This window comes from Triticum aestivum, chromosome 5A, assembly GCF_018294505.1.
Source record: "Triticum aestivum cultivar Chinese Spring chromosome 5A, IWGSC CS RefSeq v2.1, whole genome shotgun sequence".
Classification (NCBI taxonomy): Eukaryota; Viridiplantae; Streptophyta; class Magnoliopsida; order Poales; family Poaceae; genus Triticum; species Triticum aestivum.
In genome coordinates this window covers 464,243,068-464,387,246 of record NC_057806.1, presented here as the reverse complement: position 1 = coordinate 464,387,246, position 144,179 = coordinate 464,243,068, and the positions used below count along the sequence as shown (strand labels likewise).

Below are 144,179 nucleotides of genomic sequence, written 5' to 3'. Positions count from 1 at the left end.
TGATGGAGAAAGCCTCAACGGATTTTACTCCAATGCCTGTTATTCATGTGGAGAAGAAGGACATTTTTCACAGTATTGCACCAAGGAAAAAAAGAGTATCTGGGATACTTCCCAACAGAAGCAGTGGAGTTTGATCCACGGGGAATAGAACATTTGATCAGAACGAAGGAAACCAGGAAGAGAAAACAAAGGCACCCTCAGAACAACCCAATTTCTGCAAAGAGGGACAAGAGTCATATTACCTATTTTGAATGTAAGGACGTCGGGCATTATGCCAATGATTGTCTCGAAAGGAAGCAAGGAACTCAAGGAGCAGGCACCATCACCAAGAAGCCTCGAGACATGTCGGAAGTTATTTGTTTTCGTTGCAAGGAGGCAGGACATTTTGCTATGGATTGTTCAAATCATGAGAAAGCTGGAGCTGAGTAGTGGAGATGTTGATATCAGTAATAAGGGTAGTATGGAAAACACTTTTCATGAGAATGCGGGGTTGAGTTATGTAATAGATTACTCAGAGATTGTAATAATTCTTGACTCAATAAAGTTGATATGTCGTATGCTGAAAGGCTTTAAGGAGTTGTCATGTTTTATCTTGGAAATTAATATTCTGGGTGAACATGGAAGAAAATGAGTTGTGATGCATAAACTGGATATTGGAAATTGAGTTTGAAGTTTTGTTTGGATGATATGAATGTGTACCCGAGGAGATATGTACCTTATTCTGAGCACCATTTTTGTTTTACAACTGCAGATGACGACCCTTTATGAGTCTTTCCTTAAGGGCCCGGAAATGATCATGACCCTGACAAGTGATCATGATTACCCAAAGATCCTGAAGGACATGATGAAGCATATTCACCTTGAAGGAGATGCAGTCTACAAAGGCTACCCCTTCATGCAAAAGGGAGTGGAACTTTGGTATGTGGAGGTACACCTCCACCGTATGAAAGGAGTTTGCCCAAAGACGAAGGGGCAGTACATTTTCATCTCACGTGTACCACAAGCAACTTTCTTCGACGTTGTTCGTGAAGGAGCCATGGAAGCCATACACCAGATCGGAGATATACTTGAAGCAAGACTCCGTTATACTCAGGAATACCTAAGCGAAGTGCATGCAGAGATGATGGAGATGAAGCTCAAGGCCACCATGATGAAAAAGAAGATTGAAGATTTCAAGGAGCATGTCGCCCAATTTCAGTGGGATTGAAGGATCCTCGAGGAGGAAAGATGAATAAAGTGGGAAGTAATGCTTGACCATACCAAACCATGTGGATGGCGGCATTTGTAATAAAGTATTTCTTTGGAATTTGGATTTATGAAAAATGGTTAAGGAGGTAATAAAAGATTTGATATGAAAATAATATGATCTATTGATGAACTAGTGCATTTCATTTAAGTGTGGTAGTACTTCGTAAAGCCACAGAATCAATGAAAAAAAAGGCATTGTTCATGACGGTCCATAGAAAGGAGCCAGACGAAATAAGTTGGAGTTTGATTATGATGGTTACCCCAAGAGTATGACAAAATGAAGTACTATTGGATTTAAAGGAGGTTTAATGTTGGAATATGGAACAACGGTAACTCCACGGATGAGTTAACACTATACAAGCGCTGAAGTGGACCCATAACCCACAGGCCCAGGATTTGACAAAGGCACAAACACAATCTTGTTGAAGGAAGAATTCTGGAAGAAGCTGTGAATTGATCAGCAGACGTTACATAGGATGTTACATAAACCCTGAGATTTTGAAGAACGATAGATGTTTTGTTCAGCTTGCAGAATCAATGGATTTACCCGAGCCCAGTTCAAGGACAAGAGAAATTTCTGCAAAGCTTGTGAGGATGCCCGACTATTAGAAATAAGAGATTCGCTAAACCTTATATAGGGTAATGATCTGGGTGTGGAATGAATTTATCACCATACCGACTTACTCTTATCATTCACTCTTGATATTTGGAATGGTAAATCTGAGAGACTTACCCATAGTAAAGTGACGACGCTCGTTGAAGCCTTGCTTAAGCCTTAGAATGGTATGATGATAAACCCATGTATATGGCAGCTGTTGCCAATCGTAGGATATATGGTGAGATTCAACCAAACCCATTTTTCTGCAGGAGAAACCATACATGGTTGACCACCATGAGAATTTCGATAGTTTCTTAGTATTGATGACAGACCAGTCAGCTAAGAAGACCCAGTCTCGGAAGAACGTCACCAGGATGAAAGGACACGTGTTTGAGGACAAGGTTATGCCCCGACCGGAAGAGCACCCGTGAAAGAGCTATTCCGGAGTATATGAGAACACCGACATCAACAACACAAAAGGAAGGAATACATAAGTTTCTGTCACAATCATAACCCTGCTTTTAAGTGTGGTAGCACCATAGACCTCTCTGGACAATGGATTTATTGGAAGACCCCCAAACCCTAACCTTTTCTTGCTAGCCTCTTCGAATCTCGAGGATGAGATTCATTTTAAGTGTGGTATGTTTGTAACATCCCAAAATTCTAAATTTTGGAATGTTATATTAAATAAATAAATTTGATTATTTGTTTGATTGTGAGTGACTGATTGTGTGAAATTGGGTGGCATTTGGAAATTTCAGAGGCATTTGAATTTTATTTGAATTTGGATTCAACTTGGCATTCGAAATTTATTTCATATACCCATGACAAATACTTGTTTAAAAGTATGAGAGGAGCTAACATGACACTCCAAAAAGTCAGGAGAAATTAATGCCAAAGGTTTTTGAATTCAAATTGGAGTTTATTTGGAATTTAAAAAATGTTTTCTTCTAGTTTGGATTTTACCTCTGGAAAAATGTTCACGTTGTAGGGTTTATTTTTCTTATTTTTTTATATATATGTACTATATACAAATATTATAGGTTTATCTTACTTTAGTTTTTTTCCTCTGCCTTATTTCAAAAAAATCCGAACTAGCCAGGCCGACGGCCCAGCCAGCGAAGCCGCTAGCCCAGCGCAGCGCGCCGCATGCCCAAGCCGCCTTCTCCTCGGTCGCCCGCTCCCTCCTCGCTCGCCCTGTGCCGCTGACCGCTGGGTCCCACTGCCCGATCGCCCCGCCCGCGTCATCTTCTTCCTCCCCACGCCAAGTCGCGTCGCCGCCGGAATCCCGATCTTCTCGGGATCACGAATCCCCTCGCCCCCTTCTCCAAGCACCCTCCCCTATATATACCTCCTGCCCCTCCACTGATTCCGCCCCAAAGCCCCTTCCGAGAACCCCCGCCTCCTTCTCAATTGCTCGCCGGAGCCGAGTGCCCCCGCCGCGCCATTGCCGCCCCACCGAGCTACTCCGACCCCCTCGCCGCCTCCCGAGACCATCTTTGCACTCCCCTTGCTCGTCTGCATCTCCCCATGCCCTCACCCAAGCCCAAAACCCACCGGAGTGCCGCCACCGCCAACGCCCGAACGCCACCGCCGCCTCGACCTCGCCGCCGACCGTCTCCGACCACCTCCACCGGCGCCACGACCACCGTTGGACTCGTCGTCGTCTGCTTCATCTCCCTGGCCACTCCACTGACGTCGAAGATCACTGGAGCGCCGCCACCGTCGTCGCCCGACGCACTCGCCATCGACCACCACCGCGGTGAGCTCTCTCCCCCTCCTCGTCCGTCCGATCTAGATTATACGGTCGTGATTAGATTAGATCGAACAGTTAGGTTTTTTTACTAGATCGGTTTAGCTTCGGTTTATTTATGGTTTAGATCTAATCAGTTTAGCCGATCGGTCTTTCTCTTTTTGCCCGTACGCGTTTCGGTTATTTTCTGCCCGAGCGCTGTTTAGTTTCAGCTCGCACACCCCGTAGCGCCCGTTAGTTTTTTTTGTGATTTTCATTTCTGTTTTAAAATCTGAATAGTTTTAATTTTATATTGCTTATAACTTTTATGTTTTAGATCCAAATTGATTGATTCTTTTTGCATTAGATTCAAAATTTGTTGAAGCTTCTGTTTGTACCATTGGAGTTCAAATTGAGTAGTGTAAATTTGAGTTTGATGAAATTTGTTCAAATCACTATTTTGGCTGTATCTTGAGTTTTATTAAATATTTTTGATTGATTCTTTTTGCTACTATTTTGTTATTGTTTGGTTTATCTAGTAGAATTTAGTTATTTATTTTAATTTATTTTTTAAATTAGATTTTTAGGCAAAACAGTAATGTTTTAGTTCTACTTTTGTTTTATTGTCACTTTTGACAAATTTAGTTTTGTTTCTGTTATTTATCTGTTGACAATTTTATTCTTATTTTAAAAATTTATTTTGTTAGTTTTGTATGGAAACTTGCATAGGTCATAGTTAGAGTTTTATAAAAGCTTTTTATTTGTTTCTTTTTGCAATAAAGTTTTATGAAAAATACTTTCTGTTAACTTAGTTGTTTTACTTTTTATTTTCAGTTAATTTATTAGTTTAGTATTTTCTTTGTTAAGTTTTGCTTAGGACAAAACTATTTTTGTAGTTATGGCAAAAGGTTTTCCTAGTAGGTTCTTTATGGTTTTCCCCTATTAGTTCTTTCGATGTGCTATTTGTTTTGTGTTGGGTTTTCTTATTGGGTTTTCTTTTGATTGTTAGATTTGCTTGCTAGAATGCTTGCTTATGTGAATGTCATGTTTGTTATTATAGATTTCATCGAAGAGTTGCGAATAGTCCTATCAAGTTAGTTTCGAGAGCGTTGTTATCTTCATCAACCTACCAGGCAAGTTCACTTTGACCATGTTTTTCATACCTATATTTTTATTGCATTTAGTGTCATCCTTGCAACAACTTCTCCAGTAGTGATATTGATTCTTGTAGTTGAGTAGAATGCATGAGGTAGGAACCCACCTCCCTGCTACCAAGCCCGGGACGTATATAGCTTTAATGCTACGCTGTAGTAGACAGGGTTTGGTATGAGTGCTCGGGAGTGGTGTGAGAATGAAGGACTTCACGTCAAAGACGACAACTTCATGATGGCATCTGCAAGGACTGCATCTTCAAGACTCCTCAAGATTTCGAGACTCGAGACAAGAATTCAATACACACTACTGGGTGAAGGACGGTTGACGGGCACCCTCGAGAAACCAGTGGTTGGTCGGGATGCATGGAGAACACCATGAAATCTTGCGGAAAGCTTCACCCAGACTCAAAGAGACGGAAGAATACTTCATGCCCGGAAGCTTACCTGTGCAACCACAAGTCACTATGGGCTCTGGCTTGGTTGACCTTAGTTGTGACTCTGGCTGGGGCAGTGCTAGCAGATGTATAACTACGGTAGGATTGGATGAGCACCAGACAGTGGTTAGAGGAAGTCTTCAGAAGACCATGTTTCGGTCATCTTGTTCTCAAACACCCTGAAGTGCGAGAATGTAAAGAGAGGGATCGAATCTTGCGGGTAAAGTGTACAAACCTCTGCAGAGGGTTAAAACCTAATCGATTAGCCTTGTCCCCAGTTACGGACAATTTGAGCCTCTGGACTTGGATCTATCTCGGAACTCTCAACACTGGACTGATAATTTAATTGTGGGCAACTTATGATGATTTGGGCTATGAGACATCGGTTGGCGGAACCATGTCATGATAGAAAACTCCGTAGTACAGACTCCAGTTAATTCCTTTGATGTAGGGAAAATAAAACCAGCTTTTCTGCGAACAAAGCTCAGTTACAGAGCCACAAAGCCATATTGCATATAGTATAGTTTATCTTTTGTTTTTTCTTATTCTGATCTTGCCGGTACATTCAATGTACTGACCTAAACGGCTGCAACGTATCATGTTGCAGATATTTCTTCGACGAGTAAGAGTTACGATACAGGGTTATGGTCTACACTCAACCTGCCGATGGCGTTGATGAGACTCCACACCCGATTGTTTGTTTCTGCTGAGGCTTATGAGGTATATATCAGTTTTACGTTATTTATACATGTGATTGTACTTTGATATATACATTGATGTACTGTGTGTGCCAGCATACCGATCCAAGGATGGCACAAACACACAGAGGCTTGACCGTCTAAGGTCGGGTCGCTACAATTGATGTGGCGCGTGCGTCAAAAATCGTACACTAGCTCCCCACACAGAGCGAGATCGGTTCATGATGTGTCGTTGTACTAGCCACTTTGACTCGATGGGAGGGATTCATGCGTACACATGCATGTGTGTGTGCTCAAACTGTATCATGCATGTCATCCCAAAGCAAAAATAATAATCCCCTCCTAAGTCAAATTAACCTCTCTTGTTGTCAGGCAAAAAGTAGTGATGGACCAAGCGGTCCCATAGATGGAAAGCATCGACAACCACCACCACTTTGCGTGTGGCCCAAACATATATATGTTGAATACCCCAAAATGCACAACTTTGATGTGCCACATGCCTCAGAAACCATAAACCATGCACCCACACAGAGCGAAGTTCATGAAGCGTACTACATATGATGGTCCCCTTCCCCCCTCTTCACCGCATACTATATGCTCCTGTCGTAATATATATACAACCCAAAAGAATCCTCATCGATGGTGAAATTAATTAACCTCTCCCGATGTAGGCCAAAGTGATACATGCATGCATTGACGATGGCCTCGTGGGCCCATAGATGGAAGTGTCACACGTGAGTGTCCTAGCTAGCATACCACCGCATGCATATATATGGCCCAAAAAGGTGTTGTGTGATGTTTGAATAGCCAATTTCACATTTTTGATGTGGGACGTGCCTCGGAACCCAAAAAGTCCCAACACTGAGTGAGGTGTACTTGTTCACGGACGTGTACGTATAGTATATTATGCTAATCCCCTCCCACCTCTTCGACGTGTACTATATACCACCATAACACAAACAAAAAAGATTCTACCTTGCCGGTCAAATTAACCTCACTGCCGGCTGTTCGTCAAAGTGATGGACGACGACCTCGCAGGCCCACAGAAAGCGTCACACGCGAGTATCGAGTGTCGGGTAGGACAACCATCGACTGCATGTGGCCAAAACATGTATGTACGAAAGGGTTGTTTAATGTTTTAAATAACGATTTCACAAGTCTAATGTGGCACAGGGCTGCCTAACAAAACGGCCAACCCACACGGTGGCTCACAACTCGTAGTGTACTGCGAGCCACCCGCCACCCCCAGACGCACACACCAACACACACACCGCGAATCCACCACAACTAAGATGCATGTTAAATTAATTATCCTGCCGTGACCATATGTTACCAAAGGAGGGACATTTTAATTTCAGAAAAATCACATAGATCATTAAGACGTTTTAGTACATTAATTGATTGATTTTCTACGGGTATAATGTGCAAAAATCAAAGTTGAGCTACATGCACACGTGATAGTGCACCTAAATGGATTGCAAAAACACATGTGTCTCACTGGGTGCATATTTACTCCCCGTGCAACAAATTTCAAACATTGAGAATCTTGATTTTTAAATTCTAGTACATCCAAAACTTATTTGAAGTTCATGAAACTTATCATGTTGTCATATGGACACCAATACAAAGTGGCATTGTACTTTTTTGTCAAATTTGAGACCAGTTTTGATGTAATCTTTATCTAATTACAAACGGAAGATTATTAATAATTGGGAACCAATATCCCAAATGGATTATTTATTCGAACCATGAGTGTTATACCAACAATGGATACGTGCCATGCTTTGGTTAAGTAATAAAGCGGCAACATTAATCATCCAAATAGAAAAACAATATACGTGCCGCCGCGTGACCCGTGTGTCGTGCGAGCAGGCATGGGTTGACGGGACGCATGCGAGTAGTCCGTCATGCAGGTAGACGGGGAGGCGTGCGTGCATGTGTGTGAATTGACGGAGACGTGCTCGCTGCGCAGTGTCATCAGGAGGCATGTGAGTAGCCGTGTGAAACTTTGGTAGGCATGTCATCAGTCCGGTGCGCAGGCTCACCGGGAGACGAGCCATCGGATTGAACGCCGCCCGCCTCTCTCCCACAACTCCCACTACTCCATATTAATGGTGCACCCAAGCGGCCACACCCCCCATGCTCGCCACACACACAATACTCTCTCTCCGCTTGCATCCTCGACGCCGCTCTTAGTCCTCAAAGCCGTCAGTGTATGAGGATGCCGCCGAAGCGCCCCATCGGAGGGAGTGGCGACGCCGGGGCTGCTAAAGCACTAGAGCACGGCGTGGAGATGGAGACAGAGGTTGTCGTCACCGCCGGCGAGTTATCGCTGCACCCTGACGTCGTTGACGGCGTCGAGCTTCCACAGCCAGAGGCGGAGTTCCACACCGACTCTAGTGATGACCCCGGCGACGACTCCGACGACCACTCCGGCGACGACTCCGACAACCACTCCGGCGACAACTCCGACGACCACTCCGACGATGACTCTGACGACGACGGACAGCTGGTTAGTCATCTATACCCATTTATGTGTCAAATAGATCATAGGGTTTCTCTGGTTACTCATGCCTCCCCCTTTTTGGAATAGAAATCCTATGGTTATGTTCTCCCAATCCATGAAATTTGAGTAAGTTTTGTTAGATCCATGTAGTGTATTGATTGTTTGAATGGTACAAGTGATAAGTGATTAGTTGTTTCATCTGTGCAAATGATTTCTGCTAGTAATCCGACTAGGGTTAGTGTTCATGTTTATAATTTCTAGCCAGGACTTGACAATTGATTTTGAATGACCTGCATATGTGTGTGCCATTATTTTCTTCAAGATTGGTCTGTACATAGACGATTGTGCTTAAAAATCGAAACATAATCTCTGGATATGTATAAATAAATAGCCATAAATTCCTAATCCTACTCATGTAATCATTGATTTGATGCCAAATTTGTTTTACTATTTGTATAGGTGTTGTCTGACGATGTGGACAGCGAGGATGAAGATGTCCAGAGGAGGTACAAGAGGCAAATACTGAAGGAGCTTTATGCGGGAATGCATAACAGGCGTATTAGGACCTGGAACGGCGGCTTTTGATGCCCATTTTGCAACCAGAAGCTTCATGACGCATATCTAAGTGTTCTAGCGCATGCAAGAGGACGGGCCATTAGCTCCTTCAAGCAGAAGTATTCTCGCAGGGTGGCGCACGACGTGTACGCCGAGTACCTAGAGAAGCTTCAGGATCGTGCCGGCATGTGAGATGAGATGTGGGATGGATCGAACTATGTACGCTTGAGTATGCTTAATGACAGTTGAACTATGTACTTATGGTTGAAGTATGCTTATGTACATGTACGCTTATTATCTATGTCTGAGGATGTTAAATATTTGGTAAAAATTACAAAAGGGGACCAATAAACCAGGACAGAGGTAGTACATCAATCACACACAGTTCCCAAAATTGGAACCATGTGCAATGACTTTCATTTTGCCTGTTGCGTCAATCACACACGATTTACTCTAGCAAACCGTCGCCCCCAAAATTCTTTGTGGGACAGAAATCCCTCACTACCCAATTCAAAAAAGAAAAAAGAAAACTCTCACCATCCCCACGTCACAAAAATCCTCACCCCGCCCACCCCCCCCTTCGGTACGTTCCCCATTCACACTTGCACAAGCTCCTCCGCGTCTATGCCATGGCACCGCTGATCACGGCGGTAAACACTTAGCTCGACGTCTGCAGCCACCGCAAGGCTGTCGGCAAAGCCCACCGCATTTCACCACTTTCGCTTGACGCCGCCTATCGCCATTGACTTTCTCGACACTTCTCGCGGTCGACCCAGCTCCGCTCGGTTGGGGAATCTGCCTTACTGAGGGTTCTTTCTCATAGATGACAAGGTAACTAATTTAATGAGATATTATCTTATCTCTTATCCCAGTTCATCTGCCTCCTTTAATCACCCGGTGGAAATCACCGTGAATTCATTTTTATTCGAGCTGATTTTGAGGGTTTTCTTTCATTCATAGAATCTACTGTGCGCTGACACTTTAGGACTTTGCGACCTCCGCCAGAGATTCCATCTCACTATACCAGATAAATTGAGAACACGCGGTATGTTCAATCTCACCCTAAATCGGTTGGCATGGCCTGATGTCTACTACACAACCTTCTTCTTCTAGACGTTGTTGGACCTCCAAGTGCAGAGGTTTGTAGGACAGTAGCAATTTTCCCTCAAGTGGATGACCTAAGGTTTATCAATCCGTGGGAGGCGTAGGATGAAGATGGTCTCTCTCAAACAACCCTGCAACCAAATAACAAAGAGTCTCTTGTGTCCCCAACACACCCAATACAATGGTAAATTGTATAGGTGCACTAGTTCGGCGAAGAGATGGTGATACAAGTGCAATATGGATGGTAGATATAGGTTTTTGTAATCTGAAAATATAAAAACAACAAGGTAGCAAGTGGTAAAAGTGAGCGTAAACAGTATTGAAATGCTAGGAAACAAGGCCTAGGGTTCATACTTTCACTAGTGCAAGTTCTCTCAACAATACTAACATAATTGGATCATATAACTATCCCTCAACATGCAACAAAGAGTCACTCCAAAGTCACTAATAGCGGAGAACAAACAAAGAGATTATTGTAGGGTACGAAACTACCTCAAAGTTATTCGTTCTGATCGTTCTATTCAAGAGTCCGTAGTAAAATAACACGAAGGTATTCTTTCCATTTGATCTATCCTAGAGTTCGTACTAGAATAACACCTGAAGACACAAATCAACCAAAACCCTAATGACACCTAGATACTCCAATGTCACCTCAAGTATCTGTGGGTATGATTATATGATATGCATCACACAATATCAGATTCATCTATTCAACCAATACAAAGAACTTCAAAGAGTGCCCCAAAGTTTCTACCGGAGAGTCAAGACAAAAATGTGTGCCAACCCCTATGCATAAGTTCATGAGGTCACGGAACCCGAAAGTTGATCACCAAAACATACATCAAGTACATCACGTGAATATCCCATTGTCACCATAGATAAGCACATGCAAGACATACATCAAGTGTTCTCAAATCCTTAAAGACTCAATCTGATAAGATAACTTCAAAGGGAAAACTCAATCCATTACAAGAGAGGAGAGGGGGAGAAACATCATAAGATCCAACTATAATAGCAAAGCTCGTGATACATCAAGATCGTGCCGAATCAAGAACATGAGAGAGAGAGAGATCAAACACATAGGTACTGGTACATACTCCAAGCCTCGAGGGTGAACTACTCCTTCCTCATCATGGAGAGCGCGGGGATGATGAAGATGGCAACCGGAGAGGGATTCCGCCCCTCCGGCAGGGTGCCGAAACGGGTCTAGATTGGATTTCGGCGGCTATAGAGGCTTGCGTCGGCGAAACTCCCGATCTAGGTTATTTTCTAGAGGTTTCAGTATTTATAGGATTTTTTGGCGTCGGGGACAAGTCAGGGGGGGTCCCTGAGTCGTCCACGAGAAAGGGCGGCGCGCCCGGGGGGGTAGGGCACGCCCCCACCCTCGTGGACAGCCCGAGACTCTTTTGGCCCAACTCTTTTACTCTGAGGGCTTCTTTTGGTCCATAAAAAATCATCAAAAGTTGGCACGTCAATTGGACTCCGTTTGGTATTCCCTTTCTGTAAAACTCAAAACAAGAAAAAACAGAAACTGGCACTGGGCTCTAGGTTAATAGATTAGTCGCAAAAATCATATAGAGTACCGTATAAAAGTATATAAAACATCCAAGATTGTTATTATAATAGCATGGAACAATAAAAAATTATAGATACATTGGAGACGTATCAAGCATCCCAAAGCTTAACTCCTGCTCGTCCTCGAGTAGGTAAATGATAAAAACAGAATTTTTGATGCGGAATGCTACCTAACATAATTATCAATGTAATTTTCTTTATTGTGGCAGAATATTCAGATCCATAAGATTCAAGACAAAAGTTTAATATTGACATAAAAACAATAATACTTCAAGCATATTAACGAAGCAGTTATGTGATACGTCTCCGTCGTATCTACTTTTCCAAACACTTTTGCCCTTGTTTTGGACTCTAACTTGCATGATTTGAATGGAACTAATCCGGACTGACGTTGTTTTCAGCAGAATTGCTATGGTGTTATTTATGTGCAGAAACAAAAGTTCTCGGGATGACCTGAAACTTCACGGAGATTATTTTTGGAAATAATAAAAAATACTGGCAAAAGATCAAGACCAGGGGGCCCGCACCCTAGCCACGAGGGTGGGGGGAGCACCTGCTCCCCTAGGCGCGCCCCTACCTCGTGGCCCCCCTGGAGCTCCTCTGACCTCAACTCCAACTCTATATATTAGTGTTCGGAGAGAAAAAATCAGAGAGAAGGATTCATCGCGTTTTACGATACGGAGATGCCGCCAAGCCCTAAACTCTCTCGAGAGGGCTGATCTAGAGTCCGTTCGGGGCTCCGGAGAGGGGAATCCGTCGCCGTCGTCATCATCAACCATCCTCCATCACCAATTTCATGATGCTCACCACTGTGCATGAGTAATTCCATTGTAGGCTTGTTGGACGGTTATGGGTTGGATGATATTTATCATGTAATCGAGTTAGTTTTGTTAGGGTTTGATCCCTAGTATCCACTATGTTCTGAGATTGATGTTGCTATGACTTTGCTATGCTTAATGCTTGTCACTAGGGCCTGAGTGCCATGATTTCAGATCTGAACCTATTATGTTTTCATGAATATATGTGAGTTCTTGATCCTATCTTGCAAGTCTATAGTCACCTACTATGTGTTATGATCCGGCAACCCTGAAGTGACAATAATCGGGACCACTCCCGATGATGACCGTAGTTTGAGGAGTTCATGTATTCACTGTGTGTTAATGCTTTGGTCCGGTAATCTATTAAAAAGAGGCCTTAATATCCCTTAGTTTCCGCTAGGACTCCGCTGCCAAGGGAGGGTAGGACAAAAGATGTCATGCAAGTTCTTTTCCATAAGCACGTATGAATATATTCGGAATACATGCCTACATTACATTGATGAATTGGAGCTAGTTCTGTGTCACCCTAGGTTATGACCGTTACATGATGAACCACATCCGGCATAATTCTCTATCACCGATCCATTGCATATGATCTTTTCATATATTGTTCTTCGCTTATTTACTTTTCCGTTGCTATTGTTACAATCACTACAAAATACCAAAAACATTACTTTTGCTATCGTTACCTTTTGCTACCATCACCACTACTATCATATTACTTTGATACTAAATACCTTGCTACAGATATTAAGTTTCCAGGTGTGGTTGAATTGACAACTCAGCTGCTAATACTTGAGAATATTCTTTGGCTCCCCTTGTGTCGAATCAATAAATTTGGGTTGAATATTCTACCTTCGAAAACTGTTGCGATCCCCTATACTTATGGGTTATCAAGACTATTTTCTCGCGCCATTGCCGGGGAGCATAGCTCTATTCTTTGAGTCACTTGGGATTTATATCTGCTTATCATTATGAAGAAGTTGAGAGATCCAAAAACCAAGATTTATCCCTCAACTACGAGGGGAGGTAAGGAACTGGCATCTAGCTCTGCACTTGATTCACCTTCTGTTCTGAGTAAGCTTGCGACACCTAAACCTGCTTCTGCTATTGATTCTGATATGTTGCATATTATTAATGATGCCACTTCTGCTATGCATGATACTTATGATGAAACTACCTCTATGCTTGATACAACTATGCCACTTGGTGAATTTCTTGATGAACAACTTGCTAGGGCTAGAGAGAATGAAACTATTGAAACTAATAATACTGATGAAAGTGATTATGAAGGCTCTCCTAACAATATGAATTACCTGTTGTGCCTGAGGGCTATGTTATGGATGAAGAAACTAAAAGAGACTTTCTTTCTTGCAATGATAGAAGTGATCTTAAGAAATTATTAGCTAAGCTTAAACAAAAAACTCTGAATGCTAGAATGAAATATGATCATGCTTATGCTACTTCACCTATCTTTGTTACTAATAAGGATTATGAATTCTCTATTGATCCTGATATAATTACTTTGGTTGAATCTGATCCTTTTTATGGCTATGAATCTGAAACTGTTGTGGCACATCTTACTAAATTAAATGATATAGCTACCCTGTTCACTAATGATGAGAGAACTCGCTACTTTTATATCCTTAAAATATTTCCGTTCTCATTAAAGGGTGATTCTAAGATATGGTTTAATTCTCTTGATCCTGGTTGTGTGCATAGTCCCTAGGATATGATTTATTACTTCTCTAGTAAATATTTCCCTGCTCACAAGAAACAAGCTGCCTTAAGGGGTATATATAATTTTGTGCAAATTGAAGAAGAGAGTCTCCCACAAGCTTGGGGGAGGCTTCTCCAATTACTTAATGCTTTGCCTGATCATCCTCTTAAGAAAAATTAAATACTTGATATCTTTTATAATGGACTAACCGATGCTTCCAGAGATTACCTGGATAGTTGTGCTAGTTCTGTTTTCAGGGAAAGAATACCGGATGAAGCTGAAATTCTATTGAATAATATGTTGACAAATGAAAATAATTGGACACTTCCTGAGCCTATTCCTAAACCAACTCTGAAGAAAAGGGGTGTTCTATTTCTCAGTCCTGAAGATATGCAAGAGGCAAAGAAATCCATGAAAGAAAAAGGGTATTAAAGCTGAAGATGTTAAGAATTTACCTCCTATTGAAGAAATACATGGTCTTAATATACCGCATGTTGAAGAAATATATGGTTTTAATCCATCACCTATTGAAAAAACACATGGTCTTGATAACCCGACACAGGTAGTAAAGGTAAATTATCTCTATAGATATGATAAAGCTGAAATCCCATTCACCTAGTTTGCTAGCCCATGCTTAGATGAGTTTGATAGATTTATGGTTAAGCAAGAAGACTTCAATGCTTATTTTGGTAGGGAATTAAAACGCAATACTGATATGCTTGAACACTTGGGTGATTATATGGCTAGTGTCAAAGGTGAACTTAAACTTATTAGTAAACATGCTTCTATGGTTACCACTCAAGTAGAACAAGTACTTAAAGCTCAAAATGATTTGCTCAATGAATTAAATAGTAAGAATAAGGACTATGCTGTTAGAGTGGCTACTAGAACTGGTAAAATGACTCAGGAACCTTTGTATCCTGAAGGCCAACCTAAGAGAATTGAGCAAGATTCTCAGAGAAATAATATAGATGCACCTAGTCCTTCTAAAAGGAAGAAAAAGAAAAATGATAGAACTTTGCATGCTTCTAGTGAACCTATTGCTGAAACACCTGAGAATCCAAATGATATTTCTATTTATGATGCTAAAACACAATCTGGTAATGAACATGAAACTAGTGATAAGGTAAATGATAATGTTCATGTTGATGCTCAACCTAGTAATGATAATGATACAGAAATTGAACCTGTTGTTGATCTTGAAAACCCACAATCAAAGAATCAACGTTATGATAAGAGAGACTTTGTTGCTAGGAAACATGGTAAAGAAAGAGAACCATGGGTTCAAAAACCCATGCCTTTTCCTCCCAAACCATCCAAGAAAATGGATGATGAGGATTTTGAGCGCTTTGCTGAAATGATTAGACCTATCTTTTTGTGTATGCAATTAACTGATATGCTCAAAATGAATCCTTATGCTAAGTATATGAAAGAAATTGTTACTAATAAAAGAAAGATACCGGAAGCTGAAATTTCCACCATGCTTGCTAATTATACTTTTAAGGGTGGAATACCAAAGAAACTTGGAGATCCAAGAGTACCCACTATACCATGCTCCATTAAAAGAAACTATGTTAAAACTACTTTATGTGATCTTGGAGCCGGTGTTAGTGTTATGCCTCTCTCTTTATATCGTAGACTTTATTTGAATAAGTTGACACCTACTGAAATATTTTTGCAAATGGCTGATTAATCAACTGCTATACCTGTCGGTATTTGTGAGGATGTGCCTGTTGTGGTTGCAAACGTTACTATTTTAACAGACTTTGTTATTCTTGATATTCCCAAGGACGATAGTATGTCTATTATTCTTAGAAGACCCTTTTTGAATACTGTAGGGGCTGTTATAGATCGCACCAAAGGCAATGTCATTTTTCATGTTAATGGTAATGAGCATACGGTACACTTTCCAAGGAAACAACCTCAAATCCACAGTATCAATTCTATTGGAAAAATTCCATCGATTATTTTTGGAGGTTTTGAATTTCCTCTTCCTACTATCAAGAAGAAATATGATATTCTTATTGTTGGGGATGGGCATATCCCCGTTGAGGTAACCTAGTGTTATTCGAAAATTCTCCGATTCCATGTTATTCGGAATGAGTTTGTTAACAAGACTTGATAAACCTTGTTAATGGATTCCTTTTGATGATCATGAGATGGATGAATTTAGAAAACACAACTCTCTGTACCCTCTTTTTACTTTCTGTTATTTAGTTTAAATAAAGCAAAAATAGTAATTTCTGTCTGTTTTCTGATTATTCGTTCAATATAAAAATACCCCGAAAATAAAAGTTCTCCAAACGCCCTGAAATTTAAATATGATTTTTTCTGGAATATTTGAAAATATTTGGCACTGAGAACACAGCAGGGGGCATCCACCTGGCCACGAGGGTGGAGGGCGCGCCCCCTGCCTTGTGGGCCCACGGTGGCCCTCCTCCACTTATTCCTGCACCCACACACTCCTTCTTGCTCCCACAATCACCATTATCCAGCTCAAGCACGAGTTCTAGCTCATTTTGCTGCGATTTGCGATCTCCTTGCTCAAAGCACCTCTCACAAAACTGCTTTGGGGGATTGTTCCTTTGTATGTGACTCTTCCATTGGTCCAATTAGTTTTTGTTCTAGTGCTTTATTCATTGCAAATTTGTGGTGCCTAGGTGACCATGTTCTTGAGCTTGTATGTCAAATTTATATGGTTCCAATTAGTTCTAACGCATGATACATGCTCTAGGCACTTGTAAGAGTAGTTGCTATCAATTTTGTTGAGTTTGGTTTACTTCTATTTGAAGTTACTAAAAATTACAGAAATTTTTCAGAGGAAGAAATATGTTTAGGAAATTGTACCAAGGTGGTTCTTCAAGGAAACAAGGACCCAGGCTTGCAATGCGTGATGCTGATGATGAGCCACCAAGGGACGCTCCAGTGCGGCCTTACGAATGGCCATCAGAGGACTTCATGGACCGAGCAGGAATTAAGGAAGAATTTAACGCATATTTGCGTAATGCTGATCTTGTGAGCTTCGAGGCAGAAAAGTGACGTCAGTACCACTATCTCACTAGTTCCTTTGTGAGTAGGTTTGAATTTTCATCTTCACGCAATTCTCAAATTTTCTTGTTTGATCTTTATGAAAATTCGTATACTATGGACTTAGAGGATTTTACCACTGCTTGCAAACTTCCACAATGGGGTAGTACTACGGAACCTCGCAAATCTGATTTTAGAGATTTTCTTGCTACTATAACTGTGGGGGAATCTAGAGATATAACACAAGCTACCATAGGGAGCATTCATTTTCCTGCTATACATTATTTTGCTCTCTTTTGTAACATCCCAAATTTTCAATTTGGAATGTTATACATTAGCTCATCATTTCATATCATAATTTATTTGCTTTTGGTTTGATCCTAGAAATTTCTACGCAACTTAAGGACCCACAGAGAGAGTTGGGGGATTTCGTTATTTTCATATTTGAGTTTTCTCAAATTTTGAAGATAGGATCATTTGATTTTAATTATTTTATCATCAATTATTTCTATTACAAAAATATGAGAGAGGGAATAAAATGACTTTCCCAAAATAAAGTAATATCGAGGATTTAATAATAAAATCAAATAAGATTTTATTTTGGAGTTTTTCGGTATTTTATTTGAATTTAGGAAAAATGTGAGTTTTTCAAAATTGCATCTAGGCCCCAAATAAATGTTCACCTTGCGCGGCTTGATTTTAGAAGCCCGGGAAAATTTATTTCGGGATTTTTGGAGTCGTTTAGTATTTCTTTTTATTTTTCTTCTGCGCGTAATTATTTAAAAAAAATCGCACCGACCTACGGGCCATGTCCGACCGGGACTCCGGCCCGCGTAGGCTTTATAAGCCGGGGGGAGCCCAGCCGAAGCCAGCCCAGCCCCGCGCCCTCGAACCCTAGCACCGCCGCCCGCCCGCGCCCGACCCCGCCATCGCCGCCGCCAGCGCCGCACGCCGCCGCGTGCTGTCGCCGAAGCCGCCACGCCGCCGCCTCGCCGACCCGCGGCCCGAGGTCGCCTCGAAATTCGTGCCGCCGTTTTTTCGAAAAACATTCGGTTTTTTCGTCGGTTTTTAGTCGGTTTTTTTAGCTTCAGATTTTTTTAAATAGATCGGTTTTCCCGATTTAATTAAATAGCGAGCGTTCGTCCTTTCATTCGTTCTAGCGAATGTTCGTCGTTTTTCTTTTTCTCGGATTAAATCCGCGATTTTTCTGATCGCGATTTCTGATCCGATTTTCGTTTTAGTATAAATTTTCGCTCGTTTATCGGAATCAGGCGATTCAAGCGCCTGGAGTTTCGTCTCGAAACCCTCTATCCGTTTAACCAACTTAAACAAGTTTTTGCTACTGTAAAAAATTGCCTTAGATCCATATTAGTAGAACAAAGTTGTTTTCTTTCGCCGTTTGACTTTCGTTGCTTCGTTTGATTTGATTCTTTTTGCCAACCGGAGTTCTTAAGTTGAACCTTCTGGTTAGATCTCTTATTTGACTTTTACCTATGCATTAGATGATTGCTTATTGTATGCTTATTTGTTTGTCTGCTATAGAATCCCGGAGTGCGCCGCCTGTTACTTCGAATCTCTAGGTTTCGCGGATCACCAGCAAGGCAAGTAACACTTTGATCATACCTTTTCTACTACCCAGTTTATTGCATTAGATCAAATCCTCAAACATTGCATGATTAGGATCTAACTAAATTGTGGGATGGGAAGTAGTTGAGGTAGTACCTATTACCTGTTTTATTATCAAACCTTTGGGAGTTACTTCTATGTTTGCCATTATGCCATGCTATGCTAGTAGATGTGGATTGGGTGAGTGATATCCATAATAGATGTGAGTTTGTTAATTAATGGTTTATCTAAGGTGGCAACTTAAATACACATCTGGGTGGATTGAGGTACCTGGGTATTCCAGGATTGCCTGTTTTTTTTGGACCGCCACCCAGGCTCAAAGGGATCATGAGATTTTTCATACTAGAAACTTCCGTGTGCAGCCACAAGCCATTATGGGCTCTGGCATAGTTTATTAAGTCGTGCGAACTCTTACAGGGTAGACTAGCAGATGTAGGGGAAAGTAGGTGTAACGGTCTATTCATCGTAAGGTGCTAGCGCTTCTGAAAGACTATGTCTTGGTCATCCATCTTCTCAAACACCATGTAGTGCGAGAAACCAAACGGAGGCGATCGAGTCTTGTGGGGAAAAGTGCGCAAACCTCTGCAGAGTGTAATAAACTAATCATGATTAGCCGTGTCCCCGGTTATGGACGTTTTGAGTATCTAGTACTTGGATTATCATGTGAATCTCAACATGTTACTCTAAATTAATTTTGTTAGGTTTTGTTAATGATGATGCTTAATTGGGATTGAGAATGCTGTCAACCATTCTCAATGTTTAACAACTACCATGATAGTAAATAAAATTTATTCCTTTGTAGTAGGGCAAAATTGGCTTTACGCAAAATTGTAACCATAGAGCTTTCCACCAGCCAAATATGCATATAGTATAGCTATTTCATTCCATTATCCTCTATGTGTTACCTTGCCAGCATATTCCATGTGCTGACCCGTTTCGGGCTGCAACGTTAATGTTGCAGACTTTTCAGACGACGATTAAGGAGTTTTTAGGTCGTGGTTCTATACTCAGTGATGTCGTTGGAGTTGATGGACTCACTTATCTTCCAAGCCTTCCGATGTTATCGTTATTAGTTGGCCTTAAGCCATGTTTATTGTAATAAGTTCTCTATTGAGACACTCGATGTAATAAGTGTGTGATTGCTACTCTGTTATAAATCCTCCGAGTACTGTGTGGTGTCAGCATTACTGATCCAGGGATGACACTTGAGCACAGAGATCAGACCGTTTGAGGTCTGGTCGCTACAGAGATGGTATCAGAGCACACGCTGACTGTAGGACATGACCACTAAGCTAAAGACCTAGATCACTATTCACTCTTTTCTCTTCTGACCTCTCCTCTTTTCTATTCTTTAGGATGGAGGATGCAAGGAACAAGTTCATGCAACCGGATGACAATACACCCTTTGGACGCCACTTGAAGGAAGTCACTAGATACCTGAACATAGGAGTACCAAGCTTCACCGGAACCTACAACACCACTTTACCTGAAGAAGAGCGTTGGATGATTCAAGTTCAAGTTCCAGGAAGGACGTTCATGCCAGTCACTGAGCCCATAGAGTTTTCTTTTGATGCACCAACTTGGAGTCTAGGAAAGAGCATGGCAGCTCACATCGCCATGGGACGCATTGGAGAAGTCTACCGCAATGATCTCAAGGATACTATCTACCAGATTTGTGGGCGCCGAGATGAACACTAGGAGATGATCAACACCAGAAAGGATAGATCAATTGCAGCTTTTGGCCAGGAGTTAAACCAGCACATTCGACAACAGGAGAACCAGATGTGCACCGACATGATAGACCTGAAGAAGGCAAGGACAAGAATCAAGGAACTGGAGGAAGAACTCAAGGCTACACGTGAAGATTATGAAGAGGAAATTGAAGTACTAGTGGATAAGAATGCCGACCTAACAATGAAGCTAGCAATATTTATGGGAGGCCCTACACCAGTAGATGAAGACGAAGAACCCAAGGAGATTCGTCCGGAAGACTACGTCATCATCGATGACACCGACTCGGACCCAGATGATAGCGATGATGACTATGTTGATGAAGCCGGAGCAGATATCATGGAGTCTGCAACCGAAGAATATTTCTAGTAGACCACCTCATCAGTAGTAGTAGTCCACCATGTAAATATAGTAGTCCGAGCACTTTTGCGATAGTTAGATCGATTGTATGCCCTTGTTTGATTGAATGAAGTGAATTGTTTGCTTTTGCCTCATGTGCATATGGGTAGTGTTTTCTCTTTAGACCCCCTCTATTCTTACATCTCATCTTTTCTAAACCCTCAGATGCCTCCGAGACGTGACCCCAGATTTACCTTTCCACTGGAGCTCACCTAGTTGATCTAGCAGCAGAACACATTGATGCAGTTGCTAGTCCAGAATTAGAATCAGGGGAACAACAACAACAACCCACCACCACCACCACCTGTTGATCACTTAGCCCGTTTTCTTAGGCTGAATCCGCCGGTGTTTTCCAGTAGCACCGAGCCGATAGTAGCAGATGATTGGCTCCGCAAAACAGCTAGAGAGTTGACCACAGCAGGATGCACAGATGTGAAGAAGGTGAAGTTTGCCGCACATTAGCTTGAAGGACCCGCAGCATCATGGTGGGAGAATTTCACAACCACTTTCCCTGTCGACACTGTCACATGGGACCAGTTTTAGCAGGCCTTTCATACTGCCCATGTTTCAGCAGGAGCTATGGCCATGAAGAAGCGAGAGTTTCGCAACTTGCGCCAAGGAGGACGGATAGTTGGCCAGTATGTGGAGGACTTTAGTAAATTAGCACGTTATGCCCCAGATGACGTTGCTACGGATGCAGCTAAGCAGGAGAAGTTTCTGGAAGGACTGAATGATGAGTTGAGCATGCAGTTGATGGTAGCAACCTTCAACAACTACCAGGAGTTGGTAGACCGTGCTCTTATGATTGAAGGCAAGCAGCAGCAAATTGAGAACCGCAAGAGGAAGTATGGACAAGGAAAGTACAATTCAGGAGCTCAGCAGAAGCCACGCTTTACCCCTAGACCGGGAGGACATTTTTAGCATACCCATGGAGGAGGTAGCTCGCACAATCACAATGGCACCAAGAATGGTAATGGGAATGGAGGAAGCAATGGCCAGAATCGCACCAACACATCAACCCCAGCCAAGAAGGACCTGAGCCAAGTCACTTGCTTTAAGTGTCAAAAGACCGGACATTATGCCAATGAATGTCCTGAAGGCCAGAACGGCAATGGAAGTTCTGGGAATAAGCGAAACCCTTTCAACAGGGGACAGGTGAACCACATTAACGTGGAGGAGGTTGAAGAGCAGACGGATGCCGTAATCGGTAAGTTTTTGGTTAAGTCATTTACTGCACTCGTTCTTTTTGATACTGGTGCATCGCATTCATACATATCAAGGGGATTTGTGGATAAGTATAACCTGCCCACTAAGGTTCTTAGAACACCTATGCTAGTAAGCTCACCAGGAGCGGAGTATATGGCTAGTCAAGGATGTTTTCAAGTGCCATTGAGTATAGGTAGGCATGTGTTTCCCTCGGATTTAATCATTTTGGAATCACAAGGATTGGATGTAACTCTGGGTATGGATTGGCTGTCGATGTACGGAGGAAACATCGATTGCGCCAGTAAGACAATTTTGCTTACTATTCCAGAAGGGAGAAGGATCAAGTATGTATCCCGGCATGTGCCAAAAGGGACTCAAGTAAATTGTTTAACAGGAGTTGTGCAGGAGGAAGTACCGGTGGTAAGGGATTTCCCTGAAGTATTTCCAGAGGACTTACCGGGCATGCCTCCGGATAGAGATATTGAGTTTTTGATTGAGCTATTGCCAGGCACAGGGCCAATATCAAAGAGACCATACAGGATGCCTGCAAAGGATTTGGTGGAGATTAAGAAGCAGATTAAGGAGTTGCTGGATAAAGGTTACATTCGGCCAAGTTTGTCGCCTTGGGGATCACCCGTACTTCTAGTGGAAAAGAAGGATGGATCGTTAAGAATGGTTGTTGATTATCGAGGATTGAATGAAGTAACGATTAAGAACAAGTACCCACTACCAATGATCAATGATCTGTTTGATCGATTTCAAGGAGCTAAGTTATTTTCCAAGATCGATCTGCGATCAGGATACCACCAGTTGAAGATTCGAGAACAGGATACTCCTAAGACAGCTTTTACCACCAGGTATGGGCTGTACGAGTATACTGTTATGTCATTTGGTGTGACTAACACACCTGCCTATTTTATGAACATGATGAACAAAGTGTTTATGGAGTTCTTGGATAAGTTCGTCGTGGTGTTCATTCATGATATCCTGGTTTACTCGAAAAATGAAGAGGAGCATAAGGAGCATTTGCGTTTGGTACTTGGTAAGCTCAGAGAACATCAGTTTTATGCCAAGTTCAGCAAATGTGAGTTTTGGTTGAAGGAAGTAGGATTCCTCGGACACGTTATATCCGGAGAAGGAATAGCAGTAGATCCCACTAAAGTTGATACCATGACCAAGTGGGAAGCACCAACCACGGTTGGAGAGATAGGGAGTTTTCTCGGACTCGCAGGATACTAACGGAGATTCATTGAGAATTTCTCAAAGATTGCAAAGCCTATGACGGAGTTATTAAAGAAGGATACCAAGTTCAAATGGACTGAGGAATGTGGGGCTACTTTCCAGGACTTGAAGAAACGCTTGGTTATTTCACCAGTGTTGATTTTGCCAGATCAGACCAAGGATTATGAGGTGTATTGCGACGCTTCACGTCGAGGACTTGGAGCAGTGCTTATGCAGGAAGGGAGAGTTGTTTCATATGCCTCACGACAGCTTAAGCCTCATGAGTTGAATTATGCTACACATGATTTGGAGTTAGCAGCCGTAGTGCATGCATTGAAAACATGGAGACATTTCCTCATTGGAAACCATTGTGAGGTGTATACGGATCATAAGAGTTTGAAATACATTTTCACGCAGAAGGAGTTGAACCTTAGACAAAGGAGATGGTTGGAGCTCATCAAGGATTATGATATGAGATTGCATTACCATCCCGGAAAGGCTAACGTAATAGCTGACGCATTAAGCCGTAAGAGCCACGCCAACACCCTAATGACGGGAGAAATACCAAGGGAGTTAGCCGAAAATCTTCGTGAACTATGTTTGGAAATAGTTCCTAGAGGCTATGTAGCAGCATTGGAGATTCACTCAACTTTGATGGATAGAATCAGAGAAGCTCAGAAGACTGACAAGGAGATTGCCTCTATAAAGGAGAAACTGAGCAAAGGAAAAGCTAAAGGATTTCGTGAGGATGAGCACGACAGCCTATGGTTTGAAGACCGTGTTTATGTGCCCAATGACCCGGAGATGAGGAAGTTGATTCTGCAAGCGGCACACGATTCACCATATTCGATTCACCCAAGAAATACCAAGATGTATTTGGATTTGAAGGATATTTTCTGGTGGACCGGAATGAAGAAAGATATTGCGGAGTATGTAGCAGTTTGTGATGTATGTCAGAGAGTAAAGGCAGAGCATCAGAAGCCAGCAGGATTGCTATAGCCATTGCCGATACCCGAATGGAAGTGGGATAAGTTAGGCATGGATTTTATCACAGGATTACCCAGGACTCGTTCAGGCTATGACTCGATTTGGGTTGTAGTCGATCGGTTGACGAAGGTAGCTCATTTCATCCCGGTAAAGTCCACTTACACCAGTGCTAAGTTGGCAAAGATATACATGACCAGGATCATATGTCTGCATGGAGTTCCAAGGAGTATCGTATCAGATAGAGGAACCCAGTTTACCTCAAAGTTCTGGAAGCAGTTGCATGAAACCTTGGGTACCAGGCTAGAGTTCAGCACAGCTTTTCATCCACAGACAGATGGACAGACCGAGAGAGTCAATCAGATTTTGGAGGACATGCTGAGAGCTTGTGCGCTAGATTACGGATCTAGTTGGGATGAGAATTTGCCATATGCAGAGTTCTCTTACAACAACAGTTACCAAACCAGTTTGGAAATGGCCCCTTTCGAAGCCTTGTACGGAAGAAGGTGCAGGACACCGTTGTCGTGGGATGAAGTTGGAGACCGCCAGTTGTTTGGACCCGACTTGATTAAGGAGTCTGAACAGAAGGTGAAATTGATTCGTGATAGGATCAAGATAGCCCAGTCCAGACATAAGAGTTATGCAGATTCTAAATGCAAGGAGACAGTTTACGAAGTCGGAGACCGAGTTTGTCTTCGAGTATCTCCACTACGGGGAACAAAGCACTTTGGTGTTAAAGGAAAGTTAGCGCCACGATTTGTAGGACCATACCGAGTATTGGAACGTATGGGAGAAGTGGCCTACAAGTTGGAATTGCCTGAAGGATTGTCAGGAGTTCATGATGTGTTCCACGTTTCTCAGTTGAAGAAGTGCCACGCGGAGATGGCTGACATACCCTTGAGAGACACCGTGCCATTGGAAGCAATTCAGTTGGATAACGATTTGACCTATGAGGAGAAACCAGTTAAGATTCTAGAGTATGCCAGTCGAGTCACCCGCAGCAAGGTTATCAAGTTTTGCAAGGTTCAGTGGAGCCACCACACAGAGGATGAAGCCACCTGGGAGCGAGAGGAAGATTTGCTCAAGGACCACCCTCACCTATTTTCTAGCCAACCCGAATCTCGAGGGTGAGATTCCTCTTAAGGGGGGGGGGGTAGGTTTGTAACATCCCAAATTTTCAATTTGGAATGTTATACATTAGCTCATCATTTCATATCATAATTTATTTGCTTTTGGTTTGATCCTAGAAATTTCTACGCAACTCAAGGACCCACGGAGAGAGTTGGGGGATTTTGTTATTTTCATATTTGAGTTTTCTCAAATTTTGAAGATAGGATCATTTGATTTTAATTATTTTATCATCAATTATTTCTATTACAAAAATATGAGAGAGGGAATAAAATGACTTTCCCAAAATAAAGAAATATTGAGGATTTAATAATAAAATCAAATAAGATTTTATTTCGGAGTTTTTCGGTATTTTATTTGAATTTAGGGAAAATGTGCGTTTTTCAAAATTGCATCTAGGCCCAAATAAATGTTCACCTTGCGCGGCTTGATTTTAGAAGCCCGGGAAAATTTATTTCGGGATTTTTGGAGTCCATTTAGTATTTCTTTTTATTTTTCTTCTGTGGGTAATTATTTAAAAAAAATCGCACCGACCTACGGGCCGTGTCCGACCGGGACTCCGGCCCGCGTAGGCTTTATAAGCCGGGGGGAACCCAGCCGAAGCCAGCCCAGCCCCGCGCCCCCGAACCCTAGCGCCGCCGCCCGCCCGCGCCCGACCCTGCCGCCAGCGCCGCACGCCGCCGCCAGCGCTGCCGCCTGCCGTCGCCGGAGCCGCCGCGCCGCCCGAGGTCGCCTTGAAATCCGTGCTGCCGTTTTTTTCGAAAAACCGTTTGGTTTTTCCATCGGTTTTTCGTCGGTTTTTTTTAGTTTCGGTTTTTTAAATAGATCGGTTTTTCCGATTTAATGAAATAGCGAGCGTTCGTCCATTAGTTCGTTCTAGCGAACGTTCGTCGTTTTTCTTTTTCTCGAATAAAATCCGCGATTTTTCTGATCGCGATTTCTGATCTGATTTTCTTTTTAGTATAACTTTTCGCTCGTTTATCGGAATCAGGCAATTCAAGCGCCTGGAGTTTCGTCTCGAAACCCTCTATCCGTTTAACCAACTTAAACAAGTTTTTGCCACTGTAAAAAATTGCCTTAGATCCAGATCAGTAGAACGAAGTTGTTTTCTTTCGCCGTTTGACTTTTGTTGCTTCGTTTGATTTGATTCTTTTTGCCAACCGGAGTTCTTAAGTTGAACCTTCTGGTTAGATCTCTTATTTGGCTTTTACCTGTGCATTAGATGAGTGCTTATTGTATGCTTGTTTGTTTGTCTGCGATAGAATACCCGGAGTGCGCCGCCTGTTACTTCGAATCTCTAGGTTTCGCGGATCATCAGCAAGGCAAGTAACACTTTGATCATACCTTTTCTACTACCCAGTTTATTGCATTAGATCAAATCCTCAAACCTTGCATGATTAGGATCTAACTAAATTGTGGGATGGGAAGTAGTTGAGGTAGTACCTATTACCTGTTTTATTATCAAACCTTTGGGAGTTACTTCTACGTTTGCCATTATGCCATGCTATGCTAGTAGGCGTGGATTGGGTGAGTGATATCCATGACAGATGTGACTTTGTTAATTAATGGTTTATCTAAGGTGGAAACTTAAATACACATCTGGGTGGATTGAGGTACCTGGGTATTCCAGGATTGCCTGTTTTTTTGGACCGCCACCCAGGCTCAAAGGGATCATGAGATTTTTCATACTAGAAACTTCTGTGTGCAGCCACAAGCCATTATGGGCTCTGGCATAGTTGATTAAGTCGTGATAACTCTTATAGGGTAGACTAGCAGATGTAGGGGAAAGTAAGTGTAACGGTCTATTCATTGTAAGGTGCTAGCGCTTCTGAAAGACTATGTCTCGGTCATCCGTCTTCTCAAACACCATGTAGTGTGAGAAACCAAACGGAGGCGATCGAGTCTTGTGGGGGAAAGTGCGCAAACCTCTGTAGAGCGTAATAAACTAATCATGATTAGCCGTGTCCCCGGTTATGGACGTTTTGAGTATCTAGTACTTGGATTATCATGTGAATCTCAACATGTTACTCTAAATTAATTTTGCTGGGTTTTGTTAATGATGATGCTTAATTGGGATTGAGAATGCTGTCAACCATTCTCAATGTTTAACAACTACCATGATAGTAAATAAAATTTATTCCTTTGTAGTAGGGAAAAATTGGCTTTACGCAAAACTGTAACCATAGAGCTTTCCACCAGCCAAATATGCATATAGTATAGTTGTTTCATTCCATTATCCTCTATGTGTTACCTTGCCAGCATATTCCATGTGCTGACCCGTTTCGGGCTCCAACGTTAATGTTGCAGACTTTTCAGACGATGATTAAGGAGTTTTTAGGTCGTGGTTCTATACTCAGTGATGTCGTTGGATTTGATGGACTCACTTATCTTCCAAGCCTTCCGTTGTTATCGTTATTAGTTGGCCCTAAGCCATGTTTATTGTAATAAGTTCTCTATTGAGACACTCGATGTAATAAGTGTGTGATTGCTACTCTGTTATAAATCCTCCGAGTACTGTGTGGTGTCAGCATTACTGATCCAGGGATGACACCTGAGCACAGAGATCAGACCGTTTGAGGTCTGCTCGCTACACATAGGTAGATGCATTAATGGTAAAGATGAAGCATGTCACATGTGTGTCCCTAACCTCAGTATTCTTAGGAGTGTCGTGTTACGAGATAAATCTTATAATTTGGGAGCTATTGTTGCACGTAGGTTGCATCTTAATAGATTTAATGGAGATTTATTTGGTGGAATTTATGCAACCCGCATAGCTAATTTTCTTGGTATAACCATACGTGAGGATGATATTGAGTTGCCCCTGCTTATTTGGATTATGAGGCTATGGTTCGTCATTAGTTTGTTGAGAGGAACGATCAGTTCCTCCAGTACTGACTAATCTTTGACAGATGACGCACCTATCACGTCGCTCTCCCTGCTTGTACTTTCTTTGACTTTCAGGCAAAAGGGAGATATTTTGTAACCAGAGAGGAGGCGGAAGAGTATAAGAGGAGGGATAAGATAGCTCGCCTCCAAGCTGCATCCCATGATGCAATGACTGCTGCAACTCAGTACGACCCCAACTACAACTTTGGATATCTGCCAGGCCATCCGTGGCATTAGACCAACTTAGGCCAAAAGCCTAAGCTTGGGGGAGTACGTATTTCCCACCGACATTACATTCATGTTCACACACTCATTGCTAGTTGTCGGTGCTCATACTTTTTCATTGTGATATCCATGCTAGTTTATTTCCTTTTTATGTTTTCTTCTTGTGTGTTTAATAAACCTTAAGAAAAATCAAAAAAATAATTAGTTGTAGCTTTTAGCTAGCTTTAACTCCTATGCTTGTAGTAGTAATTAAAAACAAAACCCAAAAATATTTCTTGTTCTTCTTTTAATTGTTGGGAGCTTTCCCGTGCAAATAGTTTTATTTCTTTTCTTTGGGGGTCAATAGGAGAAGACCATAATTAAATTGTTGAAGTGACTCCTATATGCAATATTGTTGATCTGACAAAAGAGCCCATATTACCTTGTCTTCTCCTGTTTATTGAATGCTTGCATATTCCAGCTTAGTCCAATGCATGTGCACTGTTATTATTATTCACATCATTCGGTCGTGCAAGTGAAAGGCAATTATGGCGATATATGATGGACTGAATGAGATGGGAGAAACTGGTATGAACTCGACCTCACTTGTTTTTGTAAATATGATTAGTTCATCGTTCCTGATTCAGCCTATTATGAATAAAAATGTTTGCAATGACAATTAGAGATTATAGTTGCTTATGCCATGCTTAATTAACTAGGAGCTTATAATGGTTTACCTTGCATGCCAACATGCTATTAAAATTGTTGTGATGTGGTATGATAGGGTGGTATCCTCTTTTGAACGATTCGAGTGGCTTGACTTAGCACATGTTCACGCATGTAGTTGAAACAAAATCAACATAGCCTTCACGATATTCATGTTCATGGTGGATTATATCCTACTCATGCTTCCACTCAATGTTCATTAACCTTAATGCATGTTCATGGCTGTTGTCGCTCTCTAGTTGGTCGCTTCCCAGTCTTTTGCTAGCCTTCACTTGTACTAAGCGGGAATACTGCTTGTGCATCCAATTCCATAAACCCCAAAGTTATGCCATATGAGTCCACTATACCTTCCTATATGGTATCTACATGCCGTTCCAAGTAAATTTTTATGTGCCAAACTCTAAACCTTCAAATAAATATCCTATTTTGTATGCTCGAATAGCTCATCTATCAACTAGGGTTGTCCGTATCTTCCATGTTAGGCGGGTTATTCTCAAGAGGAGTGGACTCCGCTCCTCACTCATGAGAAAATGGTTGGACACCAGGATGCCAAGTCCCATGCTTTATGCAAATCAAAACAAAATAATTGCAAACAAAACTCCCCCTGGGACTCTTGTTAGTTGTAGGCACTCGTTGTTTCGAGCAAGCCATGGATTGAAACTTGTTGGTGAGGGGGGTATAAACTTTACCATTCTGTTTGGGAACCACCTATAATGTGTGTAGCATGGAAGATATCGCCATCTCTTGGTTGTTATGTTGACAATGAAAGTATACCGCTCAAAATATTATTCATCTCTACTTCAAAACCGAGCTCTGGCACCTCTACAAATCCCTGCTTCCCTCTGCGAAGGGCCTATCTATTTACTTTTATGTTGAGTCATCATCCTCTTATTAAAAAGCACCCGCTGGAGAGCACCTATGTCATTTGCATTCATTATTGTTAGTTTACATTGAGTATGACTTGACTGGATCTCTTTTACCATGAATTACAATGTCTAGTCAGTCCTTGATCTTCAAAGGTGCTCTGCATTTATGTTTTGCGGTTTTAGAAAGGGCTAGCGAGATACCATCTTGTTATATCATATTATGATTGTTTTGAGAAAGTGTTGTCATCCGAGATTTATTATTATTGCTCGCTAGTTAATTATGCCATTGATATGAGTGAACATGAGACCTAAGCATTATTGTGAATATGGTTAGTTTATAATCTTTGCTGAAAACTTGAATGTTGGCTTTACATATTTACAACAACAAAAGCAAATAGAGTTTGTAAAAGTTTTTCTTTATCACTTTCAGTTTGTCAACTGAATTGCTTAAGGACAAGCAAAGGTTTAAGCTTGGGGGAGTTGATACGTCTCCGTCGTATCTACTTTTCCAAACACTTTTGCCCTTGTTTTGGAATCTAACTTGCATGATTTGAATGGAACTAAACCGGACTGACGCTGTTTTCAGCAGAATTGCCATGGTGTTATTTATGTGCACAAACAAAAGTTCTCGGAATGACTTGAAACTTCATGGAGATTATTTTTGGAAATAATAAAAAATACTGGCAAAAGATCAAGACCAGGGGGCCCACACCCTAGCCACGAGGGTGGGGGTGCGCCTGCCCCCCTGGGCGCGCCCCCTACCTCGTGCCCCCCTGGAGCTCCTCCGACCTCAACTCCAACTCTATATATTCGTGTTTGGAGAGAGAAAAAACCAGAGAGAAGGATTCATCGCGTTTTATGATACGGAGCCGCCGCCAAGCCCTAAACTCTCATGGGAGGGCTGATCTGGAGTCCATTCGGGGCTCCGGAGAGGGGAATCCGTCGCCGTCGTCATCATCAAACATCCTCCATCATCAATTTCATGATGCTCACCGCCGTGTGTGAGTATTTCCATTGTAGGCTTGCTGGACGGTGATGGGTTGGATGAGATTTATCATGTAATCGAGTTAGTTTTGTTAGGTTTGATCCCTAGTATCCACTATGTTCTGAGATTGATGTTGATATGACTTTGCTATGCTTAATGCTTGTCACTAGGGCCCGAGTGCCATGATTTCAGATCTGAACCTATTATGTTTTCATGAATATATGTGAGTTCTTGATCCTATCTTGCAAGTCTATAGTCACCTACTATGTGTTATGATCCGGCAACCCCGAAGTGACAATAATCGCGACCACTCCTGGTGATGACCGTAGTTTGAGGAGTTCATGTATTCACTATGTGTTAATTCTTTGGTCTGGTACTCTATTGAAAGGAGGCCTTAATATCCCTTAGTTTCCGCTAGGACCCCGCTACCACGGGAGGGTAGGACAAAAGATGTCATGCAAGTTCTTTTCCATAAGCACGTATGACTATATTCGGAATACATGCCTACATTACATTGATGAATTGGAGCTAGTTCTGTGTCACCCTAGGTTATGACTGTTACATGATGAACCACATCCGGCATAATTCTCTATCACCGATCCATTGCCTATGAGCTTTTCATATATTGTTCTTCGCTTATTTACTTTTCCGTTGCTATTGTTACAATCACTACAAAATACCAAAAACATTACTTTTGCTATCGTTACCTTTTGCTACCATTACCACTATTATCATATTACTTTGCTACTAAATACCTTGCTGCAGATATTAAGTTTCCAGGTGTGGTTGAATTGACATCTTAGCTGCTAATACTTGAGAATATTCTTTGGCTCCCCTTGTGTCGAGTCAATAAATTTAGGTTGAATACTCTACCCTCGAAAACTGTTGCTATCCCCTATACTTGTGGGTTATCATTATGTCCTCTCAAAATAACATAGCCAAAGAAAGCTCATACCTACAAAACCATATAGTTTGGCCATGCTTCATTTTCGTCACACAAAATGATCCCATCATGCACAACCCCGATGACAAGCCAAGCAATTGTTTCATACTTTAGTATTCTCAAACTTTTTCAACTTTCACGCAATACATGAGCGCAAGCCATGGACATAGCACTATGGGTGGAATAGAATATGATGATGGAGGTTGTGTGGGGAAGACAAAAAAGGAGAAAGTCTCACATTGACGCGGCTAATCAACGGGCTATGGAGATGCCCATCAATTGATGTCAATGCAAGGAGTAGGGATTGCCATGCAATGGATGCCTTAGAGCTATAAATGTATGAAAGCTCAACAAAAGAAACTAAGTGGGTGTGCATCCAACTTGCGTGCTCATGAAGAGCTACGGCATTTTGAGGAAGCCCATTATTGGAATATACAAGCCAAGTTCTATAATGAAAATTCCCACTAGTATATGAAAGTGACAAAATAAGAGACTCTCTATCATGAAGACCATGGTGCTACTTTGAAGCACAAGTGCGGTAAAAGGATAGTAGCACTCTCGTTTTCTCTCATTTTTTATTTTTTTATTTCCTCACACGGGACAATGCTCTAATAATGATGATTATCACACTTCTATTTATTTACAACTCAAAAATTACAACTTGATACTAGAACAAAATATGACTCTATATGAATGCCTCCGGTGGAGTACCAGGATGTGCAATGATTCAAGAGTGACATGTATAAAAATTATGATTGGTGGCTTTGCCACAAATACGAAGTCAACTACATGATCATGCAAGGCAATATGACAATGATGGAGCGTCTCATAAAAAACGAAACGGTGGAAAGTTGCATGGCAATATATCTCGGAATGGCTATGGAAATGCTATAATAGGTAGGTATGGTGGCTATTTTGAGGAAGATATAAGGAGGCTTATGTGTGATAGAGCGTATCATATCACGGGGTTTGGATGCACCAGCGAAGTTTGCACTAACTCTCGAGGTGAGAAAGGGCAATGCACGGTACCGAAGAGGCTAGCAATGATGGAAGGGCGAGAGTGCGTATAATCCATGGACTCAACATTAGTCATAAGGAACTCACATACTTATTGCAAAAATCTACAAGTCATCAAAACCAAGCACTACACGCATGCTCCTAGGGGGATAGATTGGTAGGAAAAGACCATCGCTCGTCCCCGACCGCCACTCATAAGGAAAGCAATCAAAGAACACCTCATGATTCAAATTTGTCACACAATGTTTACCATACATGCATGCTACGGGACTTGCAAACTTCAACACAAGTATTTCTCAATTCCACAATTACTCAACTAGCACGAATCTAGTACTAACATCTTTATATCTCAAAACAACTGTCAAGTATCAAACTTCTCATAGTATTCAATGCACTCTATATGAAAGTTTTTATTATATCCCTCTTGGATGTCTATCATATTAGGACTAAATTCATAACCAAAGAAAATTACCATGTTGTTCTAAAGAGTCTCAAAATAATATAAGTGAAGCATGAGAGTTCATCTATTTCTTCAATATAAAACCACCGTCGTGCTCTAACAAGATATAAGTGAAGCACTAGAGCAAACGACAAACTACTCCAAAATATGTAAGCGAAGATCAATGAGTAGTCAAATAATTATGCAACTATGTGAAGAATCTCTAACATTTAATAATTTCAGATCTTGGTATTTTATTCAAACAGCAAGAAAAACAAAATAAAATAAAATGACGCTCCCAGCAAAACACATATCATGTGGTGAATAAAAATATAGCCTCAAGTAAAGTTACCGATGAACGAAGACGAAAGAGGGGATGCCTTCCGGGGCATCCCCAAGATTAGGTTCTTGGTTGTCCTTGAATATTACCTTGGGGTGCATCCCCAAGCTTAGGCTCTCGCCACTCCTTATTTCGTAGTCCATCGAATCTTCACCCAAAACTTGTAAACTTCACAACACATACCTTAACAGAAAACTTGTAAGCTCCGTTAGTATAAGAAAATAAATCACCACTTTTCGTACTGTTGTGAACTCATTCTAAATTCATATTGGTGTAATATCTATTGTATTCCAACTTATCTATGGTTCATACCCTCTGATACTACTCATAGATTCTTCAAAATAACCAAACAACACATAGAAGACAGAACCTGTCAAGAACAGAACAGTCTATAGTAATATGGAGGTTTCGAATACTTCTATAACTCCAGAAATTCTTACAAATTAGGAAGACCAGGAAGATTTTTATATTGATCTACTGCAGTTGGAATTGGTATTTTATCACTCTCTGGTAAAAAATGATAATTATTTTTGTGAGCGCATACTTTCTGTTTTTTGCAGCAAGATCAAGCAACAATCACACAAGAAGATCCTAATGGCTTTACTTGGCACAAACACTAAATAAAACATAAAACCACATCTAAAAAGAGCCTAGATGAATTATTTATTACTAAATGGGAGCAAAATGCAAAGAACAAAAATAAAATTGGGTTGCCTCCCAACAAGCGCTATAGTTTAACGCCCCTAGCTAGGCATCATGATTTCAATGATGCTCACATAAAAGATAAGAACTGAAACATAAAGAGAGCATCATGAAGAATATAACTAACACATTTAAGCCTATCCCACTTCCTATGCATAGGGATTTTGTGAGAAAACAACTTATGGGAACAATAATCAACTAGCATAGGAAGGCAAAACAAGCATAACTTTAAAACTTTAAGCACATAGAGAGGAAACTTGATATTATTTCAATTCCCACAAGCATATATTCCTCCCTAATAATAAATTTCAGTAGAATCATGAATGAATTAAACAATATAACCATCGCATAAAACATTATTTTCATGAGCTACAAGCATAGAAAATTTACTATTCTCCACATAAGCAAAATTCTTCTCATTTGGAATAGTGGGAGTATCATAAGAAACTTGAATACTATAAATTATTTCCACATTAAAAGAGTAATGTTAAGAAAAAGGGTAATCATGACAAGTTTTATAAATATAATCATCACTACTTTTTATAGCATAAGTGTCATCACAATAATCATCATAAGTAACAACTTTGTTCTCATCGTAATCAATTGAAACCACTTCCAAGATAGTGGAATCATTACTAAATAAAGTCATGACCTCTCCAAATCCACTTTCATAATTACACAATAAGATTCAACACCCTCCAAAATAGTGGGATCATTACTTCCTAAAGTTTACAATCTTCAAAACCCACTTTCATCAATACAACCATCATAAATAGGAGGCATGTTATCATCATAATAAATTAGCATATCAAAACTTGGGAGGTTAAATATATCATTTTCATGAAACATAGCATCCCCAAGCTTGGGACAAACATTAATTGCAGCAAATAAATTCTCAAACATGTCATTCTCATCATACATAGCATCCCCAAGCTTGGGCCTTTTCATATCATAAGCATAATCACTCTCATCATTAATAGTATGGATAGTACCAATAGTATAGCAATTATCATCATCACAATGAGTAATAGGACCAACATCATTTGGGAGGGATACCTTTTTACCTTTGCTTCTCCGCATTTTCTCTTTTTTCTTCACATTATGTGTGGGTTTAATCCTCTTTTTGGAGCTCCTTATTAATGAGATTGGTTGAATAGAAGGCTCCTCCTCGTTACCTGATTCATCATAAGAAATAATAGGAGGATATTGGGAAGTCTCTTCCCTTTCATTAGTATTCTCTTGATCTTCTATTTGTTTTCTTGTCTTTATGTTATTGGCAATATAAGGATTTTCAATGCAATTCACCGCACAATACATATAAATTTCCTCTAGATCAAAATCAAGAACTTTATCAAGGAAAAATTCTGGAAGATCCTTTGTTATACGTTTCATTTCTTCATAACCCAGAAGCAAACTAAATTCATTATGATGTGCAAGGGAAATCAAGCCATGACAATTTTTGGACACGATTCGATCATGAAACAATTTGCATTGGATATTTAAATGACCATGTTCATTGCAAAGTTCACAAGGATGGCTAAGAAAAATTAAATTTTCAGCACAAACATCTATCCTTTCTTGCAACCATTTAGTTTCTAAATACTTAAGCCTCGTGCAAAATCTATCTTTCCTATTTGGTGTGTACTTGCAAACTCTATGCACTCCACAAAAATTGACATGCTTATAAGAGAAATTTTCAGCATGACTAGTGCAACCATCATTAGTACTATGGATATTCAAAGAGTTCGTACTAACAACATTGCAATCATGCTCATCATTCAAAGATTTAGTGCCAAACATTTTAATGCATTCTTCTTCTAACACTTTGGCACAATTATTGGAATCCTTATTTTCACGAAAGACATTAATAAGATGAAGCATATGAGGCAACCTCAATTCCATTTTTTTAGTTTTCTTTTATAGACTAAACTAGTGATAAAACAAGAAACTAAAAGATTTGATTGCAAGATCTAAAGATATACCTTCAAGCACTCGCCTCCCCGGCGACGGCGCCAGAAAAGAGCTTGATGTCTACTACAAAACCTTCTTCTTATAGACATTGTTGGGCCTCCAAGTGCAAAGGTTTGTAGGACAGTAGCAAATTTCCCTCAAGTGGATGACCTAAGGTTTATCAATCCGTGGGAGCCGTAGGATGAAGATGGTCTCTCTCAAACAACCCTGCAACCAAATAACAAAGAGTCTCTTGTGTCCCCAACACACCCAATACAATGGTAAATTGTATAGGTGCACTAGTTCGGCGAAGAGATGGTGATACAAGTGCAATATGTATGGTAGATATATGTTTTAGTAATCTGAAAATATAAAAACAGCAAGGTAGCAAGTGGTAAAAGTGAGCGTAAACGGTATTGAAATGCTAGGAAACAAAGCCTAGAATTCATACTTTCACTAGTGCAAGTTCTCTCAACAATAATAACATAATTGGATCATATAACTATCCCTCAACATGCAACAAAGAGTCACTCCAAAGTCACGAATAGTGGAGAACAAATGAAGAGATTATTGTAGGGTACTGAACCACCTCAAAATTATTCTTTCTGATCAATCTATTCAAGAGTCCGTAGTAAAATAACACGAAGCTATTCTTTCCATTCGATATATCCTAGAGTTCGTACTAGAATAACACCTTAAGACACAAATCAACCAAAACCCTAATGTCACCTAGATACTCCAATGTCACCTCAAGTGTCCGTGGGTATGATTATATGATATGCATCACACAATCTCAGATTCATCTATTCAACCAACACAAAGAACTTCAAAGAGTGCCCCAAAGTTTCTACCGGAGAGTCAAGACAAAAACGTGTGCCAACCCCTATGCATAAGTTCTCGAGGTCACGGAACCTGCAAGTTGATCACCAAAACATACATCAAGTAGATCACGTGAATATCCCATTGTCACCGCACATAAGCACATGCAAGACATACATCAAGTGTTCTCAAATCCTTAAAGACTCAATTCGATAAGATAACTTCAAAGGGAAAACTCAATCCATTACAAGAGACAAGAGGGGGAGAAACATCATAAGATCCAACTATAATAGCAAAGCTCGCGATACATCAAGATCGTGTCGAATCAAGAACACGAGAGAGAGAGAGAGAGATCAAACACATAGCTACTGGTACATACCCTCGGCCCCGAGGGTGAACTACTCCCTCCTCGTCATGGAGAGCGCCAGGATGATGAAGATGGCCACCAGAGAGGGATTCCCCCCTCCGGCAGGGTGCCGGAACGGGTCTAGATTGGTTTTTGATGGCTACAGAGGCTTGCGGCGGCGGAACTCCCGATCTAGGATATTTTCTAGAGGTTTCAGTATTTATAGGAATTTTTGGCATCGGGAACAAGTCAGGGGGGTCCCCGAGTCGTCCACGAGATAGGGCGGTGCGCTCGGGGGGTAGGGTGCGCCCCCACCCTCGTGGACGGCCCGGGACTCTTCTGGCCCAACTCTTTTACTCCAGGGGCTTCTTTTGGTCCATAAAAAATCATCAAAAATTGGCACGTCAATTGAACTCTGTTTGGTATTCCTTTTCTGTAAAACTCAAAAAACAAGGAAAAACAGAAGTTGGCACTGGGCTCTAGGTTAATAGGTTAGTCCCAAAAATCATATAAAATACCATATAAATGCATATAAAATGTCCAAGATTGATAATATAATAGAATGGAACAATCAAAAATTATAGAAACCTTGGAGACGTATCATGGCCTACTTTCCTGAACATATTCTAAATATTGCTACATTTGGATAACAGGTGCCACATGCACCATATACGTCAAAGGGGATTTCCCCCTCTTCTTTCTATATTAGGCACATTAATGATGTATTGTTCTTTCGATTACTCTCATATTTCCATGACAACATGTTTACCCTATCTGTTTAATTATAGATTTTTGTCCTTCGATTTCAACTGTTGTACAGTTCTTTCAATTTGGGCCCATATTTGCATGTTACCATATTTTCTTTAACAATCCTACCATTTTTTACAGCACATCCCTTGCTATGCAACAGATTATGTAGTGCACAATTTTTCCCTTTACATAGATCAAGGCTCCACGGATGTCATACTGCACACAAACCATGGATTTACAATCGTTGCTACTGTAAGACTTGATAGACGTGGTGACTCCTATTTTGGCACTAGCTTTCGGAAAGAAATTTCTAAGTTTTATGTACTGGAAGCTAGCACTAAAATTGCACTACACATAAAAGGGCCTGGTCATGAGATAGATGCTAACTTCCCCGACACAATCATCCGTCTAGACTTTGTTTGAAGTAAGTTTTCTTTTCAACTATCTGCATGTTGACTTACCCAGCAATGTCAAATGAATTGTGTAGTGTTTAAGCAACCAATTGTTATTCCCTTTCCTTACTATATTCCTACCTAATAACTTCTAGTTACCAACACACTTTTCTATTGCCCTGTTTTAACTAAATATTCCCTGTACTCCCATTTCTATCAGAAAGCGCCGCTGACAAGGAGACTCTGGAGGTGGAGAACGGGGCTGCTAACAAGCGGAGGCGGGGCGAGCTAGAACCGCAAGCGACTCCAGCAGGCCTAGACTTCATCAGCAGCTTCCCCGGTGATATGTTGAGAGTCATCATCTCCCTCCTCCCAATCAAATATGGGGCGCGGACAACTGTCCTTTCCTGGCGGTGGCGCCCCTATGGAACTCCAGCCCTCTTGACCTCATCGACACCCATGAGCTCTTCCATGGCTATCGCAAAAGCTTGGATGCATTCTCCAAGATCCTTGATAGTCACCTTGTCCCAACCAAAGGCCTTAGAATGGGCAAGTTCCATTCCAACAGCAAGGACCGAGCCAAGCTTGACGACCGGTTCCGATCCCCCGCCATAGATCAGCTCGAGGAGCTCACTTTTGATGATGGGCATATGCAGTCGCTACCAACGTCTGCACTCTGCCTCGCGACCACGCTGCGCATCGCCAAGTTCAGGAAATGACATCCCCCCTTAATGGCGTGCCTGCTCTTATTCTACCACAACTGAAGCACCTCAAGCTCGTTGTCGTCTGCCTCTCAAATGGTGACTTGGAGCGCCTGCTCCGTGGTTGTACTGCACTCGAGTACCTTCATCTTCAGGCGATCAATGGGTTGAGTACCTTCCACATCACCTCCATGACTCTCCGGACTATTTATGTGTGTTGCTGGTGCGGCAGGAAGACATCACAAGATGTGTACCACCGTATGGTCATTGAGGACACACCTGCACTTGAGAGATTACTTGTAGTTGATCAAGAAGGTCCAACAAGAATCAATGTCATTTCTGCGCCAAAATTGACAGTGGTGGGCTACTCGTCTGACAAATACTCCGAACATGTTATTGGATCCACACCCGTTTAGGTACAACAGCCACCTTCTACCTCTCCTTCTACAAATTAAAATTATTTCTAATTTTGAAGATGTTTGTTCGTTTGTCATTCAGAAAATGATTCTGACAAGCTTGACCCCAAAACTATGCATAGTGAAGGTCTTGGCACTAGAATCTACCGGCCCCAACCTAGAGCAAGTTTTCAGTTTCCTGAGATGCTTTCCGTTCCTGGAGAAGCTATATATCGAGGTGATGTTCCTTTCCTATTAAATGTTAACCATAAGGGAGTTCAATTTGTGACACCTTTTTCCAAGTTTACAATGACAATATACTACAATTTCTGAAGGTTCTTTTGGAGGATTTCAGTACATACATGCCCCCCCCCCCATATTGGTAGCTTGATCCATATGGTTACAATCAATAAGCATTTCTCCTTTGGATTCATCTGTACTAGTTTTCTTAGGGAACTTTTGATCCACTCCATCCTCTTGTGAATAAGGCTACATTTTTCTAGAATGTAATCAAAAGCCCATGTTAATCATGTCAGATCGAAGATGGCATGTTAGTGCATTTTACAAATCCTGCAAACCAAATAGGCTTGTAGTAATGTTCAAAACTGCATGTAGGCACTAACACGTTTTCTTCTTCTGCAGATAAGATTAGGCCCAGTGGTGGATAATGTGATATAGTATAACAACCACGTCGAGTACCTAGATCTGCATCTCTCAGAAATTACTTTGAACTCCTACTGAGGGACCTTACCGAAGATTATATTCACCAGGTTCTTTGTTCTCAGAGCAAGGGTGCTGAAGGAAATGAGGTTTGCCCTACGTTTATTTCACAAAAATGAATGGTTTGTTGATCAGCGTCGGCGCCTGCGGCAGAATGGAGTAGGCTCCAAAAATGTTGAATTTCATTTTGGAACTTCGGCTGACAGAGTAATCGGAAGTCATCGTGTCAACCCCATACATGACTTCTTAGTGGCTGACCCCTTTGCAAAAATTGTGAGGTTTCGAAACCAGACTTAGAAGTGGTGATATTAGTTTGAACCTCTCTGATATCCATGTTCAGCGGATCGGCGCGAGCGTTTGCAGCTGATGAGCTGAATTTCATTTCTAATATCAGTTTGAACCTTGCAATCTTTGAATTTGAGCCATATAACTCTGGAATTTGAACCTTGTAATATTTTGAGCTTTTGTGGTACAATCGTTGAAATGGCATCGTATGAGACTCGTATATTGCTAGCACTATTTTGACCTTAATATGAAATGGTCTTAGATTTTATTAACCATTCTCGAATCTGTTTACCTTGTCAATCTCACAACACACGATCTATATAGCTAACTCGACTGCGATCTTCGACATTATTGCACACAGTTGGTTTCTTCCACCATGTGCATTGTCGAGCGCAGAATTAATTATCGCACTCGATTGTCCATCATCACCCTTCTGTGTAACTTTGACCTCATCACCCACGGGTAAACTTATGACCGAAATCATTCCACACACTTCGTTTTTACAAAGCTTTTTGCCAATAAATGACCATGATTTGTCCCTCTTCTAGCCGACACGTGGCCAAACTAGCCGGGCAGGAAGCTTGCACGGTAAACAACGTGGTAGCGCGGGAACAGGCTCACCGACGATACATTTGGCACCTCTTTGAGCCCACACATGCGGTGCGGTGTTGTCAAGCATGCACTAGAATCCTCCGCTATGAACGCCGTGACAAGACGTGATGGTTACAGGCCGACCAGCCCCCATTTATTACAGCAGCCAGTTAACCCTTGTGTCTCTTCAACCTTTCAATCGCGCCCCACCATTGCAAGAAGCACACGCACCATGAGAAATTCTTAGAGGGTATCCTGTGCGGCTCCAATGGCGCTCCGAGCTGCTGCCAACGACGAGCAGCAGTTCACTATGTGTGCCATGGTGGACACCCACAGAAGGTTCATGGACCTCTTGGTGGTGTACACCAACTACCCGGTCTGGGTGGAGCACTCCATCCACATCATGGAGTTGTTGCTTGCCGAGGAGAAGTACAAGGTGGTTGGGTTTGACCTCGAGTACACCCGCGCTCGTGCCCGGTCTCGTCCCAAGGCGTCGTCGCCCAGATGTGCGTGCGCCACCACATCCTTGTCTACCACTACTTCCTGGCCACAAGGCCTTGCGAGTGTTTCGCTAGGTTTGTCAACAACCCCAACTACATGTTCGCTACGGTGGACATCACCAACGATGTAAACGCACTCGAGAATTCGGGCATCGCCTGCCAGAATCTTGTCGACATCCAGGGCCAATACAAGATCTGGGGAAGCAAGGAGAATGAGAAGGACTCACTGGTTCACCTCGCCGAGGCCATCATCGACCCCTACTAAAGAGACATGAAGGATTCGTGCAACTAGGACAAGTGTGCCTGCCACTCAGCCTCGATAGAGAAACTCGACAAAGCTCATGTCGTGTACGCAGCCAAGGAGGCGTACATGAGCTATGACATGTACAGGCAGATTGTTGACATGAGGAAGTGCCTCCTTCCCCAAACCGGCCAGGGATCCAGCCAGAAGCAGAGCAATGGCAAGCGTCGTCGCAACAATAAGTAGATGGTTAGATCCTCGTTTCTCCTACTTTAGTATGCATGTAATTGCTTACTTTGGTGTGTGGAAATGTTATGTGTGTAGTCACTTGTGTAATTGTATGCTTAATTTGGTTATACAATGCTATCTTTTTAAGTATATATGTTGATGCTCTGTAGACAGAGTGTAGATGTTGTGTGGACAAAGAAAATCACATCGCACACAGTCTAAACAATGGAACCCGTCGGTGATGTTTACATCAATCACTCACAATTGTATACCAGCAATCGTTTGCTCACAACACACACAGCTTGTTAGCAGTAATCATCTGTGTTGTTATCGGTCTTCGCAACTGTCGGTGTCAAAACCGGCGGATCTCGGGTAGGGGGTCCCGAACTGTGCGTCTAAGGCGGATGGTAACAGGAGGCGGGGGACACGATGTTTACCCAGGTTCGGGCCCTCTTGATGGAGGTAATACCCTACGTCCTGCTTGACTGATCTTGATGATATGAGTATTACAAGAGTTGATCTACCACGAGATCGTAGAGGCTAAACCCTAGAAGCTAGCCTATGGTATGATTGTTGTTGTCCTACGGACTAAACCCTCCTGTTTATATAGACACCGGAGGGGGCTAGGGTTACCCAGAGTCGGTTACAAGGGAGGACATCTACATATCCGTATTGCCAAGCTTGCCTTCCACGCCAAGGAGAGTCCCATCCGGACACGGGACGAAGTCTTCAATCTTGTATCTTCATAGTCCAACAGTGTGGCCAAAGGATATAGTCCGGCTATTCGGAGACCTCCTAATCCAGGACTCCCTCAGTAGCCCCCGTACCAGGCTTCAATGACGATGAGTCCGGCGCGCAGATTGTCTTCGGCATTGCAAGGCGGGTTCCTCTCCAAATTCTAAATATCTGTTGAGTAGTGTCCGGCTCCCCATAAATGTTGCACTTCTTGGCTTCCGCGCCCAATAAGGGCTATCTTCCACGTGTCGAGCGAATGCGAGGAGCCAGGGCATTTTTACATTCGCCACCCTAGCCATGTAAGTAAGATGTCTATAAAGAGACGGGGATTCTTAGATCCAGACCACACCATCCTCCCACGGTGAGTATCCATTGGAGAGCACTCAGGAAAATCCATTCCAACATGGCCGGCCATCGCAGCTCCTCCTCCCGCTCCCATAGCCCTAAGCCCGGTGATTGGGAGGAGTGTTCCGTCCCGCACAACCAATTAGTAGAGTTACAGACCCAGGGATTTCTCCCTCCAGCGTGTATGGTCCCCGTTCAAGCCGGGCTCGCCACCTACAATGGCGGGGAGCAAGCGGAGAGCTTCCCCAATCCCTCCAAGGGGGAGCGCGTATGCCTTGTCCCTTATTTACTAAGGGGACTTGGATTTCCAATCCATCCGTTTCTCCGCGGGCTCCTGGAGTTTTATGGCCTCCAGTTGCATAATTTCACCCCCGCTTCCATACTACACATCGCTGGTTATGTTGCCCTTTGTGAGTTGTTTCTGGGCTGTGAAGCTCATTTCGAGCTGTGGAAGAGGCTATTCTGCCTTGTGCCCCGCACACAGGAGGGGTCAATATATCAAGTGGGCGGAGCCGAAATATGGCGCATCGCCGGGACCGAATACCTGTCCGGTACCCTGAAGAAGACGTCCGAAGACTAGCCTTTGGAGTGGTTTTACATGGAGGACGCCCCCCTTCCAGATCCTATTCAGATGGGTCTTCCCGAGTTTGACAATGTCCCTTTGAAGAAACGCCGAAGCTGGCGCCCACATAGCCCTCAGGAGGAAGATAACGGAGAAGTCCTTTACCTGATGGGCCGGATAAAAGTGCAGGCTCAATCAGGACTGACAATAATCGAAGTTATGTCCATATGTATAATGCGGGGGGTGCAGCCACTTCAATATCGAGGGCACCCCATGTGGCGTTTTAACGGGGAAGATGATGCCACCTGCTGCGGGCGTAAGGGACCGGACTCAGTTGCTGCTCTAGCAAAAATTATGTTCGATCTGTTCAAGGGAGAGGAAGAGGAGCTCATCTGTATTAAGGCACGGGATGGATTCTCCATGTACAACCCTCCAAGTTGGGTGAGCTGTCACTTTTTACTCCCAACCTTCCCGCATTCTTCGTCATAAATACCCACCTTGCCGTTTCATGGCAGGAACTGTGAAAGGCTGTAGGGGAGGTTAACAGCCCACCTCCACAACCGGAGGACCCTGACTGGGCCCTCGATCCCGGACTCGAAGAGGATCCGGACATATTTGTGGAGCTGATCGACATGACATTCTATCATTTGAGCTGCAATGATGCCATGGTGGCCATCATAGCCGACTATCCTGGGCTACTCCCTGCATCACATGTAAGAAAAACTGGAGCCCCAACTTCCTAGAAGGATCTCCTTTAATGCACTTCACCTACCGTACACATATGGTGTTTTACAGGGAAGGCCCTCGGGACGCCATGCCGAACCCGCAGTGACTCGCCAACAAGGGACACCGAAGCCAGGTAGGCCAAAAAGGAAGGCGGTCAGGACTGAGAAGCCGGCGCAGAGGTATGATACAGAACCTCGCTCCATGGTTGTCCTCTTTCTTAAAATATAATGACATCCATGTTTCCTAGTAGGAAAAACGCTCGCTGGACTATACCCGGAGAGGTTGCCGATCACGCCTCCACCAGTCGGGCTCCAGGGCTGGACATAGAGGCGAAAGCTAACACGGGGCGAACGACGGATGCTCCTCCTACAGAGGATGCGGATAGACTATCCGCTACAAATACCAAAGTGGAGAGCGCCATGAATCAGAGGCGTCGTCAGGCCATACTTCGTGACGCTTATTTCTCCCAAGAGGCGTTCGATGCCTTCAACTCAGGAGACGCGTACATCTGTGCTGCTCAAAACGGTCTTGCCAGAGCCACGGGCCAGTATGTAAAGGATATACGGGTAAGAAAATCTGACGATTATATATATCAGTAGCCCTTGAGACTTGAAACAGTTGACACAACTGATTTAAGGATCATTATTTGTGCAGGTTCTTACAGAGAAGAATACCCAATTGTATCAAGAGCTGGAAGAGTGCAAAGCTCAGCTACGGGCCGCGGTTGTCTTGTTGAAGGAGTCCGAGAAGGCCCCCTCTGGTAACACTTGTTTCCATTGCAAAGAATGACAGGTACCAGAAAGTATGCGACATGCATGCAAATCTAACAATAGATGTTGCAGATGACTCCATAGTGAATCCGGAGGCCGTGCCGGAGAATGCGCAATGTGCTAACCGACAGCCAAATGCTGGCGAGCGCGTGCTTACGCGGGTCAGGCAGGAGAAAAATAATCTCCAGGATGCCAATATCCGGCTGGGCGTGGAACTGAAAGATGTCCGAGCCCAACTTGCGGACTCCATGAAGGAGAATAAGCGGCTTCGACGCGGCATTTTCAATAAGTGCTTGAATGAACTTTTGAAAGAGTTCGGCGAAGAAGCCGGCTAACAGAGTTATGTCTGCAGGTATGCTGACGGGTCGTCCCGCGGAGGAGATGCCCGGGTCTGCGGGTGATCTTCTACCAGAGCTCTCACAACTGCACGAACAAGTTCGGCAGGTGATGCAGGGTATTGCCCAAGCCTTGTGGCCATCCGCCTCCCCGCCAGGAGGCATGTGGGAGCTTATAGAGAAGCTCAAGGGAGCGCGGCGGCGCTTCCGATTATGGAAGATATCAGCCTGCCGACAAGGTGCAAGGGAATCCTGGGCCATGGTGAAGACGTGATATACCAAAGCTGACCCAAACTACATGGCCGAGGTCAGACCTGTGGGGCCCGATGGGAAAGAGATCCCCGTCAGTTTGGTGTATAACCAAGTAGAATTAGCCGCAAAGTATTCCCAACAGGATTGTAGGCTAGACAGCCTGTTGGATGGTATAGAAGAAGAATTTAGTCAGTCTTAGTGACTGTGTACTTTAAGTGACATATATAATGTCCCTAGCCGGATTGTAAATCATTTGTCATGGCGGACCTTTTCGCTTCGACCTCTGGACCCGATAGTCCGGAGTGTATCCGAATACCCGCTCGGTTATGTAAAAACCGGGGTATGCGTGGAAACCAGGCATAGGGGTCATAAGTGCTTGAACAGACAAGTACCCAACTAGCTATGTTATATTACATGGATAGTAAGAAACATCTTCCAGGGAGAATAGTTCCGTTAAGGGTTCCTTTCCCTGGGTACGCATGCCCTAATGTGCATGTCCGAACTACAAAAAGAGACGCAGGCTATAGACATCTGGGGGCATGTATCAAAATAAATAAAAGTCATCTTTTGTTCACCGACCGAATATTCCCTTAAGAACGCTAGCTTTCTGCTTCACCCAGTCTGAGGTACACATCCGGCTGACCCGGCAGTAACAATCGCAGATGTGCTCCCCTTATGCCCTAGCCGAATTAACGGGAACGTAGGGTATTTATACAAGAGCCAGGCAACCCATCTTGGCCAAAACTTAAGTCATATTGATGCATATAATGGCGAAAAAGGTACATGTTGAAGAATGACACATGTGTGGGGCATAAGGCCCAGAAAAATAGTTATATTAAGCTTCTGTATAAGAAGCCCCCAGGTATAATGAGTGCGGTTAGCGCGTCAAGATTGTTTAGTCAAGACACAAGTTAGCCTTTTAAGGCCTTGAGGAGAAGAAAAAAGAAGAGAGAAAGAGAGAAAAGACAGATAACGGATATGCAAAAAATTGACAGGGGTAAGGAGACGAACATAGAGTCCAACACTAGGCGTAGAATCTTCGGAGTCTGGCTGCGTTCTATGGGTTTGGCTCGAGTCGATTGTCCGATGCATCCCGCAGATGGTATGCTCCACCAATCAGAACCTGGTTAATGATGAAGGGATCTTCCCATTTGGGCTTGAGCTTGTTCCTTTTCTTCTCCGACAGGTGTAGAACTAGTTCGCCAACATTATAGGTTTTGGCCCGTACTTCTCTGCTTTGATACTTTCGAGCCTGTTGCTGCTAGAATGTGGAACGGGCTTTTGCCATGTCGCGCTCCTCCTCCAGGGCGTCCAAACTTTCCTGCCGATCGAGCTCGGCCTCTCTTTCTTCGTACATGCGCACTCGAGGTGAGTCATGAATTATGTCGCAAGGCAGAACCGCCTCTGTGTCGTACACCATAAAGAATAGTGTGTATCCGGTAGTGCGATTCGGCGTGGTCTGCATCCCCCATAGTATGGAGTCGAGCTCCTCTACCCAGTGCGTATTTGGTTCCTTTAAGGACCGCACTAATCTGGGTTTGATGCCGCTCATGATAAGACCATTTGCTCGCTCGACTTGACCGTTAGTTTGCGGGTGATAGACAGAAGCATAATCGAGCCTGATGCCCATGTTGCTGCACCAAAGTTTTATCTCATCGGCTATAAAGTTCGTGCCATTGTCAGTGATGATGCTGTGGGGGATGCCATAATGGTGTACAACCCCAGATATGAAGTCTATCACCGGTCCGGATTCAGCCGTTTTAACGGGTTTGGCTTCTATCCATTTTGTGAATTTATCCACCATGACCAGTAAGTATTTTTTCTTATGGGTTCCCCCTTTAAGGGGTCCAACCATATCAATCCCCCAGACCGCAAAGGGCCAAGTAATGGGGATTCTTTGGAGAGCGGTAGGCGGCATATGGCTTTGGTTTGCAAAAAGCTGGCAACCGACGCAATGTTGGACCAGATACTGTGCATCTGCTCGGGCCGTCAGCCAATAGAAACCTATATGGAAGGCCTTGCTTACAAGGGCTCGGGCTGCGGCGTGGTCGCTGCCGAGTCCAGCATGGATTTCTGCCAAAGCTTCCGCCCTTCCTCTTCGGAGATGCACCTTTGAAGGACTCCGGTAGTGCTTTTCTTATAAAGCTCTCCCTCGTGGACCTTGTAGTCTTTAGATCGCCGCACTATGCAGCGTGCCTCATTTTGGTCCTCGGTTAGTTCCTTCCTGGTTAGGTAGGCCAGGAATGGTTCTGTCCACAGGGCGATGACGGCCATTATCACATGGGGTGAAGGTGTTATTTTGATGGCAGAGCCTCCGATGGTGTCAGAGTGTTCGGTACCTGGTCCGGAATATTGTTACCGGTGTCCCCTTCCCATACCATGGATGGCTTAAATAGCCTTTCCAAGAAGATGTTAGGTGGGACAGGATTGCGCTTAGCGCCGATACGGGCGAGGATATCCGCCGCCTGATTGTTTTCCCGATCCACATGGTGGAATTCAAGCCCCTCGAACCACGCTGACATTTTGAGGATGGCATTACGATATGCCGCCATTTTCGGATCCTTGGCATCGAAGTCTCCATTATTTGAGATATTGCGAGGTTCGAGTTCCCACGCACCTCCAGGCATTGAATGCCCATGGAAACTGCCATCTGGAGACCATGTAATAGGGCCTCATATTTGGCTGCATTGTTGGAGTCTGTGTATAGTATTTGGAGTACGTATTGGACTATATCTCCGGTGGGGGACGTCAGGATGAAGCCAGCCCCCAGACTAGCCAGCATTTTAGAGCCGTCAAAGTGCATGATCCAATTGGAGTACGCGTCGTACTCTTTAGGGAGTTCGGCTTCTGTCCACTCAGCGACGAAATCGGCCAGTACTTGCGACTTAATGGCTCGCCGTGGTCTATATGTTATGTCGAATGGGAGGAGCTCGATAGCCCATTTGGCCTTCTGGCCCGTGGCATCGCGGTTGTTTATTATGTTGTTCAGTGGTACTTCTGAGGCCACCGTAATTGAACACTCTTGAAAGTAGTGTCGTAATTTTCGGGATGCCATGAATACCGCGTATGCTATCTTTTGATAATGTGGGAACTATGATTTGCATGGAGTGAGGACAGTGGATACATAATATACCGGCTTTTGAAGTGTGAATTTATGTCCTTCCGTCTCTCGTTCGACAACGAGCTGCGCTTACAACTTGGTGAGTTGCCGCTATATATAACAGCATTAGTTCGCCGACATTTGGCATGGCCAAGATTGGGTTGGTGGCCAGGATGGCTTTTATTTCTTCCAATCTGGCCGTGGTTGCGTCCGTCCACTTGAAGTGTTTGGTGCACCGAAGAAGGTGATAAAGGGGGAGTGCCTTTCTCCTAATCAGGACATAAAGTGACTTAAGGTCGCCACACATCCAGTTAACTTCTGGATTTGCTTGAGGTCAGTTGGGATAGCCAACTGCGACAGAGCTCGAATTTTAGCCGGATTTGCTTCAATTCCTCTACTGGAGACGATGAAGCCTAGGAGCTTTCCGGCGGGTACGCCGAAAACGCATTTTTCCGGATTGAGCTTAATGTCGTATGTTTGAAGATTGTCGAACGTGAGCCTCAAGTCATCTATTAAGGAGTCGACGTGTCTGGTTTTAACGACCACATCGTCTACGTATGCCTCCACTGTTTTGTCGATCTGCTTTTCGAGACATGTCTGAATCATGCGCTGATACGTTGCGCCAGCGTTTTTGAGCCCGAAGGGCATTGTGTTAAAACAGAAGGGGCCGTATGGAGTGATAAATGCCGTTGTGGCTTTGTCGGACTCCGCCATCTTAATTTGGTGGTAACCAGAGTATGCATCACGGAAGCACAATGAGTCGCGTCATGTGGTGGCGTCGATAATTTGATCGATGTGAGGGCGGGGGAAGGGATCCTTTGGGCAAGCCTTATTAAGGTCCTTGAAGTCGATGCATAGGCGCCAGGATTTGTCCTTCTTTGGTACCATTACCAGGTTTTCTAGCCAGTCCAGATGTTTTACTTCTCTGATGAATCCGGCCTCCAGTAACTTGGCTAGCTCCTCTCCCATGGCTTGTCGCTTAGGTTCGGAGAAATGCCGAAGAGTTTGCTTGACCGGCTTGAATCCCTTTAGAATGTTAAGGCTATGCTCGACCAGTCTGCGCGGGATTCCTGGCATGTCTGAAGGATGCCAGGCAAATATGTCCCAATTCTCGCGCAGGAACTCCCGTAGTGCGGCGTCTATAGCGGGTTTTAACTGTGCCTCGATGGATGTTGTTTTTGTGGGGTCCGTTGGATGGACTTGGAATTTGACTATTTCATCCGCTGGTTTAAAAGAGGTGGACTTGGATCTTTTGTCGAGTATCACGTCGTCCCTGTCCACTGTGGAGCGCAGCGCAGTTAATTCCTCCGCTACAAGGGCTTCGGATAATGCCTCGAGGGCCAGTGCGGCTGTTTTGTTCTCGGCACGGAGTGCTATGTCCGGATCACTAGCTAGAGTGATGATTCCATTAGGCCCGAGCATTTTGAGCTTCATGTACCCGTAATGGGGTATGGCTTGGAAGATCGTGAATGCCTCCTGTCCTAGAAGGGCGTGGTATCCGCTACTGAACGGGGCCACTTGGAATGTAATTTCTTCGGACCTGTAATTCTCCGGAGTGCCGAATACCACATCTAGTGTGATTTTCTCAGTGCAACGTGCCTCCCGACTGGGGATGATTCCTCGGAAGGTCGTGCTGCTTTGCTCAATACGGTTTCTGTCTATTTCCATTTTTTGAAGAGTCTCTTCGTAAATGAGGTTTAATCCCCTGCCGCCGTCCATGAGCACTTTAGTAAGACGAAAGCCGTCCACAATTGGACTGAGGACCAAGGCGGCTAGTGCTCGGGCTGTTCGGAATTTAGGTTCGTCACAGGCATTGAAGGTGATAGCCATGTCGCTCCATGGATTTATTGCTGCCACGTGGCAGACTTCGGCAAGGCTGCGGAGTGCTCGCTTACGCCTATTATTTGAGGCGAAGGTCTCGAAGACTGTTAGTACTGTATTGTTATCCACGGGATGGTGCTCTGCGGTGTTTTGAATGAGGAGATCCTCACCGCTCTTGGCCACCTGCCGGAGTACCCAACATGCTCTAAGGCTGTGTATTGGTATGGTATCCGCTATACTATGAATTTTGCAGGGCCCGTTAAGCCATCCCTCCAATATGGTTCCACGCCCTATAGTGGGCTTTTGCTTCTTTGTAATTGAGTCGGGCGACTTATGAGAGTGCACCCTTTTAGTTCGGACTGGGGGTTTTGTCAGAGCCGGATTATCCCAAAATTTTGTTTGGGTTTTCCAGACGCTTTCCATCGCACAGGACTTCCGTACTATGGCCGCCAAGTCAGCGAAGTGTGCAATGTCACGGCGACTTATGGCGTTCAGGATTCCCTTGTTCGTGCAATTGTTGTAGAAAAATGAAATTGTGTATTCCTCGCGACAGTCCTTAACCTTGTTCATTACAAGGAGGAATATGGCCCAATAGTGATGTACTGTCTCTTGGGGCTCTTGCCTAATGTGGCAAAGATCGTTTATATCTGTGTGGGTGCATGGATTTAAGTCCAGACCTTAACCCAATCTGAGACCCAGGGGCGGAGGAGTTTCCGATCTTGGAAGTTCGGGCTCCGGGATGTTGCCCCACAGGTTCGGCATGCAGCCTAATTCTAGGTTCAGGTTTAGGGCGATGTCCTCCCGTGGACGGGTATCCGGCTCGGAGAGCTCGGGAATCCGGACATAGTTCGTCCTCAAGATAGAGGAAGAATCTCTGCATTGCTCCTCCACCACCGCTATCTGATGGGTGACTGGCGGAGAGTTAATCTCCCTTTGGTCGGGTTTAAGCCCAAACCGATCGTAGTCCGTAGCGACTCCGAGAGCGGTGATGCGATCCAAGAGCTCGTTCAAAGAGGAGAGCTCCATTGGATCCATCTGCTCGGTGAATTTTGAGCCGATGTGGAGGCTATTTTCGATGACCCGAGAAGTCATCATCGGCACAGCGGCCGAGCGGCGGTCTTTACGAAGCCGCCTAGTCGGAGAGTTTGGCCTACAGCCAGGGCTCCCCCAGAGGTGATGTTGTTCTTGACAACGAGACGAGCCATCCCTTCTTATGATGACGACACAGTGGAACTCTCAATGAAAGCACCAATGCCGGTGTCAAAACCGACGGATCTCGGGTAGGGGGTCCCGAACTGTGCGTCTAAGGTGGGTGGTAACAGGAGGCGGGGGACACGATGTTTACCCAGGTTCGGGCCCTCTTGATGGAGGTAATACCCTACGTCCTACTTGATTGATCTTGATGATATGAGTATTACAAGAGTTGATCTACCACGAGATCGTAGAGGCTAAACCCTAGAAGCTAGCCTATGGTATGATTGTTGTTGTCCTACGGACTAAACCCTCCAGTTTATATAGACACCGGAGGAGGCTAAGGTTACACAGAGTCGGTTACAAGGGAGGAGATCTACATATCCGTATTGCCAAGCTTGCCTTCCATGCTAAGGAGAGTCCCATCCGGACACGGGACGAAGTCTTCAATCTTGTACCTTCATAGTCCAACAGTCCGGCCAAAGGATATAGTCCGGCTGTCCGGAGACCCCCTAATCCAGGACTCCCTCAGCAACTGTTTTCGATTACAAACCCGTTTGCCGCGTATCACACACATCTTGTTAAGTTGAACCATTTCTGTTCTCATGTCTCAACGCAAACAGTTCATCTGAGTGACCCGCATGCCATATATTGCACACACCTTGATCTGGCTAACCATTTCTTTTGTGTTGCCTAATCACAAACAGTTCATCCAGTGAACCGTATGCTGTACATCGCACACACCTTCATTTGCCTAATCACAAATAGTTAATTGAGCTGAACTGTATGCCCTGCATCGCACACGCAACTAAAATCTGAATCGTGTTTGATGCAACCTCCATCGCAAACGATTTGCACCTTTTTTGACGGGTTTTTTACACCACCGTTTGCGATTATGGCATCGCACACAGTTTTGTCGAAGGGTCTCTGATCATAGTGTCGCGTCAGCAGCATCCTACAGTAGTGATCTCCTACATAGATCTTGCGTGATCGTAGAATTTTTTTTGAAATTGCATGCTATGTTCGCCAACACTTATGGCAGTCATTGGTGTTAAGGCTGTGCATGTTGTGGAAGACGCAGAACGGGCAGGTGCCCTTGGATGACTCCGGGTGGCCGCAGCCGCGCTTCATCTCTGGCTGGTCCCTTGCGCTTCACATCCTTGGCGTTCTTGTCTTCTGGGTCAGCCTCTGGGAGCTCCAGGAGAGAGAGGCGACCCTCCTCAGCTCTGGCACACTTGGTTGCCATGTTGAACATCTCCAGAGCCATGCACAAGTCCTCGTGTATGGCGAGCTCCTCCTTCATCTTGACATCACGGACGCCATCGGTGAACGCCGTGATGATGGCCTCATCTGACACCTTGGGAATCTTGAGGCGAACGTTGTTGAAGCACTGGATGTACTTTTGCAGGGTCTCTCCCGGCAGCTGCTTGATGCATCGTAGGTCGCCCGCAGCCGGTGGGCGGTTGCGAGTGCCCTGGAAGTTGGCGATGAAGCACTCTCACATATCATCCCAGGAGGAAATCGATCCCACCGGGAGGTTCAGGAGCCATGAGCACGCGCCATCCTTGAGTGCCATGGGAAACCAGTTTGCCATGACCTTCTCGTCACTGTTGGCCGCCTCGATGCTCAACTCATAGAGCTGCAGGAACTCGGCAGGGTCGGGGGTGTCGTCGTAGCATGGAGGCAGGTCTGGCTTGAACTTTCCTGGCCAAACAACGTTGCGAAGCTCCGGAGTGAACGCGCGTCATCCCGCCGTGGTCACGGGAGCCCGCCGTAGAGGTGGAGCCTGATCTTGGCGCTCGCGCACCATCACCGCAGGCGGCGCGCAGTCTTGACGTGGCGGTGCTGGGAGCACACGCGTATCTCTTTGTGGCCGTTGCACCACTTGGCAGCTTTGCTCGTCATGTGTTGGCACCCTGCGCGGCTGGTTGATACGTCCATTTTGCATCATGCTTCTATATCAATATTTATTGCATTATGGGCTGTTATTACACATTATGCCACAATACTTATGCCTTTTCTCTCCTATTTTACAAGGTTTACATGAAGAGGGGGAATGCCGGCAGCTGGAATTCTGGGCTGGAATATGAGCAAATATTAGAGACCTATTCTGCACATCTCCAAAAGTCCTGAAACTCCATGGAATTACTTTCAGAATATATAAAAAGTATTGGGCGAAAGAAGTACCAGAGGAGGGCCCTTGGTGGCCCTCCGATGCCCATCTTTGGCTATATGGAGTCTTTCATTGAGGAAAAAATCGTAAGCAAGCTCACGGGACGAAACTTGGCCGCCATGAGGCGGAACCTTGGCGGAACCAATCTAGGGCTTCGGCGGAGCTGTTCTACCGGGGAAACTTCCCTCCGGGAAGGGGAAATCATCACCATCTTCATCACCAACGATCCTCTCATCGGGAGGGGGTCAATTTCCATCAACATCTTCACCAGCACCATCTCATCTCAAACCCTAGTTCATCTCTTTTATCCAATCTTTGTATCCAAACCTCAGATTGGTACCTGTGGGTTGCTAGTAGTGTTGATTACTCCTTGTAGTTGATGCTAGTTGGTTTACTTGGTGGAAGATCATATGTTCAGATCCAATATGCACATTAATACCCCTCTGATTATGAACATGAATATGCTTTGTGAATAGTTACGTTTGTTCTTGAGGACATGGGAGAAGTCTTGCTATAAGTAGTCATGTGAATTTGGTATTGGTTCGATATTTTGATGAGATGCATGTTGTTATCCCTCTAGTGGTGTCATGTGAACGTCGACTACACGACACTTCACCATTGTTTGGGCCTAGAGGGAGGCATTGGGAAGTAATAATTAGATAATGGGTTGCTAGAGTGACAGAAGCTTAAACCCTAGTTTATGCATTGCTTTGTAAGGGGCTGATTTGGATCCATATGTTTCATGCTATGGTTAGGTTTACCTTAATACTTCTGTTGTAGTTGTGGATGCTTGCAATAGGGGTTAATCATAAGTGGGATGCTTGTCCAAGTAAGCACAGTACCCAAGCACTGGTACACCCACATATCAAATTATCAAAGTACCGAACGTGAATCATATGAACGTGATGAAAACTAGCTTGACGATAATTCTCATGTGTCCTCGGGAGCGCTTCCTTTATATAAGAGTTTGTCCAGTGCTACAAAAAGGATTGGGACATCTTGCTGCACCTTATTTACTTGCATTACATGTTACTCGTTACAAGTTACCTTATCACAAAACTATCTGTTACCGATTATTTCTGTGCTTGCAGAGAATACCTTGCTGAAAACCGCTTATCATTTCCTTCTACTCCTCGTTGGGTTCGACACTCTTACTAATCGAAAAGGCTACGATAGATCCCCTACACTTTTGGGTCATCAAGACTCTTTTCTGGCGCCATTGCCGGGGAGTGAAGCGCCTTTGGTAGGTGGAATTTGGTAAGGAAAAAATTATATAGTGTGCTGAAATTTACCGTCACTTGTTACTATGGAACATAATCCTTTGAGGGGCTTGTTCGGGGTATCTTCACCCTGACCAGTAGAGCAAAGAGTTGCTCCTCAACCTACTGAACCTACTGAAAATGTTTACTTTGAAATTCCTTCGGATATGATAGAGAAACTGCTAGCTAATCCTTTCACAGGTGATGGAACATTAGATCCCGATTTACACCTAATCTATGTGGATGAAGTTTGTGGATTATTTAAGCTTGCAGGTATGCCCGAGGATGTTATCAAGAAGAAGGTCTTCCCTTTATCTTTGAAGGGAGATGCATTGACATGGTTGAGGATATTTGATGATATTAGATCATGGAACTACCAACGATTGAAATTGGAATTTCATCAGAAGTTTTATCCTATGCATCTTGTTCATCGTGATCGTAATTATATATATAATTTTTGGCCTCGCAAAGGAGAAAGCATCGCTCAAGCTTGGGGAGGATTAAGTCAATGTTATATTCATGCCCCAATCATGATCTCTCAAAATAAATGATTATTCAAAAAAATTATGCTCGGCTTTCTCTCAGTAATCGCTCCATGTTCGATGCTTCTTGTACTGGATCTTTTATGATGAAGAATATTGAATTCAAATGGGATTTATTGGAAAGAATCAAATGCAAGTCTGAAGATTGGCACCTCGACAAAGGTAAGGAGTCAGGTATAACACCTAAGTTTGATTTTGTTAAATCTTTTATGGATACCGATGCTTTCCGTGAATTTAGCACTAAATATGGACTTGACTTTGAGATAGTAGCTTCTTTCTCTGAATCCTTTGCTACTCATGTTGATCTTCCTAAGGAGAAGTGGTTTAAATATAATCCTCCCGTTGAAGTAAAAGTACTTGCACCTATTAAAGTTGAAGAAAATACTATCACTTATAATGATCATGTTGTTCCTACTGCTTATATTGAGAAAGCACCTTTCCCTGTTAGAATAAAGGATCATGCTAAAGCTTCAACTGTGGTCAACAAAAGTAATATTAAGACACCTAAACCCCCTGAGAAAATTAAAGTTGAACCTAGTGTTGCTATGGTTAAAGATCTCTTGGCTGATAATATTGATGGGCATGTTATTTATTTCTGCAATGAATCTGCTAGAATTGCTAGACCTGATACTAAAAATAAACATAGACTTGTTGTAGGCATGCATGTTATTTCTGTTAAAATAGGAGATCATTGCTATCATGGCTTATGTGATATGGGTGCTAGTTCAAGTGCAATACCTCATTCCTTATACAAAGAAATTATGCATGATATTGCACTTGCTGAGATAGAAGAGATTGATGTTACAATTAAGCTTGCCAATAGAGATACTATTTCACCAGTGGGGATTGTTAGAGATGTTGAAGTCTTGTGTGGGAAAGTTAAATATCCTGCTAATTTTCTTGTTCTTGGTTCCCCACAAGATGACTTTTGTCCCATTATATTTGGTAGACCCTTCTTAAATACTGTTACTACTAAGATAGACTGCAATAAGGATATTGTTTCTGTTGGTTTAGGGGATATGTCTCATGAGTTTAATTTTGCTAAATTTCATAGACATCCCCGTGATAAAGAATTGTCTAGTAAAGATGAAATTATTGGTCTTGCTTCTATTGCCGTGCCTCCTACTAATACTTTAGAACAATATTTGCTAGACCATGAAAATGATATGTTTATGAATGAAAGAAGGGAAATAGATGAAGTATTCTTTAAACAGGGACCTATTTTGAAACACAACTTGCATGTTGAAATCCTAGGGGATCCTCCTCCACCTAAGGGTGATCCTGTGTTTGAGCTTAAACCTTTACCTGATACTCTTAAATATGCTTACCTTGATGAGAAAGAGATATATCATGTTATTATTAGTGCTAACCTTTCAGAGCATGAAGAAAAGAAATTATTGAAAACTCTGAAGAAGCACCGCGCTGCTATCGGACATACTCTGGATGATCTTAAGGGCATTGATACGTCTCCAACGTATCTATAATTTTTGATTGCTCCATGCTATGTTATCTACTGTTTTGGGCAACATTGGGCTTTATTATCCACTTTTATATTATTTTTGGGACTAACCTATTAACCGGATGCCCAGCCCAGATTTGCTGTTTTTTTGCCTATTTCAGTGTTTCGAAGAAAAGGAATATCAAACGGAGTCGAAACGGAACGAAATCATCTGGAGAAGTTATTTTTGGAAGGAAAGCTACCGGAAAAGCTTGGAGTGCACGTCAGGAAAGAAGGGAGGTGCCCACGAGGGTGGGGGCGCGCCCCCTGCCTCGTGGCCCCCCCCCCTTCGGTCCATCGACGTACTTATTTCACCCATATATACCTATGTATCCTGAAACTTCCAGAACACACAATAGATCGGGAGTTCCGCCGCCAGAAGCCTTCGTAGCCACCGAAAGCCAATCTAGACCCGTTCTGGCACCCTGCCGCAAGGGGAAATCCCTCTCCGGTGGCCATCTTCATCATCCCGGTGCTCTCCATGACGAGGAGGGAGTAGTTCTCCCTCGGGGCTGAGGGTATGTACCAGTAGCTATGTGTTTGATCTCTCTCTCTCTCTCTCGTGTTCTTGAGGTGGTACAATCTTGATGTATCACGAGCCTTGCTATTATAGTTGGATCTTATGTTTCTCCTCCCCCTCTACTCTCTTGTAATGAATTGAGTTTCCCCTTTGAAGTTATCTTATCGGAATGAGTCTTTAAAGATTTGAGAACACTTGATGTATGTCTTGCTGTGGATATCTATGGTGACAATGGGATATCACGTGATTCACTTGATGTATGTTTTGGTGATCAACTTGCGGGTTCCGCCCTTGAACCTATGCATAGGGGTTGGCACACGTTTTCGTCGTGATTCTCCGGTAGAAACTTTGGGGCACTCTTTGAGGTCCTTTGTGTTGGTTGAATAGATGAATCTGAGATTGTGTGATGCATATCATATAATCATACCCACAGATACTTGAGGTGACATTGGAGTATCTAGGTGACATTAGGGTTTTGGTTGATTTGTGTCTTAAGGTGTTATTCTAGGATGAACTCTAGGGTTGTTTGTGACACTTATAGGAATAGCCCAACGGATTGATTGGAAAGAATAACTTTGAGGTGGTTTCGTACCCTACCATAATCTCTTCGTTTGTTCTCCGCTATTAGTGACTTTGGAGTGACTCTCTGTTGCATGTTGAGGGATAGTTATGTGATCCAATTATGTTATTATTGTTGAGGGAACTTGCACTAGCGAAAGTATGAACCCTAGGCCTTATTTCCTATCATTGCAATACCGTTTACGCTCATTTTTATCATTAGTTACCTTGCTGTTTTTATAATTTCAGATTACAAATTCACATATCTATCATCCATATACCACTTGTATCACCATCTCTTCGCCGAACTAGTGCACCTATACAATTCACCATTGTATTGGGTGTGTTGGGGACACAAGAGACTCTTTGTTATTTGGTTGCAGGGTTGCTTGAGAGAGACCATCTTCATCCTACGCCCCCTACGGATTAATAAACCTTAGGTCATCCACTTGAGGGAAATTTGCTACTGTCGTACAAACCTCTGCACTTGGAGGCCCAACAACGTCTACAAGAAGAAGGTTGTGTAGTAGACATCAAGCTCTTTTCTGGCGCCGTTGCTGGGGAGGTGAGTGCTTGAAGGTATATCTTTAGATCTTGCAATCGAGTCTTTTAGTTTCTTGTTTTATCACTAGTTTAGTTTATAAAAGAAAACTATAAAAAATGGAATTGAGTTTGTCTCATACGCTTCACCTTTTTAATATCTTTCGTAAGTATGATGGAAAGGAAAATTGTGCTCAAATGCTAGAAGAAGAATTACATAGAATTCTTGGTATAAAATATGTGAATGATGAGCATGATTTCAATGTTGTTAGTATGAATTCTTTGAATATCCATGATACTAATGATGATTGCACTAGTTATGATGAAAATGTCTCCTATAAACATGTCAATTTTTGTGGAGTGCATTGGGTTTGTAAGTACACACCAAATATGGGAAGATAAATATTGCATGAGGCATAAGTACTTAGAAACAAAATTGTTGCAAGAAAGGCTAGATGATTGTGCTGAAAATTTAAATTTTCTTGGCCGTACTTGTGGACTTTGCAATGAAAGTGGTCATTTAGCTATCTGATGCAATTTTTTCATGATCTAATCGTGTCCAAAAATTGTGACGACTTGATTTCCCTTGCACACTATAATGAACTTAGTTTGCTTATGGGCTATGAAGAAATGAAATGTATAACTAACTATCTTCTAAAATTTGCCCATTATAAACTTCTTGGTTTTGATCTAGAGGAAATTTATATGTATTGTGCAGTGAATTATATTGAAAATCCTTATATTGCCAATTACATAAAGAAAAGAAAACAAATAGAACATGAAGAGAATACTAATGAAAGGGAAGAGACTTCACAATATCCTCCTATTATTTCTTATGATGAATCAGGTAACGAGGAGGAGCCTCCTATTCAACCAATATCATTAATAAGGAGCTCCAAAAAGAAGATTGAACCCACACATGATGTGGTGAAGAAAAAGAAAAGAAAAAGGAAGAGAGGTAAAAAGATATCTCTCTCAAATAATGCTGCTCCTATTACTTTTGTGCCTTATGAAAATATAATTGTGGAAGATAATGATACTTCTTATGATCTTGAAAATCTTTTTGGCACTTGCTTGGTAGAATATGATAATTGCTATACTATTGGTGCTATCCATACTATTAATGATGAGAGTGATTATGCTTATAATATGAAAAGGCCCAAGCTTGGGGATGCTATGTTTGATGAAGATGATGTTTTTGAGAATATATTTGCTGCAATTAATGTTTGTACTAAGCTTGGGGATGCTACACTTAATGAAGATGATATTTTTAGTATCCCAAGTTTTGATATGCAAATTTATAATGATAATAACATGCCTCCTACTTATGATAATTATTGTGATGATACATATGCTATAAAAAGTAGTGAGGATTATATTTATAAAACTTGTCATGATTATGGTTACCCCTTTTCTAAACATTACTCTTTTAATGTGGAAACAATTTATAGTATCGAAGTCTCTTATGATACTCCCACTATCCCGAATGACAAGAATTTTGCTTATATGGAGAGTAATAAAATTTCTATGCTTGTAGATCATGAAAAAAATGCTTTAGGTGCTGGTTATATTGTTGAATTCATTCATGATGCTACTGAAAATTATTATGAGGGAGGAACATATACTTGTAGAAATTCCAATAATATCAAGTTTCCTCTCTATGTGCTTAAAGTTTTGAAGTTATGCTTGTTTTACCTTCCTATGCAAGTTGATTATTTCTCCCATAAATTGTTTGCTCACAAAATCCCTATGCATAGGAAGTGGTTTAGACTTAAATATTCTAGTCATATTCTTCATGATGTTCCCTTTATGTTACAATTCTTAATCTTTTATGTGAGCATCATTCAAACCATCATGCCTAGCTAGGGGCGTTAAACGATAGCGCTTGTTGGGAGGCAACCCAATCCTATTTTAGTTCCTTGATTTTTGTTCCTGTTTAATAATAAATAATTCATCTAGCATCTTTTTAGATGTGGTTTTATTCTTTTAATTAGTGTTTGTGCCAAGTAGAACCTTTGGGAAGACTTGGGGAAAGTCTTGTTGATCATGCTGTAAAAAACAGAAACTTCAGCGCTCACGAGAATTGCTGCCATTTTTATTTTGATAGTGATATTTAGTTAATTCTTTTTTCAGATGATTAATAGATAAATTACTCAGGTCCAGAAATTTATTTGAGAATTTTATGAGTTCCATAAGTATACGTTTGATTCATATTACTACAGACTGTTCTGTTTTTGACAGATTCTGTTTTTCATGTGTTGTTTACTTATTTTGATGAATCTATGGCTAGTAAAATAGTTTATAAACCATAGAGAAGTTGGAATACAGTAGGTTTAACACCAATATAAATAAATAATGAGTTCATTACAATACCTTGAAGTAGTGTTTTGTTTTCTTTCGCTAACGGAGCTTACGAGTTTTCTGTTAAGTTTTGTGTTGTGAAGTTTTCAAGTTTTGGGTAAGGATTCAATGGACTATGGAATAAGGGGTGGTAAGAGCCTAAGCTTGGGGATGCCCAAGGCACCCCAAGGTAATATTCAAGGATAGCCAAGAGCCTAAGCTTGGGGATGCCCCGGAAGGCATCCCCTCTTTCGTCTTCATTCATCGGTAACTTTACTTGGAGCTATATTTTTATTCGCCACATGATATGTGTTTTGCTTGGAGCGTCAATTTATTTTGTTAGGATTTGCTTTCTTTTAATTATAAAATTGTTTTGCATCTTTTATTTCAATAAAAGTGGCATTGATAGTCTTTACTATGCCTCTGTTACAAGTACACATGTTGCTGTTTGAAAACAGAAAGTTCATTGTTGCAATAATTCCCTAGAAAAGTCAGAATGTGATAAAATGTTGAAACCTTTTGCATATTAATCTCTGATAAATTACTACAGTGGAAATTTGCTTTCATAATTTTTTGAGCTAGGGAAGTACGGATGTTGCAGCATTCTTTACAGACTGTCCTGTTTAGGCAGATTGCTGTTATGTTTGCATTGTTTGCATCTAGTTGCTTCTTTAATGATTCTATTTGAGGATAGGACTATTAAATATGCAGAGGCATTTAGTATGCAATGTTGAATAATAATTTTAGTGATTTTCTACAGTAGATTATGATAAGGGTTTTGCAATGGTTTATACTAACTTATCTCACGAGTCCTTGTTGAGTTTTGTGTGGATGAAGCTTTTGAGATTTAGGGAGACCGTGATATGAGAGGAATTAAGGAGACACAAAAGCTAAAGATTGGGTATGCCCAAGGCACCCCAAGATAATATTTCAAGAAGTCTCAAGCGTCTAAGCTTGGGGATGCCCCGGTTGGCATCCCACCTTTCTTCTTCAACAACTATCGGTTAGTATCGGTTGATCCTAAGTTTTTGCTTCTTCACATGATGTTTGCTATTCTTGGATGTCATTTTATTTTGTTTTGCTTGCTGTTTGAATAAAGTATCAAGATCTGAAATTCTTAAATATTAGAGAGTCTTCACATAGTTGCATAATTATTCGACTACTCATTGATCTTCACTTATATCTTTCGGAGTAGGTTGTCATTTGCTCTAGTGCTTCACTTATACCTTTTAGAGGATGGTGGTAGTTTTATTTTGAAGAAATATATGAACTCTCATGCTTCACTTATATTATTTTGAGAGTATTAAATAGCATGGTAATTTTCTTAAAATCCTAATATGCTAGGTATATAAGATTCATAATAAAATTCTCTTATGAGTGTGTTGAATACTAAGAAAAGTTTGATGCTTGATGATTGTTTTTAGATATGGAGGTAATAATATCAAAGTCGTGCTAGTTGAGTAGTTGTGAAATTGAGAAATGCTTGTGTTGAAGTTTAAAAGTCCCGTAGCATGCACGTATGGTAATTGTTGTGTAACAAATTTGAAACATGAGGTGTTATTTGATTGTCCTCCTTATGAGTGGCGGTCGGGACGAGCGATGGTCTTTTCCTACCAATCTATCCCCCTAGGAGCATGCGCGTAGTGCCGAGGTTTTTGATGACTTGTAGATTTTTGCAATAAGTATGTGAGTTCTTTATGACTAATGTTGAGTCCATGGATTATACGCACTCTCACCCTTCCATCCTTGCTAGCCTCTTCGGTACCGTGCATTGCCCTTTCTCACATTGAGAGTTGGCTCAAACTTCGCCCGTGCATCCAAACCCCGTGATATGATACGCTCTGTCACACATAAACCTCCTTATATATTCCTCAAAACAGACACCATACCTACCTATTATGGCATTTCCATTGCCATTTCGAGATATATTGCCATGCAACTTTCCACCATTTCATTTATTATGACACGCATCATCATTGTCATATTGCTGTGCATGATCATGTAGTTGACATCGTATTTGTGGCAAAGCCACCGTTCATAATTTTTCATACATGTCGCTCTTGATTCATCGCAATCCCCGTACACCGCCGGAGGCATTCATATAGAGTCATACTTTGTTCTAGTATCGAGTTGTAATCATTGAGTTGTAAATAAATAGAAGTGTGATGATCATAATTATTAGAGCATTGTCCCAAGTGAGGAATAAAAAAAGGAGAGAAAAGCCATAAAAAAGAGAAGGCCCCCCAAAAAAGAAGAAAGGCCATAAAAAAGAAAAGGCCCAAAAAAATGAGAGAAAAAGAGAGAAGGGACAATGTTACTATCCTTTTACCACACTTGTGCTTCAAAGTAGCACCATGATCTTTATAGTAGAGAGTCTCTCATGTTATCACTTTCATATACTAGTGGGAATTTTTCATTATAGAACTTGGCTTGTATATTCCAACAATGGGCCTCCTCAAGTGCCCTAGGTCTTCGTGAGCAAGCAAGTTGGATGCACACCCACTTAGTTTCTTTTGTTGAGCTTTCATACATTTATAGCTCTAGTGCATATGTTGCATGGCAATCCCTACTCCTTGCATTAACGTCAATCGGTGGGCATCTCCATAGTCCATTGATTAGCCTCGTTGATGTGAGACTTTCTCCTTTTTTGTCTTCTCCACATAACCCCCTCATTATTCTATTCATCGCGCTCATGTATTGCGTGAAAAGTTTATATGTTTGACATTACTAAAGTATGAAACAATTGCTTGGCTTGTCATCGGGGTTGTGCATGATGAGAGCATTCTTGTGTGACGAAAATGGAGCATGACTAAACTATATGATTTTGTAGGGATGAACTTTCTTTGGCCATGTTATTTTGAGAAGACATAATTGCTTAGTTAGTATGCTTGAAGTATTATTATTTTTATGTCAATATGAACTTCTGTCTTGAATCTTTCGGATCTGAACATTCATACCACAATTGAGAAGAATTACATTGAAATTATGCCAAGTAGCACTCTGCATCAAAAATTCTATTTTTATCATTTACCTACTCGAGGGCGAGCAGGAATTAAGCTTGGGGATGCTTGATACGTCTCCAACCTATCTATAATTTTTGATTGCTCCATGCTATGTTATCTACTGTTCTGGGAAATATTGGGCTTTATTATCCACTTTTATATTATTTTTGGGACTAACCTATTAACCGGAGGCCCAACCCAGATTTGCTGTTTTTTTGCCTATTTTAGTGTTTCGAAGAAAAGGAATATCAAACGGAGTCAAAATGGAACGAAATCAACTGGAGAAGTTATTTTTGGAAGGAAAGCTACCGGAAAAGCTTGGAGTGCACGTCAGGAAAGAAGGGAGGTGCCCACGAGGGTGGGGGCGCGCCCCCTGCCTCGTGGCCCCCCTTCGGTCCACTGACGTACTTCTTTCACCCATATATACCTATGTATCCTGAAACTTCCAGAACACACAATAGATCGGGAGTTCCGCCGCCAGAAGCCTCCGTAGCCACCGAAAGCCAATCTAGACCCGTTCTGGCACCCTACCGGAGGGGGCAATCCCTCTCCGGTGGCCATCTACATCATCCCGGTGCTCTCCATGACGAGGAGGGAGTAGTTCTCCCTCGGGGCTGAGGGTATGTACCAGTAGCTATGTGTTTGATCTCTCTCTCTCTCTCGTGTTCTTGAGGTGGTACGATCTTGATGTATCGCGAGCCTTGCTATTATAGTTGGATCTTATGTTTCTCCTCCCCCTCTACTCTCTTGTAATGAATTGAGTTTCCCCTTTGAAGTTATCTTATCGGATTGAGTCTTTAAATATTTGAGAACACTTGATGTATGTCTTGCCGTGGATATCTGTGGTGACAATGGGATATCACGTGATTCACATGATGTATGTTTTGGAGATCAACTTGCGGGTTCTGCCCATGAACCTATGCATAGGGGTTGGCACACGTTTTCGTCGTGATTCTCTGGTAGAAACTTTGGGGCACTCTTTGAGGTCCTTTGTGTTGGTTGAATAGATGAATCTGAGATTGTGTGATGCATATCGTATAATCATACCCACGAATACTTGAGGTGACATTGGGGTATCTAGGTGACATTAGGGTTTTGGTTGATTTGTGTCTTAAGGTGTTATTCTAGTACGAACTCTAGGGCTGTTTGTGACACTTATAGGAATAGCCCAATGGATTGGTTGGAAAGAATAACTTTGAGGTGGTTTCGTACCCTACCATAATCTCTTCGTTTGTTCTCCGCTATTAGTGACTTTGGAGTGACTCTTTGTTGCATGTTGAGGGATAGTTATGTGATCCAATTATGTTATTATTGTTGAGGGAACTTGCACTAGCGAAAGTATGAAACCTAGGCCTTATTTCCTATCATTGCAATATTGTTTACGCTCACTTTCATCATTTGTTACCTTGTTGTTTTTATAATTTCAGATTACAAATTCTCATATCTATCATCCATATACCACTTGTATCACCATCTCTTCGCCGAACTAGTGCACCTATACAATTTACCATTGTATTGTGTGTGTTGGGGACACAAGAGACTCTTTGTTATTTGGTTGCGGGGTTGCTTGAGAGAGACCATCTTCATCCTACGCCTCCTACGGATTGATAAACCTTAGGTCATCCACTTGAGGGAAATTTGCTACTGTCCTACAAACCTCTGCACTTGGAGGCCCAACAACGTCTACAAGAAGAAGGTTGTGTAGTAGACATCAGACATTAGTCCCACTCTATGCCAGCACAAAATAAAATTGGAGAAAGACGCTAAACCGGTTGTTGACCACCAACGACGGTTAAATCCTAAGATGAAAGAAGTGCTAAGAAAAGAAATACTAAAGCTTCTGGAGGCAGGTATAATTTATCCCATTGCTGATAGTCAGTGGGTAAGTCATGTTCATTGTGTCCCTAAGAAGTGAGGTATTACTGTTGTTCCTAATGATAAAGATGAATTGATCCCACAAAGAATTGTTACAGGTTATAGAATGGTAATTGATTTCTACAAATTAAATAAAGCTACTAAAAAGGATCATTACCCTTTACCTTTTATTGATCAAATGCTAGAAATATTATCCAAACATACACATTTTTGCTTTCTAGATGGTTATTATGGTTTCTCTCAAATACCTGTGTCAAAAGAGGATCAAGAAAAGACAATTTTTACTTGCCCTTTCGGTACCTTTGCTTATAGACATATGCCTTTTGGTTTATGTAATGCACCTGCTACCTTTCAAACATGTATGACTGCTATATTCTCTGACTTTTGTGAAAAGATTGTTGAGGTTTTCATGGATGATTTCTCCATTTATGGGACTTCTTTTGATGATTTCCTAAGCAACCTCGATCGAGTTTTGCAGAGATGTGAAGAAACTAATCTTGTCTTGAATTGGGAGAAGTGCCACTTTATGGTTAATGAAGGTATTGTCTTGGGGCATAAAATTTCTGAAAGAGGTATTGAAGTTGATAAAGCTAAAGTTGATGCTATTGAAAAGATGTTGTGCCCCAAGGACATTAAAGGTATAAGAAGTTTCCTTGGTCATGACGGTTTTTATAGGAGGTTCATTAAGGACTTTTCTAAAATTTCTCGGCCTCTAACTAATCTCTTACAAAAAGATGTTCCTTTTGTCTTTGATGATGATTGTGAAGAAGCATCTGAAATACTTAAGAAAGCTTTGATTTCTGCACCTATTGTTCAGCCTCCTGATTGGAATTTACCATTTGAAATTATGTGTGATGCTAGTGATTATGCTGTAGGGGCTGTTCTAGGACAAATAATTGATAAGAAATTAAATGTTATCCAATATGCTAGTAAAACTCTATACAGTGCTCAAAGAAATTATGCTACTACAGAAAAAGAATTTTTAGCAGTTGTATTTGCTTGTGATAAGTTCAGACCTTATATTGTTGATTCTAAAGTAACTGTTCACAATGATCATGCTGCTATTAAATATCTTATGGAAAAGAAAGATGCTAAACCTAGACTTATTAGATGGGTTCTCCTGTTACAAGAATTTGATTTGCATATTATTGATAGAAAGGGAGCTGAGAAACCCGTTGTAGACAACTTGTATAGGTTAGAAAATGTTCTTGATGACCCACTGCCTATTGATGATAGCTTTCCTGATGAACAATTAGCTGTCATAAATGATTCTCGTACTGCTCCATGGTATGTTGATTATGCTAATTACATTGTTGCTAAATTTATACCACCTAGTTTCACATATCAGCAAAAGAAAAAGTTCTTCTATGATTTAAAACATTACTTCTAGGATGACCCACATCCTTATAAAGACGGAGTAGATGTTCTTATTAGACGTTGTGTACCTGAGCATGAACAGGAACAAATCCTACGCAAGTGCCACTCTGAGGGTTATGGAGGACACCATGCTAGAGACAGAACTGCACAAAAGGTACTGCAATCCGGTTTTTATTGGCCTACTCTCTTCAAGGATGCCCGTAAGTTTGTCTTGTCTTGTGATGAATGTCAAAGAATTGGTAATATTAGTAGACGTCAAGAAATGCCTATGAGCTATTCACTTGTTATTGAACCATTTTATGTTTGGGGCTTTGATTATATGGGACCTTTTCCTTCCTCTAATGGGTATACTCATATTTTAGTTGTTGTTGATTACGTTACTAAGTGGGTAGAAGCTATTCCAACTAGTAGTGCTGATCATAACACCTCTATTAAGATGCTTAAAGAAGTTATTTTTCCGAGGTTTGGAATCCCTAGATATCTAATGACTGATGGCGGTTCACATTTTATTCATGGTGCTTTCCGTAAAATGCTTGCTAAGTATGATGTTAATCATAGAATTGCATCCCCATATCATCCACAGTCTAGTGGTCAAGTAGAACTTAGCAATAGAGAGCTTAAATTAATTTTGTAAAAGACTGTTAATAGATCTAGAAAGAATTGGTCCAAGAAACTTGATGATGCATTATGGGCCTATAGAACTGCATACAAAAATCCTATGGGTATGTCTCCATATAAAATGGTTTATGGTAAAGCATGTCACTTACCTCTTGAACTACAACATAAGGCATATTGGGCTATTAAAGAGCTCAACTATGACTTCAAACTTGCCGGTGAGAAGAGGCTTTTTGACATTACCTCACTTGATGAATGGAGAACCTAGGCCTATGAGAATGCCAAACTGTTTAAAGAAAAAGTTAAAAGATGACATGATAAAATGATACAAAAACGTGAGTTTAATGTAGGTGATTATGTATTGCTATACAACTCTCGTTTAAGATTTTTTGCAGGCAAACTCCTCTCTAAATGGGAAGGTCCTTACATCATCGAGGAGGTCTATCGATACGGTGCCATAAAAATCAACAACTTTGAAGGCACAAATCCGAGGGTGGTGAACGGTCAAAGAATCAAACATTATATCTCAGGTAATCCCATAAATGTTGAAACTAATGTTATTGAAACCGTAACCCCAGAGGAATACATAAAGGACACTTTCCAGAATGTTCCAGACTCCAAAAAGGAATAGGTACGTGGTACGATAAGTAAACCGACTCCAAAACAATTCTAAAGGCAATTTTTCTCCGTTTTGGAATATTTAAGAAAATAGGAAAATAAGAAGCAGACCGGAAAGGACACGAGGCTTCAACGAGGGTGGAGGGCGCACCCTACCCCCCTGGGCGCGCCCCCTACCTCGTGGATACCCTGTGTGCTCCCCGGACTCCGTTTTCTTGCACGATACTTCTTTTGGTCGGTAAAAAATCACTATATAATCTCCCGAAGGTTTTGACCAACGTATCACACCAAAATCTCCTGTTCTTGTTTCGAGCTGTTTTCTGCCAGGGTTGTCAAGGCCAAGCATCATGTCATCTCGCTCCTCCTCCAACAAGGAGGGCAACGATGCTAGGCTAATGAAGATAGAGCTGAAGAGAGAAGAGCCCAGAGAGATCAACAAGGATGATGGGACCAAGAAGGCCATGTGGGACCAAGTTCCGGTAGTAGCAGAAGAAGACATCCTTCAACCTCACCACAATCTATTTACCCCAATGGAGATTGAGGCTTTCAAGATGATTGAGTTGGCTCGTATTCAAAACAAGTATCTCACAAGTGAAAATATTTTGTTGAAGGAGCATATCATCGCACTCAAGGGCATTATCCGCAAATTGGAGGATCTCCTACGCTCGATGTGCGACTATCCATCATCACCAACAAAGAAGAACTGAGTATCGCGTATGGGCACTCCCCTTGGCAACTGCCAAGCTTGGGGGACTGCCTCGGTATTGTATCACCATCACTATTATCTTTACCGTTTTTCTTAGTTCGATCATATTGATAATATCTTGATCTAGTAGAATAAAGTTTTAGTATGATCTAGTTGTGAGTTTAGCTTTATGATCCTTCTATGTAATCGAGTCCGTGAGCTATATATAATAAAGATTAGTGTTGAGTCAAGGGCTTGATTATCTTGCTGTGATCTTGTGGTAATAAAATAAAAGAGAAGAAATAAAGAGATCATATGGATCTTATGGAGAGTAGTGACTTCACATATAAAAAGTATGATGAATAAAAGTTGTTGAGAGTTGACAAACATAGTTTTGGTCATCATTGCAATTAATAGGAAGTAATAAAGAAAGAGAGTTTTCACATATAAATATACTATCTTGGATATCTTTTATAATTGTGAGCACTCATTAAAGTATGATATGCTAAAGAGTTGACGTTGGACAAGGAAGACAACATAATGGGTTATGTTTTCTTACATCTGAGATAAATTATATTGTCATGGGTCATCCAACATGTCGAGCCTACCTTTCCCTCTCTTGCTAGCCAATTTCTTTGCACCAAGTAGATATACTACTTGTTCTTCCAAATATCCCTAAACACAGTTTTGCCATGAGAGTCCACCATATCTACCTATGGATTGAGTAAGATCCCTCAAGTAAGTTGTCATTGTTGCAAGCAATAAGAATTGCTCTCTAAAAATGTATGACTTATTAGTGTGGAGAAATAATCTTTATACGATCTTGTGATGTGGAAGAAATAAAAGCGACGACTGCATAATAAAGGTCCATATCACAAGTGGCAATATAAAGTGACGTTCTTTTGCATTAAGATTTCGTGCATCCAACCATAAAAGCATATGACAACCTCTGCTTCCCTCTGCGAGGGGCCTATCTTTTATTCTTGTCTTATACTTCATGCAAAGAGTCATGGTGATCCTCACCTTTCCTTTTTACATTTTATCCTTTGGCAAGCACAATGTGTTGGAAAGATCCTGATATATATGGCTAATTGGATGTTGGTTTTCATGAAATACTATTGTTGACATTACCTTTGAGGTAAAAGGTTGGGAGGCAAAACTATAAGCCCCTATCTTTCTCTGTGTCCGATTAAAACTTCATAACCATAAATATTGCGTGAGTGTTAGCAATTGTGAAAGACTAAATGATGGTTGAGTATGTGGACTTGCTGAGAAGCTCTTATATTGACTCTTTCCTATGTTATGATAAATTGCAATTGCTTCAATGACTGAGATTACAGTTTGTTAGTTTTCAATGAAGTTTCTGATTCGTACTTGAGTATGTGAATGAATTGTTACTTTAGCATAAGAGATCATATGACAATATATATATGTTGCTCTTCTAAGAATGATCATGATGCCCTCATGTCTGTATTTTATTTTATCGACACCTCTATCTCTAAACATGTGGACATATTTTTCAATATCGGCTTTCGCTTGAGGACAAGCGAGGTCTAAGCTTGGGGGAGTTGATACGTCCATTTTGCATCATGCTTCTATATCGATATTTATTGCATTATGGGCTGTTATTACACATTATGCCACAATACTTATGCCTTTTCTCTCCTATTTTACAAGGTTTACATGAAGAGGGGGAATGCCAGCAGCTGGAATTCTAGGTTGGAAAAGGAGCAAATATTAGAGACCTATTTTGCACATCTCCAAAAGTCCTGAAAATCCACAGGAATTATTTTCATAATATATAAAAAATATTGGGTGAAAGAAGTACGAGAGGGGGGCACCCACCGTCCACGAGGGTGGGGGCGCGCCCTACCCCCCTGGGCGCGCCCCGTGCCTCATGGGCCCCCTGGTGGCCCTCCGATACCCATCTTTGGCTATATGGAGTCTTTCGTCAAGGAAAAATCATAATCAAGCTCCCGGGACGAAACTCCGCCGCCACGAGGCGGAACCTTGGCGAAACCAATCTAGGGCTCCGGGGGAGCTGTTCTGCCGGGGAAACTTCCCTTCCGGAGGGGGGAAATCATCACCATCGTCATCACCAACGATCCTCTCATCGGGAGGGGGTCAATCTCCATCAACATCTTCACCTGCACCATCTCATCTCAAACCCTGGTCCATCTCTTGTATCCAATCTTTGTATCCAAACCTCATATTGGTACCTGTGGGCACTACAAAAAAAAGACACATCCGTGACATTTTGGGCCGAACGAAATTTTTTTCTGTCATACATATGACACTTCTATGACGATAATTGTGACAAAACCCAGTATCATCATAGATGTGGTGGGCTCCTACTTCTATGAAAAAAAATCATGACAGAAAATGGGATTTTCGCCCTGGGCGGGCCGGAGATGCAGCTGCATGACATTCTTTGGGTCGTCCATGACGGAAAAAACCGTGGTAGAAGCGAGGGGGGATTTCGGGGAGTTCCCGGTTACGGTGGGAGGTCGGGGGCCGAGTGATGCGCGTTTCTCTCGTACACGTATGCGCGTGTGTGCGAGGCGTTGGCTCTAACTGAATCCGAGCGATTGCACTGCAGGCTACGCGTTACTGAACCCAAGCGATTGATCGATGGCTGTTAACTGAACCCGATCGAGCGATTCCTTCACTACTGCTGCTAACTGAAGCCGATCGATGGTATGAATAATGAGCGTTGCAGGGGGGTTTGGATGAACAATGAGCGGTGGCGTTGCCTCTGGATGAACAGGACCCCGTGGTGTGGTGGAGGGCTGGATGAACAGTAGATGGTGGAGGGGTGCCCGTGGAGGGGTGGATGAACAGGATCCCGTGGTGTGGAGGGCTGGATGAACAGTAGACGGTGGAGGGGTGGTTGAACAGGACCCCGTGGTGTGCAGGGCTGGATGAAGAGTAGACGGTGGAGGGGTGCCCGTGGAGGGGTGGTTGAACAGGACCGCGTGGTGTGGAGGGCTGGATGAACAGTAGACGGTGGAGGGGTGGTTGAACAGTAGCCGGTGGAGTAGCGCGCGGTGGAGGCTGGATGAACAGGAGCCCGTGGAGGCTGGATGAACAGGAGCCCGTGGAGGCTGGAGGAGGTCGACGGTGGAGATGAACAGTATCCCGTGGAGTCCCGTTTCACGGTATGCCACACCCCTCCCCATGAACAGGACCCCTGTTTCGACCGTAGCGCTCCAACACAAGTCTGTTTCTTCCGTTTTGCGGTACGCCACACCCCTCCCGATCAAGAGGACCCCCGTTTCAACCGTAGGAGGTCCGTTTCCTCCATTTTGCGGTATGCCAGACCCCTCCCGATGAACAGGATCCCGTTTCGAACATGGCCGGTCGAACACAAGGCCGTTTCCTCCTTTCTGCGGTACATCAGGCCTCATTTCCATCGCCTGTTCCGTCCAAGACCTCCTGATGAACACGACGCATTCCGTTGCCTCCCCATGAACACGACGCATTCTGTTGCCTCCCCATGAACACGACGACGACGTTGTTTCTCCGTTCCGACCCGGCCATGTACACGAGCCTGTCAGGACTCCGATTCCAAGCCACATCGATCTAGCCGGTAACACCTCATATCACTTTGCAGCCTCACGCACGGTATCCCAAGGGTGTCGCCTTACCATGGCCCGGGACCGTTTGCGCCTTTTGGCTCACGTATATGATAGTGTCGCTAGCATCCATATGACAGAGAACCCAGGCCGACATGGCTAGTCGTGAACCCAAAGTGACTCAGACCTATGGAGACAGGCATACATGAATCACATCGAGCATGTCGGTCATCAGCGAGTGATTCCGGGCTGTAGCACTGGGCTAACAGGACTCCGGGGAACCCGGGCTATAGCAGGCTAGGAAGGACTCCGGAAGTCACTGCGTGACATTTCCCTGAAGGGACAGACATAGGAACGAAGTGAAACACATGCCGGCCAGTCAAGTGTCCTGAACAGTAGTGATGGGCTAACAGGACTCCGGTGTATCGGGCTGTAGCGGACTACTATGGCTCGAGGAACACTAGACTACATTTCCCCATAAGAAAGGCTGCCAAGGATAAAACCCTAGATTGTTGGATCCCACTCATACCAAGCATTTCAATCATACACACAATATGTCCGATATGAGTACATACAACATGGCATCACAACAAAACTCTACAACTCAAGTACTTTATTTAAAGGCTCCAGGGAGCCATACATAACATGTTCATACAGATAGGGGTCACATGACCCGACACTCAAGTCATACAAACATACAAGCACATGCGGAAGCAACTAGTCTAAGTACAGACTCTAGAAGAAAGAAGGCTTCTCGAAGCCTGTCTATCTACATAGGGCCCTCCATGGCCAGGATCACCACCTGGGTGGCTAGTCACTCGTCGACGTCAAGGTCTACGTAGAACCCATCGGAGGGGGTGGTGTTGTCGTCTGAAAACAGTAATTAAGCAAACATGAGTACAAAGGTACTCAGCAAGTCTTACATCAGAACCTACCATACATGCTTATTCTCAAGAAGGTGGTGGGGTTAATGTAGCAAGCCAGCTTTGACTCTTGGCTAAGCTATCCTATGGAACTTCACCAGTAAAATAGTTTTTGCACACGAGTCCACTACTCACCAACACAATACTCCACCGGGGATCCTCCCTCGTCATCCTACGAGAGGGCCATCCTCAGTACTCACACTTACCTTGAGTCTTTTAGTAGTATCCATTAACTTGTCTATGAACTATATAGGCAACCAAGTAGTCCTTTACCGCGGACGCGGCTATTCGAATAGTTTTATACCCTGCAGGGGTGTACTTCTTCATACACGCTTTCACCACTTACCGCCGTTTACACGACATGTACTCGGCATCCTTCAAGCGGAAGCCCAGTGAGGGTGTCGGCCACGGCCTACCTAAACACTTAAGTCTCTAGTCCAGGTTTATCGCCTATCCAGGTTCCATCCGTAGGGAGTCCGGCCGAGGTTTCCACATACGGCCCCGAACAATGTGTACAGGGTTCCCGAGACACCAAACGGGTGACTCAGTACACCGTGCCACGGTGTATCTACCGCAACATAGCCCACCCCTAGGGTCAGCGCTACGCACGGCTGCCACCACATAACCTACAAACACCAGAAACTATTTGCAACTCCTGGACAGAGTACTAGGGTGATTAAGAAGCCGAGAGGGTCCACTGGTTTCGGGCCCAATGTACGGTAGTAACTGCATCTTAAATCACACATATAGATCTCAGTTCTTATGGACGGCCTCAATGAAACAACCCACCATGTACTCCTACATGGCCTCTCATCGATACCTTTACCAAAACATGTTCAACACATCCCTCATATTACCGACACAAGCATTTCACTCTAGCCCATCACCCAGATGAACCAGACCTGACACAACTCTAAGCATAGCAGGCATAGCAAGGTAGGAATCACATACATGGCTCAATCAACTCCTACACATGCTAGTGGGTTTCATCTAGTTACTGTGGCAATGACAGGTCATGCAGAGGATAAGGGTTCAACTACCGTAACACACAGCAGTTTGAATCGCGTTGTCTTAATGCAGTAAACCAGAGCAGAAGCGAGAACATGGGTTTGTATCGAAATGATCAATGGGTTGCTTGCCTGATGGAGTGGTAGTGGGATACTGCCCTTCAGTTGGATACTCGTGAATATCCTCGGAGGCAGAACCTACCACGAAGAACACATCGGAAGACAATCAACACAAGACGATATGCAACAATATGATGCATGCTATGACATGGCAATATGAATGTGTCTTGGCCTAATGCAAGTTATAACAGAAAGGAATGAACTCATTTGAATCAAAGCTTCAAATATTAGCTCATTAAACATGGCCTTAATAGTGCATTTCCTTATTCTGCTTAAACAGCAAGATAAACTTGTTTTGTCATGCATGAAACCATTACAGATGGATAGATTGAATTTTTCTGATCATTTTTCATATATAAATCTTTGCATTTGGAGCTATGGTTGATTTTCTATGATTTTTAGAAGTTTTGACTATTTTCTGGAATTTCCTATTAAAGAATAAATCTAGTAATTTAATTACTGCGTCAGCATTACGTCAGGGTGACGTCAGTGGTCAACGGGGACGTCCAGGTCAAACCTGACTGGTGGGTCCCGCATGTCAGTAGTTAATTAAGCTAAATATTTTTAATTAAAACTAATCTGATTTAGTTAACACAGGGAGCCCACTTGTCATTGACTCAGGGGAGTCAAACTGTGGTCAAACCCCTGGTCAGCGGGGCTAATCCCACCGGCGACTCGACGCCGGCGCGGCTCGGAAAACGCCCACAGGGCACGGGCGAGGCCGTTCTTGGGCTCGTTCGAGAGCTCTTGCAGGCGCGCATCTGGTGGTGGTGGAGGCCAGGCCTATGGTGGCCGGAGACAACGACGGCGAGCTCCAAGGCGGCGGCCGGAGTTCGGCCATCTGCGGGGTTTGGGCTGCGGCGTGCAAACACGGAAACTGAGGCGCTAGCGAGGCACTACGCGATGCGGCAAGCACGTTGCATAGCACGGGATGACCAAATGGTCGCCGGAGCAACGCCGACGACAAGCTCGAGCGGAGACGAGCTTCGTCCATGGTGGAACTATGGCCTAGAGGGTGCAAACGCGTGGGAAAGAAGAGGGGAAAACGGCGGAGCTCACAGGGAGGTCGATGAGCAGATCAGTGGGCTCGGGGGCGACCGGAGCGAGGCGAATCGATGAACGGCGTCCGGCGGGTACCGAGGTTGAAGACGGCGCGATAGCAGCGATGCAGGGTCTCCGGTGAAGCGTGGCTCGGTGGGGAGGGCGAGGGCGTCGTGGCGGAGCGATTTGGCTTGTCGGAGGGGCGAGGGGGTGGCTCTGGCGTCGTCTACGGCGAACGGCGGCGAGGAACGCGCTCGGGCATCGCGGGAGAGAGTGAGGGAGACGAGGGGGAGAGTGAGCGAGGATGAGAGGGGGACATGGGGGTCGCGTGGCATCCCTGGACGTCTCCAGGACGTCGGCAGAAGCAGGAGGTGGCCGGCGTGTGGCCGCGGGCGCCGGCCACGTGCTCCGCGTCCTTCTGGTGGGAGGAGGACGACGACTGGCAGCCACTCGGCTGGGCCGAGCACAGGTAAGGCCCAAGTAGCTTCCCTCTTTCTCTTTTATTTTTATTTGTTTCTGTTTTTCTATTTAACTGTAAATGTTGGGCTTTAATTAAAATACTAAAACGTTTCCAAAAATCCTGAAAATAATTTTGGGCTCTGTTTAGAATATTTCCAACAGCAAACATTTATTTCCAGAATTATTTGAGCATTTAAATTATTTTATAGCATTTAAATGCCAAAATTCAAATACTTATGATTTAATTCAATGACCTTCTGTTGACCTAGAAAATTGTGCACCAATTTTGCCAGAGGTTTTAACCCAAGACAAAGAGGATGAACTTTTTAGAAGGGCATTTCAGGTTCATTGAAAATAATTTTAGTAAACCCTAGTTGTTTCCATGGGGGTGTTGGGGGTTTCTGCTTTCCCCATTTCAAATTTAAGAGAAATTTAAACATGATGCACACTCTAATGCTTGAACTAGCTAGGGTGTGACAGAGCCGTCGCCGTACGTGCGCACGAGTAGGCGTTCGAGACCCCGCCCGTATGTACACATACGTGGCCGTATTTTCTTTCTTGCACCCTAGCCGTTGTACATACATGTAAATGCTACGTGCACGCCTCTACTACGACACGTGCGCGCCTCTACATCGACCAGTATGTACATACACATTCGCGACCAGAATGACAACGCTATGTACGCTTCGACCAGGTGGGTCCCGACTGTCAGGCACTTCCTTGCCTGCGAAGATGTAGCTGGTCGGTCCCAGCAGTCAGGGGGCAAATCGTTTTGTTTTTTTTTGCCCGGACGCACTTCCTTGCGTGCGAAGATGTAGCTAGTGGGTCCCAGCAGTCAGGGGGAATCGTTTTTTTCGCGAAATACGGTGGCCCGTCCGGTGGGTCCCGCTGTCAGGTGGAGGAATAATTATTTTGCACGTAATAAGAAGGCACTTCCTTGCTGCGGCCGTGGACCCAGCTGTCAGCCTCTCCACGTACAGTCCATGTCCGGTGGAAGCCTTTCCTTGACCACGTTGACCACGCCGCGCCGAGAGCACCAGGGCGGTGGACGGCGGCGAGACCTAGGAAGGGGACGACGCGGAGCCGGGGAAGACATGGTAGTGGGTGCGCACGCGTAGAGGAGTACGAGGGTTCACTGGTTCGCTGCGGTGTGAGACTGTCGTCGCCGCAGAATAACAGGGGGTGTGGGTGAGTAGAGGGATGGCCTGGCCAGCGGTGGGAGTAGTAGGGGGCAGTGAGGCCTCCGCCGCATCGCAGCCATCCACGGAAGGCAGGAGCACGAGGCACGACCGACGCTGGATTGGGCGGCTGGAGCAAGAAGACCAGAGGTTGAATAAGCACTACGGCCTTTGGATGGACATCGTACGGTCACTGGAGCTAGAATCGTGCATATTGACTAAGTTGACAAAGCCCTTCATCCTAGTCAACTTAGTAGGCCCACAAGTCAGCCTGCCACTATACTGGGTCCCAGATAACAGGGGGAGTATTCATTTTTTTTGTGCGTAATAAGGAGGCACTTCCTTGCGTGCGAAGATATAGCTGATGGGTCTGAGCTGTCAGCGGCGGTAACGTTTTTTCGCAAAATACAGAGGCCCTTTCGGTGGGTCCCTGATGTCAGGTGGAGGAATCATGATTTTGCGCATAATAAGGAGGCATTTCCTTGCGTGCGGCCATGGACCCAGCTGTCGGCCTCTCCATGTAAAGTCCACTTCAGATGCATGTTGGTCATTAACCACGTTGACCAGGCTGTGCCGAGAGCACCAGGGCGGTGGACGACGGCGAGGCCTAGGAAGGGAACGACACAGAGGCAGGGAAGACTCGGCAGGTGTTTCCCACGCGGAGGGGAGTACGACTGTACGAGGGTTTACTGGTTCGTCTGCCGTCGCCGGAGAATAACAACAGGTGTGGGTGAGTAGAGGGATGGCTAGGCCAGCGATGGGAGTACTGTGGGGCGGTGAGGCCTGCGTGGCAGCAGAGCCGGCCGTGGGGAGGAGGGAGCAGGCAGTCCCGCCGGCGCCTGTTTGAGCGGCTGGAGCAGGAAGAGCAAAGATTGAAGAAGCACGACGGCCCTTGGATGGCCATCCAACAGTCACTGCTTGTGCGTCAACCTTTTTTTAGGAAAGCCTCAAATCTGTGGAAAACAGTATACAACCTATTTGCTAATTCTTAAGATTTTTTTGGAGCCCATATTCTTTTTGTTAGCATTACAGCCCATATTGTGGCCACGGTTAAAAAATTATATGAAATTTTGCACATTTCGGTGCGGTCCGAACTGTTTTTAATCCCGAAATTTTGACTCACATTCAAACTGATTTTAAAAATAAATGTATATCAATATAAAATCCAACAAATTCTCCATGCATAAAAATTAATGTAATTTAAAATCTCGAAATGAAAAAAGAAGATATTTGAAACTAATTGCCGGTTTGATGTGTTTAAAAAATGTACAGCCCATTTCTCCTTACTGATGGGCCATTTTCTCGGCCAGTCGAATGAAAGCTCTCCTCGTCTTGAAAGATTTGCAGCCCAACAGGCCTGACAAAGCGACTTACTTGGCAAATCACAAAAAAACTGGGTTGTGGTCGTGGACCCAGTTGTCAGTCCATTTGTTTTTTTAGTCCATTTGGTGGGCTGGGTGAAACAATGATGTAGCATCTATGTAGCCCATTTAAATCCCATTTGCATTTTTCTCGAAATCCGCGGACTTGCTGGGCTGGGTGAAAATATCATGTTGGGCTAGACGGAGAAATGTTATAAAAACATAAACACATGATTACACGTCAGTAAAATCTTTGCAAGCTTATGTACGCAATCACTAGGAGTTAACTTGCCAAGTTATATATAAACAATTATTATTATTATTATTTTTAAGAACTTTCAACTTACAAAATAAAATATCATTTTAATTTGATGAGTTAATAGTACATGGGGTATTATTATTTATTAGGCTAGACGTGGGACAATTGAGTTGGTTCTAGGGGAAAGTACTGGGAGAAAACTCAGTTTACATCGAAAAAGAAAGTGGGAGAAAATTCAGAGACCTGCTGGGTCCACCTGAGGAGGGGAATATGTTGGGAGGAAGGAGATTCAAAGCATGGCAGCCGAGTGAACTAGTTTTTTTACGGACAAGTGAACTAGTTTACACACATAAGCAAATTGCCACTAAAAAGCAATCAGGTTAATGGGTTCTTAAAAGAAATATTTCAGACAAAACAGATAATTATGACACATAGGCTAATGCATGAAACACTCACATGATAAAGGTGCTTATAAACAGATAAAGTACAACATCTAGACCTTCCTGGCACGCTTGATCATGACGCTGCGGCTGTCCGTGTACTCGTTGGTTACGGGAAGCAGACACGCCCTCATGTCCAAGATCTGCATGTACATGTCGTAACATCCGTATGCGCCCTTGGCCGCGTAGGTTATGTAGGCTAGATTCAGAGGTACCTCCCACATGTTCAGGTCGTCTTCTTTCATGTTGGCGTATCAAGGGTCGATGATAGTCTCAGCGAGGTCAACCACGGAGTCCTTCTCCTGCCCATTGCTGATGATCTTGTATTGCTTCTGGATGTCGACAAGCTTGTTGCACCAAATGGCCGAATCGTCGCGTTCTTCCTTCTCTCCACCGTAGCAAAGGTGCAGTCGGCGCTGCCGATGAAACGGGCAAATGCTCCAGAACCTGGTGGAGCCATAGGACTGAGGCGAGGCAGAGATTCACTGAGTCCGTATCGTTGGTGTACATCACATTCAACTTGGTGCAGCCATAGGACTGAACGGCGAACTCAAAGTGGAACTCCTTGCTGAAGTCCATATCCAGGAGGCTCACCCCTCGGATCGCCATTGGAGTCTCTTCGAGTGAACGAGTGTGTAGGCGGTGGCAGCAGTTCGTTTTTAGCTCTTGGGGAACTGGATTCAACAATAAGCTGAGTGTGTACAGGCGACAACAGTTACTACCCCTCCCTCGTCCGCTGCACGCCCGGCAGAAGATGCACCCTCGGCCACACGTCAGTTCACGAGCGGGTCTGTATTGGTACTGTAATAACAGGAGTTAGTGGTCACTTTAGTTAAATTTAATTAGCTTTAATAGAAATTTGTACTTAAAACAAGCAATGCATTCGCTTGTTCTATCAGTGCCACAGGATCAACATGCACAACAATTAGAATTATTATTCTCAGGACGCACACGATCATCACATTTGTCACACTTTCACAAAAGATAATACTATCAAGTTTGAACTGTTTGTTATGGTTGTTGTCCTCTGCATCATCATGCCGTGTTTCCCAGCTTGCAAGATTCAGAACCAACAAATAAGATCCAAATAATAAGTACAACAAAGATGCCTACACATCTCATTGATTCCCAGCTTGCAAGATTCAGAACCAACAAATAAGATCCAAATAATAAGTACAACAAAGATGCCTACACATCTCACTGATTCCCAGCTTGCAAGATTCAGAACCAACCCATTAGAGCCTTTTGATAAAGTGAATATCGGGATTAAATCCATCTTGGCTAGCCATGTCATACAATCAAAGAACTTGGCGATTGCTCTTGACCGTCAAAACATCTGTAGTTGAGTATTCATGTTTGCACAGCATGTTTGCACAGCACAAACAAGGAGACAGGAGAGCATGATTTCGCTTTAATAGCGGCCTCCTTGAACTCAACCTCTAGCTCTACTTGGATGAGGTCTGCCTGGAGTTCCATGATTCAATTCATGCGCCTTTTTCTGCAGTTCACCTGAAATGAAGCAAAGATTGCATCATTCAACTAGCAAGAAGTACTTGCTCTTGTGAGCTAGCAGGTTCTTCTTTAGTAGTTGCACTAAAATTGAGGAACATTAAGGTTGGTTGTCTGGCTCATGTAAGGTGCAACTATAATTTTCTTATCCTTTTGTGCAGTTCCACTAAAATAAAGTGCCATTGTGGTGACAGCGATGGCTCCATGTTGCAAAGGCTAATAAAATATTGCACGAGATTGCTAGCAGAACTTGACGGAGATTTTGGAAACTCCAATCACCATTTTGTGCAGTTCCACCAAAATTGAGAGATGTTGCCCATGTGACATTTTAGTTGAACTGCACAAGACACTCATTCCAAAAAAAAGTGTTTTCCGCAGTTCACCAAAAGGTCACAATAGCAACAAGGTGAAATGGATATCCCTATCTGCACAAAAAGATAGAAAGTAAACAGTTGCTGGTCAATAAGAATATACGAAACATATACAAAATGAAAAGAAGCATCTTAATTATGTTCATGGCAATCATGCAAGGACAATATAAATTTTAAAACGTCAGCGATGCTTCATGTTACCAGAAGCATTACGATCAACAATGAGATTCCTCAAATATGGGATTACTTTAATGGTGGCATTGCTTGTTTACCAGACACAGTAAATCAACAGCAGCTAAAGAGTTGGTTTAAGGGCATGGGACCGTGGGGACACCAGGACACTCAGCAGCGTAAAGGAGCAACTTACTTATCATACTGGGGAAAACAGCAGGAGTGCCATTATACTATGTGAGGGCAGCAAATCAAATCCTGGAGACCTTTTACTATGTGAGGGCAGCAAATCTAATCCTGAGACCTTTTACTATGTGAGGGCAGAAAATCTAATCCTGGAGACCTTTTACTATGTGATGGCAGCAAATCTAATCCTGGACATACTCTGTTGACTTGTCCACCAGCCACCACTTTCTATCCTTTTTTCAACCAATAATAGATATGTTCCTTATCCAGTTTGTATCACATTTTCCCATTATTTCCCTTTTCAACCAAAAGACCGGTTGGGTATCCGGTCTCTACTACTTTCACCATATTATTTCCTCTTTGAATCAAGTCCTAGATTCATGCTACAACTTTCCCCCCTTTCTTCATTGTTTGAACAAAGCCCTAGATTCGAATGCATGAAGTAGCTTTACCTCTAATAGTACTAAAAATTTAGGTGGCTTTGGAAGAGCTGATGGGAGTAGAAAAAGATGCACATGCAGACACGTGGGGAGCTAGGGCAGTAGAGCAAGGCCGCTTTCGAAGAACTTATACCTGAGGGTCACCGGGATGTCGGCGGCGGCAGGTCGGATCTGCGAACAATACGGCAGGGAGGAAGAAGGGTCGGAGGACCTCCCGAGCCGGCCATGTGTCGGAGAGAACGGCACGGGCAGAGGATCGGGCCCCTCCTGCAGCTGTGGGTTTCCTCCCTCGGCGGCGATGACCGCGTGAACGATGCACCTTTTAGTCCTCTACACACACCGGCCGAAGGGATCCGACCGGATCTATGACCAGCGGTGAGTAGAGAGAAAATGTCGCTACCGCTGTCTTATTTATATCTGGAGAGGATAAGAGAATGAAGAGAGCAACCCTAGTAAAGCAAGCGCTCAGGCCCCTGCGTCCATATATAGTGGAGTGATTATCTTTTTTCTCTTCACAACAAGCGTTTCAATTTGTGTACGTGGCATTAAAGAAAAGAAACTCTCTATTTAAGGTGACTACTGTACGACTCCTACTTACTACTAGTAGTACTACAATATTGTTCACTTGTGCTCCCCGCCCCTCCATTCATTGAACAACCCCACGGGTGAATAAACATACAGTAAGTATTGTATTTATATAGAACGAACAAGCTCGAACTGTTTTCGCGTAGTTAAAAGTTGAGGGCGGGGCTTTTCCTGGGCAGTACGCGCGGTAGTTTTCGGGTAGAGCCAGAAGACTATTTTAATTTTTTTTTAAACTTCGAGACGGCCACATAGCATGGAGCCGATCCCAACGATTTTAAGCTTACAGGCACGGTACACGCTATCCTAGACTACTATACACATGAAACTACCACACGAGCGTCTGGGCTGCGCTTGGCTCTTCGCGTCTTTGGGAAGTCAAACAATGATGGAATACTACTGCACTGGAGGAGTACTACAGTACGCTTCTGGCCATCTGACACCGATTGAACTGCTGCATGTCCACTGCGTGCGGGAGGGAGAGCGTGTAGCGAAAGCTTCTCCTAGTCTTGCCAGCCACCACACTCATGAGCGAGGGAGGGACGCTCCTACCTTTGCGTGTATGACAGGTGGGCCCTACAGGTGTGTGGACAACCTGTCATACAGCCAAAGGCATGTGCAGTTAAGTCCGCGAGGGAGAGGATAATCAAACTCCTCGTTGATGTACGAATTGACGCGACACATCAAAGCACTACACTCGATATATTTCAATAATTTGTGTGTGTGACTCCTATATGCAGAGGCCGGGGGTCATCATCCTCCTTTTCGAGAAAAAATAGACGCATGTGTGAGAGGACGAGTGCGTGCGTGCACCTCTTCTCTTCCTGTATAACGTACTACTAAAGTCAGAGTACTCCCTCCTTCCATCTATATAGGGCCTAATGCATTTTTCGAGGCTAACTTTGACCAAATGTTAGAGCAATAATATATGACATGCAACTTACACAAAGCACATCATCAAATTCGTATGTGAAAGGAGCTTTCAATGATATAGTTTTCACATTATGCATGTCATGTAGTATTAATTTTATCAATAGTCAAAGGCGGTCTTGAAAAACGCATTAGGCCCTATATAGATGGAAGGAGGGAGTACAAGTTTTTGTGGGTGGCACGATGGTGCGTGTGAGAAGTCCCGAGAGATAGGTTTAATGCATTAATTGCAATGCATGCATGCATAAAGTACATGCATTGGTAAATTTTCTCTTAATACTTGCATGCAATGATTTAATGCACCTTGGAATCTGAACATGTGTTGGGGACAACCAAATTGAGCCTTATAAAATGGAAAAACTAAAATTTTGAGATAAGCCCTATAAAACCGGAAAGGAGGGAGTAGGAAAAGAAGTACTCCATCTGGGAATAGTGCCACACTTCAAAACTAGAACCGTCAATAAATTTTGAGCTTATGTCTCGTCAAATTCCAAATTACTCCATGCTATATTAAATTGCAAACCTGTTCACACCGATCAAAACCTAAACGGTTTCCCACTTAGGAGCATATTAGTACTCAGTTATAAATACTAGTATGCCAAGATGACTGCACATTCCTCCTCAACTCCTCATCCACAAAAACAAACAAGTCATTCAGCATCTTTCCCTTGCGTCTGCCATGGCCAGCGTGAGTTCTGGGTCGAGAGATTGCCACCAGTGAGAGGCAAGCATGGAAGCGGAAGCACGAGAGATGTCCCGCCTCACTGCGAGAGTAGCCGACATGTCCCGCCGCGCAGAAGTAGCAGCACAGAGGTCCCGCCGTGCCGCTGAAGCAGCACGGAGGTCCCGTCGCGCCGTCGATGCAGCAGACTCGTCCGGCCGCGCCGCAGAAGCAGCAGAGATGTCCCGCTGCGCCATGAATGCAGTAGAGATGTCCCGCCGCGCTGTGGCGGCCTGGGAAAATTTCTCGCAGGCACACGACAACTGTTACAGGCGCATGCATGCGATCGTCCATAGCCAGACGGATCAGATCTCCCTCTCGGCGAGGTTGTAGGACGACATGATAGCCTCGTTTGAACAGGCTACCGGCATCATCCGGCAACTAAGGGAGGGCAATGAGAGGCTCCGGGCCGAGCGCGACCTGCTAAGGGAGAAGATCGTCTGAAGTGCGGACCTGCAGGAGAAGACTAGTGCCTTGTTGAAGAAACTTATGGACGAGAATGACATGCTCCGCAACGAGCGCCAAAGGCTGGTGGAGGAATCCGTGGATGTTCTCAAGCAGCATCTTGAGGACACGAAAGAGCTCATTGTCGCTCGCCGCGGAGACTAGTTTCCTGGTTTCTTTTGATGTAATAATCGGTTTAGGATGTGGATTGTGTCGTCGGTTGTGAAATGTTGGGTTCTAGCACGGATGTTTGGCCTTTGTTGGCCTCTTGGGATGTTGCGATTTCAATCTGGTAGCTTTTAGTCCTTCGTGTTAGGCTGGAGTTGTGCTGAACTTCTTGTGAATTGTGGTGGTTTTTAGTAATGAAAATCGGAAGGGGCAAGCCCTTCTTTGATCAAAAAAAATTAGTCGTCCTTATATATTCATCAGTCTTGCTATAAGTCGCAGTAGATGCTATATAGGTCCGTCGGATCTTACATCAAGATCCGTGCTTTCAGATTTTCCTTTTTCTCTCTTAAATCTCAGTCGAGTGAGACATAGCCACGCCATTAAACAGAGGCTCGGGCGCCATTAATGGAGACCTTGGGAGAGAGGTGGACGGCAGATGGAGGTCAAAGGGCTCTCCTCCCGATAAGCACGCGCAGGGGTTTGATCGCACGCCTCTCGTACTCAAATAGCTACCCTGCACATCACCTGCTAGCTAATAAAAAAGGGGATGCGTGGCGGCACATAAATGGTACTAGTAAGTAGAACGCCCACGGTTTCAATAATACTTGTGTTTCTGATTGTAACGTGACAGTTCCAAAATGACTATGTTGATTGTTAATGTGTGCGCCTTCGCAAATCGGACTGCAAATTTACCACAGCATGTTGGTGCCATGTCATGGCACCAAGCCAAGTTTCATTATTTTCATGCATGTTTTGGATTTACAAGAATTAAAAAACTAAGTTTCTCAATGTTTCCAACCCAGCCACGACGCCCAGAATTTTGAATTTCATTCCCATTTCTTGCATGGAACCTAGAAATTTACCCAAGGACACACATGTGATTTTTCGACCAACTTTGGTGCACTAGAACATGTGCTTGTATTTCAAATTTGAATTATGCACACAAAGGTGACACGTTCCCTCCCAGAATCACGAGCCTTCTTGAGAGAAGCTCCGATTCGCAAGAAGCTTATACCAAAATTTGTTCCTATTCGACCAATTTTTGTTACCACGGCATGGTACTACCATGACATGACACCATGCCAAGTTTCATGATTTTAAAACCAAGTTTCTCAATGTTATCGACCGAGCCATGATGCCTAGATGTTTGAATTTTATTCTCGTTTTTTGCATGGGACCTACTCCCTCCTTCCATCTATATAGGGCCTAATGTGTTTTTCAAGACAGCCTTTGACTATTGACAAGATTAATAGCACATGAGATGTATACTATGCAAATTATATTATTGGAAGCTCCTTTGACATACAAAATTGAAGGTATGCTTTGTGTAAGTTGCATGTCATATATTATTGCTCTAACGTTTGGTCAAAGTTGGCCTCGAAAAACGCATTAGGACCTATATGCATGAGAGGAGTCGACTTCGAGAGAACGTGTTTGTTCGAGAGACACCAAGGAAGACTACTATATGTCGATGGTGCATGTAGGCGGGAATTAAACTAAGGGATGGTCTTATTGGTTTCGAGGATATAGGGGAAGAGTGAGAGGCGGGGGGTAGCTAGAAGGAGATTGTTAAGTGTGAGTGTGTGTGTTTTACCCATCTAGGCGGAAGTTATGTGCACAAAAGAGGAGAACGATTCGATGTGGCATTAGGATTGAGGGTAATTAACTACCTATGGAGACATAGAGACCTTGAACATGCATGTGTGAGAGGTATACATGTATACGTGGGATGTGTGTGTGTGCGCGCACGCATGATCGAGATAAAAGAAAGAAGATATAAGTCATAAGATCAACGACATGGGAGAGACGGATCGGTATGACAATATGCATGCATGTGAGAATGCATGGAAGAAGTCCCGACAATTGAGCATGTGTTTTTGTCTTTAAGAGATAGTGGCGTGCGCTGGAGCATGCATCTATGGCGAGCAGCGATTGTGCAAAAGAGACCAACCTATAAATGCATATGTATGGAGAGACATATATAGTGTGGGTGATAGGAAGCAAGACTCCGTGCGAGAAAGAAATGTTGATGGAGAAACTACAGATAGATATAGAGATGGAGATGCTAGATAGAGGGACATCCGCTAGTTTGGGTGTTGGAGATGACCGTCGGGTGGTTCAAAGGGTGAAGTTATATATGTGTGTGAGAGGGCACTTGACTGCATGTAGAGAGAAACATATGTAGTGTGCGTGATAGGAATCAAGAGTGAGGTCGAGAAAGAAGGTTGATGGAGAAACAGATAAATAGAAAGATAAAGATGCTAGCTAGTGTGCGTTAGAGATAGGAGTCGAGTGGATCAGAAGGCTGGGTTTTGTGTGTGGGTGTGAGAGAGATAGAGAGAGGGTGCGTGTGAGTCACATACAAACAGATATCAGAGAGAAATGAGATCCAAAGAGATGGAGTTTTGTGTCTGGGAGAGAGAAAGATATTTCGCAACGAGAGTGATAGCTAGAGAGACATACGAGGGAACGTAAGATATCTCTAGGGAGAGAGGGTGTGTGTGAGCGACATACAAGAGAACAATGGAGAAATATGAGACCCTGGGAGACTGAGTTTGTGTTTGTGTGTGAGAAAGAGATATTGATGAGGAAGAGTCGTAGGTTCTCATATCTAAGGAGCGAAAGACATCTCTGTATGAGGGGTGTGCGAGTGGCACACATGGGAATAGTAGAGAGAAATGAGACCCTGGGAGACAAAGTTTTGTGTTTGTGTGAGAGAAAGAGATTCCACATGGAGAATCATAGTTAGAGACACAAAGCAGGGAGCGAGATATACTTAGAGAGAGATAGAGTGATGAAGGTCAAGGGAGAGAGTACCGTGAGTGTGTTACGAAGATAAAAGATCATTGTCGACATACAGGTAGCACGAGAGATACCTGAGAGACGATGAACGCGTATAGGTCCAGAGAGATAGTCCTATATAAGCATGAGTGATAGCTATATGAGACGAATATCTGGATTAAAGGGGATTCAAATATTTAAACTGGAGATCACGACATCGATAATATCATAACGCAAATTGGTGTATCAAACATGCATATTCATTTGAATTTGGGCACACGTGTAATGTTATATAGTTTATCAATATTGGTGATCCATAGATTCTTCAATTACAAACAATGCGTGGTTTATATGCAATTAATGTCTAAACGGGATTACACTATATGTTGCATGTGTGAAACACATTATACATGTTTGAGAAGTAAAAAACCTGCATGAAACACACATTAATTGGAGACAGTTAGCGAGGAATGCATACATTGGATTTCAACATAAAGTGGTTTCAAATATTTGAAAATCCAAATTGATGGATACAACCTTATGAATATGAGATCATGCCATTTGTAAACCATATTTATGTATAAATGGTGTTGTGCTTTTGAAAGTATATATAAAAAATGATGTATATGGAATGTAATTCCAATTGAAAATGGATCCCGCCCGAAAAAAATAGAATACAAACGGGATTCGAATTGAGTTGGCACGGTAAACGTGCACTGTGCAAAAATTTGAACGAAGCGGGGAAAGTCGCAGTAACCGCCCGGAACCAAAATCTACGAGATGGAAATCACTCCTGCCTATCCCTGCCATGCAAAGCCTATATGCTGGATTTCTATAGGTTTCAATAGGGGTAGGTTTGTAATTTCACCCAAACGTGACGTAACCGCCTCTCACCCGGATTCATACACGGTGGGCGCCAAAACACAGTGTGTCCTCGGCCGAAATCGACTCCCTCCCCGATTCATATTCATACACGGTGGGCGCCAAAAACAAACTCTCGTCGGCAAATATTCGGTGTATGCGAGATTACCGTCCTATCCCCGACCGACTAGTGTTGCTGTGATGTAGTAGAAATTTGAAACGGGGGCTAAGTTTGTAAATTTCCTCGCATTTGAGACAAGCGCGCCCTGAATACATGGTTCCCCCTTCCTCTCTACCTCCCTTTTCCCCATTCGTACTCTGTGGGTGCCAAAACACCCTCTCCACCCCACCCTCCTCCGTCCGCCGCTGTCTGCCACCCCATCCACCGCCGTCCTCCTCCACCATGCCGGAGCTGATACCCCGACGCCGCCGTCCATTACAAGAGATCGACCTCTCTCATCCACGGCTTCGGACCGGGATCCTTGCATCTCATCCTCTCGCTTCATCCCCGTCGTTGTCCACCTTGCCGGTGCCGCTCCTACGACCGTCTCGTCCACCGCGCCCCGCCGCCACCGTCTACCCTCCTAGATCTGCTTCCACGCCACCGACAGCCATCGCTACTGCAGCACCGTCAAATTCTCAGCAGATGCCTACACGGCGCCGCACCAGAGGCGGTACTCTTTCGTATCTACTCAACTTATTTATCGCAGCAAGAAAATAGATCGCCACTGCTTTACTCTGATTTCTTGTCTTGGTTGCGAAGTTGCCTTTGTCTGGTTTGCACCTTCAGATCCGCCATGGCACGCTCAACGCCATACTCGCAATGCTTATGGTTTTCCCCTTTTATATTCCACACTAGTTAAATCACAGTCGATTTTTCAGAGCTCGCCGGAGTTCGCCGGTGCGATCGAAGGGGATCAGGTGGTTGTGGGGCCTCTCCAAACGAAGAAAACTCGATACAGGTGGGGGTTGGGGTGGGGGTGGGGGTGGGGGTGATGGAGGAACACAGGCGGTGGGGGCCGATGGTCCGGCCGGCAGCCCGTGCGGTGTTCTGTATGGGAAGAATCAGAGACGAGGAAGAACAAGGGTTAGGAGACGTAGGATCTTCATCCAACCGCCTGAAATGGTCGAGAGACAACTAGGAGTTGCATTCTTAATGCGCTCTGGTTCATCATGTGTGGGCACTGCGCAACCAACATTTTATTATCCAAAATCTGCTTGCTCTTCTTTACCATGTTCCTCTTCCATTCTTCTTTAATATGTACTCTCTCTGTTCCTAAATACAAGTCTTTGTATAGATTCCACCATGGACTACATATGGAGAAAAATGAGTGAATCTACACTCTAAAATGTACCTGTATACATCTGTATGTGATCCATAGTGGAAATCTCTACCAAGACTTATATTTTGGAACGGAGGGAGTATGATAGTAGTACAGTATGTTCCTTGTACGGAAGATGAGCATGGACATTTGCAGTGCAGAGGTCTATACGGTCAGTTGTGATGGACACTTTGAGCCTCTTTGATTCGTAGGATCTTGTATACATAGGAATAGGATTTGTAGTGGCCGGCCCACTTGAATCCTATAAGAATAGCAAGGAAATGCGGGGAGCTGTGTCGCCTTTGAGAGTTACATTGATATTAACAGTACCGCACCTTCACTTGAAGAGAGCTGGTATCTGAAGCCTTTCTAGCCGTACTGGCAATACTAGCACATATATTCCAGCAAGTTCCACTTTGCTGATTTTTACTCTGATGCTTAAGGTTTTCCTGTTATATCTACACTATGATCTGTGTAGCTGCTTTGTGTCGCACTAGCAGCAATCCACTCTTGAAGCTAAACACTGCAATGACTTACAAAATTGGCACCAAGGCGTTGAGTGCCATTCTGGATGCAATGAAACTCATACGCTCCCCACCTGTTGATTCTTGTTCAGAATATGATCCTAATGACTATTCAAACCTCGAGGAGTCAAAGGCAGATGGTCTGTCTTGTTCACCCATCAAGGTGCATGTTCTAATTTGGCAATGTTTTATTGATTGCGGGTATCTTGCATATGTTGTCTTGTATTTCTTCTACTTTGTTGCACCGCCATATGCTTAGTTTACTCATCATATATGTCGAGATGCCATGCCCATCCATTATCTATACATATTCCATCTGTCATCATACCATGTTTTTTCACTCAAATGCTGTTCTTGTGCATCAGACATCAAAAAGGAAGAGGGTGATTGCCGAACCTGAAGGAGCACCAGCAAATTCCTTGAAAAATGTGGTGGTGCCGGAGAAATCAGACACCACCCCACTTATATTGGTTGTACAACCAGTGACACAAAACGTAGGACTGACTCCAGCAGACTGTACCCATACTTCACTGGCCACACCACTAGCCCCACCACACAGGACCTGCACTCCAGCAAAAGGTATACCGATTTCATTTGCCATAGCACTAGCTGTACCATAGAAAAATCCCACTCCAGCAAAAAGTACAGCAAGTCCACTGGCCGAAGACCTATCCCAACTGCAGAGACGGCCAATTCCTGCAAATTGGAACCCCATTCCATTTATTCCCAGTTTAAAAGACAATGCTTTCAATGTTGTTAGGGACTACATGCATATATTCCCATCATGGGAAGATTATTGTGAAGACAAACACCATTTTCACATCTTCCTGTCCAACTTACGTGTAAGTGCTATTATTCATGGTTATTATTTTCCTGTTTTCTGCTGATTGAACACATGAATGATTTACATTACATTGTTGTAACTAGGCGAGGGTCAATCTGGATAGTCATGACGAGCAAAGCTTGCTTGTGCTTTTCAAGGAAGCATTGCAGCAGTATCGGTGTTACCTGAGGAAATCACACTTTGATGGCAAGTCTATAAACGAATTTCCGGTGAAGTCTCCTGTGCTAAATTTAGAAGACATTGAATGGAAAAACCTTTTTATGCACTGGTCTCATTCCCAGGATGAGGTACTGTCTATGAAATCACATGACAATTTGAACTTCTACTTTTCTGCATGTGCCTTACGGATCTTTTTTGCAGGAAATCTGCTCGAAGAAGAATTCCGGTTTGACAAGAACGACAGGATATCACAAATATGCTGCCCGCTGCATTGCTCTTGTTAGTACCTGTTGTCCTGTATCACTGTACTTGCATACATACCTGGTTCATTATGTGACAGCAGTATGCATGATAGCTTGCTTATCAATTGTTCGCTCCAAATTATCTGATCTGTATGAATGGTTACATTAGTGTAGAATATATCCAATGCCAATGTTTTTTTAGCTCTGCATTGTTCTTGTAAGTACATGATGTCCTTTATCAGTGTACTTATAATGACAGGTAGTTGTTCATGTACCATCACTCTGCAGCTTATTTTCCTTTGCCCTCCATTTTCTACACATCAGATCTATATTTACTCTTACCATAAGGTTGGTACTGAAGAAGTTTAGCTGTGCATTGCTCTTGGCTGTACCTTTTGCCTGTATCGCTGCACTTACATTTATAGCTACTTGGTTATGTAGCATCACTCTTCATCTTATCTTAAATATTCTCCATTTTTCGTATATTATCACATCTATATTTACTCTTAACAAAATGTAGAATAAAGGCAATGCTTTTGAAGAAGATTCTGTGGTAAACTTCTTGAATTGCCCCCCCATCAGCATGGACAAGGCCTTTATAGAGCCTGTCTTCACCAATAATGTAAGTTTGTCCATCTCAAGCCTTCAAACTTTGTTGTATATATTTGGTTAGGCATGACTGCAACAGCTGTTTATTTTTGGTGTTTGCATCAAATTGCTTGTTTAAAGTTTATTATGTAGTTCATAAACAAAAGTTTGTCCTTTCTCAATTTAAGTTTTCAGTTGTACAACCAACTTCCTTCTTCATACCATGTAAATTAAACTATACAGAGCAAGTGATCTTCTTTTGCACTGCATGTATGCTTCTGTTCTTCATCCGTAATCCAGTGGTGTGGTGAACCTACCCACCACAGCACAATGTCATATTCTGCAATGTCTTAACTATGAACAATGTCATATCATTCTACTATTATTTAAACCGTCTCTTTATTTGCCAATCTGAAATGGTATAAATTGACAGCACACTAACCATTGATACTTATGAGTTCTTGATCTGTAATCCAGTGGTGTCGTGAAGCTGCCAACTCCTTCACAATGTCATTTCCTGCCATGTCTTGACCTGAACAATACCATATTGTGTTAATGCAAATTTAAACTGTGTCACTTTATTCGTCAGTAAGAAATGTGATGAATTGTCAGCACTGATACTTTTATGTGCAAAACCTGTCATCTGTCTGCTTGTTTATCTTTCAGAGTGAGGAAGATATAAGTGTTGAACAAGCGCAGTCTCATCATCTTGCTCAGCTGCTTGCGTTGCAGCTCCCCAGCAGGGCTAACCTTTCTTGAACTCTATTGAAGTGCTGTCAGTTTTGTATATTATTTTGTTGGCGTGTTTATTTGCACTGGTGGCGATCTTTGATGCCCAGTGTGTGTAATCAGTTGTCTGCTTGTGCTTTATTATCATAGTGGCGAACTTTGATGCCTAGTGGATGTAATATGCCGTAATTTCTTTATTGTATAGTATAGGTTTTTTCTTATTCATGATGCTGCAGTTATTTTACTGTATATATATCCTGTCTTCGCAGTAAACCGACCAAACCGTAAAATTACGGTACATAATCGGGCCGTCATGCAATCACGATGTAGGTTGGGCCTGAAACGTGTCGATCAGCTCACAGGCCGGCAACAGCCTAAAATGAACCCGGGCCCATGATTGTGCAAATCAAATCACGGGCTTTTAACAGGCCGAAAAATTGTCTCGGTCCTTGTTTGGCCCAATCAGATATCGGCTGCGAGCAGGCCGGATGCAAACCGGGCCGTAGTTAGGCCCAACTATATGACGGGCTTTTAACATGTTGAAATTAATATAGGGCCAAAATGTTAAACGGGCCCTTAACAGGCCAAAACTAATATCAGGACGAATTACTAAGTGGGCCTTTAGCAAGTGGGCCCAAAAGCATAGTGTCCAGTTGACAGGCCGAATACGATATGGGCCATAATTAGGCCCAAAACCTCTTAAAGGGTCGGACCTGATCTGGGCCGTAATTTGGCCCAGAACGTGGTAGGCTTTTAACAGGCCAGATCTCATATGGGCCATTATTAGGCCCGAAGCGTGGCAGGCCATTAATAGACCGGATCAAATATGGGCCGACATTTGGCCCAAAACATGGCAGCCAGTTAACGGGCCGGCCTACTAGGGTCCTCAAAATCTTGTGGGCCTACAGCTGGGCCGGCCCATTAATGTCGGCGAAATCTCGTGGGCCTTTAGCTGGGCCGGCCCATTATGATCCGCAAGAATTTTGTGGGCCTTTACCTGGGCCGGCCTATTATGGCACACGAAAATCTTGTGGGCCTTTACCTGGGCCAGCCCATTATGGCCTGCGAAATCTTGTGGGCCTTTAGCTGGGCCAGCCCATTATGGTCCACAAAATCTTGTGGGCCTTTAGCTGGGCCGACCCATCATGGTCCGCAAAATCTTGTGGGCCTTTAGGTGGGTCGGCCCATTTAAACTTGTTGGGTCGTGCCACGTGTCGACGTATCATAGGCGCATTCTGTCCAGTGATTGGATGACATCTGTCCCGACGATGAGCCCACACGTGTTTCCTCTAGCCAATGATGATTTTACACATGGAAAATCCCCATTGGTCGGGGCTGTTAACGGGTTATCAGATCCAAAACCCGACCCGATAGCTTAACGGCATTCCGTTACAGTGGATGCCACGTGTCGGTCACCCTTGACGAAAGCACTTCTGTGACGCGCGATTTATCGTCATGGAAGTGGACACTTCCGTGATGATAATTTTGGTAATGTCATGGAACACTTCTACGACAGCACATGTATGACTATCTTGATTCTATCATAATTTTGTCATGGATGTACATGCATGACAAAAAAAGCGACCTACTATGACAAACACGTATCATCACGGAAGTGTATTTTTTGTAGTGCCGGGTTGCTAGTAGTGTTGATTACTCCTTGTAGTTGATGCTAGTTGGTTTACTTGGTGGAAGATCATATGTTCAGATCCATTATGCATATTAATACCTCTCTGATTATGAACATGAATATGCTTTGTGAGTAGTTACGTTTGTTCCTGAGGACATGGGAGAAGTCTTGCTATAAGTAGTCATGTGAATTTGGTATTCGTTAGATATTTTGATGAGATGTATGTTGTTATACCTCTAGTGGTGTCATGCGAACGTATACTACATGAAACTTCACCATTGTTTGGGCCTAGAGGGAGGCATTGGGAAGTAATAAGTAGATGATGGGTTGCTAGAGTGATAGAAGCTTAAGCCTTAGTTTATGCGTTGCTTTGTTAGGGGCTGATTTGGATCCATATGTTTCATGCTATGGTTAGGTTTATCTTAATACTTCTGTTGTAGTTGCGGATGCTTGCAATAGGGGTTAATCATGCGTGGGATGCTTGTCCAAGTAAGGACAGTACCCAAGCACCGGTACACCCACATATCAAATTATCAAAGTACCGAACGCGAATCATATGAACATGATGAAAACTAGCTTGATGATAATTCCCATGTGTCCTCGGGAGCGCTTTCCTTTATATAAGAGTTTGTCCAGGCTTGTCCTTTGCTACAAAAAGGATTGGGCCATCTTGCTGCACCTTATTTACTTGCATTACGTGTTACTCGTTACAAATTACCTTATCACAAAACTATTTGTTATCGATAATTTGAGTGCTTGGAGAGAATACCTTGTTGAAAACCGCTTATCATTTCCTTCTGCTCCTCGTTGGGTTCGACACTCTTACTTATCGAAAAGTCTACGATAGATCCCCTACACTTGTGGGTTATCACGGGTCGCGTCGTGGAGCCTCGCGCCTTGGCTTGAGGACGGCGTCTTGCCTGGGAGGTGGAGGAGGTGCACCATGGGCCACGTCGCCCGCAAGAGGCGGCGGGGGAGGCAACGAGCGGGACAGTGCAGGGGCCTCTCCCGCGATGCTGACGAGCTCGGTGATGCGGTTCAGCCAATCCTCGTAGGGGTCGTCGACCGGGCGGTAGCGCAGGAGCTCGCGCGCCATGAGCAGCGTAGCATGTGCGTTCGCCGGGCCGCGACGAGCGTGAGACAATGAAGGAGCCGCCGGGTTCAGTGACGGGGTGGCATTGCGCCCATCACGCCGCACAGAAGGCTGCATCGATGAAGCCTGCTACTTGTGGGCCATGGGGCCGATGGCAGCGTTGGCCGTAGGCGATGGAGAGTGACGGGGGGCGCCGTCGCCTATAGGCGAGGGCGGCCCGGCGCTCAGCACTAACTCGACAAGCATCAGCCATGGGGACAGCGAAACGATGGTGAATCGACTGGAGGAAGAGAGGCCCCGATGCACCCCTACCTGGCGTGCCAAATGTCGGATTCCGGGCTCCGTGGACCCTGGATAGATCAGAACTCTGGGGTGAATGCGAAGAACTCAACCTCCCAGTCTGCCTACTCACTGATCCCACGGCCTAGCTCTATGAACAAGGCAGTTTACCCAGGTCCGGGCCATCTTGCGGTGTAAAACCCTACTCCTTCTTTGTGATGGATTGGCCTCAAGGTGGGCTGGGGATGAACTAGTACAGTGGGTGAACAACCTCAGGAGGTGTGTTCATGAGCTAGTGAGGGAGAGGATGATCTGAGTGATCCCCCCATCTATGGTGGTGGCTAGGTCCTATTTATAGTGTCCTTGGTCCTCTTCCCCCAAAACGGAGGCGGAAAGGGATCCCACAACGGCCAATTTCGAAGGGAGACAACTAGTACATCTTATCCTGATAGAAGTAGTCTTTGCCTGCAAAGCCTCTGGTCATGACTCCGCGGTGGGCTCGGTGATGACCTCCTGCCGTCCTGGCGGTCTTGGTCTTGCTACATGGAAATGGAAACCTTTGGCTGATTCCTCGGGACTCTGCGCCTGCGCTTGCCTCCTTCGCACCAAAGAGGAAACTACTGCACTGCGCCCGCTGGCACCCACCGAGCCTTGGTCGTCATGGCTTGTGTTATCCGAACCTCATGAGGCCAGGCTTGCATAGATATCTCCACTCCTCAGGAGGCAACCTGAGGAGGCCGCCCCTTCTATAGGTCTTGGTGTCGTCCACCTCGCGAGGCTTAGCCCCTCGCGAGGGCCTTGAGTTGTTAATGTTGAAGGTAGGCCATACCAGGCCGTCGATGGAGCCACGCCGTGGGCCGCAGGCAGGCAAGTCTAGGTACCCCCGTTCCCAGAACGGCGACCCCTGCCTCGAGCCCCCTGCCGTCGGACCTGAGTTTTGCGCTTGCCAAATCTGCCCCCATCGCCTCATTTTCCATACTCCTTGATTCTATTCGAGCCACCAAATCCCTCGCCACATCGACTTCCCCTAAGGTCGTCGTTGCCGCCCAATCCTTCACCTCGCCGGCCGCATCTCCTCGCCATAGGAGATGTCACAACATTATCCAGATCCGCGCTGGCCGCCTCGATCTCAGCCGTATCGTGCCATGGCGTGAGGCTGATGAGTCTGTTTTACATCACTTTTTACTTCTCATTTTGGATAGTAGTAATAGGATTTGACAAGATGCAGACTCTTTTTGTCTTATTTCACGAGGATGCTAAAAGATAAGGTTATTTGAAGCTATACTTCAAAAATCACCGTTATATGGGTGAAAATCATGTCATTTGGCGTGATAATAACCTACTATACAAAGTGGCGATCATGTGGAGCAAATCTAGCTTTGAAGAGCTATCAAGGAGAGAAGACAACACCTTATACGGCTCACCCGCTTGTACCCATGGTTGTACTAACCGGCGGTGTCTCCCATGGTTAACTACTTCAACCCCGTATCCTCGGATCACGCACCAAACGGATAAAGAGATCACAACATGCTCTGTAACAAGAAACCCAAGTTCGGAAGGGATCCAAAGGGGGAATCAGCAAAAGGGAAATGCTGCACCATTAACCTGATGAAGGAGACCTATACATAAACCTTCATCATCATCGACATCCACGCCCTCATCACCAACACCTTGTTTTCTTTTGTAATACCAAACCATAGTGTGGACTCATAAGTGTGTTACATTAAACATTCATCTGTTGCCTTGATCATTGTGATGATGTTTGTTGTCTCATGTCTGAGTAAACATCCTAGTTCTTGGGGATATGGAGGAACCCTAGCATGTGGACTTAATGCTGATAGGATACATACTCCTATTTTGTATGTTTATGTTAATGTCCTTTCCAATGTTGTGTGAAAATTGATCGCACAACATTTGACTCTATGGATGAGAAGGATGTTACTATCAATTGCGCTGGTGGGTCGTGGGGTATAGTGTTGACTATAACTACCTCTCTTCCCTTCCTCATCTCTTGATAGGGGAGTAACAAAGACCATCTATAAGTTGCGTCCATGGGAACACCCTTAATCATTACTGCCATAACATGAATGTGGTCAGAAATAGTGGTGGCGTATGTGATACTAAACTACTGCATGTATGCGTGTATTTGTACTTGGCTCCTCCCACTTATATAAACATATAAGGCTGATCGATTACCCGAACCTAGAATTATGCAACCACATAGTTAACTAGAACACATACAAGTGGGGAATCCAGAGTCCCCGAGAATGCTACAACCCTATTGGTGTTTCCATCACTTTTTGTTACTCTTGTGTTCTTTTGTTTTATTCTTGCGTACTTCAAATTATCGATAAAATACTCTTGCAATGTTTTTGCCTTCGCACACTTTTGCTCTGGATCGTAACTAACCTACATGCACATCATGATAAACATCTACAAGAGGCACAAACCATTTCATATGCTTGTTATGAAATTGATACTCTTACTTCAAAAAGGCTACAACTAAACCATGTGCACTTATAGGACATAAGAGGCTCCGACCGCCAGAAATATTATGTTACCAAATACTCCCTTCGTTCGGAATTACTTGTCTCGGATATGGATGTATCTAGAACTAAAATACATCTAGATACATCCATTTCTGCGACAAGTAATTCCAAACGGAGGGAGTATTTATTACTATCAAGAAGAGATTGATTATCTACAGTGAATTTACTGCATGACCAACTATTGATCTGATTTGACTAGGAGATAAATACCATTACCAAAGAAAATCAGGAGGGATGAAATATGGAAGGGTGGAGATAAAGTACGGGGGGAGTGTGGACGAAAGAAAATTTTAAGTAATATGGAATACTTAAAAGCACAACACAAATAAAGGGAACTTTAATTATTTTTTAGATATTAGATAGTACAGATAGAGATAGATATCGAGTGTGATTTATTCCTTCTCGTGAATTAATTGTGTTGCCAAATAATTACAGATCATGATTGATTTCTTCGCATGTATTTATTGTGTTACCCATTATTCATTACCAAGAAGAGATTGATATCGATTGTGAATTTATTTTGTTACCAAATATTAATCTAATTTGACCGGTAAGATAAAAATGTTACCAAAGAAAAACAATAGGGATGAAAAAATGGTGAAAGGGTGAGGAACGTAAGGAAGGGCGGACGAAAGAAAATTTCACGTAATATGGAACCTTCAGTTCTTTTTAGCTACTAATAACAAGGGTGTACTAAAATTAAGACACTTATTTTCGGATGGAGGGAGTAGTACACACACACACAGAGAGATATACATATATACATCTGGGCTATTCTGTTACTAGTAACAGAATATTATTCTGTTACCCTTTTTGAACTGACGGTTTCAGGTGGTTGAACTGATGTTTTCGAAGCGGTTGAACTGATGCTTTCAGTTGTGTTTAACACATCGTATTCTTTAGTTCAAAAACTTTTTATAATTTTTTTGTCGAAACGTGGCGTGTAATATATCGTTGGAAAGCTCTTGACAACCATATTTCAAGTATATTGAACGTTTTTGCAAAATCATTATGGTTTAAGAGCAGTTTTGAAAAAACCATTTTTTTCAAAACCGAAAACGTGAATCATATTTTGGACTCAATTTTCAAATGGTTTGTCGGAATTGAGAAAATAAGATGGTGTTGGAAAGCTGGTGAAAATCCGCATCTTCCATATATGTATTGTTTTTTCTAATTCTATATGATTTAAAAGTAATTTGAAAAACGGTGAAATTCTGGGTGAAATTTATTTTCGTGATTTTTTGCAAACGGTTTGTCGGATTGACGCAAATGATACGGCGTTGGAAAGCTATGTAAAATGCGCAACTTTTTCGTATAGAAATGTTTTTCTAATTCCTTACGCTTTAAAAACGAATTCAAATACGGTCAAATTTGATTTTGAACGTGATTTTTTTTAAAAGTTTGTCGAAATATGGCAAATAATATACCGTTGGATAGCTATCGAAAATGCGAAACTTAGTCATGTTGAACGTTTTCTCTACTTCGCAAGCACTTAAGAGTAATTTTGAATATGGCATGACGGATCCTGCTGGTTTCTCGTGTGAAAAACAGAGTAGTCGTACTGATATATATGTATGTTTGTACTGAGCTATTTTTTGTAGAGTAATTTTGAATGGTTCTGAAAAAGGGTACTTGTACTGATGCTTGCATGGGTTTGTAGTAAGCGTGTTATCACTAACTAGACTTTGCTCTGTTTTTTTGGTAATGTTTTTCTCGTAAGTTTTCAACGGTTTACTGTATCGTCGCCCCTGTACTTGTATGGTTTGTATCATCAAACTGAATGATATTTTATTCAAAAATAAAATGTGTTTGTTTTGTTTCATTTTTTAACTCAACATTTTTTGACAACGTTGTTCTGAACTTCTCTCATTTTACGACTTGTACTGAGGTACTTACTAAGCAGGATTTTCATGAGATTTCTTTTTTGCTTGAACTTTATAATTTGAATTTCTGCCATTTCTTTTATTCCGAACGGACCACTGTTTTTAACTCGTACTGAGGTACTTACTACGCCCGAACTGGGGTGGCTGTTGCGACGCAAAGAAGATGTTTGTGCAGCGGCGTAAGGTTAGACGCCGGCTGCGTACAGAGGATCACGTGGAAACGCTGTGTAGAGCGTGGTCTGGCGGCACGCTGGAGGGAGGGACTGTGGGGCTGCGCGCTGGGGGAGAGGGGTGGCGGGGCTGCGCGCTGGAGGAAGAAGAAAGGCGGGGTAAGTTGGGGTCGCCGCGGCATGGGTCTGGTCCGGCGGCATCGGGGTGCGTCGGGCAGGGGCGTTACGCGGCGGGGAGGGAGGAGGTGGCGCGCCGGCGGGGAGGGGGCAGTGCATGTCAGGGGAGTGAGGGGGCGGCAGCGCGCGGTGGGGAAGGGAGGGGCAGAGCACCGACAGGGTGGGAGGGGGTGGTGCGCTGGAGGAGTTGGGGATCGGGAGGGAGGTGGTGGGTTCGGTCGCCGTCGCTCCTATATAGGGCCGAAGGGTAACAGAATATTATTCTGTTACTAGTAACATAATAGCCCTGTCCTATATATATATATATATATATATATATGAGATGTGCAATGTGATTTTTTTACGAAAGACATCATGGCTAGCTTTATTGAACTTAAGTCTTAAAACACGATTACATCGTCCACTAGAGCATTGGCGATACTACCTACACGCTCGTCACCCAATTATTATCGAGTTTATTACAAAAACTAAACTTTGCTAGCTCATCAGACACAATGTTAGCCACTCGAGGGCAGTGCTTAAACATGACCTTCGCAATATTTGTTGTCATATGCACACATTCCGTGAAAATTGCTATTGCATCATCCCACCACCTTGATTGTCCCATAGAAAAATTGATGACATAGATTCCGATTCACCTTGGACCCTATTGAAACCAAGAGAACTAGCAAAGGCCAATCCATCTCGTATATTCGTCATTTCCATCATCATAGAATCCAAGGAATTAAGGACATATATGCATTGAGCTACCAATAAGTGGCCCTTCTTGTCACGTATCACAGTGGCAGTAACTCCCAAGCCTTCATCTTCATGATAAGTTGCATCAATATTCACCTTGATGAAATTGGGTTCATTTTTACTCCACTTCTGATCGGAATTGATAGGGTTCTTAATCTTTGACTTCACAAAAAATCATGCAATTTGCCTACACAGATATAGGCCACCGAACGTAAGGTGGTACTCATGCATTGTGAGTAACTAGAGGATACCCCGCATGTTGCTTATGGAATTAATTGCAATATATTTTGAATGATTTGATTGTGTGAAATGTGAATAGATGAATTAATAATATATGAACTAGAACTAAAAATACATTTTATACGTCATATTGATTATTGTGTAGTTGAAAAATATTTATTGAATATAAGTTGCATGATATAATTGAAAACTTTTCTCATACATGTTGAGTGGACCTATGATGAGGTGTGAAAGTTCTTGGATGTCACCTAGAGGGGGTGCGCTTTAAAATAGTTATGGTTTAGGCTTGAACAAATGGGGAATAAAACTAGCGTTTAATTTATCAAGCACAAAACCTAAATCAGCTAGGCTCACTTATGTGCACCAACAACTTATGCTAAGTAAGGTAAACAACTAAGTTATAGTAATATATATAACATGAAACACTATGTCTATCACAAAGTAAAGTGCATAAGTAAAGGGCTCAGGTAAGAGATAACCGAGGCACGCGGAGACAATGATGTATCTTGAAGTTCACACCCTTGTGGATGCTATCCGTTTGGAGTTGTGTGGAGGCATAATGCTCCCCAAAATGCCACTAGGGCCACCGTAATCTCCTCATGCCCTCGCACAATGAAAGGTGGCGTGATTCCACTAAGGGATCCTTGAGGGCAGTTACCGAACCCGTACAATTGGCGACCGTTGTGGGCGGTCACCGAACCCGTACAATTGGCGACCCTTGTGGGCGGTCACCAAACACGTATATTTGGCGACCCTTGGGGAGCTCACCAAACCCGTACAAATTTCTCGGGGCAATCTTCACAACTTAATTGAAGACCCTGAAGGTTGCCCGGAGCTTCCCACCATAATGGTTGAGCTCTGTGACACCACCAACCATCTAGGCCATCCAAGCACCCAAGAGGCACAAGCTCTAGGGTGCCCAAACACCCAAGAGTAATAAGCTAGTCAACTTTTCACTTCCACGAATCACCATGGAGAACTCAAATGGATAAAACTAATGCAATGGTAAGAACAAACAAAGTGCTCAAGTCCTGCACTCTCAAATCCCGCCAAAGCAACGAAAGCTATGGAGGAATACGAGAGGAAGAACAAGGAGAACACAAAAGAACTCCAAGATCTAGATCCACAAGCAGGTTCCTCTCACTTAGAGAAGATATGGATTGGTGGAAATGTAGATCTAGATCTACTCTCCCTTTTTCTCAAAAAGATGCAAGATTCATGGTAGGAATGGAGAGTAAGCAAAGCTTTTTGGAGGTCAACAATGGAGGAGAAATCTTGCTTAGAACGGTTGGGGCAATGGGGAAGAAGACCCCCTTTTATAGTGGGTGGAGAGATCCAACCATTAAGTTCACTGGTCGTGCTCAAGCGATGCTACCGCTCCGGGGAGTGGTACTTCCGCTTCGCCCAGTCAACGCAACCCAACGAGTACAAAAGTACAAGGACGGTAGTTTCGCCAGAGCGGTACTACCGCTCCGACTAGTGGTACTACAGCTAATTGTTGACGGGTTACAAAGGAACCGATGAAAGTGGAGCGGTGCTAGAGCGGAAGTAGAGGCGGTAGTAGCAAGCAGCAGTACCGCACAAGCGGTACTACTCTTCAACTACCGTTTATAAAATAAAGACTCGCAGAAGCTAGATTCCCAGTGGAAGTAGGAGCGGCATTGGTCTGTGGAAGTACCGCTCGGTACTACCGCCTGGATGCTGTAAAATTGCCTGAGCAAAACAGATGGATGTAAGTAAGACTAAAACCGCCATAACTTCTGCAAATGAACTTTTTTTTTCGACGAACTCAACCTTGATAGAAAGCTAACAACAAGATCTGTGAAACCTCCATAAGTGAAGATCTGACAAAAACTCTGACAACAAAAACATAAGAGATGGTGCATATGAAATCCGTTTTCAATGAACTTGAGCATGTCGAGAAGATAAACACAAGCTACAAACTCACATAGAGAAAGGCCAAACAAGAACCAAGAAATATGATGCCTGGTTTGAGCTCTCTATGAACGATGCGACCAAGCTACTCACATGAGAGCCCCCCTTGATAGTACGACTATCGATCCTATAACCCGGTCTCCCAACTAATACCATGAGACAGGTAAAATAGAAAACCTATCAAGGACCAACCTTTGCCTAGCACATAGCCCACTTGAGCTAGATGATAATGATCTTGTCCTCCTCAAGTTGTATCACCTTTCTTGGTTACGCTGGCTCGATGAAGCCTAGTAGTTTTCTCCCCTATACTCCACTATGGGTGAGCCTCTTCTTAGGACATCTTCACATGTCCATGATGACCCACAAGTATAGGGGATCTATCATAGTCCTTTCGATAAGTAAGGGTGTCGAACCCAATGAGGAGCAGAAGGTAATGATAAGCGGTTTCCAGCAAGGTATTCTCTGCAAGTACTGAAATAAGTGGTAACAGATAGTTTTGTGATAGGATAATTTGTAACGAGCAACAAGTAACAAAAGTAAATAAAGTGTAGCAAGGTGGCCCAATCCTTTTTGTAGCAAAGGACAAGCCTGGACAAACTCTTATATGGTGTAAAGCGCTCCTGAGGACACATGGGAATATCGTCAAGCTAGTTTTCATCACGCTCATATGATTCGCGTTCGGTACTTTGATAATTTGGTATGTGGGTGGACCGGTGCTTGGGTGCTGCCCTTACTTGGACAAACATCCCACTTATGATTAACCTCTATTGCAAGCATCCGCAAATACAACAAAAGTATTAAGGTAAACCTAACCATAGCATGAAACATATGGATCCAAATCAGCCCCTTACGAAGCAACGGATAAACTAGGGTTTAAGCTTCTGTCACTCTAGCAACCCATCATCTACTTATTACTTCCCGATGCCTTCCTTTAGGCCCAAACAATGGTGAAGTGTCATGTAGTCGATGTTCACATAACACCACTAAAGGAGAGACAACATACATCTCATCAAAATATCGAACGAATACCAAATTCACATGACTACTAATAGCAAGACTTCTCCCATGTCCTCGGGAACAAAAGTAACTACTCACAAAGCATAAACATGTTCATAATCAGAGGGGTATTAATGTGTATATAGGATCTGAACATATGATCTTTCACCAATTAAACCAACTAGGACCAACTACAAGGAGTAATTAACACTACTAGCAACCTACTAGCACCAATCCCGGACTTGGAGACAAGAATTGGATACAAGAGATGAACTAGGGTTTTGAGATGAGATGGTGCTGATGAAGATGTTGATGAAGATTACCCTCTCCCGATGAGAGGAGCGTTGGTGATGACGATGGCGATGATTTCTCCCTCCGGGAGGGAAGTTTCCCCGGCAAAATAGCCCCGCCAGAACCCTAGATTGGCTCCGCCAAGGTTCCGCCTCGTGGCGGCGGAGTTTCGTCCGAGAAGATGGCTTATGATTTTTTTCCATCGAAAGAGTCCATATAGCAGAAGATGGTCACCGGAGGGCCACCAGGGGGCCCACGAGGTAGGGGGCGCGCCCCCACCCTCGTGGGCAGGGTGTGGCCCCCTTGGTGAAGTTCTTGTGCTCAATGTTTTTTATATATTTGGAAAACATCATCCATGAAGTTTCAGGACTTTTGGAGCTGTGCAGAATAGGTCTCTAATATTTGCTCCTTTTCCAGCCAGAATCCCAGCTGCCGGCATTCTCCCTCTTTATGTAAACCTTGTAAAATAAGAGAGAATAGGCATAAGTATTATGGCATAATGTGTAATAACAGCCCATAATGCAATAAATATTGATATAAAAGCATGATGCAAAATGGACGTATCAACTCCCCCAAGCTTAAACCTCGCTTGTCCTCAAGCGAAAAGCCGAAATTGAAAAATATTTCCACATGTTTAGAGATGAAGGTGCCGATAAAAATAAAATACGGACATGAGGGCATCATGATCATTCTTAGAGCAGCAACTTATATAATTCTTGTCATATGATATCTTATGCTAGAGCAATAATTCAGTTACAATATCAAGTATGAATCGTAAACTTCATTGAAAACTGACAAACTATAATCTCAGTCATTGAGGCAATTGCAATTTATCATAACATAGGAAAGAGTCAATGTATAAGAGCTTTTCAGCAAGTCCACATACTCAACTATCATATAGTCTTTCACAATTGCTGACACTCACGCAATACTTATGGGTATGGAGTTTTAATCAGACACAGAGAAAGATAGGGGCTTATAGTTTTGCCTCCCAACATTTTACCTCAAGGGTAATGTCAACAATAATAGTTCATGAAAACCCACATCCAATTAGCCATATATACCGGGATATTTCCAACATATTGTGCTTGCCAAAGGATAAAATGTAAAAAGGAAGGGTGAAGATCACCATGACTCTTTTGTAGTGTAGGAGGTAAAAGTAAAAGATAGGCCCTTCGCAAACGGAATCAGAGGTTGTCATGCGCTTTTATGGTTGGATGCACAAAATCCTAATGTGAAAGAACATCACTTTATATTGCCACTTGTGATATGGACCTTTATTATGCAGTCTGTCGCTTTTATTACTTCCATATCACACGATCGTATAAAGCTTATTTCCTCCACACCAATCAATCATACATATTTAGAGAGCAATTTTATTGCTTGCACCGATGACAACTTACTTGATGGATCTACCTCAATCCATAGGTAGGTATGGTGGACTCTCATGGAAAAACTGGTTTAAGGGTATTTGGAAGCACAAGTAGTATCTCTACTTGGTGCAATGAATTTGTCTAGCATGAGGGGGAAAGGCAAGCTCATCATGTTGGAAGATCCAAGACAATATAATTTATCTCAGATGTAAGAAAACATAACCCATTACGTTGTCTTCCTTGTCCAATGTCAACTCTTTAGAATGTCATATTTTAATGAGTGCTCACAATCATAAAAGATGTCCAAGATAGTATATTTATATGTGAAGACCTCTCTTTCTTTATTACTTCCTATTAATTGCAACGATGACCAAAACTATGTTTGTCAACCCTCAATAAATTTTATTCATCATACTCTTTCTATGTGAGCTCATTACTCTCCATAAGAGTCACATGATCTCTTTATTTCTTTTTATTTCTTTCTCTTTTCCTTTATTCACTTAGGATCATGGAAAAATAATCAATCCCTTGACTCAACACTAATCTTTATTATATAGCTCAGGGACTCAATTACATTGAAGGATAATAAAGCAAAACTCACAACTAGATCATACTAAGAACTTTTATTCTACTAGATCAAAATATTACCAAAAGGATCAAACTAAGAAAAATGGTAAAGATAAAAGTGATGGTGATACGATACCGGGGCACTCCCCCAAGCTTGGCAGTCGCCAAGTGGAGTGCCCATACCAGATGATTATGTCTCCTTTGTTGGTGAAGAAGGTGGAGTTGTTAATGATGGATAGTCGCACATCGAGCGTATGAGGTCTTCTAACTTGTGGATAATGCCCTTGAGTGCGATGATATGCTCCTTCAACAAAGTATTTTCACGTGTGAGATACTTATTTTGTATACGAGCCAACTCAATCATCTTGAAAGTTTCTATTTCTGTTGGGGTAAGAAGATTGTGATCCAGTTGAAGGGTGTCTTCTGTTGCTGGAACTTGGTCCTCCATGGCCTTCTTGATCCCTTCATCCTTGTTGATCTCCATAGGTTCTTATCTCTTCAGCTCTATCTTCATTAGCCAAGCATCGTTGCCCTCATGGTTGGAGGAGGAGGGAGACGACATAGTGCCTGGCCTTGACAACCCTGACAGAAACAACTCGAAACAAAAACAAGAGGATTTTGCGTGATATGGGAGTCAAAACCTCTGGGAGATTATATAATGAATTTTATCGACCAAAATATGTGTCCTGCAAGAAAACGGAGTCCGGAGAGCACACGAGGTGCCCACGAGGTAGGGGGCACGCCCAGGGGGTAGGGCGCGCCCTCCACCCTCGTGGGGCCCTCGTGTCCTTTCCGGACTGCTGCTTATTTTTCTATTTTTCTAAATATTCCAAAACATAGAAATATTGCCTTAAAAACTGTTTTGGAGTCGGTTTACTTACCGTACCACATACCTATTCCTTTTCGGAGTCTGAAACGTTCCGGAAAGTGTCCTTTATGTACTCCTCTGGGGTTATGGTTTCAATAACATTGGTTTCAACATTTATGGGATTACCTAATATATAATGTTTGATTCTTTGACCATTTACCACCTTCGGATTTATGCCTTCGAAGTTGTTGATTTTTATGGCACCGGAACGATAGACCTCCTCGATAACGTAGGGACCTTCCCATTTAGAGAGAAGTTTTCCTGTAAAAAAATCTTAAACGAGAGTTGTATAGCAATACATAATCACCTACATTAAACTCACACTTTTGTATTCTTTTATCATGCCACCTTTTAACCTTTTCTTTAAACAACTTGGCATTTTCGTAGGCTTGGGTTCTCCATTCATCAAGTGAGTTAATATCAAATAACCTCTTCTCACCAGCAAGTTTAAAATCATAATTTAGTTCTTTAATAGCCCAATAAGCCTTGTGTTCTAGTTCGAGAGGTAAGTGACATGCTTTTCCATAGACCATTTTATACTGAGACATACCCATAGGATTTTTATATGCAGTTCTATAGGCCCATAATGCATCATCAAGTTTCTTGGACCAATTCTTTCTAGACCTATTAACAGTCTTTTGCAAAATTAATTTGAGTTCTCTATTACTCAATTCTACTTGACCACTAGACTGAGGGTGATAAGGAGATGCAATTCTATGATTAACATCATATTTAGCAAGCATTTTACGGAAAGCACCATGAATAAAATGTGAACCACCATCAGTCATTAAATATCTAGGGACTCCAAACCTTGGAAAGATAACTTCTTTAAGCATTTTAATAGAAGTGTTATGATCAGCACTACTAGTTGGAATAGCTTCTACCCACTTAGTAACGTAATCAACAACAACTAAAATATGTGTATAACCATTAGAGGAAGGAAAGGTCCCATATAGTCAAAGCCCCAAACATCAAATGGTTCAATAACAAGTGAATAATTCATAGGCATTTCTTGACGTCTACTAATATTACCAATTCTTTGACATTCATCACAAGATAAGACAAACTTACGGGCATCCTTGAAGAGAGTAGGCCAATAAAAACCAGATTGTAGTACCTTATGTGCAGTTCTATCTCCAGCATGGTGCCCTCCATAAGCTTCGGAGTGACACTTGCGTAGGATCTGTTCCTGTTCATGCTCAGGTACACAACGTCTAATAACACCATCTACTCCTTCTTTATAAAGATGTGGGTCATCCCAAAAGTAATGCCTCAAATCATAGAAGAACTTTTTCTTTTGCTGGTATGTGAAACTAGGTGGTATAAACTTAGCAACAATGTAATTAGCATAATCAGCATACCATGGAGCAGTATGAGAAGCATTTATGACATTTAATTGCTCATCAGGAAAGCTATCATCAATAGGTAGTGGGTCATCAAGCACATTTTCTAACCTAGACAAGTTGTCTGCAACGGGGTTCTCAGCTCCTTTTCTATCAACAATATGTAAATCAAATTCTTGAAGCAAGAGAACCCATCTAATAAGTCTAGGTTTAGCATCTTTCTTTTCCATAAGATATTTAATAGCAGCATGATCAGTGTGAATAGTTACTTTAGAATCAACAATATAGGGTCTAAACTTATCACAAGCAAATACAACTGCTAAGAATTCTTTTTCAGTAGTAGCATAATTTCTTTGAGCATTGTCTAGAGTTTTACTAGCATATTGAATAACATTTAGTTTCTTATCAACTCTTTGTCCTAGAACAGCACCTACAGCATAATCACTAGCATCACACATAATTTCAAAGGGTAAATTCCAATCAGGTGGCTGAACAATAGGTGCAGAGATCAATGCTTTCTTAAGTATTTCAAATGCTTCTACACAATCATCATCAAAGACAAATGGTATATCTTTTTGTAATAAATTAGTCAGAGGCCGAGAGATTTTGAGAAGTCCTTAATGAACCTCCTATAAAACCGGCATGACCAAGGAAACTTCTTATACCTTTGATGTCCTTGGGACATGGCATCTTTTCAATAGCATCAACCTTGGCTTTATCAACTTCAATACCTCTTTCAGAAACTTTATGCCCCAAGACAATACCTTCATTATCCATAAAGTGGCACTTTTCCCAATTCAGGACAAGATTAGTTTCTTCACATGTCTGCAAAACTCAATCAAGGTTGCTCAAGAAATCATCAAAAGAAGATCCATAGATGGAAAAGTCATCCATGAAAACCTCACAAATATTTTCACAAAAGTTAGAGAATATAGCCATCATGCATCTTTGAAAGGTAGCAGGTGCATTACATAAACCAAAAGGCATACGTCTATAAGCAAAAGTACCAAAAGGGCATGTAAAAGTAGTCTTTGATTGATCTTTGGCTGACACAAGTATTTGAGAGAAACCAGAATAACCATCTAGAAAGCAAAAAATGTGTATGTTTGGATAATCTTTCTAGCATTTGATCGATAAAAGGTAAGGGGTAATGATCTTTTTTAGTAGCCTTATTTAATTTGCGGAAATCAATTACCATCCTATAACCAGTAATAATTCTTTGAGGAATCAATTCATCTTTATCATTAGGAACAACAGTAATACCTCCCTTCTTAGGGACACAATGGACAGGGCATACCCACCGACTATCAGCAACGGAGTAAATTATACCTGCCTCAAGGAGATTTAGTATCTCCTTTCTTACCACTTCTTTCATTTTAGGATTCAGTCGGCGTCGATGATCACGAACTGGTTTAGCATCTTCTTCCAAATTAATTTTATGTTGGCATAGAGTGGGACTAATGCCCTTAAGATCATCAAGAGTATACCCAATAGCAGCACGGTGCTTCTTCAGAATTTTCAATAATCTCTCTTCTTCATGTTCTGAAAGGTTAGCACTAATAATAACAGGATATATCTTTTTCTCATCAAGATAAGCATATTTAAGAGTATCCGGTAACGGTTTAAGCTCAAACACGGGATCACCCTTGGGTGGAGGAGGATCTCCTAGGATTTCAACAGGTAAATTGTGTTTCAGAATAGGTTCCTGTTTAAAGAATACTTCATCTAATTCCCTTCTTTCATTCATAAACATATCATTTTCATGGTCTAGCAAATATTGTTCTAAAGGATCACTAGGAGGTACGGCAATAGAAGCAAGACCAATAATTTCATCTTTACTAGGTAATTCTTCTTCACAATGTTGTCTACTAAATTTAGAAAAATTAAATTCATGAGTCATATCATCTAAACCGACAGTAACAACATCTCATTTGCAATCTATGCTAGCATTAACAGTATTTAAGAAGGGTCTACCAAATATAATGGGACAGAAGCTATCTTGTGGGGAACCAAGAACAAGAAAATCAGCAGGATATTTAGTTTTCCCACACAAGACTTCAACATCTCTAACAATTCCCATTGGTGAAATAGTATCTCTATTAGCAAGTTTAATTGTGACATCAATATCTTCTAACTCAATAGGTGCAATGTCATGCATAATTTCGTTGTATAAGTCAATAGGTATTGCACTAGCACTAGCACCCATATCACATAAGCCATGATAACAATGATCTCCTATTTTAACAGAAATAACAGGCATACCTACCACAGGTCTAGGTTTATCTGTATCACGGGGTTTAGCAATTCTAGCAGTTTCATCACAGAAATAAATAACATGCCCATCTATATTATCAGACAAGAGATCTTTAACAATAGCAATATTAGGTTCAACTTTAACTTGCTCAGGAGGTGTATATGTTTTAATATTGCTTTTACGAACCACAGTTGAAGCTTTAGCATGATCCTTTATCCTAACAGGGAAAGGTGGTTTCTCAACATAAGAAGTAGGAACAATAGGATCATTATAAGTAATAGTCTTTTCTTCAACTTTAATAGGTGCAGCTACTTTTACTTCTATGGGAGGATGATATTTAAACCACTTCTCCTTGGGGAGATCAACATAAGCAGCAAAAGATTCACAGAAAGAAGCTACTATCTCAGAGTCAAGTCCATATTTAGTGCTAAATTTACGAAAAATATCGGTATCCATAAAAGATTTAACACAATCAAAACTAGGTGTCATACCTGACTCCTTACCATTGTCGAGGTCCCAATCTTCGGAGTTGCGTTTAATTCTTTCCAATAAATCCCATTTGAATTCAATAGTCTTCATCATAAAAGAGCCAGCACAAGAAGTATCAAGCATGGTGCGATTGTTATCAGAAAGCCGAGCATAAAATTTTTGAATAATCATTTCTCTTGAGAGCTCATGATTGGGGCATGAATATAACATTGATTTAAGCCTCCCCCAAGCTTGAGTGATGCTTTCTCCTTCGCGAGGCCATATTTATATATATAATTGCGATCACGATGAACAAGATGCATAGGATAAAACTTTTGATGAAATTCCAATTTCAATCGTTTGTAGTTCCAAGACTCCATATCATCACATAGCCTATACCATGTCGATGCATCTCCCCTCAAAGATAAAGGGAAGACCTTCTTCTTAACAACATCTCCGGGTACACCTGCAAGCTTAAATAATCCACAAACTTCATCCACATATATTAGATGTTCATCAGGATGTTTTGTTCCATCTCCTAAAAAAGGATTAGCTAGCAGTTTTTCTACCATACCCAAAGGAATTTCAAAGCAAGCATTTTCATTTTCAGTAGGTTCAGTAGGTTGAGGAGCAACTCTTTGCTCTACTGGTCGGGGTGAAGATACCCCGAACAAGCCCCTCAGAGGATTACTTTCCATAGTAACAAGTGACAGTAAATTTCAGCACACTATATAAATTTTTCCTTACCAAATTCCACCTACCAAAGGCGCTTCACTCCCCGGCAACGGCGCCAGAAAAGAGTCTTGATGACCCACAAGTATAGGGGATCTATCGTAGTCCTTTCGATAAGTAAGAGTGTCGAACCCAACGAGGAGCAGAAGGAAATGATAAGCGGTTTCCAGCAAGGTATTCTCTGCAAGTACTGAAATAAGTGGTAACAGATAGTTTTGTGATAGGATAATTTGTAACGAGCAACAAGTAACAAAAGTAAATAAAGTGCAGCAAGGTGGCCCAATCCTTTTTGTAGCAAAGGACAAGCCTGGACAAACTCTTATATGATGTAAAGCGCTCCCGAGGACACATGGGAATATCGTCAAGCTAGTTTTCATCACGCTCATATGATTCGCGTTCGGTACTTTGATAATTTGGTATGTGGGTGGACCGGTGCTTGGGTGCTGCCCTTACTTGGACAAACATCCCACTTATGATTAACCTCTATTGCAAGCATCCGCAAATACAACAGAAGTATTAAGGTAAACCTAACCATAGCATGAAACATATGGATCCAAATCAGCCCCTTACAAAGCAACGCATAAACTAGGGTTTAAGCTTCTGTCACTCTAGCAACCCATCATCTACTTATTACTTCCCAATGCCTTCCTCTAGGCCCAAACAATGGTGAAGTGTCATGTAGTCGACGTTCACATAACACCACTAGAGGAGAGACAACATACATCTCATCAAAATATCGAACGAATACCAAATTCACATGACTACTAATAGCGAGACTTCTCTCATGTCCTCGGAAACAAAAGTAACTACTCACAAAGCATAAACATGTTCATAATCAGAGGGGTATTAATGTGCATATAGGATCTGAACTTATGATCTTCCACCAATTAAACCAACTAGCATCAACTACAAGGAGTAATTAACACTACTAGCAACCTACTAGCACCAATCCCGGACTTGGAGACAAGAATTGGATACAAGAGATGAACTAGGGTTTTGAGATGAGATGGTGCTGATGAAGATGTTGATGAAGATTGCCCTCTCCCGATGAGAGGAGCGTTGGTGATGACGATGGCGATGATTTCCCCCTCCAGGAGGAAAGTTTCCCTGGCAGAACAGCCCCGCCAGAACCCTAGATTGGCTCCGCCAAGGTTCCGCCTCGTGGCGGCGGAGTTTCATCCGAGAAGATGGCTTATGATTTTTTCTCATCGAAAGAGTCCATATAGCAGAAGATGGTCACCGGAGGGCCACCAGGGGGCCCACGAGGTAGGGGGCGCGCCCCCACCCTCATGGGCAGGGTGTGGCCCCCCTGGTGCAGTTCTTGCGCTCAATATTTTTTATATATTTGGAAAACATCATCCGTGAAGTTTCATGACTTTTGGAGCTGTGCAAAATATGTCTCTAATATTTGCTCTTTTTCCAGCCAGAATCCTAGCTACCGGCATTCTCCCTCTTTATGTAAACCTTATAAAATAAGAGAGAATAGGCATAAGTATTGTGACATAATGCAATAAATATTGATATAAAAGCATGATGCAAAATGGACGTATCAGTCCATTGTCACCACAATGGACGGAAAGCTTCAAGGATGTGATCTCTTCGTGATGCTGCACTTGAACTTGCTAGACACAACCTTGATGACGATCACCACTTGTTGTCATCCTCCATTGGTTATATAAAGTCTTCCTTTTAATGCAAGCCCATGAAAACATGTGTAACCCCACAAAGAAACCTCACAAAGACCATGGTTTAGTACTTAAAGCGCAGTTGACAATGCTCACCATAGCATGAGATCTCTCTTGATCCCACTTGGTAAATATTTTACGCATTGTGTGTTGGTGAACTTAAATCACTCTTTGTATTTAGTCTTGATCAACCTTAAATCTTATCTTCTCACTTCATTAAGATGATGTCTTGATGGTAAACATGAATGTTTACACAATCTTCTTCTTCAAGACATGCTTGCAATAGGCTCAACGCTCACATGACCAATCTTTGGATAACTCCATGAATAACACATTGATCAACACATAATCTCCTTCTTATAGCCTTGAAACCAACTAATAGTCTTCAAGCCATGCTTATGGACAAGCCCTTCAAATATCACTCAAGGCAACCATTAGTCCATAGGGATTATCATCAATTACCAAAACCAAACATGGGGGCACCATGCTCTTTTAAGGTGGCATATGTGCTTGTTAAGATAATAGAGGTAGTGAACATGAACTATTAAGGTATATATGATTTGCCTTTGAATCCATCACAGGTCCAATAACCAATAACGATGGTCTCATACTGATTCGGTGATGACATGATCCATAGATGAACTGTTGGTACTTCAAGTAATGCTTGAAACAACACCAAACCAGAATGATCAACCTGAACCAATGCGTTAGTGAACTGTTAACGATGTGTGGTCAACTAGTCGTGCTCCCTCAATTGAAAATCGACCTCATAAAGTGGGGTCCATTCTTTGGTTGCGCATAGCATAGGTGCAATGTTGCTTCGCGAGGACTTCTTGACCTGAAAACACAATCGATGGTTACTCACAGTTGAGATTGTGAGTCATTTTTTTCACTCATCCAACCCAATTTATATTTGGAGTGATACTGAAAAAAGCACCTGCAAAACAAAAAAACCGCAAAAGATAACCGAAAAAGAGAAAGGCAAATAATGGGCTCACCATGACTATGCTAGTAATATAAGAGCATTTATAGATCATTAAAGTAGCGATCCAAACGCTTTTATATTTATTTATGGAGGGAGTACAAGTCAAAATATGCCAGTGCGTCCAAGTAAACGCTGCTTGACTGGGGGACCGGAAAATCTGCCCTTATTCGGGATGGTTCGTCCACGTCGTTTTTTCAGTGTGTGCGCTAAGTTTTCTTCCTCCTTGACTCCCCCCTGCAGCGTGAGTGGATGCACCGGTGCTCCCGATGAGTGATAAACATCGCATGACTCTACGAGAAGAAAGATCACTCCGGTCCCGACACGTGGCAACCAACCACGGTGCTCATCGGTAGATGCCGAGGCGCACAACGAAAAGTCGGTCAATGCTCCCCTTTCCCCCACAGCCAAGCCAAACAAACAGCCGGCCGTGCCATCCTATCACCGCGCCCCATTCCGCCGGATATTTTTGACGGCTCAGAGCCAGCCCACGAGACGCCCGCCCGCCCGACCCGCCCACACCGCCGCGCCGCACCTCACCTACCTGCACTGCACCGAGCGGCCCGTCTGGCCGCCTCCGCTTTCTATATAACGGCCGGCCGGGGGCCTCGCGAGGTGTCCGTCTCCTGTACGCTGCCACGCCAGAGCAGAGCAGAGCAGAATCCGGTAGCCAGATCGAACGCCCCACCCTCTCTCCCTCCCTCCCTCGCCCCCTTCCGATCGAGCCCGTCGCCATGGCGCCGCCCCGCGTCGGCCTGCTCCTCGCCCTCGCCTTGTGCCTCGCGTTCGCGCGCGCGGACGCGGCCGTGAGGGAGCTCAGGGTCGGGTACTACGCGCAGACGTGCCCCCGCGCGGAGGAGATCGTGCGGCGCGTCATGGCCCGCGCGCTCGCGCGCGAGGCCCGCAGCGTCGCCTCCGTCATGCGCCTCCAGTTCCACGACTGCTTCGTCAACGTGAGTCGCCTCTGCTCTCTTCAAACATGCGCGATCGATCCCCGTCGCGCCGCGCGCTCTGCTTGCTGCCGCCGCGTGGTGGTCTCAGTCTCAGGTCTCTGATCGGTTTCGGCGGCGATTTTATTAATTGTGCCAGGGATGCGACGGGTCGGTGCTGATGGACGCGACGCCGACGATGGCGGGGGAGAAGGAGGCGCTCTCCAACATCAACTCCCTCCGCTCCTTCGAGGTCGTGGACGAGGTCAAGAGCGCCCTGGAGGAGCAGTGCCCCGGCGTCGTCTCCTGCGCCGACATCATCATCATGGCCGCCCGCGACGCCGTCGTGCTGGTACGTACGCCGCCTTCTCCCCCCGCACCTGGCTGCTCGGGTAACCCGAGCCGTGCCCCGTAGCCGCAGCCACGGCGCAGATTCTCCCTTGCTTTTCGTCGTTCACGAGACGAGACGGGGACGAGGCCGATGCCCATGGGGTTCCATCATTCCATTCCATTGCCTGGCGTTTCCTGTGCAATTAATTGTTGCCCCGGCCGACCTGCCGCCGGTTTCGGTTCCAGAATCCAGACTCCAGAGGCCCGGTCTTTCAAAATGGAAAAGGGGGAAGAAACTGAGAGAAACCTGGGGTCAAAATTGCCTTAATTAATTTCCTTTTTGTCCACTAGTAGTATAGGAGTACTTCAGTGCTGTGCGTATCAGTGCTCTGCCATTAATTTTTGGCAATTCTATTTGGTGCTTGGCTGGCAACACTAGTCACCGTCGTCGCAAGCGGCCCCGCCTACTCCTACCTGTGGTCAGCGTCTCTCGCACGCACCGTCTTCTCCTTGCCTTTTTTATTTATAAAAAAAAATCCTGCGCATCCACTTCGTTCGGAGCTCCTACACTGTTGACGGCACAACGAGCGATCGAGAATCGCTTATCTTCGCACTGACTTTTATTCCGGTAACCACTTGCAGTATTTGGCATTAATTTTTGCCAGAAACGTTCATGGGCAGCATGTTAATGCCCCCCTTTTAATGTTTTTCTGAAATGGTGAGTCGTAAATATTTCCAAACAAAACCGGATGCGCGATGCTTTGACAGGGACTGACGCATGGGCGCCCCTTGCTCCCCGTAACCACCACACTGAACCAGAATCGGGCTGGAATGGCGTCAGCGTCACCCCCGCGTCCATCCTGCCGTGCCTGGCAAATTTGACAAATTTAACCTGTACGCAAAATCAAATCACAAAATAAACTGTCTGTGAAACTATTTCACGTGGTTGACATTTTTGTGTGACGCCCGACACGAAGGCGTCACATTACATTGTGCAATGCCTCACAGATAGGCGCTACACGTCTGGCCAGCGTTGCATCCCAGACCACCTAAAAATTGCTAAGTCATTGTGCAGCGCCTGAGAGCTAGGCGCTGTACTGTATAGTGTGGCGCCTAGCTCTCAGGCGCTGCACTACAAAATAAAGCAACCATTAGTACAACGCCTAAAAGCTAGGCGCTACACTGTATAGTGTGGCGACTAGCTCTCAGGCGCTGCACACCGACTTAGTAATTTCCGGATCACACGAGTGTGACGATGACCAGGCATGTAGCGCCTATCTGTGAGGCGTTGTACAGTGTAGTGTAGCGCCTTCGTGTCGGGCGTCACACAAAAAGGTTAGCCGCGTGAAATAGTTTCACAAACAGTTCATTCTGTAATTTGCTTTCGTGCGTAGGTTGCCGCCGTGCCTAGACAGCGTTGCACGACTCCTAGGCAGGCGCATTTAACGAGGCCGGAAACGGCCAGGCGAGGTGGCCTAGCCTGCGGAAGGGCCGACGGCCCCAGCTACAGGTATAGTAACCCTGGACGTCTCTGTGCCGACAGGCGTACCCCGTCCGGTGCTGTCAAGCCGGTCCCTGCGCCAAGAACGACGAGGGACAAGAGTAGGATAGCATGGGGCTGGGCCTCGTGCGTGGCTGGTCCACAAGAGATCCTTTGCCTCCTCTGTGTCTCACACACGTTCTGTCGGATCAGAATCAGACGATAATGCTGCCGCTGCTGCAATGGAGATCGTTTTAGTACTTCGCCTGCTCCCTTGTTGTTTTGCGCGCGTGTCGCCATGCCAGCCATGCGTGGCGTTCATCTTCTCACTGAGATTCATCCGGGTGTTTGATTGGTTCAGGCCATGGAGCTAATATTTGTTTTCAGCGTATTTTAGCCCTGTTTCCATTTTGTCGTTGTTACGTTCTCGGTCGCATAGAGTTGATGGAGGGATCGATTCATCGAGTACAGTAAGCAGCTGAATTGCTTGAATATAAAAGAGCGCTGCACCATCACTAATGGGTCTTGATTTCATTATATTTTAGCACCAACTAAACTTGTTTCAGAAAGTGAAAATTGTAGGAGTTAAGAGGTTAACTTGGCAAGTTTTGATTGATAATTACTCCAGAATACAACGTCAACAACAACAATAGAGTCAATATTTTGACTTGGTTTGACTCTGAATTGTTTATTTCCTCGTCTCGCAGACTGGTGGACCCAACTGGGACGTGAGGCTCGGGCGCGAGGACAGTCTGACGGCGAGCCAGGAGGACTCGGACAACATCATGCCGAGCCCGCGCGCCAACGCGAGCGCGCTCATCCGCCTCTTCGCCGGCTACAAGCTCACCGTCACCGACCTCGTCGCGCTCTCCGGCTCGCACTCCATCGGCGAGGCCCGCTGCTTCTCCATCGTCTTCCGCCTCTACAACCAGTCGGGCTCCGGCCGCCCCGACCCCCACATGGACCCGGCCTACCGCCAGGCGCTCGACGCGCTCTGCCCCCTCACCGGCGACCAGAACGTCACCGGCGGCCTGGACGCTACCCCGGTCGTCTTCGACAACCAGTACTTCAAGGACCTGGTCCACCTCCGCGGATTCCTCAACTCCGACCAGACGCTCTTCTCCGACAACGAGGGGACCCGGCGGGTGGTGACGCAGTTCAGCCAGAACCAGGACGCCTTCTTCAGGGCCTTCATCGAGGGGATGGTCAAGCTGGGCGAGCTCCAGAACCCCAGGAAGGGGGAGATCCGGCGCAACTGCCGCGTCGCCAACGGCGGGCGGCCGCCGCTGGAGAAGCAGGTCGCGCCGTTCCGGGTGCTGGACTTCTGAACCTGGTTCTACGGTAGGCCTGTAGGTGTCTCACGGGAGCTCTGGTGTGGGAGCGATCCATATGCTTGACATAGGTTTGGTCGTGTCGCAGTTCTGTGCCTACCCAAGAATGGTTTCAGGTCTGGCTACTGCTTATTGCTAATTGTTGAGGAATAATAGAGAAATTGATGCCTCTGGTACTTTGATTGCCAAAGGCTGCATTAAGGTTTGCTTCTTTGTTGATTCTCCAAAGATTAGCTAGCGATAGTGCAAGATGCTTACTTAGAGAGATGGTTACAAGAACAAATAATGATTTTAAGAGTCATAGAACTAGCGCTTAATGTTTAGTTTGGTTTTAAAACTTTGAAAATATGAAATTGCAGTAACTTCGATTCTACTTAAGTGTGCAGATACGATCATAATCGTGTATGTGGGAGTATCCGCGTGTATGGCCCCACTATCACTGAGTGATGGCGCTTGGGTGATGCTTTTTTGCACAAAAGGCCCTTGTATTTTTTATTTGCGAAAAAGCCAAACATCGTGACATTTTTTGCACAAAAACCCCTTGCATTTTTATTTGCGGAAAAAGCCAACCACTATACTACTAGTAGATGCGAAAATTAACACAAAAAGGTTAGAACACGAACCGGTCTAGCCACTCCACTCTTTCACGTTCGAATGCCTAATATGGATAACAAACTTATGTGTATTTTTGAATCTATGAGCAGTGGGTCCCACCTATTATTACATAGTGAAAATTAACGCAAAAAACTATGGTCGCCAAGTCTCAAACCCACGACGAAAGGCTAGCATACAAGCCGCCCTAGCCACTACAATCTTTACGAATTTTTTTAGACATCCTACAATCTACATGGCCTATATGATGACGACGCCGTCATCTTCTTAAAACCTAGCCGCGACGAGGTTGACTCCCTGCTGCACATTCTAGGTGACTTCGGAAGAGCAACCGGGCTCCGCATCAACCCAGCTAAATCGACGGTCTCCCTCATCCGTTGCGGAAGCATCAACATTGGGGAGGTGCTACAGGGTTTTGCGGGCTCGGTCGCCCCCTTCCCCATCAGGTATCTAGGCCTCCCGGTCACCATGGGCCGTCTACGCCTCGTTCACCTCCAGTTTATCATCGATAGAATCAAGGCAAGATTAGCGGGATGGAAGGGCAAGCTGCTGCCGATGGCGGGTCGCCGAGCGCTCGTCCGCTGCGTGTAGAGCGCCATGCCAACCTTCGCACTCACCGTCCTCCGTGTCCCAAAGAAGATCCTCAGGGAGGTCGACAAGTGCAGGCGTCGCTTCCTTTGGCGCCAAGACGAAGAGATCACTGGTGCCAGTTGCAAGGTCAATTGGCCGACGGTGTGTGCCCCAACAGAGCAGGGAAGCCTAGGCATCCCCGACCTGCAGCGCTTCGGTAGAGCGCTCTGTCTGCGTTGGCTTTGGATCGCCTGGCATCACCCGGAAAGACCTTGGGTGGGCTCTGCACTGCCATGTGATGATGCAGACAGGGCTCTCTTCTCGGCCTCGACGAAGGTGACGATCGGGGACGGGACGCGGGCATCCTTCTGGCTCTCCCCGTGGGTCGGACATGGAAGTCTCTCGCAGCGCTTCCCCAGGCTCTTCACCCACTCTCGACGCAAGCACAGATCAGTCGGCGATGCAATGAGCGACGACACCTGGATCCACGACCTCGCACACGGACAAACCCAGCACCTCCTCGGGGACGTCCTGGCCTTGCACCGCGAACTAGAGTGATCGGCGCAGCCTCTTCGACCAGGAGTGTCGGACGAGCTCACCTGGAAGCTCTCGAGCTCGGGGACGTACTCGGCAAGGTCTGCATACCAAGCACAGTTTCAGGCAAGGACGGCGACCAACTTCGATCAATTGATCTGGAAGGCCTGGGCGCCGGGGAAGATCAAAAAAATTTCATGGCTGCTGTTGCGGGACAGGCTCTGGTGCAATGACAGATTACAGAGGCGGGACTAGCCGAACAGCTACTTCTGCCAACTCTGCGTCAGAAGCCTCGAATCCTCGGGCCACCTGTTCTGGAACTGCCCGGAGTCCAGGCACGTATGGAGCGCCATCGGACAATGGCATGGCTGCTCGGCGCTCTCCCCTGCGAGCTGCTGGAGCCGTGGAAACTCCAGCACAGTCATCCAGAACATCTTGGCGCGCACTGATCCACCACGGCGGCACGGTGCGCGGTCAATCCTGCTGCTGGCATGCTGGGAGATTTGGCAAGAAAGAAACAACTGCACCTTTTAACACAGCCTAACGAGCGTGCAAGAAATTATCACGCGCATCCGAGACGGCATCGAACACTGGAGGCTCACAGGAGCAACGTGCATCGAGAGCCCATTCAGGGAACCACCTTGAAAGATAGAAAAATCTTGCCTGTCCTAGGGTTTTTCGGCCGCCTGTGGCCAACCCTACGCACCTGATCCTCGAATCTTCACCCCCTGTTTGTTCTTCCGCTGCTTCCTGCTATAATCAATGAAAAGACAACATTTGCTGGATCTTTAAAAAACAATCTTCATGTGTACACATCTACAATTTATAAGAGCATCTCTAGCTGACCCCGCAAAAGCAGTCAAACCCATAAAAATCTGCGTTTTCAATTTCATGGTGTTAAAAAACATCCCGAATAAACCCCGCAAAAGCGGTCAAACCCGTAAAAAATTTGCAGGCCCTAGAGAATTCATCCCCACAACCTTTAATTTTTCAAATTTGGAGGCAAAATATAAGGAAAACCACAAACCGGTCAACGCTACGCGACAAGAAAATTCCGCCGTGCGCAGACGTGCTCCGGTGACCTTCCGCCACGAAACTCGCCGAAAACTCGTCGTTTCCCGTTGCTGCGGCGTCAGCTTGCGGAGTAGATCACAGGAGTAGTGGCTGGAGACTCGAGCAGCTACCCGGCCACAAACGAGCTAGCTAGCAAGCTCCTGAACCATCCGGCCACGAACGAGCTAAGGTCCTCGATCCATCCGGCCACGAACGTGAGGGAGTAGCTACCAAGCTCCTCGATCCAGCCGGCCATGGAATAGCTAGCTAGCTCCCGGATCCATCCGGCAACGGAGGAGCTTGCTCCTGGATTGATTCGGCGACTACCATGGACGACGGGAGCTGACTATGAACACAGGCGAGAGGAAAAAGAAGACAGGGGAAAGAATATACGTGAATATTTTTTTTACAGGTCCGTTATGTGGGATCTGCATATGCGGCCGTTCGAGCCGGCCCACAAAGCCGTTTTTTCGCGAACTGCAAACACGTTTTGCGGACCGGCGGGATGCGGGGTCTGCTAAAAATGCTCTAACTGACCTGAATGTACTAGAACAAAGGTGCTTGTCGAGCTGAAATGGTCTAGGGTCAGTGCAGCCCATTTTGCACTTGTTCAATTTTAAGAAAATTGTAGATAGTATGCAAATTATAACTTCAGTATTTACAATGAAGTTTAGATATCCGTGTGTTATTCTACAAACAAACGAAATAGCATACTTTTAAAAGTGTTCATGTAATATTGTGAAATTATTCATATATTTAAAGCAATGTTTATGAATTCTAGAAAATGTTTGTCTAATTTAAAATAAAGCATATATTTTCAAAATTGAAATTCAAAAAATATTTCAATTAGACAAGCATTTAAAAAATTATACGCACATTTGTATAGTTTAGTGTTTGTATAATTAAAATTATACATAATTTAAAATGTTGATATGAATATTTAATCATGTCTAATATACAAATTATACATAATAAAAATAGTGATACTATTCATCATCCAGGGTGCGGAACAAGTTATTCTTCACCCGAGGTAATCTTACGAACACTTCATAATTAACTTACAATTGGAATTCAAATAGTTACATTCCTATTGATTCATTACGTAAAATTTGGCATAAGAAAAAAAAATAGAAATATACTCCCTCCGTAAAGAAATGTAAGAGCGTTTAGATCACTAAAATAGTGTTCTAAACGCTCTTATATTTGTTTCCAGAGGGAATAGGTCATAAGACAAGAAAATTTGCAGTTTATGTATATTTAAACTATATTTTTACGTTTATAATTTTACATAACATAAAATATTTTTTACGACCATTATATATTTTCTTACGGTCTCTTTTTACGTCGGAAATAAAACAAAACTTACGGAACGTAAAATTACGATGTATTGATGGTAAAACAAAGGGGTGAAGAATAACTATTCCTCACCCAGAATAAGTCATGAGTAAAAATTATACACAAGTAAATATTCATAAATTAATAAATATTTCCTCATTCTGTACAATTTAAATATAAGTCACAAGTGTACCTTTTGGATTCATCAAACATATTTATTTAATAGACATTTCAATGTGCGTATTAACAAAATATTTTTATATAATACAAAGGTGTATATTTAAATGCTTTTATTTACTAATGATTGTTTGCATGTATATATTTTTAACACACAAATATTTGCGCATAATTTTATTACTTGCATTTTACAAATATCTCTAATTTTTTATTACTTATGCTTTACTGAATAACTTTTATATAATACACATGTTTATATTTAAATATTTTTATTTACTAATCATCGTGTGTGTGTGTGTAATATTTTAAACACACAAATATTTGAACATAACTTCAATTCCTTAGATTTTACAAATATCTTAAAAAATAGTGCGTGCAAAATGGATCCCGATATCGGCAGCCCAATTAAGCTCCACATGCGTGCAATCCGACATTACTTGTCAAAGAAATAGATTTCTAGATACCCTAAAAAAAAGAAATAGATTTCTAGATGTATTCTAGTTCTAGATATATCCATTTTCACGACAAGTAATTTCGAATGGATGGAGTAAATATATGATACCTCTTCGTCGTATCTACCTTTTGTAATGCTTTTGCTCTTGTTTTGGACTCTAATTTGCATTATTTGAATGAAACTAATCCAGACTAACGCTGTATTCAGCAGAACTATCATGGTGTTGTTTTTGTCCAGATTTTTTTTTCTCAAAATGGAACGAATTTTTTTGGAGAATTATTTTACAATAAAGGAATAATAATGGAGCCAAGAACCACCGGAGGGGGCCCCCTGGCTGTGCACAAGACACCACGACACCCCCCCTCTGGCACCCCCTGGTGGGTTGTGTCCACCTCGCGGGCCTGCAGACCCTAATTCCGACGCTATAACATCCTATTTTTGGAGAAAAACATAAGGGAGGAAGTTTCATCGTGTTTCATGATACGGAGCCGCCGCCACCTCCCGTTCTTCATCGAGAGGCAAGATCTGGAGTCCGTTCGGGGCTCCGGAGAGGGGGATCTTCGATCTTCGTCATCACCAACCCTTCTTTATCACCAATTCCATGATGCCCCCACCCTGGAGTGAGTAATTCCTTTGTGAGCTTGCTGGTCGGTGAGGAGTTGGATGAGATTCATCATGTAACCGAGTTAGTTTTGTTAGGCTTGATCCCTAGTATCCACTATGTTCTGAGATTGATATTGTTATGACTTTGCCATGCTTAATGCTTGTCACTTAGGGCCCGGGTGCCATGATTTCAGATCTGAACCGTTTATGTTTTCACCATTATATCTATGTTCTAAATCCGGTCTTGCAAGTCATATTCACCTATTACGTATTATGATTCGTAAACCCCGATGTGACAGTAATTGGGATGCTTTTCGGTGATGACTGTAGTTTGAGGAGTTCATGTATTTATTATGTGTTAATGCTTTGTTCTGGTTCTCTATTGAAAGGAGGCCTTAATATCTCTTAGTTTTTTATGGACCCCGCTACCACAGGAGGGTAGGACAAAAGATGTCATAAAGTTCTTTCCATAAGCACGTATGACTATTTACGAAATACATGTTGTCGGCGTCCTGGGAACGGGGGTATCCAGACTTGCCTGCCTGCGTCCCAGTGCGTGGCTCCACCAGCGGCCTGGTACGGCCCATCTTCATCAAAAAACACTCAAGACCCTCGCGAGGGGCCAAGCCTCGCGAGGCGGACGACACAAGACCTCCTCAGGGACAGCCTCACTAGGCTGGTTCGCGAGGAGAGGAGAGATCAAGGCAAGGGGCACCTCGTGAGGTTTCCGTGACGTGAGTCGTGAGGACCAAGGCCAGGCGGGGTCCAGCGGGCGCAGCGTGCCAGTTTCCTCTTTGGTGCTAAAGAGGCAAGCGCAGGCGAGGAGTCTCGAGGCGTCAGGCAAAGGTTTCCATATCGGTGCAACGAGCCCAAAACCAGCAGGATGACAAGACGGAGGTCATCATGGGGCCCACGACGGCATCACCACCAGAGCCTTTGGCAGGCGAAGACCACCTTTTGGCAGGATGGCTTGTACTAGCTGTCCTCGTTCAAATTGGTTGTTGTGGGATCCCTTCCCGCCTAAACATTTGGGAAGAGGACCGGGGCCTCTATAAATAGGACTAGCCACCATTGTGGTGAGGGATTGGCTCATCTTGGACTGGATCCATTGCATCAAGGCCACCGCACAAGCTCACCGAGCTCAAGAACGCCTCTCCTCAGGAGGTTGTTCTTCCCATGTACTCGTTCATCTTCAGCCTACAAGGCAATCCACCACACCACACTGGAGTAGGGTATTACACCGCAACGGTGGCCCGAACCAATATAAACTCTTGTGTCACTTGTTCCTCGGGTTCGACGGCTTTGAGATCATTGCAAGAGTGTGAGATGGGGGGAGAGAGATCTTCGTGCGCACCCCAGAGTTCGAACCTCAAGGGTTTTGCCGGAACCCGTAATCGGACATTTGGCGCGCCAAGTAGGGGTGCGCTGAAGCCTCTTTTCCATCAGCTGATTTGCCAACACCCCGCAGTCTCGATGTCCGGCGCGCGAGGACCAACACCGACCAGTGGGCTACTTGGCCCGTCTGGGCGGCACCGTCCGCCCAAGGAGACCTCAACTCCGCGCTCCAGGCGACCCGCACACCGTCGAACACCACGGGATGCGGGCGGCGCGGACCGACGCCTTCTACCCTCACACCGCGGCGTGCGCGGGCCGCCGCAAGCTACGCAGCAGCGACGGCGCCACCCACACGACCAGAACAGGCGAACATGCGAGCCACGCTCGTGGTGGCGCGGGAGCTACTGCGGTGCTGGCTGATGGAGAGCGGCCACGACGCGTTGCTGCAATGAGTCACCGAGTTGTTGGATGTTGCAGCCAGGGGTACGCCGCCTTTCTGCTCCCTACTTACGTCTCAAGTTGTGGCCAGGTCGCATGATGGGCCTAGTCGTGCCCGCGTGCTCCCAGGAGCACTAGGAGGGCTCACCAACACCAGCAACCAGCGGTGTCGGACATCCGGTCGTGCCCTTGCCTCCCCGAGTGGCGTCGGTGCGGGCGCTGCTCCCCACAGTCCCGATTGAGCGCCACCCTACAGCCACCAGGGAGGCGCATTGGGCTTGGCGGCATGGGGTACAAGGCGCCTCAGTGGAGGTTCCGGAGAGGCAGCTCAGGAAGCCTATATGCCCCGCATGGTGGATCAGGAGTACACGCCAGAGGACGACCCATGCACGTTCCACAAGCCGGGCTGGGAAGAAGAGATGCTGGAAGATGAGGCCTTCTATGAGCCACCCAGGAGCCTCGCCGACCCCGCCAACGACAACCACCGCAGGGTACCACTGATATGTCAGGAGCAGGCTTACGCTAACCATGGGTCGCAGGTGGACCAAGCCGCAGAGGCGAATGACGACCCCTGCACTACAACCCCACTCTAGTCAGGGACGACGCATTGGGGGCTGCACGGAAGGGGTCCCGAGCAAGGCCCTCCCTCATGCCGTGCGGGGCAAGTCGACACCCGGAGGTAGGTCCTCTGTCGGGGAGGCGCTGGAGAGCCCTCCCCCCCGGCGGAGGGCTCATGGTCGCCGAGGGCACCGCTAGCGTCCCCTTTGCCCCTTGGCTTCGTCCTAGTTTCTGGACAACCCAACGGTGGTCGAGGGTGGCGCAAGGCCGGGCCCTCGTCTAGCGATATGAAGCAAGGCTAGCGCCTGTGAAGGTCTTCGCCCGTGACACTCTCACGTAAAAATGAGTGGGGTTGTACACGCCCCGGAGTCTCCGGAGAGCCGCCCTCGGGCCTCGGGGGCTCCCGCCCACGTCCTAGTGAAAGCACCATGCTCAGCGCTGGCCGTCGACACTGTCCCCCAATGAGTAAGCTCACGACCAGTAAAAGCACTAGGCTCCGTGCTAGTGAGAAGACAAGAACACTGGCTAGGTGCCGGACGCGGCCATTTGCTTTCAAACCCTTTTTCTATAGCTCGATTTGTCGCCTTTTGGATTTGAACTCGCAGTTGTATTTTTATTGGCAAAGCATGGGGGGCATCTTTTCTCGTTCATGTTGATTTCTTGAGTTTTTTGGCTCCATGCCTTGTTTCGAGGGCAGCGCCTACTGCCCCTCCCTCACGAGCACCTCACGAGCGGGGGTTGGGTGTGGTATGCGCGCGCATCCCACCGTGATCTAATGCCTGTCTCTCGCAAGGCCCTTGATACGTCTCCAACGTATCTATAATTTTTGATTGCTCTATGCTATATTATCTACTGTTTTGGGCAATATTGGGCTTTATTATCCACTTTTATATTACTTTTGGGACTAACCTATTAACCGGAGGCCCAGCCCAGATTTGTTGTTTTATGCCTATTTCAGTGTTTCGAGGAAAAGGAATATCAAACGGAGTCAAAACGGAACGAAATCAACTGGAGAAGTTATTTTTGGAAGGGAACCTACCGGATAGACTTGGACCCTACGTCAGAAGGTGAAGGAGGTGCTCACGAGGGTAGGGGGCGCGCCCCCCTGCCTCATGGCCCCCCCTTCGGTCCACCGACGTACTCCTTTCACCCATATATACCCACATATCCTAAAACTTCCAGGGAGCACAATAGATCAGGAGTTCCGCCGCTAGAAGCCTCCGTAGCCACCGAAAGCCAATCTAGACCCGTTCCGGCACCCTGCCGGAGGGGCCAATCCCTCTCCGGTGGCCATCTTCATCATCCCGGTGCTCTCCATGACGAGGAGCGAGTAGTTCTCCCTCGGGGCTGAGGGTATGTACCAGTAGCTATGTGTTTGATCTCTCTCTCTCTCTCTCTCGTGTTCTTGATTTGGCACGATCTTGATGTATCGCGAGCTTTGCTATTATAGTTGGATCTTATGTTTCTCCTCCCCCTCTTCTCTCTTGTAATGAATTGAGTTTCCCCTTTGAAGTAATCTTATCGGATTGAGTCTTTAAAGATTTGAGAACACTTGATGTATGTCTTGCCGTGCGTATCTGTGGTGACAATGGGATATCACGTGATTCACTTGATGTATGTTTTGGTGATCAACTTGCGGGTTCCGCCCATGAACCTATGCATAGGGGTTGGCACACGTTTTCGTCGTGATTCTCCGGTAGAAACTTTGGGGCACTCTTTGAGGTCCTTTGTGTTGGTTGAATAGACGAATCTGAGATTGTGTGACGCATATCGTATAATCATACCCACGGATACTTGAGGTGACATTGGAGTATCTAGGTGACATTAGGGTTTTGGTTGATTTGTGTCTTAAGGTGTTATTCTAGTACGAACTCTAGGGCTGTTTGTGACACTTATAGGAATAGCCCAACGGATTGATTGGAAAGAATAACTTTGAGGTGGTTTCGTACCCTACCATAATCTCTTCGTTCGTTCTCTGCTATTAGTGACTTTGGAGTGACTCTTTGTTGCATGTTGAGGGATAGTTATGTGATCCAATTATGTTAGTATTGTTGAGGGAACTTACACTAGTGAAAGTATGAACCCTAGGCCTTATTTCCACGCATTGCAATACTGTTTACGCTCACTTTTACCATCAGTTACCTTGCTGTTTTTATACTTTCAGATTACAAATACCTTTATCTACCATCCATATTGCACTAGTATCACCATCTCTTCGCCGAACTAGTGCACCTATACAATTTACCATTGTATTGGGTGTGTTGGGGACACAAGAGACTCTTTGTTATTTGGTTGCAGGGTTGCTTGAGAAAGACCATCTTCATCCTACGCCTCCTACGGATTGATAAACCTTAGGTCATCCACTTGAGGGAAATTTGCTACTGTCCTACAAACCTCTGCACTTGGAGGCCCGACAACATCTACAAGAAGAAGGTTGTGTAGTAGACATCAGCCCTCTCGGGCGGACCAGCGGGCTCCTCAGAAGCTCGAAACCTCACATGCTCGCAGAGGACTCCCCTTGGGAGAAATACACATCGACAACTACAAGGACAGTCTGGGGCCTGCCTAGACTGAGGTAAGTTACTGTGGCAAGCTCGCGGAGGAACTTGAGAACTCGCTAAAGCACGCCTTAAGTCTGGCTTAGGGAATAAAACTATAGTCTGATTACATGAGGGGCTCCCCCTCCCCAAAATGCATTTACATCTTCGGGGGCCATGCCCAAGCTTTTTGCGCGTAGGTTCAAAACAAGGAGCGTGGGCTCAATCGGACATGTCGCTCGCAGCATCTTCCGAATCACTCCCGGACATGCTACCGGCGTCGTCGCCAGCGTCGTCTTCACCATCATCGACCATGTCTCCTTCATCCGCCGCGGCCACCACAACGTCATCGTCAGAAGCGAAAGCTCTGACCAGAGCATCCACGTTATCATCCACCCAGCGCGCCAGGTTGCCCCAGATAGCTCTGGGCACTGGGGCGATGGCGTCGTCGAAGTTGAAGTTGGGGTCGGCATTCTGAAGATGGATGAAGATGTGGGAAACACGCGCCCAAGGAGGCCACGACTCTTTTCATCAACGAGCTTGCGAGCCCTCTCAGCCCGATCCTCCAGGCGCGTCACGACGTCGGTGAAGAAGCAAAGATGGCCGGCATAGTCTTCTGCATGAGGATGGGGGGCGTATTCATCGCAGATGATGCCCAGCGCCCGATTGGCCCTCACCCTGAGGTCCTGGAGCATGGGGGCGTGTTCACGCTGCAACGTCTGTCAGCGGATCGCCTCCTCCCTGCTCTGCTGCATGAGGGACTCAGCAGCGGTAACTCGCTGCTGAAGCAGGAGCAGTTCAGCACAGGCGGAGGCCAACTCGGCCTGCACGGAGATCAAGACAGTTGCAGCGGCCTTCTCGCGCTGCTCTGCCTCAGCCAACCTTGACCTGAGGGCGGTGGTCCCGCCCTTAGCTTCGGCTTCCACGAGCTTCAGCTTCAGGTCATACCTATTGGCAAGATCAGCGTGAGCCTCCTCCACCCTGCGGTCCAGTTCCTCCTGGATCTTGGCCTCGCGCACGCTGGCGGCATCTTTCGCCTGAGCAACTTGATGCTCCCTTGTCTCCATCCGCTCAAGCTCGAGGCTGCGCTCTGTGGCCTCCAGCATTAGCGCTTCCTCGCGCTTCAAGATCTCCTCCTCGTTAGACGGCACCCCCTTCATCGATGCCAAGGCAGCTCTACGCGCCTCCGCCTGCTGCTCCAGGAAGGCATTCAGGGCCTGAAGCTCCTGCATGCGCTTCTCGACGACCTCGAGGTGGTGGTTTGCCTCCCTGGCCTCCTCCAAGGCTTGGGCACTGGCCTCGCGCGAAGTTGCAAGGGATGCCTCGGCTTTCACGTTGGCGCGCTCACGCTGGAGGCGCCCGAGGTTGATGGCCACCTTCAATTGACGCCATTCATCCACTAGCCAAAGACCCTCAGTTTCAAGGCGAGCGTCGACGTTCACGAGCTCTTCCCCAAGCTGGCTCAGCGCACCCATAGCTTCCCAAAAGAGCTCGTGACGGATGGCACCCCGCCTGCGCGCAAGCTCGAATGCACAACCGGGTCCGTCCTCCACGCCGGGAGTCGTTGAAGAGGTTCGAGGTGGCTCACCTCCTCCCAGTAGGGGGCTGGATGCCGGCGTCTTTCCAGTCACCCTTTGGGCCCTGTTTGGGGCCCGGAAGGAGGAGGCTCATTACCCAAAGGAGAGCCTAGAGCCAAGGCCACCCAGCCGTGGTCAATAACCAGAGGAGGAGCCCTTGGCACACTTCCCGCATTCCAGGCAAGGCCGCGAAGAACGGCCGGCAAGAATGCGGGAGCGAGATGCCAAGCCGGTGTGTTTGCCTCTGCGGCCGACCTCGCGCCAAGTGCTGCAGGCTGGCTTGTGGCGCTCAAGGTCAGCAGAGGACTCGAGGCAGGAGGAGGTTGCTTCTCAGGAGACTTCGTCACCTCAGCATAAGGGACCCTAAGGAATCACGGTTAGGAGGAGAAGCGGCACTCGAGAAATTACAAAGATAAGGTATTCACTCGTCAATAGCAATGTACTTCCTCTGCTTCAATGGCCGTAAGGCATCACCACTGCAGCTTGGAGACCCCCTCCTCTTGCGGAGCACCGCGAAGTTTGGTCGGAGCCAGCCGAAGCCCTGGGCTTGGTCACCAAGGCCGGGCGCGGACGGTGTGACTCCCGAGGAGGCGACCTCAGGGGTGCTGGACAGCGCTGAGACCTCGGTACTCGCCTCATGGCAGTTCACCGGGGCCTCGGGGGCTCCGACCTCAGGAGCATCGGACTGCGTCGCCCCCCAGGTCGTTTCCTCAGGACAACTCCTTAGAGTCCCCGGGGCGGCACCTCAGGAGCCCTGAGTGGTGCCGATTCTTCAGCAGTAGCGTCGCCATCGCTCGATAGCAACTGCCCCCTTGCGCCCACTCCCGAGGGGGCATCGCGCTCACGGCTGGCAGGGGGGCCACGAAGACAGGGCTCTCGCGAGGCCCTTTAAGGCCAACCGGGCGTGGTCCCCATTCGTCGAAGAGGGGCATCTGCTTCACGAACTCCACCTTGTTCGAGCAGCAGTACAGAAGACAGCCCTCCTTCGGCAGGTTGGCTGGCATCGGGTTGCCCGTCAGGAGCTCGAGCACCATGCGCCGCGCCTCAGGAGGAAGAGCCAGAGCCTGAAGCCTCGTACGGTCCCCGTAGCCGGAGAAGGTCCACATTTGCTGAGAGTGGCGCTGGAGCGGAGCCATGCGACACCGGATGAACTCCTTCACCACCATGGGTGTCGTCACTCCGAGGTCCTTCAGCCTGGCAAGTCGGAGCCAGACATGGGCAAGCCACCGATCGGTAAGCTTCGTGTGCCCCCAACCGGAGCTCGGAGCAGCTGGAATCCAGGGGAGCAGTAGCAGGGGGCTGCGCACGCCAACGTCCACAAACACCCACCTCTTCTTGAAGCCCTCGATGACCGGCGAGAGCTCAAAGTCAATCCCTGAGCCGGCAGTCGCCGTGATGGCCTGAAGGGATACACACCTTGAGCGTTGGAGAGGATCTGTTAGGTGCAGTGAGAAGAAGTGGCAAAGCGGGGCCACGGAAGGGGCAATCCCCACCATGGCTTCGCAGACGAAGGCGAAGACAGCAAGAAGGATAATGGATTGGGGATCGAGATGCAGCGCGTTGATCTGGTAATGCGAGAGCACCGCATTGAAGAAATTGGAGAATGGGGTAATCAAGCCTGCCCAGAGGGCATGAAGATGGATGGGGACCTTGGTGGTTGTCCTATCAACTTCGGCGCGGGAAGCAGGCCAGGCCACCGTCGCCCCCACTCATTGAAATCAGCGGCAAGTGTCGGGCGCACCATGCCCATCGCTTCTTGGTTGAGCACCACCGATCGCTCGATGGCGGGCTCGAAAACTGGCATTCCGGGGGCCGAGGCACGAGACTCCCTCTTTCCCTTCTTCTTCCGACTTGGTGCCATGGCGGCGGGGGGAGTTGGTGTCAGATTGGACCGGGGGAAGAGATACACTGCCTTCTGGAAGACGAGGGAGCGGCGGAGAGTGCTGCCTGTAAAGGAGGTGGAGCTACGAAGATGACAGTGGTTGCCTCACTAGGCGGAAATCGAGGCTGCATGGGGAAGTGGAGGCGCCCACATCATGTCAGTCGCCACGTGTCAATCAAGGCTGCAGGCGGTTAGGGCCCGCGACGCTCCACACTTGTTCCTTGGCTTCGCCGCGAAGCCAAGCACAAGCGCGCCTTAGGCCCGGGGGCTATTGTTGGCGTCCTGGGAACGGGGGTACCCAGACTTGCCTGCCTGCGGCCTAGTGCGTGGCTCCACCAGCGGCCTGGTACGACCCATCTTCATCAACAAACACTTAAGATCCTCATGAGGGGCCAAGCCTCGCGATGCGGGCGACACAAGACCTCCTCAGGGACAACCTCACTAGGCTGGCTCGCGAGGAGCGGAGAGATCAAGGCGAGGGGCACCTCATGAGGTTTCCGTGACGTGAGATGTGACGACCAAGGCCAGGCGGGCACCAGAGGACGCAGAGTGCCAGTTTCCTCTTTGGTGCTAAAGAGGCAAGCGTAGGCGAGGAGTCCCGAGGCGTCAGGCAAAGGTTTCCATATCGGTGCAACGAGACCAAGACCAGAAGGACGACAAGACGGAGGTCATCACGGAGCCCACGACGGCGTCACCACTAGAGCCTTTGGCAGGCGAAGACCACCTTTTGTCAGGATGGCTTGTACTAGCTGCACTACAAAAAAAGACACATCCGTGACATTTTGGGCCGAACGAAAAAAAATTCTGTCATACATATGACACTTCTATGATGATAATTGTGACAAAACCCGGTATCATCATAGATGTGGTGGGCTCCTACTTCTATTACAAAAAATCATGACAGAAAATGGGCTTTTCGTCCTGGGCGGGCAGGAGACGCAGCTGCATGACATTCTTTGGGCCGTCCATGACGGAAAAACCGTGGTAGAAGCGAGGGGGAGGAAATTTCGAGGAGTTCCCGGTTACGGTGGGAGGTCGGGGGCCGAGCGATGCACGTTTCTCTCGTACACGTACGCGCGTGTGTGTGAGGCGTTGGCTCTAACTGAACCCGAGCGAGGCGTTGGGGTCTAACTGAACCCGAGCGATTGCACTGCAGGCTACGCGTTACTGAACCCGAGCGATCAATCGATGACTGTTAACTGAACCCGATCAAGCGATTCCTTCGCTACTGCTGCTAACTGAAGCCGATCGATGGGATGAACAGTGAATGTTGCGGGGGGGGGGGGTTGGATGAATAGTGAGCGGTGGCATTGCCTCTATTTGAACAGGACCCCATGGTGTGGTGGAGGGCTGGATGAACAGTAGACGGTGGAGGGGTGCCCGTGGAGGGGTGGATGAACAGGACCCCGTGGTGTGGAGGGCTGGATGAACAGTACACGGTGGAGGGGTGGTTGAACATGACCCCGTGGTGTGGAGGGCTGGATGAACAGTAGACGGTGGAGGGATGCCCGTGGAGGCGTGGTTGAACAGGACCCCGTGGTGTGGAGGTCTGGATGAACAGTAGATGGTGGAGGGATGGTTGAACAGTAGCCGGTGGAGTAGTGCATGGTGGAGGCTGGATGAACAGGAGCCCGTGGAGGCTGGAGGAGGTCGACGGTGGAGATGAACATTATCCCGTGGAGTCACGTTTTGCGGTACGCCACACTCCTCCTGATTAACAGGACCCCCGTTTCGACCGTAGCGCTCCAACACAAGTCCGTTCCCTCCGTTTTGCAGTACGCCACACCCCTCCCGATCAACAGGACCCCCGTTTCGACCGTAGGAGGTCCGTTTCCTCCGTTTTGCGGTACGCCAGACCCGTCCCGATGAACAGGATCCCGTTTCGAACGTGGCCCATCGAACACAAGGCCGTTTCCTCCGTTCTGCGATACGCCAGGCCTCGTTTCCATCGCCTGTTCCGTCCAAACCCTCCCTATGAACACGACACATTCCGTTGCCTCCCCATGAACACGACGCATTCCGTTGCCTCCCCATGAACACGAAGACGACGCTGTTTCTTCATTCCGACCCAACCATGTACACGAGCCGTCGCCGTACGTATGCGCTAGTAGGCGTTCGAGACCCCGCACGTATGTACACATACGTGGCCGTATTTTCTTTCTTGCACCCTAGCCGCTGTACTCCCTCCGTCCATGAATAAGTGTACTTCTAGCTTTTGTCCTAGGTCAAAGTTTTAAAACTTTGACCAACTTTATAGGGAAAAGTACTAGCATTTATGACACTAAATTAATATCACTAGATCTATTTTGAAATGTACTTTCATAATATATCAATTTGATGTCATATATGTTATCACTCTTTTGTATATAGTTGGTCAAAATTTCAAAACTTTGACTTAAGACAAAAGCTAGAAGTACACTTATTCGCGGACGGAGGGAGTACATACGTGTAAATGCTATGTGCGCGCCTCTACTACGACACGTGTGCGCCTCTACTACGACATGTGCGCGCCTCTACATCAACCAGTATGTACGTACACATTCGCGATCAGAATGACAACGCTACATACGCTTCGACCAGGTGGGTCCTGACTGTCAGGCACTTCCTTGCCTGCGAAGATGTAGCTGGTCGGTTCCAGCAGTTAGGGGGCGAATCGTTTTGTTTTTTTGCCCGGAGGCACTTCCTTGCATGCGAAGATGTAGCTGGTGGGTCCCAGCAGTCAGGGGGAATTGTTTTTTTCGCGAAATACGGTGGCCTGTACGGTGGGTCCCAACTGTCAGGTGGAGGAATAATTATTTTGCACGTAATAAGGAGGCACTTCCTTGCTACGGCCGTGGACCCAGCTGTCAGCCTCTCCACGTACAGTCCATGTCCGATGGAAGCCGTTCCTTGACCACGTTGACCACGCCGCGCCGAGAGCACCAGGGCGGTGGACGACGACGAGGCCTAGGAAGGGGATGACGCAGAGCCAGGGAAGACATGGCAGTGGATGCCCACGCGGAGGGGAGTACGACTGTACGATGGTTTACTGGTTCGTCTGCCGCCGCTGGAGAATAACAACAGGTGTGGGTGAGTAGAGGGATGGCTAGGCCAGCGATGAGAGTAAAGTCGGGCGGTGAGGCCTGTGCGGCAGCACAGCCGGCCGCGAGGAGGAGGGAGCAGGCAGTCCCGCCGGCGCTTGTTTGAGCGGCTGGAGCAGGAAGAGCAGAGATTGAAGAAGCACGACGGCCGTTGGATGGACATCCAACAGTCAGTGCTTGTGCGTCAACCTTTTTTAGGAAAGCCTCAAATCTGTGGAAAACAGCATACAACCCATCTGCCATTATTTCTAATAATTTACAGCCCATTTGCTAATTCTTAAGGTTTTTTTGGAGCCCATATTCTTTTGTTAGCATTACAGCCCATATTGTGGCAATGGTTAAAAAATTATACGAAATTTTTCATATTTCGGTGCGGTCCGAACTGTTTTTAATCCCGAAATTTTGACTCACATTCAAACTGATTTTAAAAATAAATGTATATCAATATAAAATCCAACAAATTCTCCACGCATAAAAATTAATGTAATTTAAATCTTGAAATGAAAAAAAGATATTTGAAACTAATTGCCAGTTTGTTGTGTTTTAAAAATGTACAACCCAGTGCTCATTACTGATGGGCCATTTTCTCGGCCAGACGAATGAAAGCTCTCCTCGTCTTGTAAGATTTGCGGCCCAATAGGCCTGACAAAGCGACTTACTTGGCAAATCACAAAAAAATCTGGGCTGTGGCCGTGGACCCAGCTGTCAGCCTCTCCACGTACAGTACTCGTCCAATGGAAGTCGTTTGTTGACCATGTTGACCACGCCGCGCGGAGAGCACCACGGCGGTGGACGACGGCGAGGCCTAGGAAGGGGACGACGCGGCAGTGGAAGCCCGCGCGGAGAGGACTACGAGGGTTCACTGGTTTGGCTGCAGTGAGGCCGCCGTCGCTGCAGGGCCTGGCCAGCGGTGGGAATAGTAGGGGCGGTGAGGCCTCTGTGGCAGCACAGCCGGCCACGGGAGGCAGGACCATGCGGCATGACCGGTGCTGCTTTGGGCGGCTGGAGAAAGAAGACCAGAGGTTGAAGATGCACTACGGCCGTTGGATGGACATCGTACGGTCACTGGAGCTAGAATCGTTCATATTGACTAAGTTGACAAAGCCCTTCGTCCCCGTCAACTTAGTAGGCCCACAAGTCAGTCTCCCAGCAAGGTGGGTCCCAGCTAGCCGGGGGAGTATTCATTTTTTTGTGCGTAATAAGGAGGCACTTCCGGTGGGTCCGAGCTGAGAGCGGGGGGAACGTTTTTTTGCGAAATACGGTGGCCCGTTCGGTGGGTCCCAGCAGTCAGGGGGAAACGATATTTTCGCAAAATACTGGTGGCCCGTCCGGTGGGTCCCCGCTGTCAGGTGGAGGAATAATTATTTTCCGCGTAATAAGGAGGCACTTCCTTGCGGCTGCCGTGGACCCAGCTGTCAGCCTCTCCACGTACAGTACTCTTTCGATGGAAGTCGGTCGTTGACAACGTTGACCACGCCGCGTCGAGAGCACCAGGGCGGTGGACGATGGCGAGGACTAGGAAGGGGACGACTCGGAGTCGGGGAAGACTCAACAGTGGATGTCCACGCGAAGAGGAGTACGAGGGTTCACTGGTTCGGCTGCGGTGTGAGGCTGCTGTCGCCGCAGAATAACAGGGGGTGTGGGTGAGTAGAGGGATGGCCTGGCCAGCGGTGGGAGTAGTAGGGGGAGGTGAGGCCTCCGCGGCATCACAGCCGGCCACGGGAGGCAGGAGCACGCGGCACGACCGGCGCTAGTTTGGGCGGCTGGAGCAAGAAGTCTAGAGGTTGAAGAAGCACTATGGTCGTTGGATGAATATCGTACGGTAACAGGAGCTAGAATCACTCATATTGACTAAGTTGAAAAATCCCTCCATCCCCGTCAACTTGGTAGGCCCACAAGTCAGCCTCCCTCTATGCTGGGTTCCAGCTGGCAGGGGGGATATTCATTTTTTTTGTGCGTAATAAGGAGGCACTTCCTTGCGTGCAAAGATAGCTGGTGGGTCCGACATGTTAGCGGGGGGCACTTTATTTCGTGAAACCACAACTTTCTCGAAATACACGATTTTGCTGGGCTGATTCTAATTATAATGTTGGGTTGGGCCAGCAATGTTATCAAAAAATAAAAAGGGGCTGAGCATTTTGTTATAAATATATTTAAATAATAAGTTACATTCGTCCTTAAATTTACAGTCTTGACAAGCTTTATATAATAACATATAAAATAATGTTTTTAGAAAAACAGGGAGCATCTCCCCGGTTCCATTGCTGAGAACGAAATCGCAACATATTCTGATACAACAGCTCAAAGAGCAGTTCGAAAGCAAAGGTAGAAAAGCTACAAACTAGGGGGGGGGGATGAAAAAGTTCTCTGAATAACACAAATCACCCGAGCGGTGCCAAAGGCAGAGCGGATAGAGAACTCAAATGACACAACAAGGGTCCAGCGAAGCCTTCATGGTCTTCAGCCGAGGGGTCGTGTCAGCCTGCGGCGACCAGTAACCAAGCGGAGACACCGGGCTGGAAGGCATAGCATGGTGGATGTCCCTCTTTTTCGGCGCCAGGTGCCCATCATCTTCATCAGAGATCTTGAGACGAGCCCATGGGTCCAGCCCCAGAGCAGGTCGAGCCTTGTTTAGCCACAAGTGATCGCCAACGATTTCTGGAGGGATCTTGTTAGGGTTTCCACGAAGCTCATCAACTTGTCCTTGTCCGATCCGGAGGATAGAATCGCCTAGTTCCTCACCATGTTCCTGATCAATCAGAAGACCTGCGGAATGGAAATCCAGGAGGTGTTACTGAAAATCATAGCATTTCTATATTTCCAGAGGCACCAAAGGACAGCTGAGCTAACAGTGTTTAAAACAGAGCACTTTTTGGTAGCAATCCAGAATCTGACGACCGATTCGAAGGATGAGCCAATCTGACTAGAGAAATATTCCTCAATGTGGGCCCAGAGATGTTTAGCAACTATGAACAAGACTCTTGTTCCAAGCAGTAAACACAATCAAGGGGTTTTATGATGTGTCTCTTCCTAAGGTTATCCCTAGTCATCAATTTGTTTTTGGAGAGAAGCCATAGAAATACATGAATTTTAGGGGGAACTCTCAATTTCCAGACAGTAGGGATAAACACGAGTTGAACCCCTCTAAAGTTGATAACATGATACAGGGAGCTGGAGGAATGCTTCCCCTTATTGTCCATCTGCCAAATCAGGGCATTCGGCTCGGCAGTAAAGGTAATGCTTTTGGCAATTTCCTCCAACTGGAACCATTGTTCCATGAGACTATCACTAAAGTTCCTTCTAAAAGAGAGTTTTAGGCATTGACCATCCCAAACTTCATTGACACTTTTGTTAAGCTCATTGCGAATAGAGTAAATAGGCCAAAATTGGACTGCTAGGAGGGATGTGCCAAACCAAGTATCTTCCCAGAATCTGGTTCTGCTCCCATCCCCTATGTTCCATCTGTAGCCAAATTTCACAGCATGCATAATAGATTTTAATCCTTTCCAGAATCTAGAGGTCTTAGGGTTGGAGGAAGGGACAAAAATATTAGGTTTATTTCCTAGGTATTTATGGGCAATAAGAAGCTTCCAGGGTTTCAGGTCTTCCTCATAGAATCTTTTAATCCAAGACCCTAGAAGACAAATGTTAATTTCTTGGAGGTTAGGTATGCCTAGGCCTCCAAAATCTTTTTTCATAGAGACTAGGGCCCAATTAGCAAGGTGTAGCTTCCTATTTCCCTCAAAATCATTCCACAAGTAATGAGACATCTGAGAATTGATGAGGTTCACTGCCCATTTAGGGAACTTGAAGAAGGAGAGGAGATACACTGGAATGCTAGCCGAACAAGCTTGTATGAGGATCAATCTACCTTTGTAAGAGAGAAGTTTGCCCCTCCACCCAGGAATCCTTTTAATGATTTTATCCAGAAGGGGTTGGATATCCTCTCTCCTCAGTTTATCATAGTGGAGAGGGATACCTAGGTACTTAATGGGGAAGTTACCTTTATTACAGACTAGAATGGAGAGGAAGTCAGCTAACTCCTGATCATCCATGTTGATAGGGATGAGTTCACTTTTAGAGTAGTCGATTCTCATGCTTGAGACTTGTTCAAACCAGGTTAGAACAGTTTTCAGATTGCTAGCATGTGTGGAGTCATTGTCTAAGAAAAGGATGGTATCATCTGCATATTGAAGGCAGATGATGCCACCAGGGCAGACCTCAGGACAGAGCCCTGCAATCTGACTATGATCAGCAACTTTGCTTAGCATTTTAGTAAGAACGTCCACTACTAAATTAAACAAAAGCGGGGCGATGGGGTCACCTTGCCTAAGGCCTTTACCAGCAAGGAAAAAATCACTTTCACAGTTATTTAACTTGACCCCAACAGGCCCCCCATGAGTAAGTTGCTGGATCCAACTCTCCTCTATGAAAGGCTTGGAAAAGATCTAAGAGATCATTTTTCACCAAGTCCCAAAAATTCTGGTAAAACAAGAAGGGAATCCCATCAGGACCAGGAGCCCCATTAGGATAAGAGCTAAAAATGGCTTCCTTCACTCCTGTCTCTGAAAAGGGGGCTTCTAGCAGCTCATTTTCAGCAGGAGAGACTTTTTCAGAAGCAGAGAAAAAATTGTTTTGTAGAGAGAACCCAGAAGGGTTTTCTTTCTTAAACAGGTCTTTGTAGAAGTTACTAGCCACTTTCGGCATCTCATCTACCTCAGTAACAGGGCCATTAGGGCCATCAAGGGAGTGAATGAGGGTTTTCCTCCTGCTCTGGTTAGCTACTGCATGGAAGTAAGCAGTATTTCTATCACCCTCCTTAATGTTCCTATCTCTAGACCTTTGTTTGTCTTTGATTTCTTCTTGAAGCCAAATTTTCTTGAGCTCTGCATGGACAAAGTTTAATTTATTAGTCTCAGCCTCAGAGAGGTTAGTGGTTTCTGCCTTAATATCTAGAGAATCAAACTCAAGGAGGAGAAGCCTTTTGTATCTTCTAAGATTAGCTTCCTCATTGGAGTTCCACCCTTTGGTACTTCTTCTAAATCTCCTGATTTTGATCTGCCAATTTTCTAGGGGGGCAGCCGCTCCCAGTAGGCTCATTCTAGATTTTCCTGACTAGCTCAGTAAAATCTTCTCTAAGCAACTACCATTTTTAAAATTTAAAACTATTGCTCTTTGGAGTTTGGTTAAGACCAGAGGCCCAGAGCAAAGGAGTGTGGTCACTACCACATCTGGGTAGAGCTCTACAACTAGAAAGGGGAAAAACTATCTAATTCTGTGTCACAGAAAATTCTGTCAATGGTGGACATAATCCTGGAGTAGCACTTCCAACATATCTAGTAGAACTGTGGGTTTTCCTTCTGACAGGGCAATTCTCAACTTTATGGGTAACCATTTTGCAGATAAAACAACTCTTGGGCTTGACACATTTATCCAAATGATGCCCTGGTTCCCCACAGTTGTAGTAGATCACCTTAGAGTATGCCATAAGGCCCAAAGCAGGGGTAGGAGCAGTTTTCTGGATGTCCCGTCTCTTCTTTTGCTAATTCTTACCTTGAGATTTTCCACTGATCTGAGAGTCAGAACCACCAGTAGATTGATCTTGGGCAATTACAGGAGTCTGCCCAGATTGTGCCCCCATTTGGGGCGGAGGTGGGCCGTACCACTGCCCAACCGGCGCTCCCCCTATCGTGATAGGGGAAATTCATCGGAGTTCCTGGTTCCTTCTCATCCTCCAGCCAGATGTTGTCTCTCGGGAAGAAGAAATAACCACCAGACAGCTCAATTGAAGCAGATTGCAAGCCTAATTTCAATCTTCTGCAGGTTTGGGGGAGAGGTAAGGTAGGGGATCCACCTGCTCCGGCTCCGGTGGCGTGCTGGTGGGCAGGAGTCCAGTCAAGAATTCCCATCTCGCAGCACGACGTTGATCTCCTGAATTCACTTCTCCTTTCTCCCATCGAACGAACGCAATCGACAGCTCACTGGGGTGGGGCATCCTGTGCTTCTCCAAGAAATCTCCTTCGAAGTAGATCCGCAGGACTAGATTCAGCAGCTCCCAATCCACATGATCCTTGCACATCCGAGCATACCTGCGCGAGTGAGAGAACGGATTCGGTCCCTCCTTGGCTTCCGCCCTCGCAACTTCTTCCTCTGCTTCCCTCCATTCGCGCGTGCACTGGGTCCAGGAGAGAGCGTCGCCGCAGATCCGCATCGCCCGCTCCCTCCATCTCCTCCCTCGAGTCTCCCATAGCACCGCCGGCGCGACGGAGTCGAGCGGCTGGAGCATCCGCGGGAAGGCCTTGTAGACATGTGGGAGATGCATCTTGTACATCTGCCTATCTTCCAGCCATTCCCCCGTGGATATGGTCGGCGACTCCATGGGGCGCGCGAGCAGACTTGCTGAGGGGGGCAGGCGCACCCGGATTCAGGAGGCGGGGGGGTGGTGGCAAGATCTATGGCGGCGGCGAGGGTGGAGGTAGTGGTGGGGGCGGCGGGGAGGGTGGAGGTGGTGGCGGGGGTGAAGGGGATCGTGCGATCGGTCATCTATTTGCTAATTATGTGAACTAAACAGTTAACATATAAATAATTTAAATATATACAATATAGTTAGAAGGGAAACATAAGTTGGACCTGGCGTTCCTATTCTTATATAAAAATAGAACAGACCTCTGCGTTTTCTTCAAAAAAAATACATAAATTGGGCTGCCAAAAATAAAACCTCGGATGGGAGGTCCATAGGCCGGTAGATACATGACGGCCCTAAGAAAATACAAACAGGCCTATGGACCTCCCATCCGAGGACGTGGGCTGCGCATGTTAAAAATGAAAGCCTAGACGGGGCATCCCAAAACCACGTCCAACACTTGCCAAAACTTCGTCCCTCGTTTTCTCTGTGTTTCGCACACTCGACATTGTGTGGGCATTTTGACTGTGCATCATATGAAGATGTGCTATGCATGAATGTTGATCAGCATGATGTTAACTGGATGGTAGTTCCATTTTTGACCATGAATAAAACTTCCAACATGATGTTAACCCTGTTTGAAAAGGCCGAGTTAATATAAATGCTCTGCCTCTGATGCAGTTTCTTATCTGAAACTGAAACTTGCAGTTTCTTCTCTGAGAATCACGTTGTCTGCACTTTTATACTCCTATGAAACTACATTTTTAAGTGCTAAAAATAGATATCAGGAATTCATAAAATACTTCATATGCTCAATACTGCAAATCTGAAATTCAAAAGACAT

The 144,179-nt window shown here is 44.6% G+C and overlaps 1 protein-coding gene across 1 annotated transcript; it reads left to right on the top strand.

Moving 5' to 3' along the window:
* The first annotated feature begins 116,649 nt into the window (after positions 1 to 116,649).
* LOC123104047 (peroxidase 17) lies at positions 116,650 to 120,388 on the top strand. The gene is made up of 3 exons (XM_044525767.1): positions 116,650 to 117,070; positions 117,207 to 117,398; positions 119,564 to 120,388. The coding sequence occupies exons 1-3, from the start codon at positions 116,852 to 116,854 to the stop codon at positions 120,182 to 120,184; spliced, it is 1,032 nt and encodes a 343-aa protein (XP_044381702.1). The 5' UTR covers positions 116,650 to 116,851; the 3' UTR covers positions 120,185 to 120,388.
* Positions 120,389 to 144,179: the final 23,791 nt, after the last annotated feature.

Coding starts and splice junctions, on each gene's coding strand:
- LOC123104047 (XM_044525767.1), top strand. CDS start 116,852: ATGGCGCCGCCCCGCGTCGGCCTGCTCCTCGCCCTCGCCTTGTGCCTC. Junction 117,071..117,206: donor TCCACGACTGCTTCGTCAAC/GTGAGTCGCCTC, acceptor TAATTGTGCCAG/GGATGCGACGGGTCGGTGCT. Junction 117,399..119,563: donor CCCGCGACGCCGTCGTGCTG/GTACGTACGCCG, acceptor CTCGTCTCGCAG/ACTGGTGGACCCAACTGGGA.